Source organism: Vidua macroura, chromosome 13, assembly GCF_024509145.1.
Source record: "Vidua macroura isolate BioBank_ID:100142 chromosome 13, ASM2450914v1, whole genome shotgun sequence".
NCBI classification, from domain to species: domain Eukaryota; kingdom Metazoa; phylum Chordata; class Aves; order Passeriformes; family Viduidae; genus Vidua; species Vidua macroura.
The window spans coordinates 4,776,085-4,904,390 of NC_071583.1; the positions used below are offsets into that span (position 1 = coordinate 4,776,085).

Below are 128,306 nucleotides of genomic sequence, written 5' to 3' on the forward strand. Positions count from 1 at the left end.
TGGACTGGCTGTGGGAGGCATCAGGAGCAAGCAGTGGGAACATCCAAGGTATCCAAAAGCCTGAGGTGGCCTGCAGCAGGGTTGGGCAGAAAGGGCTGGTGAGGACTTAAATCAAAGTCCTTAAAGAGCGTGTGATGGAGCCAAGGTGGGCTGGCCATCTCCTTTGCATTCAGATGAAACACAAACTGAAGGTAATGAGGAAATATGGACTCCCCCATAACCACCTGTTACCTCTGGGATGTATCACCCTGGCTTCATTCACTCAAGGACTGACTCAATGTACCTGCAAAGAGTGCAGAGAGAGCCAAGAGCTGGGCAGAGGAGGCAAACAGGCTGGGGGAGCTCACACAGGTCTCTTGGCAGCCCCTCTACAGGATGGAAGGTACAGAGACATGGCAGTCATTGGTGCTGGCAAGCAGCTGGACTGTGGAAAGTTAATTTGTCAACTTCTCAAGTGTAACAGAAGATATTTCAGTGTCCCCAGAATAGAATAGGGAAATATAAATAGAAAATAAGTAAATGCACACGATGAAAGAGTAAAAGGAAAGCAAATAAAAGAAGTCTCAGTGCTGACTCTATTGTTATTAATTAAAACAAATAAACAAGATTAAAAAAACCAGACATCCTGGCATGCCTAAAATTGTTCTATTTTATGATTTAGTAAACAACAAACTGCATTAGAATTGCAGTTTCTGCAGAAAGCAATAAAAATTGTATTTAGATTGGGAGTTAAAATTTCAGATGAGTATTTGGTAAACAGGCTACGAGCTTTAGTGTGCCATCTAAGCCACACGCACTAGGTTTAAGGTGACTTTGGGAAAGTTGTTTCACTTCTGAGACTCTATTTTCTTCTACAAAATGGGGTTAACAGCCTGTCCTCTTTAAAAAGCACTTTGTCATCTGGAGATGAAGCCAGCAGTGAGGACTGGAGTCAGGACTTAGGCACTTCTTGGAGCGGGGCTACATGGCTTTGGAGATTTTTCTTGCAGCTCTTTCTCAGTATTAATTTTGAGCTAGAATAATGTTTCAAAGTGAGTTTGGTTGCAATTAAGCCTTCAAAGCAAGGACACAGTGTTGTCAATGGGTTCTTTAAGACTAATTTTTTTCCTGCCTCTGCTTTTACATCTGATTTTGGTTTTCTTGATCTTTGTTTCTGAACAAGGACAGCTTTCAGAAACACGGCTGAGAAGGTGGCAAAGACAGGTTTGTGCCTTCAGGCACTGCTGGTGAAATCAAAGGAAGATCTTCCCATGCTCAGCACACAGAGCTGTATGCCAAGGGAATACTTTGTGTGGCAACCTGAGCCTGGGGCCCTCCAAAAGTCCTAGCTGGAAGATCACATGGAAAAGTGAATTGTGCATCTCCCAGTCACGTGGGGATCAAAACCCAGCTCATGCCCCAAACAGTCCTTTGGGAGATAAATGCTCTCTGATAATTTTTTTAAACCCACCATAAAAGTTAAAATATATATTATATACATAGTTTTGTTCCTCAATCCCAGAGAATCCCAAGGATGTGAACTCAAAAGAAATTTAACCAGCTGGTATTGATCCCCATGCTTCTGCTCCTGTCTCATCCCATAAGAGCAGCTTAGAGCTGCAGCCAGATCAGAGGCTCTGCTCAGCAAAGGAGGTTCCTGAATGATGTGAAAGAATCACACAAACTGCCTTTCATAACTTTAAATTTGCTGTAGGGCATCATGTTGGAAGTTAATGTATGCACTCCTATTGTACATCTTAAGCATTATAAAACCAGCTGATTACACAACCCCATCCTGGTAGTCGCACGTGTCTTCAAACATTCCTGCCACCCCTAACGTGCATCCCAGATTAGGTAATCTCAGTTTTGTAATTAGTCTCTCACATGGAGAGACGACCTCCCCTCCTGATGCCTGGTCACCCTGCAGCCTTTAAAAAGCACCTCAGAGGCACCCAGTGATGGGAGATCTCTGGGTAGGGAGATTTCACCTTCTGGAAGCATGCTGGTGACAGAAGAGGGGTGTGCTGCAGCAGTCCCAGGAGCCACCATGCCCCAGGAGCCCCGGCAGACGGATTTCCAGCTGGTGCGAGTCAAGAGCACGTGGTGCCGCATCAAGAAAGGAGAAGCCCTTTCCAACGACGAGGATGAGATCACTCTCTCTGAGGCAAAAATGTGAGTATAGGAAGGAGCCTGTGTTGCTCTGGCCGGCCAAACTGGGCAGTCTTCTTGGTGGGATGGAAAAACCATCTTGGGTGCCATGGCGGCTTCAACCCGCGATGACAGATTTACAGAATTACAGAATAGTTCAGGCTGGAAGGGATCTTTGAAGGTTATCTAATCCAAACCCTGCAATGGGTAGGGACACCTTCCACTAGACCAGGGTGCTCCAAGCCCCATCCAACCTGACCTATGTGTACAACCCTGTGAACAGGTCTTGGGAACATGGCCAGTATGGCAGCACAGGCGGGTGCAGTGCTCCTTGACACAGCTCAGAGTTACAGAGGGAATTTTATCAACAGCCTCCATTTTTGTAGGCAGGAATTTTCTTTAAACTTCTGAAAAGCTTACGCAGGGACATCTGCGTGCTGCACTTGGGCTCTTTTTCTCCAGTTCTGTGAAACTTCAATCTGTGTGTGCAAAATCTCACACTGAGGCATGGGAGACAGATGGGTTTATAGAGGTGGTTGTAGACAAATGAAATGAGTAGGTGGGAAAAATAAACTGTCACTGGCAGGAGCAAAACCCTTAACACATCCCTCAAACTGCAGAAGTCACCTAATGCTGCTTCAGATAGAGCAAAGACAAAACCTTCCCCCAGGGATACACACAGCTCTTTGGTGATAGTGCATCTCTCCAGCTAATTATCTTTTAATTACAGCATACTCCTTTCCACAAGCACATGGAGCTCCATTCATAATGCAGATCTTTTTTAATACAGCTCTCTTCTGCATGCCAGAAGTTTTCCAGCCTTTGTCATACTCAGATTTAATGCCACAAGTCTAACCCTTTTCTCAGCCAGGTCAGAGGGACCTTCGCCAGCGCTGGCAGGGACCGCACAGGAGCTGCAGAGCTGCAGCAGGTAGAGCAGGACTTTGGCAGACCCAAAAACAGCCTGCTGGACCTCAGTCAATAGAAGGAAGGATGAACCTAGGGCCCAAGAGCATGCAGAAAAATCCTCAGCTGACATATGCTCCCACAAGGGCATGTTCAGCCCCAAAATCCCCACGATTTTCGTACAGCAGAGGGGTTGCAATGGGTACTGGTTGTACCCTCCAGCACCCAAAGCTGATTCTACCAAATAATATTCCAAACCATCCTGTCTCTTAGAAGGGTCACACACCAGAGATGAATGCACACAGAGTTAAGTACAGCTATAAGATGGTGCATTAAAATGTACGCAACAACGCTTTTTCTGATACCATATTTGAAAAGCCCAGAAGAAATTTTCTGGAAGGTGTAAATCATCACTGGTTTTCTTTAACAGCTATGGAGTTCAAGGGCTTAGAGACTTTAAGAGTTTAAGACTTAGAGACAATTTGGTAAAGAAAGCAGAGAAGCATCTATTTTGACCTCTAAGTTAATGTTCAGGAATGTGAAAAGAAATTGGGCGTGTAAGGAAATCTGATTATCCAATGAATATCACAGAAACTCATTTTTTACCAAAATGCAGTTCAAGAAACAGTCTTATATAAAATACATTCTGCTATTTACTTCTGCCTGGTTTTTTTTTGTTTGTTTGTTTGTTTGTTTTTTTCTTATTTGATTCCCAACTTGTTTAGTCCCTGGTTTGTTCATCCCACAGAAGGAAGGGGTTGTAGGGCTGTGTTTTTCATTAGTTTAGATAGATAACTTATTTTGGCTTTTACCCTTGAAAACTCCAGCATGGAAATGTTTCCCAGCCCCCAAATAATTTTCTTTCCCTCTTCATGAGCACTTCCTGTTTCTATCACACCTATTTCGAGGTAAAGATCTGTTAGTTCAACTAAAGCATTGTAGAAACACTGGTCTGAATGGAGTTGTGTGGCTGTGTATAGACAGACAGGAATAAATTAACTCCTACCACACAGATACACCATCAGGGGATGCTTCTTCCATAAACGTGGAAAATTTTGGCAACCTGTTCTCTTCCCCACTCCCTTTCTGAAAGCTGAAATGATTGGGCTGGCTCATTTTTTTTAGGTTTTCAACTTCTAGCATGAAAAACATGTCCCAGCCCTTCTGGACTGTATCTTTTTAATGCTACGTAGGAATTCAGGCATTTAACTCTTCACTAAGACCTCAGAGAGCTCCTCCATTAATAAAATTGCTGAGCCCTGATGCCCAGGGAGGTAACCCATCCTCACAGCCCCATGTTTCTGCAGTGCATGGGCAGGAGACTCCACATTCTTTATCTCCCAGCAATATCCTTAAACTAGCTCAGACGTGCAAAGGTCAAACTAGGAATACAGTGATTTCAAACCATGTTTTCTGATCCTTGCCAGAGGGGAGTGCATCTCCGAAGGTGGGATTTCCTGGATAATTGAAGCTCCCATCTACTTTTGCTACAAAGTGGTGGAAACGTACAACATTCTGGAACCCTCTAACACCACTCTGCTCTGGGGTCACATCACTGACCCCCAGCAAATAGAGCTCGCCATGGCCAGCAAGAGGAAACTGCGGCGCTTTATCGTCATAGACGAAGTCGTCGACAAACTTTACGGCTCCAAAGTCAGAGAATACTTCGAAGAGAACAACGTCCAGCACAAAATCCTCGCCCTGCCGACCACTGAGGAAACAAAATCCATGGACTTGGTGTTGAACATCTTGCACGAGGTCCAGAACTTCAGCCTGGACCGGCGGACGGAGCCCATCATCGCCATCGGCGGGGGCGTGTGCCTGGACATCGTCGGCCTCGCCGCGTCGCTCTACAGGAGACGCACCCCCTACATTCGGGTCCCCACCACCCTCCTCTCCTACGTGGATGCCAGCGTGGGGGCCAAGACCGGGGTGAACTTTCTGCAGTGTAAGAACAAGCTCGGGGGCTACACGCCCCCCGTGGCGAGTTTCCTGGATAGGTCCTTCATCCAGAGCATCCCTCGGCGACACATCTCCAATGGCCTCGGGGAAATTTTAAAGGTATGAACTTTTGCAAATGCAGTTTTCCAAACTGAAGTCATACAATGGTTTGGGTTGGAAGGTACCTTTGGAGGTCACCAAATCCAATCCCCCTGAGATGAGCAGGGATACTTTTCACTAGGTCAGGTTGCTCAAAGCCCCATCCAACATGTTCTTGAGTATTTCCAGGAATGGGGCATCTACCAGTCCCTGGAAAACTCATTCCAGGGTTTCATTAACCCCATTGTAAAAAAATTCTTCCTCACAACTAGCCTGAATCTATCTATTTTCAGTTTAAACCACTATCCCTGTTCTAGCACAAAAGGCCCTACTAAGAAGTCAGTCCTCATCTTTCTTGCCCCTTTTAAATATTGGAAAGTAAAATGTCCAGCCGCATCCGTGGCATTGTATAAACAACTTAGAGGAATCAAGGTGGGCCATCAAGGGTGGATGGGGACTTTTAACTCTCATTGAGTCTATATATATTTTTTTTTTACAACTGCTAAATTTGTTAGAACATCCCTTACACTCAGTGTCCAGTGCTTACCCTGTGGAGGAAACTCCAAAACTCACAGCCAGAAACAGCAGAAACTCACAGGAGACACAGCAAAACCAGGGAAGAAAAGACTTATCTTTCCATTGAGGCTGATCCATAGCAATCTGTAATGAACTGCTGGCAGAGAATCTGAGGCTCATTATGATGGGGATTAATAATCTGCAAGATCATTTGCACCTACCTCAGTGGGTATGTCAAGTGTGGTCAATCAATCTCCTGCGAGGCAAATTCTACTTCTAAAATTACCTGGAAAGTGCACAGTAAATGGCTTTATGTCTGGAGAGCTTTGGAAACTTTTGATAAAGTGGAGTTCAAGCTATTAAAGTGTATTAGAGATGAGTTCATCAACAGCAATTTTCAGTGCTTGCACAGTGAGAAATCCCCAGGATATCTGGAGGTTTCTGGCAGGCCCTGTGAAACCCTCAGGTCACCATTCCCCACTGCAGGGGTGGGGCTAATGCCTGAGTCAGAGAGGGAAAAACTATGTACTTCTAACAAGGACATCACTTCTAAACCCTCATATTCTCTATACTGCAGTGTTTTCCCTCCTTCCATTGCCCCAAGAGCAACTCCAACGTGGTGGTCCCCACCACCCAGTCCCTGTCCTGGGGATGGCCACCATCCAGTCCCAAGTTTCCTTCCAGGCACACAAACAACCAAATGTCATTACAAACCACCTGCTGGGCCACGGGGGCATGGAGCAAACCCCCAGCATGGGCAGAGCTCCCCAGCAACAGGGGATCGAGTGTATAGTATGTTATTGCAGTCCAATCTACTGAAACACTCACGTTTCCAACAGCACATGCAAGGATCAGACAATTATCCTTAATTATCTCTTCTTTGTCCCAGATGGCCCTCATGAAACACAAAGGGCTGTTTGACCTGCTCAAGAGCCATGGAAAATATCTACTGGACACTAAGTTCCAGTCTTGCGACAGCTTTGCTCACCATGGGGATGCTGCACTGCAGACTACCAGGATTGCCATTGAAACCATGCTGGAAGAGCTGGCTCCCAACCTCTGGGAGGATGACCTGGACAGACTGGTTGATTTTGGCCACCTTATTAGCCCAGAGCTGGAAATGGTGAGTGACAGACCTTATATTGCAATATCCACTTCAAAGATAAAATAAAACAATTCAACAGGCTTCACGAAAACCTTGTGAAAAGGAGTTGAAACTCCAGATTTGTACATGCTAGGTCACCCAACACACCAGCCTGGTGTCAAAGGAACTCATTCTCCTGGCCCATTTCCCCCATACCTCCACCCAGTTCCAATTCAGATCTAGATCCAGTTGTTGCTTCTTACTGGGCACTTACTGAAGCTCAAAGAAAACCAGATTCCAGTGAAGCCACTGGAAGTCACCAACATGAACTGTAACAGCACGAAGGCAAGGAGGCCATAGCTCGTATTGCTGGGGAGAAATTGCCATTGAGGGATGAGAGGGGACACCTACATCTTATCCAATATCCAGAGCCCATCCCTCCATCTCATGGCGCTCTATCACTGATTTAGATGGGAGGAGAATTAGCTCCTAGACCCCTTTGGGAGATTTTAGCTGCAATTAATCATGTGCAAAATGGATCATCCTAGCAACCCATAAATCACAAGATGCCAACATCCAGCAACCACAGTGAGTCAAATGTCGAATTGCAGGGACACTTTTAGAAATAAACCCCACTTGTTTCCTATTTGCCACCCCGAACCTTTCTCTGCCACCCACCTTCGCTGTGCCGCAGAGGGTTTTGCCGTCGCTGATGCACGGGGAAGCTGTGAACGTCGACATGGCATTCATGACGTACGTGGCCCACGCGCGCGGGCTCCTGGGCGCCGAGGAGAAGGAGCAGATCCTGCAGTGCATGCGGGGCCTGGAGCTGCCCGTCTGGCACAGCGGCTGCAGCTGGGCCCTCATCCAGAGAGCCCTGCGGGAGCGCCTCAAGCACAGCGGGGGACAGCCACGGATGCCCCTGCCCACCGGCCTTGGCGTGGCAGGTAATGGCCCGAGCGACCCCCGGGAGCCCCCCGAGGGGGCACCTGGCGGGCAGTGACAGCCTGGGAAATGTGCTCTCTGGTTTGCAGTTGTGCATTTCTTGTGCTCTTTTTCACATCTTGATAAACCCATCGAGAGAGAGGATCCCTCCTGTGTACAAGCCCCAGAACTCCGTTAAGGGCTGAGCTCTAATTAATTGCATTATGATTAACCAGTTCGTTTTGCAAAGGGAAATGCAGACAAACCAGCAAGAGGAAAAGAGAAAAATAATTCCTCTGTTATACTTGAAAAGATTTGTTAAATGTCCTTGGCAAAGGGAATTTAATTTTTTACTGTGCCTAGAACTAATAATTTCAAACTAAATATCTGATCAGTAGCAGGGATGAAATACTCAAAAGATTTTAAAATAAAAGCCAGCCATCCCCTAACACAGAAGGAATGCATGGAACCAGATTGTGATCTCTGGCATCTCTTTCCTTTTCACACCATTTCCATGAAGCTCAGTCTCTACACACAAGACAAAAGGCTCTCACAAACTGGAGTGACTCTGCCACAGTCAGTTCGTGTGTGCAGGCAGGAAAAGCTCCTCTGGATGTCCCACTAACTACAGCTCTTATTTTCCAGACATATTCAATGACACCAGTGAAGAGACCCTGGAAAGAGCATACGAGCTGTGGGTCAAGGACTGCAAGATGGGGCTGGAGGAAGAGCTGCAAGCCCAAGGTGATGGTCCTGCCCCAGGCCTGAGCTGTTTGCCACTGTAAGGTAGTGGGCAGAACTGAATTTTGAACAAGATGAATCCAGAAGCACCTGTGACACTGCATACACTCCAGAACTGCGTGGAACAAGCAGAATATTGGCATCTGACGTGATTTGCCTTTTTCAATTGCTTTGTTTGAATGGGAATCTGTTATTGCTGAAGAAGTGATCGCTCACAAGTGAAACCACCGAGTGCCAGTAGTGTAGTTCATAGCAAAATGCTCTCTTTCAGGGAGAGTGAGCAGGATTATTCATTTATTTAGTTAATCCAAGCTGGTAACTGCCATGGCCCTTGCCACTGGTATCCCACCATTGCTTGTGCTTGGACCCCTGACACAAGCAGGTGTAGCTGGCTCATAGAACATGGTATGGCACCACGCAAAATTTCTATGCTACATAAAATATTTCACGTAGGTTATCACCTTTGCTGGTCATTCTTTTCTTCTCGGTGCTCTTCTTGTTTTCTCTCATTCAAAAGAGCAAAACAAAGAAGCTCATCTGCCAGCCTTTGCACCCAGTCTAAGGGAATGACACACTCTGATTAGAGGCACCATCACAAGTCACAGATCAGTAAATATTGCTGCTGTGGAGCACGTGGGGGCTGTCTCCTGGCAGTATGGCAGCCCTTTGTCTTGGGACTCTCAGATACTGAGGACATGCTGGCAGGTCTCCTCTTGCTGCCCAAATGTTTGTGGTGGTTTCAATTTGTAACCCCTGCAGCCACCAGCGTGACAAACAGGGCACAGTTTGCAGCACTGCTGCCTAAGGACAAAGTTGGGCTCCTGGCAATATTGCAGAAACCCCTGGTGTCTCCACATCTGCCACAGGGCTCCCTGTACCTGTCAGACCCTGGCTCCTTTCCCATCTCAGCCTCTTCTGGTAAGATAAGGCCAGCTGGGGAAAACCAAGAGAAATTAGAGGACTCCAAGCAAGTTCATCATCTTCAAGAAGTTGCAGTGTCATGTCTCAGGATCCTGGCAGACTCAGATTATATAATGGATGCTGGTGGTGAAAAATGTAAAAGTAATGCCATCCTTCTCCCTGGAGGTCCAATCAAAGGAATTGCAATCAACAAACAGCCTTTGAATTATTTACAACATTATTTGTTTTTTTCCCCTGGTGTTTTTGTCCCACACCAGTTTGTGCTAATGTGCTGGCTTCTGTTTTGCTGGAGTAATAAAAGCTACTAAAATTGAAAAATTTTTGAACTAATGATTGCATTACTGCCCACAGAGGATGCCTGAGTACCTTTGCATGTGCTTGAGAGACACAGACTGGAGAAACGTGGCATAGAGCTGACATAATAAATCCCTTTGCCCTTTGAGCCTGGAGAAGAGGTGCTTAAAACTACACAGAATGCCCTGCTCAGCCTTCTCCAGAGCAGTGCATCTCTCCAGTTTCAGGACAGGGTTTCACACAGATGGTACCAGCTTGGAGGAGCCTCAGAGCCACAACTTCTTAAAAATAAACCCATAATTCCCAGAGTTAAATAAGCTGGGGCTGAGGGTATCAGTGAACTTGTCTCCTGTCTCCAGAGCATCAAACACAGGCTCATTCAGCGGGTTCCTGACAGCAGCCACCGTGTGGGGAGAGCTTCTCTCAGGGATCCACCAGCACCACCAGCTTTGCTAGAACAGACAGGGACAGTGCAACAGGAGAGCAGGTGAGGCCCCATGAGTGAAGGAAGGAGCCAGAGGATGGACCAGGCTCTGCTCAACAGTGCCCAGCAACAGGAGAAGAGGACACAGGCAGAAACTGATGCACAGAATGTTCCACCTGAACTTGAGGAAGAACTTCTTTGCTGTGCAGTGACTGTGCACTGGAACAGATTGTCCAGAGAGGGTGTGGAGTCTCCCTCACTGGGGGTATTCCAGAACTGTGTGGACACAATCCTGTGCTCCGGGATGACCCTGATCAAGCAGGGAGGTTCAACCAGATGACCCACTGTGGTCTCTTCCAACCTGAAATATTCTGTGACCCCAACTTTTTGGGAGCATGAGAGAGCCTCAGGGACAGCAGACTGAGAGACAAAGGTGCTGAGAGCCATTTAATGTTGTGCTTACAGTGATCACCTGGGCACATTCACAAATGGTCCTCCTCCTCTCCAGCAGCTGTGTGGGCCCTTTTTCACACCAGATAACCTAAAAATGAATGAAGCACAGGATTATCACCTGCCCAAGTCAGTGTCCTGCAGCACAGTGTCCTACTCCCATCTACCTCTGTGCAGGAGGTACACTACAAACATCAACTTGAGTTGCTTATTTTAAATGTCCAGGGAGAGACTCTCAGGAGCCCAAAGGCATTTGGAACTCCATTTCCAGGGAAAGCCAAGGTGCAGCTTAGCAGGGTCGAGGTGAACTGAACTAAAGAGTCACAAAAACACACAGGCACGTTAAAAGCCCAGCATCCAGGACCAATGTGCTAATGGTGACAGTGACCTGGCTGTGGGTCACCTGCAGCCATTCCCCCATGTTGGCTTTGCCTTCAGAAGCCAGTGGTTGTGTCTGTGGCAACATATCCAAGGAGTTGAAGCACAATTAGGACTGAAAAGTGAACACATGATTATTATTATTTTTTACCCTCCCTTCTGCTGTGGGTGACAGAACACAATCAGCCCCTGACGTGCTTGGTTGCTTGGTAGCAGACAGGCACATTTTTAATTATATATTAAAATATGCTAAAGAACATAAAACGGCTGCGTGACTAATATGTGTGTATCAAGAAAGGCACATGACAGCAGCAAAATTGCTTCAGTGTCTGATAAAAAGTGCCTTTGCCAGGCTTGTCATCAAAAGATCAAGGGAAAGGGGTGGAAAGTATTATTAATAAAACAGTGACTTTTTAAAATACCCCTCATTGTTTGAGGTGCATTTTTTTTAATGTCTAGCATGAATTTAATTCTTTTCCATTTATTCAGCTTTGATTTAGTTCCTGCTTTTTCAAACAGAACTATTATATTGGACCTAAGATCTCTGCTTATTCTCTTATGATGCATTACTCCAAAGAGAAAAGCAGAAAGTCCCAGCTGGGTCCTTGCAGTGCAAGTTTTCATGGATTTGTTTGAACAAAATTACTTTAATGTGCAGAGAATAAGAAGTTATTTTATTATTTACAAGTGCTGAAGTAATTTCTTTTGCAACAACCTGCTCTATAAACTGCTTTTCAGCATGAAAAAAAGAAGAGGAATATTAATAAAGTCCCAACCCAAACCAGTCTATGACTCTGTAGTACTGGAATGCATAAAGGAGTATCTAAGCAGCAATCACTCATGCCCAGTGAACAGTAGCATTCAGTGTACTCAGTGTAAAATGAGGATCAGACCAAAGGTCTTGAAGGCATTAGAAGATTTTGACTAAATGTATTTGAAGTGGCTAAAGAAACTGCTGAACACAAGAGCAATGCCCCGTTCCTCATACAACACCTGCTCCCCTGCTCTGTGCCTGCCCGCCTGCAGCTGATACCTCTGGTGTGAATTACACCCTGCACTCAGAGAAAACAATCTGCAAACGACATCAGTAAATCACAGCTCGCCTTGCAGCAGGGTGGGTTCGCCACGGTGGAGCACAGGAATCCACGCCCGGTGGGTCTGTGCTGGGAAGGACACAGCCCCACAAGAGTGTGCTGTTCCCCACCCTTTTAATGCAAGTCTTAACTCCTGCTGCTGTCACAGGCACACAGGAGGAAAGCCAGAGGGAGCAGGGAGCTCTGGAGAGGCGCTGCTGAACAGCAAGAGAGCAGGCAAAGTGTTTGAGCAGGGCCAGAGTCCCTAGAGCCGTGTGTCCCATCCACCAAACCCTGCTTTGAGGCAGCATCCTCAATATGGACATCAACCCCATGGTGACATTTACATATATATGTGTATATATATTAAAGAACAATCGATATTTACGTACTTTGTACATAAATACTGCATAGAAATATTTTTATGCCCTGGCCCTTCCTGCTGACCTTAGCAGCCTTCTCCTTTCCTTGCACAGCACTCACACAAAGGAGTTTGTCACAGGAACCATCACTTGCCTCTGTGATGCCAGAGCACAGCTCCTGTTAAGAGCATCACGCCCAGAAACTGAGCTGGAAAAGGAGCAGTTTCAAGGGTGAAGCTCAGGTCACAGGCAAAGGCAATGATGTTGCTCAGTGCACACACATCTGACTTGTGAGCCAGCATCCTGTCAACTCTCATTGATTTCAATAACTCAGGAACACTTTTCCAAGCCATTCCCCCGCAATTTTAAACAAGTGTATTTCAAAGGAGCTGGAGCAACAGTGTAGGACAACTTTCAGTGCTGGGACCACCCCCAGATGTGAGGTGTGAGAGCAGAAGAAGCAGCACAGCTGAAACCACCGAGGCAGAGCCATCACCACTTCCCTCCTGGCATCAGGAGCTGCTGAGCTCCCAGGTCTCCTGGGAAGGAAAGCACAATGAGGTGACACGGTGCCAATGTCCTGCAGTGCCACCACAGCACACAGCAGAGCCCTGCAGCATCCCCCAGCCCAGACACAGGATTCCCAGAGAAACAGATCACACCAGGCACACCTGCACTTACTTTGTAAATCCACTTTCTTACCCTGCACTGAATTTTTCAGGCTTGTCCAACACAACTGAAAGGGCTTCTAAGCAGAGCTGCCACCAACCCTTTACTGACATAGATCTAGTGCCTACAGCCAATATCCTCATGATGGGTGTTCTTCCTGCTCCTCCTGGGTTCTCCAACCCAGCCAAAACCTTGAGGTGCTGCCACCCACAGCAAGAAATTCACTCCAAGCTGACCACAAAAAAAAAAAAACAAAAACCTGACCACCAAAAGCAAAGTCAAAAAACATCTAAGAACTCAAACTTAAAATAGCAATTATATCCTAGGCTGCTAATAAATAGATTTTCTAATGCAGTACCACTACATTCTAATACTATGAAATTACATTTCAAAACCTGCTGGAAACACTCACAAGCTTTTATTCAAGTATCTTCTACGAAGGAGTGGAGCTTTCAGCTACAGTTCTAGTAGATACAGGCTTTTTTTTTGTTGGGTTGGCTTTTAAATTGAGCTAGTAATTTTTAATCCAATTGAATTAGGTATTTTCTACTCTAATAGGTATCAGACTTTCAAGACACTGGTCAAATTCAATACTCCTGTTTACACTCAGGGCTCAAGCCCCCTGAGACAACACTCAATAACCCACAATGCTGCTGCAGCAAGGTCCACAGAGAGCAGGAACTGAATGCTGTGAGCACAGGAAGCAAAAGGCTGTTGAACAGGACCAGAAGGGATGAGAGCAACAGAGAAACAGAGAAATAATGAAGATGGGAAGAAGACACAACAAGACTGCAGCTGTTTCCTCACCAGCAGAAACCAGGAGCAGGTGTTTGCATGTTGGCTGAGAGGGGGTTTGGGAGGAGTGAGCAGAGAGGGGATGGGAATCCCACCATGCACAGGTCAGCTGGAGAAGGGGATGAGGTGCTCCTGTGTAGGACTGCTGGGGACAGGTGACTGTGCAGGAATGACAGCAGGGCAAAGGGGGGCAGGTACCCCGAGACCTCACAGGGCACCTGATGAGCTCCAAGGGGCAGAGAGGGAAGGAGGCAAATGACAAGAGCCCATGGGAGAAGGCTGTGTTAAATAAAACCCACCCGTTTTATTCCTTACTCTGGACCATAAGCCCTGGGTTTTTCCACTTTGGCATGCACCTGCAAAGCCCTGGTGGGGTCTGGTCTGTAGCTTCATTCTCCTGTGTGATTGCCACAAACACAACTGGACAGCTCTGGTGGAACCAAGGATGCCAACCAACACCAGGTCAGGGACATGGACACATCCAGGGCCAAGTCACAGACACAGAAGCATTGCAGGGACTTCAAATGCACAGGAAAACACGACCCACTCACATGGAAAACGAGTGACTTACACAGATGTATGTGAAAAACCAAATGCTTTAATCCATCTATCAAGAACAACAGTTCAAATTATTTCATTGGATACATTAATATTGATCCATAATTTACAGTGCTATGGACCATACACAAATTATTGCTGCAGTCAACAGCAGATGAATATCAACATTACAGTACCAAGCATCATAGCAAGAGGCAGTAATTAATGTCACTTTTTCAAGAAATATAGGTATTTATACTATTATCAACATCAGCTTCCCCCCCAGTGCATTTTATGTCAAACAACATAAATGTAAGTGCATTATTTTGTGCTTTGTGCTTTCCTTATGTACCTTCTTTTTGCTTTTACAGGTTGTAAGAGTTAAATATTGCTTTATAGGCCAAAAAGCAGTAAGGAAGAACTTCGTGGTACTCTGCACATGCCTGCCTGTTGCATGGCTTTGGCAAAGTGAGAATTGGTCTGTTCCCCACCCACCTGCTCAGGGAAGCCACCGCTGCCCAGCGTCACACACGTCACCGTCCCCAGACCGGGCAGCTTGTGTCCATCTCACTCCACCTAGGCCATGCCAAACCGTGCCTGTGGCTGCTGCCTCTGTCCTCTGCCACCAACCCTTGCAAAATGTCACAGCCACACCCTCCACCATGCTACAAGCGGGCAAAGGCACCTCCCATTAGCACCCACTGGGGGGGTCTGTGTCTCCTAGAGGTGTCCCCACTGCAGTGTCACCATTCCAAGGGTGGGCAGGCTCAGAGAAGGGCTGTAACCTAAGGAAACATGGGGGGAAGAGTGAGCAGGGCAGGGCCAAATTATGTGTTACCCCAGAAAACACAAGGTAAAGGAGCACACAACACAGCTCCTGCAGCCACAGAGACTTCTGCCAAGGAATCCAGCTCTTGATGGAATGGTTGGCCTTGAATCCTAACTCACCTCCACACAGTCAAAAATCAGAAGTCACGGCTGCCAGTTGAGTACCAGTGGTTTCACATAAGCTTGAAAAATATTCATATACCACAGTCTAGACTTGAGTTTCTGAATGCCCAGGGCAGGCACCAAACCAAAAGCCTCATTCAATACCTTCAGGGATTCTCAGCTACTACACTCCAGCATGCACACCCTGATTTGTTGTACCAACGCTGCAGAGCTGCCCCATTTTCTGGGGAAGGGCAACACAGCCCTGTGTTACAGCTACAACCATTTTTTACATATTTTCCTACCTGTCACCCCAGCCAAACAGCAGCACCAGAAGCCTGTACCCCCACACTTGACTCAGAGCTGTGGCACAGCTGCCTTGCAGGGACTGGGGGCATTTCCTGCCCCAAGACCATGGTGACCACAGCACATCCTGCAGCCTCCTGGGTCCTGCCTGGGCCAGAGCTTCTCTGCCCTAGGAAAGACCTATTCCCAAAAGCTGTCTGGGGTGAGGGGGGAGAGGCATCGTTACAACCCAACTCCAGCTCCTCCTTCAAAAACTATAAAAGAAAGAAAAAAAGCCACAACCCCGTGGTTGCATCAACGCTAACACATCGCTGGCGGCTCAAGCAGGGAGGGAGGGCTGGACACAGCCATGGGAGGAGTGACAGGAACACAGACCCCGAGTTCCACAGCCCCGCACAGCCTGAGCACGGGTGCCAGGCAGGGGACACCAGGAGCCCTCACCACCCACACCAGGGGCAGTGGTGCCAGGCAGGGGACACCAGGAGCCCTTGCCCCACAAGCCACAGCAGCAGTGCCAGGCAGGGAGCCCTCCTGGGGAAATGTCTGGGAGAGGGCTCAGCGAGCTGCGCTGCGGGAACTCCCATCACCATCCCCAGCCACCCCATCCTACCCAGTTCACATTTGGTTTCTGAACACCACCTGCTGAGCCCAAGGTCTGCTTGGAAAGCCGGCCAAACTGGCACTCAAGTTACTCACTGTTGCACTCATCCTATGTAATTTCCAGTGTAGCACAAAGGAGAAAGGGAAGCTCTGGTTTTCTATCCGTAGGCACCATGCTACACCTCAATGCCCTGTACACCACCACCCTAAAGCTCTGTCTACGCCACACTTCAGTCAGTGCTAGTCGAGGAAGACTACAACTAGAGTTTAAGGCACTTCATTCTGAACGAGCTACGCCTGCCAGTCAGCTGTAGGCTGCCGTGGAGAATTCCATTCCCTCCATCTAGCTCGGAACACCACCTGTCACCTCCGTGGAACACCTAGGCTGGATATAATACAAGGAAAACTACCGTTATTGCATAGGACTACACTTGAGTAGATAATGCACCAAACTACTTTTACAACATGGTTGCATGTTAAAAATTAATAACATTGTTATCAAGTAACAGTTATTTGCAGATACAGTAATTTACTCTTTTTTTTTTTTTGTTGTTTTTTTTTTTTCTCTTATATCAGCCCCAGTGCTGAAATAGAACACGAATTGCTCTAACGGGTATATTAACTACATAGTTATGTTTCCAAGCATATTACTACTTCTTTTTCTGTATCACTAAAAATAAATATGTAAATTCAGTTTCTCTACAGAGTTGTTTTATTACCTAATCTAAATTTTTACTCTACCTTAAATGCGTTTAAAAACATTTTCAAAGTGAGACTGTAATATACAAAATATTCTCAAAATCTCTCTTAAAACACAGAACCCTGCATAAAAGCTTCCTTTCAAGTGTTTACAAAGAACGCAGGAAACTTCCAATGAGTTTTAAAAATGTCAAAAAATTGCTGCAATATTAAGAGGCAAAAATCTTACAAATGAAATACAAATAAATTTAAAACAAAAAGTTGAGGATAACTAAGGAATCCATGCAAATCAAAAGAAACTGTACAATGCAATTAAAAAAAAAAAAAGCCAATTAGATATGTACAACACAATGTGCCCAGCTGATAATATGCATAATTTTTTTTTTGTCCAAAGAGTGTATCCCAACTTACAGTGCTCCTGCTTGGCTCGCCACTGGCAAAGCCACCCGTGTGTGTCACAGAACAAAATAAAAATTTAAGAGGAAAAACTTGAACCATGATCAAAAGGAAAACCCAAATCAGCTCAGAGTAAAATTAAACAACACTCTGAGACACTCACATCTCCCTGCAGTTTCAGCAACAGCATTTTATATCACAATCAACACAATCAGGATGTCTTAACACTTGGGTTTAGTTTGTTTTCTGAGTGAAGTCAGGTGGGTATTTTCCCTAAACACTTGTCATGTAAGACCAACATTTGAGGGACACTGTATCTTTAAGGCAGCACTATTCAATTAATACAATTACAAATTGGACTTTTGTTGTTGTTGTTTCTTTACATTCTTAAACTTTACATTTTTTTTTCCAAGTAAATAGGTTGCATTTACAATCCTACAATTGCCCCCTCCCCCCCGCCCCAGTAGAAACAGACTCTTCATCTGTAATTCTATTGCTTTGAGTAGATTTGACCAGTTCAAAGTTCTTGGCGAATCCAGTTCACAGATTCTGTACATATGCTGTACAATATTTAGGAGGCATTGGTAGTTTTAAAATAGAATATACAAGTTTCTTCACAAAAATTCTAAAAAAAATTCTATATATATAATATATACACACACGCACACACACAGATGAAGCACAAGAGGGGGAAAAAAAAAAAAATCAAAAAAATTCTACAAAAGGTAAATTATTTCATCTACTGATCAAAGAACCAAAGCAGTTTATGAAAGGCGTGCCAACAGGTGCTAACAAGCATGGTCAGTGTCCTCCATGCTCACGCTGCTCCGCCTGCTACTCGTCTTTGATGCCCCAGGAGACACGGAGGAGAGCAGTGGGTCAGTCACCCCCACGGGGGACAGGGTATCGTCCATCAGGATGTCTTCCAGTTTGGATCCCATTTTGGCAGGAACTCCGTACGTGCCAGCTGGTTCAGTCACGTTTCCCAGGTTGTCGCTGAAGGTGATGGTGCCGTCAGTGAGGTCCAGGGTGGTGGTGCACGACAGGTCTGTGTGGTGTGGCATCATGTCTTGGGTGCAGTTGTCCAGCACAGGCTCCTGTTTGATGACCCTGTTGACCATGTCAGGGGAGCAAAGGCCTGTAGATGGGACAAGGGACAGTCCGTGTGCCCGGGCTTGCATCTCAAGTTCCTGTGAAGGAGAATAAGGGGCAAATTCAAGGAAAATCTGGAAATAAAATCTGTCATCCTATGCTCATCTTGCAGCTTCCAGTTTCCTTCTCCTGTACACGTTTCCTCCCTTTCCCCTAGTGACAAGTGCTTGTACCTACTCCAGCCCTGCAGATTTTCACCTGAACAGCAGAGTCTTGAAGAGGTGGGTGAACACCATCCCACACAGGCCCTTCACACTCCTCCTCAGCACCTACACCAGAGCCAAAACCCAGCACCCTGCAGCACAGACATGTTCCCCTCAGGCTTCTTCTCAAACCAGTGCCAGGATAGACAGGTTTGGCATCAGGTAGGGTGAGGAAAACATTTAAAAATAGAAAAAAAAAAAAGAACTAGCAGAAGCATGTGTTTTTAGTAATTTTTAAAAAGTAATATGTGAAGGCACAGCATGAGATCCTTATCAATCCCTGGTGAGACTCTGGGGGACATTTCTCACTCTACAAGTCTAGCAGAGCTGGAAGAGGTCAATCAAAACTGAGCAACACCACTATTCCTGTGTAGAAAAATCACAAGGAAGTCACAGAAAGGTTTCAGACTTCACACAGAGCCAGGATTCTTCAAATTTCCACGGAAAGTTTAAATCCCACCTTCACATTTAATCATACAGAAATGCTCTCTCACAGACGCATCAGTAAAAGAGATGTTTTGCTTTTACTTCTGCATTCTATTAGGCAATCACAATCTCAGATGTGATTGTGCTGTTTCTAGATATTCCTGTCACTGAGGCTGATTATTACCCTTTTCCATCATTTCCAGGCTAAAACAAGCTTGTAATGGCACACTGCAAGATCAGAAGAGAAGGTGGAATGAGCAAGCACTTCTTCCATCAGCAAACGTGCCAGAATCAGGAGTTCCTTATTCCATGCTTAATCAGAATCAACACAAAAGGGGAAAATACACACTTGAGGTTATTTGCTGCCCTATGTATTGCCCATTATTCAAGGGTCTGGTATTTTGATTGAAGGAGCCAGAGCAGATGGGTAATACAAAGCAAGATGAAAGATGTTTAAGAAGTGATCTCACTTAGCTTTGAAACACCACAGCTCGATGCTGCTCTGCAGAAGGCTTGTGTGTTTTTATCATTTCATTCTAGCAACAGATTGCTCAACCAAGTACAACACTGCGCTGAGGCTCAACTCGGCCTGTTCTATTTTAAAGCTGTTTACTTCCACACTTGACTCTCAGGTATTTGCAGCTTCATTATCTCCCTGGTGGATTAGCTGGGCTGTTGAGGGGTCTCCTGGCAGGTCACAGCTGCATGCAGAGCTCAGCTGTTCGTGCTGCAGGGGAGCAGCAGCACGAGGATATCTGGGATATCACCATCTCCATGTTAGGTGTTCTTACACCCAGCTCTGGTACACTTCTTTAATTACCCTTCTATGGAAAGGGGTGGCTAACCAGAAAAAAACCCTGTGTTGGCATCAAGGTTAAGGTTTCCTATCCAGCTTGAGGTGAAGACAAAGGAATTAGTTAGAGAAATGGAGTTTTCACCCTTACATTTCTGTGCAGCTCAGAACACTGGGAACCTGGGTGAATCTAACAAGGCAACAACCCACAGAGAAAACATATTCATGCCACCTACTGCTTTTCAGTGCTGAGGAGAACTGTTGTACAGTCCTACAGACTGCAAGCAGCAGGGAAGACTCCCAAAGACCTGAACTTAATTTCGTGATTATCAACAACTACATGATACATGAAGTCCTGATGTCTTAGGCCTGGCAAACAGAAGAATGTATTACCATGTAAATATTTTTGATGATATGGTCTGGAACTAGCGCTGGCCATGACAGAACAAAAACAGACCACTCATAAGTGCTTCTACTAGAGTGTTAGGATTCTATTTTTTCTTTTTTAAATAGGATATCTTTGGCTTTTTGTGGAAAAATCTCTGCAGATATCTCAGCACTGCCCGCTGTTAATTTAAACGTGGTTCCTTCTAACCCGCACCCCACAAGCCACCGCTATTTGCAATCACACGCTGCAACACCAAGAGCATTTGCAGCTCATTTCTCAGCAAACCTGTATTCTGAGCAGCAGGTGCCTGTTGGCATGTTCCAGCTTCTTCTGCCTGTTCTCCAGCTCCTTGGTGCGCTGCTGTTCCCTCTGCAGCTTGCGGATGTAATCCACCGACGCCTTCAGGATCGTTCCCTTGTTCCAGCGCATGTCACTTTGGAACGACACAAAAGGACAAGGTGAGGCTCTGTTTCACAGCTGGTCCCTTCACACCTGTACCTGTGACTGCACCTTATCCAGACATAACACCCAGCTGCTATTTATTGCAGGTTTGTGGATACAGAAGGCGTTTGCAGTGCACTAGAGGGGGCTGGAGCACAGCCCTTGGGAAGCACGTTTGCTTCAGAGAGAGAGAGAGAGAGAGAGCAAGAGGCTGCTGCATCACCATCTCCTCACATCATCTTACTTTCTCTAAACGGGCAAAAAACATCTTCCTGCAGCCTGTCAGCGCAAAGATCCACCTGTCCTGGAGGTTGGTACTGAGACATATTGTCTTGCTGGCCTTGGAGGAGGCTGCAGAGCCTCTCTGCAGAGTAGCTGTGAAGTTGCTCCACAAGCAAGTGCCTCAAAATACTGGGAAATCTCCTCAAAATCATCACAGGGCATTGATTCAGATTTAAGTGGACTTTCAAACTCCAGAGCAAGGAAGGTTCCTTGCTACTGAATCAGCAATGAGAAAGTGTAAATACAAGCTAAAAGCAGCAAAATCATTGTAGAATTATCACAAACAACATTTGGGAAATTACAGCAAACACTGACAAATTATCAGTGAACAAGCACTGAGAGTTATGCTCCTTATTTTCCTTTTTTTCCCCTTGGAGGGAAGGGGACTGTGATGGCTTCCCAGATAAACTGCCCTCCATTTTCACTGAAACAGGTACCAGTTCTAGCTTGTCAAGCTGTAACATCGAATTAATTAAAAGAATTATTTAGCAAGACATGCAGCCATCTAAGCAGCAAGACCAGCATAAGGTTTCCCATCCTCACAACTCTGGTAAGGCAGTCAGTCACTCGCAGCACCAAGCCCAGCTTTGAGACAAAAATCATCTAATTAATATAAACACAAGCAGGTTCCAAAAGGGGAAAAATGAACGTCTCACAAAAAACTTCAAAAAATATAATGGAACCTTTCAAGCATTTCTGCTGTCACAGAGTGTTAGAGCAAGTAGAAAACACAGGCATTTTGGGGTTTTTTGTAAGTTCTTGTTCCCCCCCAGGATTTTTTTACCTCCTCCCTCCCACAGTCTCCCTGGGCATGTTGTACTTACGGGTCATTTGACTTGGGTATCAAGGTGCCCAGTTCTTTTATACGATCGTTAATATTAAATCTTCTTCTTCGTTCAACTTTAGGAAAAACAGCACAAATGTTACAAGTAATAGTCACACTTAATCACAACCTATCAAGTGTTTTTTACAGAAGATTTCTTTAAGCACCACTGAAATGTTTGCCTGAAGCTTAAACCAGTGATAACTGATTTTGCTCTCCTACACATGGACACACTAAAACAGAAGTTCTGTCTATACTCTAAATTTTGAGACTGCAGAGTTTAACTGAAGACTAAAAATCAGAATGACTGAGAAGCAAACATTTTCTAGGGCTAAGGATCACAGACAAATTCAGAGACAAATATTTAGATGCTGAAGGAAATCCTAAGACAGAAAAAGGGAAAAAAGGCACAGTCTCTTATTTCAAATAGTCTTCCATGTGCAACACTTTGAGGATCCAAAAGTCAAATTTAAATATCAATTTTCCTATATTACCTTTTCTTGCTATGGAAAAGGCTTCTGAGTAGCTCAAGGCATGAAACAGTTCCTTTTTTCTACTACTATAAGGTATAAAAAGAAAAGTTATGGATCCTTTATTAAGTCATAAGATGCTCATTATTTTAAAACACTTTTTTTCCAACTTGGAAATATGAGCTCCTTTCAAAAATGAAATTTATAAAATTGCCATACTGAGGACCCATTTGTGGTTTAAAGTCACAAATTGGCCAGATATCTAATATTTTTAAAAAAATTAAAATTAAAAAAGTAAAATTGTGCAAGGTGGATTTGCTAAAAGCAATTGGCTCATATATTGAACTCAGCAATTCCATTAATAACAACCACTCATTCACTTACTTTATTGAAAATAAATAAAAATAGAGTTAAAATTCAATAGTAGACTTAAGGACACATATCACAAGAATTTGAGATATTTGATCTATGGGCATAACACAATGATCTAGTGCTTTATACTACGTGCAGTACCTCATCCAGATTTAAAACATCAGTATTTGAGCATGTAATACCCAAAATCATTCCAAGAATTGGTGCAAAATGTGAGGAACCAAAACTTACTCAAGTTGTGATTGTCTTTCTTTTGCCTCTCCTTAGCCAACGCTCTCGCTTCCGACTCTGTAGGAAAAATACATGCTGTGCATGTGAATGGGGTAATTAGAATTAAAATAATTCAATCACAGCGTTGAGATATCTGCACAGGAAGCCTGATGGATATTTGCCACGCCAATCATTACCCCCATTCCAAGGAGGAAGAAGGGCTTGTGGATGCCAAAACACAAGGCTGGGACTGAGCTTCACCTGTGCACCTGCGGAGCATCTCTTCCCACACTCCCCAGAGTGACTCCCACGATGGGAATGTTTCCCACGGAGGCCTTGACTCAGCAAGGGATTTGAGGACAACGAAGTGCTGAAATGCAGCATACCTTCTGCTACGTCTGCACACGTACCCCACGGGAGCTGAACCAGAGGAACAGCATGCTTAGGGCATTGCTGCCTGCTCAGGATGTGACACAGGCAGGACTCACAGGCTCTGCTCACCCAAATTAAGGCTACATCCTTCTGTGGCACGTGCACACACATCACCACAGCACTCAAGGGATAACTTAAGCGACCTGTTAAGAATAGTGTATTTTCCAGCTATGCTAACTGTTCCTATTATATGAAGGAAAAAAAAAAAAAAAAGGTGAAAAGATCAACACCTTTCTTAGAAATAAAGTTGGAAAACAATGGTTCTTGCTTTGGGAAAAGGAAAAAGGAAAGTAATGGCAGCCATGCTGCACAGAACCTGTCTCCTCAGCTCAGAACTGCCCTTCACCTTGCTCCACACACTTATTACCTATTTTTTATTATTCTATTATTATTGCTATTACATTCTATAATTATAATATAATTATTAACTTCAGCATGCAATAGTTCAGGCAACGGACAACTAAATTTCTTTTTTTCAGTTCTCATTTGGTCCTAAGCTTCTCAAGCAATTTCAATATTTTATCTCTGCTCTACCCCTTTTCATTTTTTTAAAAGGTGAGTCATTAATCCTTGCCCCATTGCATTCAAACCCCCAAACCAGCAAGCACTTTGCAGTTCCACAGTAAGTCAGTGAGGAGCAATGAGTGCATCATCTTTTATCACACATTCCATCGTGAAAATAATCCCTCACTGTAGCCAGTAAGTTTCTTTCCTGTATGACTTTATTTTGATCAGAAAAAGACTCACCTAAATTAATTCTGTGTACAGGAAAGTGTAGCATATAGACATTGAACTTATTTCAGTTCTGTTTTGATGTATTTGATGTATTGAGGACTTAAAAAAAGACCACTTCACTCACAATTTCCCATCTCTTTCTGCATTCTTGGCCTGAAGCCTGACACAAGCACCTGCAGAAAATCCACCAGTCTGCACATCCAAGCTGGGCTGAGTTTGCAGCCTACAGCCCCTGGAGCTTTCTATACTTGGGGCAACAAAACTGCCTGTAATGCAGGACTTTGAGTAGCTCTCCTCCCTTCACACCCTCCTCTTAGACAGTTCCAGCTCTGTACAAGCTGCTTTTTTCTAGCAGCCACAAATCTTTGTGTGCTCTGTGTGTCTTTTTTTGGTGCTGAGTTCAAATTCTGTGCTGTCCTATAAATGCAAATATCTGCTGGCTCAGAGAGGTGGCATTTCCTCCTGGCCTATTAAAACTGCTCTGCTTAAACTAATTTCTGCCCAGAACCTGCTTTGCAACTGAGTCAGCCTGTGAGTTTTCACAACAGAAACCCAGAAAGATGACAGACAAGAAAGAAACCAGGTCCCTACCCTACTGCATGGTCAGTGACTCTCTGTTGGGCTTAAGAATAGGCATTTCTGGGCATTAATATGATTTTGCCATCAGTTCTAGAGTGGATCTCCATTGTTCAGCCTACAGACAACCACGCTTTGTATATGTGCCCTATGTGTGGTTATATCCTTCCAAGTGAGCAGAAATAAAACATGCCTGTGAATATGAAACTTATTATTTGCTTCAAACTATCTTGCTCCTGTACACATGTGCTTGAGAAAAAGAGGTTTTTAGTGTTGCACTCTCCTGCCCCTGCCTCCCACAGCTTGTTCAGAGCATTGCTGCAGGAACTGGCATAAAATTTTAAGGAACATTTCATTTTCATCTTAATTTAGTGATGCATATTCATGGATCACAGAATGGCTTGGGTAGAAAGGGACCTTAAAGATCATCAAATTCCAAACCCCCAAGTGCCTAATTTTACATTTTAAAGGATCTATATGCCCAGACTTCACATTATAACAGGTTATTTGTTCATTACTGCCCTCCCCTACTGAAGTAAAGCCCCAATGTGTATCACTCCTCGACATGAATCCCACAGAGACTCCAGATGTGAAGTTGTTAAAGTTTGCTGTTGATAGAGCAAACAGTAAGCCCAGACTAGAAAACAGCTCTAGAAAAGAGGCATGGAAGCTTCCTGGAACACAAGACAGTGCAGGTGTGACTGTAACAATTAAGGACTTCATATGAACTTGTGACCGTGAACACACATGCACCCACACAGGAACACAGGCTGAAAGTAACTGTCCACCCATATATTCTTTCTCATAACAGAAATTATGTCCAGTATCACCTGAATTCAAATGATACTATTACTCCAATGTGATATTTTAGATGTATTTACCTGTGAGCTCCCTTTTTATATTAGGAAGATTAGCTGGACATGAGTTGCTGATGTTTAGTCCTGGAGGAGGCATGCTTTGGTTGCCATAAAGGTCAATCAAATTGCCAGACACAGGCAACTGGAAAAGATAAACAAGGAAAAGGATCATTTGGTTTGCCTTTATGAATGCCTTTGTACAGAAGAACAGAGCCAGGATATGCCAAGTAATCTGTGCTCTTTTCCAAGTGCAAACAGAGCCTGCAAGAAGGTCAGCAAAATCCACAAATATTCATGGGCATGAGGGATTAAACATCTACATTGGGAAAATTCTGTTCTCTCTCCTCAAAAGTATGCAGATTTAAAATATTAAGAGGTAACAGAAGAGGTAAATGCTGATGATATTGCTGCACTGTTGCTCCTTATTTTTCATTAATACTATTACATATATATCCCTTAAACTTCTCTCATATCTGAAAGAGCCTACAGAACTCTTCCAGAGAAACCCCCCCACTTTTTCCAGGGATATGTGAGTGGAAGCACTTTGCAAGTTGTCACATGCTGGAAGAAGAACACTGTATTAATTAATCACATTTTTCATGTGATTTGAAAGCTACCTACACAGAAAACATTTCAGTTTACTTTGTTTTTCGCCTTACATAACAAGAACGCGCACCAGTAGGAGGAAGATTATTTTTACAGTAAGTTTCCTCAATTACTTGTTCACTCTGCTGTGTTTATTTAGGCATTTAAACAAGTAGATTTATACAGAAATAGGACAGTGTTTCAATGAGATCTATCAAAGCTATCCCTTTATATTGAAACATATTTAAAGAAGCTTGCAAATATCCTGAGTGGATTATTTTACCCATCTCTTATTTGGTTTTGAAAAGACAGGTATAAACCACTCAGGTATCTTATCTGAGTGGCAACACTAATCATCACTGCTGCAAAGAAAACCAATCCCTCCAAGACACTGATCCTGCAGAGATTAGAGTAGGTATTAACTTTACACCCATGTAAATAATGCTGGTGAATACAATGCAGTGAGTCACAGCCAGGACTATTAAACTCCTACTGATGGGCCTTGCCAGACTGGGACCTAAGAAAATTTCTCTGCCATATGGAAGCAGATTAAACCAGAGTGGATATGTAAAATACCACCAGCTAGAAGCCATGCTGATGGTTGTTGAGAACAGATAATGGCCAACAACAAAACCAAAGTCTCAAACAACAAAGCCTCAAACTTTAAGAGGCAGAGGAATAAATGCAACTGAATGCTCACTATGAGTCAGCCTTATTTAAAAAGAAAAAAGGAAAAAAAGGAAGATCTTATAGTGCTGCTCAGGTCACAGCTGTGCTGGTTGTGACCTGCCCACATTAGTGCCAGGGTGGCTACTCAATCTCACTGCTCTACAAGGCTGACCCTTGTGTCTTTGGGTCCCCCAAACACATCCCTGACACCAACACAGCAAGAGCGTCACACACCCTTCTGACTTGGATGTGCTTCTCCTATTCATGCTCCTAAGCATGGGGAGAGCACAAAGACCTTGTTTGTAGCCCAAGGACTTGAAGTTCATAACGAGACATGTGAAATCTAATTAGGAACTTCAGGGAATTTAGAAATAAAAAAGATTTTTTGTTAGAAATCTCAAACTGGTATCTCAAAGTCTGGGTAAAATAGTCAGGTTGTAATGAAACATAGAGAACACCAAGCTGCTTTCCTTACTGCAACATGGACCCTGATTGTTACAACAGTTGGTGACTGATTTTTTTTTTTTTCCTCAAGGGTGTCAAACACTGAGCCAGATTTCCATGTCGATAAACAGGACCAAAGTGAGCAATGATCACAAAAGGGGACAGAGAAGACAGGCAGCAACTGCTGAACATGCACATGTGCATGGTTGCTAAAGCTGTCCACAGGAATGCTTATCAGAGAAATTCACATTAGGGGGAAGGAGATGCCAACAATCTCCACTTAAATCAGTGATCCATGAGCAAAGAGCCCAACCAGCTCCTTTCTTTGACCACTTTCCCCAGCATCCAAACTCCACAGGTCAAAGCTTCAGTTGTAACATTTTCCTACACATGGTCCATGCTCAGTATGAGTCCCTGAGAAGTCTTTTCTCCAGGATGGCCGCAGGTCACATCTCTGGGACTAACTTACACTAATTCATTTCCAAAAACATAAAGTGAATGCAACACTCTGGGCCATGTCACTTAAAATGCAGCTAAAGATAAGTTAAAATTGAGGCACATCCTCAGTTCAGAGTTTTATAACAGCTCCCAGAGGAATAAAATCAGCTGACTAAGGTAAACCCAATAATCATTAGTGCAGGGTTTAGGGAACTGGGAAAGGGCAGAGGACCCCTGTGCTGAGGACATTGGCTTGAGATGCACAAGACAGCAGTGTGGTGAGCACACAAAAGCAGCCACTAGACTTAAATGGGGCAAAAAAAGCCCAAAAGGAGTTTATTATGTGCCCATTGCAGTGACACCTGGGCGTCTATTTCAATTGTTTCTTATTTGAAGAAACTGGAAAAAATACACATTGTTGGGAAACATTTTGGCTCTAAGACAGTCGAGCCTTTCACCACCATCCTCAAGTACAAGATGGGAAAATGTCAAAACTTCCACAGCCATTTCATAGGGAAGCTGGAATCTCAAACTTGAGAAAGACATGGAATTTTCTGGAGCTAAGGAAGCTCCTTCCCTGTCTTCTTCAAATTCTAGCATGTTTCCAACCTAAATATGATTTTCCTTACAGCTTTCTTAGCTATTTCTGGCTAAGAAGGAATTTAAATACAGCACCAGCCAGATCATCCACCTTTACTCTTCCAAAAAGTAAATGAAGGAAGGGTGGCTTATGCCAGGTTTAGCATGTTATCATCATTGAAACAGCACGGTTGAAAATGCTTTCACTTGGGAGATTTCATATTTCAAGGTCTTGGCATCACAAATTGCACAAACAAGAAGTAAAACAAATTAAAATCTTCCTATCACTTTGCATCTGCTTCTTTTTTTTTTTTCCTAATAATGGCTTTTATATAACAGAAATTTGAAATATGGTAATTATTACTGCAGATTCATCATAGTGTACATTCAGGGGAGTCTGAGGCTTTCATTTCTCCTCCACTACTCCAACAAAACAAGCACCCACATTCTGTCTAAAATCACAGAGACATCAGCTGTGTGATCAACAAGGCTGTTTCTAAGGTACCAGCACACACTGGAATGGGTTCTGCACCCCAGCTTGTGCAGCCCACAATGTATTGTGATGTTCCCTGACCTACAAGCATATGCTCAGCAGCAGCCCCTGTGACAAAACTCCTCTACTGTGGAGTTTAAATTCCAGAAGAAAGCCACATTTAGAAGTAGAGCTATACCTATTCACAGAGCTCTCCATGCCAGGCTCTGGCTGGAGTTGATTAGCTGGATGAATTGTCATCTCCACCAGAGCACTTTACATAGTACTCATTAATTCAATTAGCAGGTGACAGGCAGAAAACCTTCTCTATAAACTAGTTACCATTTTGTGATACTTGCCACCACAGATATTATTCCACCAAACACCAAAGCTGACAAACACTCTCACAAGCAGTTGACTGCAATGGGCCACTTTCAATTCAAGGTACTTGGAAACTCCCTCAGCTTGGTGTGCACAGAAATCTCTGATTTTGCTTATCAATTAAGTACTGTTACCAACTGTAACAAACTGGTCCTTTTGTTCTTTGTTGGTTATGGAACAACAACTGCCTTTGTCACAGACTCAGCACAGCTATTTATATCTTGTGTCTCTTTAGAGACCATTTCCTCTCTTGATTTCTCCTACCTCGACTTAGCTCAGTCTGTAGGCATTAATTCCTTATTAATAACATGTTGCATGTTTTAAGAGCTAAGTCCTGTCCCAAAAGAAAAGTGTCTGGCTTGTTTTTTCTCCCAAAACCGATTGTTGAGAAACATGGTTCAATTTCCATCTCTTCAGGATTGGTACTAGGCTGATTCAGAGACTGAAATATGCTTTTTTCCTCCACTTATTTAAACTTATCAGTAAAGAAGTCTTAATTTCACTGTTCCATATCCTTATTTTTCAGATTCCACCACACAGAGTGGGAAAATTCTGAAATTCCACAGTAAATGCAGATCAGGCAGTCTTTACAAGGCTTCTTGCCATGCAGCAAGCACAGCAAAGCTCAGGAGGGATGCAGACTACCCTAAACATTGACTACAGGGGCTCCTTGCACCAAGAGAGTGCAGAGTATCCTTCTATCCCTGTTTGGAAGCAAAGAGCCCCTCTGGGGTCCCTGTGAAACGAGAAAAGAAGAGCAGCATAAAGATATCCAAGCCCCTTCTGAATTAATGTGTCCCAATCCAATGGTACTTCAGAGAAAGGACTCCAGAAGAACCACATCCCTCAATGAAAAGAAAAAAAAAAAAAGATAAATTGAAAAACAGATTTAACTTTTTGAAAGCTATCTTTTGCCAGCTTCTTGAGGTTTTCTCTCAAATTCCAGGACAGCTGCACTTTGCAAGTCATCTTAGATTAAAGGAAAATTTATTCTCTCCATCAGGACCGTGCAGCTATTTCCCTGTGTGCTCAAAGGGCACCATTTAGCAAGGGAAGCTGGTGGGCCACTTCCTGCGTCATCCACCACATCTCTGAGAGGGCTGTGGGAATCTGTGGGAGCACAGGACCAGGTTAACATGACATCAGACAACTACTGTCAGCAAATGCAAACCTATGCCACAAAATCAATGCTCTGTGGTAAGCTGTAAATTTTGGCACCAGATGAAACAGAAACAGACGCCAGCACTGGCAGACATCTACTCAGCCAGATGTAACAGCACTTAAGCCTAAGGCAAAAAATTCACTGGAGCTACCCTCCACAGAAGATCAAAACCAGATTATGCCAGAAGCATGGTTATATTATTTCTCAAAGCAATGTGAACCAAACTAAAAGAGCCACTTGGACGACACCTGTGCTTTCCCTCAGCGCCTTCTGCACCTCTGTGTTTTTGGCTTTTATCACAGGCTTCCCATGTCCCCTGCCCTGTTCAGTTTTGAACCTTCTTTCTTTCTTCCCTTTTGTTTGTTTGGAAGATTGCTTTTTTAATTTTTTTTTCCCCTCCTGCTAAATTCTGTAACATCTTTGCTGCTGTCTAGCTGGGGACTTCTCCGCACTTGAAATCAGGCAGAGATAAAGCTGTGATGTTAGAGATAACAGAAAGTGTCTCTGGATAGGGATGCTAACACACAGCAGACAATTTCTTACTTGAATATGACAACATTCAGGAACCTGGGATGCCAGAGGTTCCTTCTTTTTTGAAGCCCAGGATAAAGTCCATGACAATCTTCAATATCAGTGGGAACAAGCTACTCCCGGTAGCACAGTTTACTCCTCTGTTGCAATCTTGGAAATCAGAAAAGTAAAATTGTCCTTTGTATTCTTTCGACTTGACTCCAGCTTGTATTTCTACATTCACGTTTTTCATTACAACTGTATCACCTTAAACTCTTCAAAGGAAAACTAATTACTCTCTGTAGAACAATGCAATAACTACTTAATTGCAAGGAAGAAAAGTCCTGCTGCAGTTTTGGCTCCTCTCAAGGAAAACCAGTTAGACTTAACAGGGAAAGCAGAAGGAAAGGTCCATCGTACCGTGTTTGCCATTTGCAGGGCTGGGTCCACCAAGCCGAGGATTTCTTCATTATAACTGGACTCCAAACTAATGATGTCATCAATCACATCATCCATCTGTAGCAGAGAGGTGGACAAAGAGAAACAGAACAGTTATCAGAATCACTGGGACACGGGAGCCTGACAAAGCACCTCAGCCACACAGCAGAGGTGCCTGTGCAGCGGGGCAATCCTTCAGCTGTGACTCCTGCTGTCCTGGCAGGATACTCAGGTCATGGCAGAGCTGAGGATTCATGGTCCAACCCCCTCCTCCCACCAGCAGCTACCCTGCACCACCTGCCCACGGACACACTGTTCCTCCTGCAGCAGTGGAGGAGGAAGCTGCCCGTGGAATAAGTGACTCTAAGGACACAACTCCCTCTCCCCACTGCAGCACTGCTGCCTCCCCTCCATAAAATGGGAACAAAACCTGGGCACAGGCAGGAACACTGAGCCCTGGACACCAGCAGGGAAGGAGAGGGAGCAAAGATTTGCTGCTGGCCCCCGAGAGCAGAATCCATTGGATTTGTGTCCCTCATACACCCTCCCAGGAAGCACCACCCAGGGGCAGCTCTGAGCTGGTTTTAGGTGGTACAAAACACCTCCTTTCAGGGGCTGAGCTGGAAGGTGCCTCCATAAGCTCCTGCACAAGCAGGAGGAAACAGCCCTTCACAGCACCCACACACGTGCCCCAAACTGTCCAGCAGGATTGACTATTTCAGGACAGGACTATTTCCTTTTTGCTCATTATAAAAACGGAGCTTAAATAACAGAGATCTACCAAATCAATGCATAATGGAGATGGTAAAAGTAGCAGTACATGGGATTTTTTCATCAGCTCCAGAAAGTGTGATCACAACAAATTACACTGACTGGAAGTGAGGGCAAGAAAGGAACTAACAGTTACAGCCCATACCCGAAGTCTTGTTACTGATTCTGGTAAGAAATAAAAACCCCTTCGTTTTAAGAAAAAGAATGAAAATATAAAAGTGTGATTACTGAGGATGAATTACCACAGACAGATTAAAGCCTTCTCATATAATTTTTTAAAGCACAAGTGTGACCTGCATAGAAATGTGGACATGTGGATTATCAGGGCAAAACCACATCCATGCAGTCTTGGAAAATCCAGTTAGAAAACACTTCCTGATGCAAGACCTTAAATGGTTGATGCGTTCTTCTGCTATGGCATTACTGTACTAGAACAGCATGAGCCTTTTCCAGGTATCTTCATGTGCTTTTGACACCAATGCTAATAAACAACATTGCTGTATTGTACCTTAAATACATCTTATATTCAACTTCTTAAAGACACTGTGGGGTAAATTTATTTTTCAACATATCATGAAAGAAACATGCTCATTAGAAAGGGGACCTGTGCTCCACCTCCTGTGTCATCCAGTACCTGCATGCATGATGCTCGTGAGTGTGTATTCAGAGCCGGGCACTCACTCTCAACCCTGCTTTGCTCTTCAAATTTATAAAATCCCTGCAGATATAAAAAGAAAAAAAAAAAAAAAAAAAGAAAAAAAAAAAGAAAAAAAAAAAAAAGAAAAAAAAGAAGAAGAAAAAGCAAAGCATGGATCTGAGTTCATGGCACAGTCTCAGCCCCAAAAAGAGCACGAATGAAATAGTGTCATGCACACATGTCCCCGATGACACAGCAAAGTGAAGCTGTAAATATCCTCAAGAAAAAAAGTGTTTGGGTACAGCTGGGACAATAGGATGGAAATATCTCATTTTCATTTCTTTCAAAACTATGGAGCACAAGTTTTACCCTTGCATGTGCAAAATATGTTCTGTAATAACTGTTTCTCCAAGCTGTGTAATATTTTGCTCATGGAATGCATCTGTACTAAAAATCTGGCACAAAATCTTGAATGGCGAATGAGGGAGTGACTCCACAATTGCCTCCTACTTTTTATGTTACAAAAATTCTGACATGACTCTTATGTTTGTTAATATCTTCCCAACCATTTTTCCTTTGGAGCCTGAGAACACATGTAACATCTAACTCAGTTTTTGCCACTGAAGATTAAGACAAAGTTGCAAAAGACTTCTAGACATAGGCCATTGAAGTCTTATATTTGCAGCACTGGAACAGCAATCAGTAACATTTTAGGGCATATTAGCTGGGATAATCTGGCCTTCCAGCTATGCAGGAAGCTTGCTCAAATTTTACCATAAAAATACCTAAAATATCTCAAAATAGCTCTGTATTTTTTCAGTTATTTTTGCTATGCTCTTTGTACTTTCTAGATGAACAAGCCATAAATAACATTATTCCAGAAAGCTACAGCTTACAAAGCTGCTTTGTATTCTCCAAAGGTCAATTATTCACTGTGTGCATCAAGCAACAGGGTGGGAAACAAGAAAAGTAGTTTTAGTAAGTATAAACTAGCTAAAATGGTTCAAACAAGAGGAAGCTAGAGGGACATGGGCTTTTTGCCAAAAACATCTATTAATCAGGCAGACACAGAGGTAGCAGTTACATTTTCACAACGAACAGAAAAGATAAACAGAACATCTTAACAGTGAGCAAATATGGTTTTAAAACAACTTAATTAAAGCAGATGACAGCTCTGTTTCACTGAAAACACAAACAGGAGAGCTCTTACCTCTTTCTCACAGTTGGAGTTGAGGGTGAGCATAGCCATGGGGCTGTTGGGCGCGCTGCTCCCCGTCCCAGGTGGCATGACATGATCCCCAGGCTGGTTTGGACATGGCAAGCTCAGGGCTTGGTTGGCATGTTTATTTGCTAGAGTGGTAGAGAGGTACTGCTTTACCTGCTGCCGCTGGGCCTGCTGAATGTGGTACTTGGTTGGATTCTCAAGGTGAGTCTGCACCTGTACGACACAATTTCAAAAGGATAAAAGGGTTTTATTGTTTTACAACATCACTGCAGGTGCTATGGATCTGAGCTACAGATTTGTGACATAAGGACCAGCTATGTGACAAAACACAAACCTGTACAACTCCAAGAAAGTCCACACTGCTTCACTAACTTGCATTTGGTGGCGAGAAATCAGTTTATGATTTGGTCCTTCAACAGCTGAATTGCTATCAGTACACCAAGAAGTTCCAGCTATTTTTCTACAACATGAGATTTCTCACTTAAGACCAGTGCTCGGGTTTTCAGTTGATACAGACACTCCAGAACAGTCAGTTCTAAGTTCAGACCTTCAGCTATGTGACATTTAGTTTTCACTAAAATATGGAGAAATTACTTGTACGACAGAATTCATTTTACTTGTTAGTAGCTAACAATTAAAATCAAGAAGTATGGATTGCTATCCTTAATCTAGTATCAAATAACGGAGATATAAAAGATATAAAGGTCGTTTAGGTTTTGAGTGTTTGGGTTTTTTTTTAAATTAATACCTTGGTTAAAATAAAAGAAGAAACAAAGACACCTTTTTCTGCCTACAGATTATTTATACCTCAGATATACAGCCTAAATCATATACAAATAAGACAGCCTGTTTATAAACACATCATGCAAATAAGATGCAAGAAAAGAAGTGTTTCAGTTCAGATCAATCACTGTCGTCAGCAACAGCTATTTTTGTATTTAAGATAAGCTTCTCAGTACTTAGGAATTTTTTACATACAAAATATGAAAATCTTCATACTGAATAACTGTTGCACACTCTAAATAAGCAAGAGAAGAAAGGCCATTTTTTTTCTCATTAAAATTTTCCACCATATCCTGGAAATTCTTTGTCATCTTTCATTGATCATTAACATTATTATCGGAAGCTAGAAATCAACCCAAAATATGGCAACACGCCAAAGTTATTTTGTTTTAGAACAATTCCATTAAAGTGACTTTTGCTGTTACAAGTAATCATGCATGGCCCTCACTTATTAGAATGAAAAAAATTAAATAAAGCACCCAAGACACCAGAGGAAAAGGCTTTCCTGTACACTGTACACCTTCTTAGCAACAGTTTTTAAAATAAGTCTCCAACAACAACTCACCTGATAATGGTTATACTCAAGCATTTCCAGCATGCTACCTAGAGGTTGCAAAAGAAGCGACTGCAATATCCTCTGTCTAGGCTACTCCAGTTTGAGGGATCCACATATGGAAGCACAGTGAACCCCAGAAGAGCAGAAGAAACTTGATGGCCACTGCTCAGACTTTTAGTAACCTACGCTAATTAGCCACGCAAGTGGACAAACAGTTCACACAAGGCCTCTTCTTGGAAGTTATGCAAGTTGAAGTTAAGCTCTAAGTATTGGTATTTTTTTCCCCCCTGGCTTTGATGTCATGCTTTTCCATAAACATAAAAGGACCTTTTAAGCGATGGGCTATCAAAGTCAGATTGACAGTTCGCTCAAGGCTAACTCGCTATTCAGCTTTCGTTCCAGTCGTACTAACACACAATGGTAGTTTTCTTTAGCAGTAAGGTTAAAAGTTTTTAAGTACAGAGTAAGAAATAACTGAATAAATGCCCTATGAGTCCAACACATATTCCCCAGCAGTGGGTGCCCTGGATAAACCCACAGGGCTCTGCAGTCCTGTCTTCAGCTTCCCAGCACAACTCAGGACCTGCAACGGAACATGAAGCACTTGAAAAAGCTTTATCCCATCCTCAGCTTCCCTGGTGCTTCAAAGCCATTAATTCTGTCTCAATCTAGAGTTGCAAGAAGTTTTCCCATTCAGGAATGGCTGACAAAGGACTAATGCATGTGCACTTGGGCACAGTCCCTACACCTTCCAGAACTTTTTCTTTCTATCCAGCTCCTTGAAGGTACTCAAACATATAAAAACTGTCCAACTGGCATTATTTTCTGAAGTCTCAGCTTACAGGGAAGCACAATAGGATAGCATTTCTAGAAAGTTTAATCTGCTTTGTTGAACTGTATCAATAGCCATCACTGTCCTGTGGTAAGTACAGCACTTACTTTGTCAGTCCCAAATTGCATTATCAATTTTCCTATCATCAGTGTTAAGAGCGACACAATCCAGGTAAGCCTATTTTTCACTAAATTTTCATCTTCTAAGAAGATGAAGTTGTCAGTAAACAAGTGTTTTTCATAACACTTCTCTTTGAATATGTTATTTTAAAACCAATCCCTAACTGCCTGACAGAATCTGCACATTCCTTTTCCTCCGCAGGCATCAGGTACCTCTGCTGTTCTCCATCCCAGGATGGAGCAAAGTCTCTCCTCTCTGCCCACTGCCTGTCCACCCTTCACACTCCCAGGAGAGACACCAGCAAAGTTCCAAGATCCACATCTCAACCCTGTATCACCAAATACTACGTTATTTATAATATATACCAACATATTTAACTGAATCCACTACATGTCAACTTTTGAGACACACACTGCCTGACAGGATTTTTGTTGGCAAAATACAAACTTATTTCACAAGAACATACTCTCCCTGTGATTTTGTTGTGCCATTCTACATTAAAATATTTTATTTTGCTACTCAATTATTTTTTTTTTTTTAATGGCCTGCGCTGCCCTCAGCATGCCAGGGAAGGCAAGTTCTGATTTCACGTGTCACAAGCTCACACAAGTCTAGTCATGAACCAAAGAACACAGTGAACTGCCTTTTTGTCATTAAGTTGCTCCAAAATGACACGAAGAAGACTTTGATTCTCTGTTTTGTCACTGGCTGCTCTCTTGAGTTTCCTTAGGAGTTCCATCATGGAAATCTGGTGGGAACTACCCTAATGGACTCCACGTTGTTTGTTGAGACTTTGTCTTTGTCCTAGAGCATGATGTAGAATCTGTTCTGCAGATTCTACATCAAAGACAACCTAAATGTGCCTTCTTGGGCAAACTTCCCAAGATGCCTCAGAGTCACTCTGTAGATAAGTCATAAAACACTCTTCCGTTTTGACAAAATATCTCATGAGCAAAGAGTTGCAAAAAAACCCAAAAACCCTACAATTAAATTCCACTACCCTGAACTTGAAACCATGAATAAAAGCTTTGACTTAAGATCTAATTTTGGTTCTCAGCCCCTTCTAGCATTTTGGGCAAAGAATAGTTCCTGTTGTTTGTCCAAATTCATGAGACACAAAGTGCAAGATGACAAATTATTGGTTTGGATACACTTCCTAAGAAATGTGACTGAATAAGGACATGAAAGGAAAAATAAACCCATTTGAAACCAAACCCTCTGGATCTCCAATCATCTATCTCCAGCAATCTCAACCAAAGTTTTGCTGTACTGTTACCCAATTGAGTAGAACATTGGTTTTTGAGCATTTTGGTACTGACAAACAAGTAATGTAAGAATTATTATCATCATCTGTAGTACTTCAGAAATGAGCTAAGATGGCAAAAAACCTAAATTTATCACAGCATAGTAACAAGAATTTGGCTACAATAGTAAAACACTGCCTTAGAAATAGAGCCCCAAAACTGGTTCAGTTCCAGAAGTGTCTTGAATGCCAGCTCAGCAGCAACTCCACGGGCTGGCCCCAGCATCAGACTCCTGCACTGAGTCTCTCTGTCAGCCACTCAAGCTCCATCTGCTCTTGCCATGCAGGCACTGAGGAGGATCTTTTTTCTTCAGATGAAGCAGAGAAAGGCAGTAGAAAGAAATCAACTTGACTGCACCCATGTGTAACCCAGCTTAGGCCTACAAGGTTGAGCTGGGCTAGAAATGTGTTGAGTGGAGCCACCCTGACTACTCAGCACTCATCTCTCACACTTTGGAATACCCTGGAGAACATTATCTAAAGCAAGGGAAAGGCTTTCTCATACCTTCAGTCATCTTGAAATCTGACTGCTAATTCCAGTGCATGCATCCACTTCAAGTACCTGAGCAGCTGCCTGTTTTCTTCCACATTATGAGAAGTAATAACCCATATAAATAGAGCAGATTTCCCAGCCCTTGGGTCTGATATCAATCAAGCAAACATTTAATCAATGGCTTTCACTAGCTTTAAGCACACACACCATATCAGTGGGAATTTTAGGTGTACTTCAGATGACATTCTTCAAAATCCACATTATATTACACATCAGTGACAGAACCTCTGAGTAGACCCACATGCTTCCTTCAGTTTCCAAAAGTAAAAATATTTCCTGTAAAGTGATCAAGGACTCAGGAATTTAAACATGAAGCATAGCTGTGTGCTTAAGCACAAAGCACAGGGCTCAAGTAGTTCCTCTGCATGAAGCCAACACAAACAACTGAAACAATATTGCTGATACTTGCTCCTTCTTTCTGTCCAGTCTTGATGAGAATCACTCAGACTTAATTTACTAATGACTTGCTAATGATGGCAAGAACTTGGAATAGTGCTGCAGTAACCCAATTCCTTCTGGAGAGGCACCCAGGAGAGCTCACTCATGGGCAGGCACAGGCCAGGGCAGCCTAATGGCTTGGGAAATGTGTTTTGCACAGTGTAATCCAGAAATTAAATGGCTAACAATAAAAACTAACGGGATTTACACCAGAATAAAAATATTTAATGAACTGTGGCATTACTACCACTCGTCCTCTAGGAAAGCTTCAAGGTCATAGAATCATAGAAATATTTAGGTTGGAAAAGACCTTTAAGACTATCAAGTTCAACCATAGCTGGTTGGCAATTAATTGCTGTAGGCTCAAGCTTTGAGTCTCTGGTACATCTGGATGAAGTCAGTTGGTCTGGGTTACTGATACACTCCTGAATTTGTCCTTGCACAGGTTTGATTTCTCTGCAATGGGTAACTTCTGGAAGCAAGCAAAAACCCAGCGGGTCTTGTGCTGAGAGTATTTCTTGAAGGTGGAACACCAAGAATTGCTTTTCCCATTGCAGTTACTACTTCAAATCACATCGTCTTACCTGTCTCATCTCCAAGTACTTCTGCTTCCAAAGCAAAGCTGAAGATGCCCCAAAATCCTCTGTTGGTGCAACACAAGTGACCGATGGCCATTACAATGACAGCAGCTCCAGGCTGCCCCACTGTTCTGGCCACCACAAGTTGGGAAGGAGCATATTCCTGTTCCCAAAATCACACAGAAGATTTTTCTCACCAAAAATATCTCTGAAGCTTCCTGTGACAGTAAAGCTGATGCTCTCAATGCTTTATTTAAGCAGGGACATACCAGAGATGTTCAGAAGACAGTGAATTCAAGGGGGAGGAAGACTCTTCTCCCCACCCCACTCCCCCCCCTTTTTTTTTCTTTTTTTAATTAAAAAGACCATTTGTTTCAAGTAAATTGCCTTAGGACTTACAGTTTACAATTACAAGTAAAATACTTTTGGGTCAGTTTTCCCAGTTCAATAGAACTTTTTGTTGCCTAGACAGCTAAATGTCATGGGATTTTTAAGAAAGGTTAAAATTCTGTCTCATTTAACAATTAATGGTACCCAAAGAAAAACGATACAAAATCACATCCACTGATGTGTTCTGCAAGGGCTCCAGGCTTCAGCTGTGTCCACTGCACAATCATGCCTGTTAACCATGCTAGTCCTGGGCTTCAAAGCTGCTTCAACCTATCCCTTCCAAGTATAAAAACCCAACAACAGCAGGAACAAGTTATTTTCTAGGACTTTGAATAAAAACAGGGAGCTGTATAAATAAGAGTCTGTTCTTTGTCACTAGGGAAAAAAATTGAGGAGGATGGTATCTGAGAAAGATAATCAATTAGTGCCACTTACAGTAAGAATGATTTATTCCCGTTAAGTTTTCCAGTAGGTTCAAGATTCTGTTAATCTGTAAAATCATATTCACCATAGGTTGGTCACTAAGTCTGAAAATCCTAAAGACCACAAAACCCCTTCAATTAATTCCATTAAATATTGATCATGGGTTTCACTGCAATGCCAGGAAGTATCCTCCTACCACAAAACTTGGAGCAATCCAAATTACCAGACATTGCTTTAACTCATCCTCAAAGACATCTTCTCACATGCTGCATTGAAACATTAAAAATCAACATCACATTTCCGCCCCTATGGACATCAGTGGCCTGAAGTAGCTTCACATGAGAAGTTCAGTCCTCTTGCTGAGACCTTCCCAGTCCCTCAAGATGGAACAGCCACCTCATTTACAATGTCATCAAAATTAAGTTGGTTGGGTTGTGATTCCCCATAGGGCCAACTGTGAATTTAGTAATAGATAAACCTTTTCAGTAACTTCTCCAGCTGCCATTCTCCCCTTAATGCCAAATTTTCTAAAGTACATTTGATCCCCTTTCTTTTAGCCCATTACCCAGGAGAAATGGCCAGAACAACACTGACCAGAAAGCCCAAGAGCAAGAAAAAGATGAAAAGTAACTTGTACTGACTGGGGAATGACAACCATGGTGAACTGATTCCATCATTTCACTTTAGGACACAGCAAACACAAGGAAACTGTATCAGTTACCAAACAAAACTCTCTGGTTACCTAATTCACCCCAAATCCCTCTGAACTTGCAAACCAAAGCAGATAGGAGAAAGTTATTTAAGATCTGGCATCATGATTACAGTCTAAGTAAGTGACTCCAACACTCACCTTCAAGCACAAAGTTATGAAAAAGAAAAGGCACATTGTACAGAATTATCATCATTTACACAACCAGGGATTGTTTAGTCCATCACCAAAAATTCCTCTGCGTAATGTGATTTTTCATCCAAGGGAAAGCCACGAAGCAAACAAGAATAAAGTTTTTGTAGATCAGCATTTAAAAACTGTGCTTTAGCTATAGAAGCACATGACAATGGTATCTAAGGAAATTAAAGAGAGTTTAGCCAAATGTACTCAGGGAGATAGGAATTGATGTCATTTGCATGTAAGTGGCCTGCTGGCTGCCATTCTACAAGTGTGGCTTTCAGTCAGAATTAGGTCCTTTGACGTCTTGCTTCTGTTAGGAAACCAACATTTCAGCTGTTTACTTCCCAACACACATGCCATAAATTTTTATTTTATACAGTTTCTGAAAAGATACCAAAAAACACTGCAACATTTTAGGACAGACAAGCAACTGACTCCATAAAATGTCAGGCACAAGTATTTTGCAATGATTTTACCTACCCCAGGGGTGCTTCAGAGAGTATTTTGACTTCACAGGCAGCAACAGCAGCCACACAACTACATCTGACACACAAGTTTGAGTTATGGTACTACCACGGTGAAAAGCTTAATTCAAGCACCACATGTTTAGGTCCACTTCTGCCACCTTTCTCTCTCAGAAGGAAGCTGAGCAGCACTTGCATCAGCACTAGAGGGTTTGAGATTACTGACAGTAGGACACCGATGACTCCTCCTCACAGGAACTGTCAAAGATAGACACAAAGTTGCTTCCAAAAATCTCTTGCAAGACTTGGCATAGAGACGTGAATTCAAGAGGGAGCAGAGTCATAGGACTACAGATATTTCAGCTGCCTGAAAGCCCAAAACCAGTTCAGGCAGATGGTCTGAAGCCACCTCTTCTGCCAGCTTCCCCTTGCAAAGCTTTCCACAGTCCGAGAACAATCCTTCACCTTTGCTGCAGCCCAAGCAGCACCAACACAAGATTTACCAGAGCACTCTAACACAGATCACTACTGGTTTGAAAGAGTCACATTAGAGGGGTAAAAGAATTTGTCAAACCTTATCTTCCTTCGGGGTTGCCAAGCACGGCGTTGGCCAGGCCAGCTCGGAGTGGCAGTCACGCACTGGCAGCCTGGGCAGGTCAGTGACATTTCCCAGGGGTGACTGACCCTGGCACTGTTCCAGCCCACAGTAACCCCTGCTGGACCTGAGGGACAGAGCATGGGAACTCCCAGGTCTTCAGTGCCTGTAAGACAGCTGCAAAAATGGGTGTTTTAATGACTTCACTGCATTACCCACAGCAGGGAAGAGGTGCAGAATGCCCATCCTCAGCCCAGAAGGCCCTTGATGGGTCAGAGCGCTGCTTGAATCACATCAACATGTGCACAGGATTTGGAGATTCTGGGTATATTTCTGAAGCCCAAACATGAGAAAGCATGCACTCTGCTATAAAAAAGAAGGAACAAGAGTTTTCCCTCAGCTCCTGAGAAGCCCTGAGTATGCAGTTTCCTCAAGGGAGAAGAGGCATCCTTCTCCACACCTTGTTTTGCTCAGGTTGCTCATGCATCAGTCATTTGTCAAATGTGAAGAATACAAATGGGACTGGGTAAAAATAATGGCATCTTTCGTACAAAATGAATAATGGTGAAAATTGAAACCAGTTTTATCAAAGGTGTTGGGTAAAAAGTAACCACAGCTAAGCTTAAAACAGTAGGAGACACAGCACATGCTTTTAAATGAAACTTCTTATCATCTTCCTAGAGATGTAGAGTTACCCATGTGCAGAATGGCACAGGTTGTTTGCTTTTCCAGACTTTAAGAAATAAAATTCAAGTAGCTTCAAAATTTTAATGCAGTAAATCTGCTTTGTCCCTGCATGATCTTCTCTTAATGTACAATCCAATACTGATTTTCACAGGTGAAAATTAACTTAAAATTGGCTATTTTGCCCAAACCATAAATAACAAGTATAGGAGTGGGAAAAGCACCCGACCTGTTGCTTTCATAAATCTTAAAACCTGATACCCTCAAACCTGGACTCATTTGTCACCATAAGGTTTGTGAAGGGGTGCTCAAATATATAGCACATGGACATACATCTGTACCAAGATAACTTCCACTGTTGAGGAGTGTAATTGTTGGCATTTTGGGGCTAAGCAAGAAGACAGCTTGATTTACAAGTCTTTCATATCCACAGCATTAGCCTGTGAGAATGAATTGGTGTTCAGAATATTGCTTGTGGGCTACTGAAGTATTTATTTACAAAACTTCAACATTCAGCACTGAAACACAAGAGATGTAAAGATGGCACCAGATCAAAATCTATCAAACACCCAAATGCCACACAGAGAAACAGTTGTATCCTTCTCTTTTTTAAATAAAAGCCATTTGTAAACTCAAATGAAACTCTTGGGTTATCACAGGAAAAAAAAAAAAATCTCTTTTTGGGGACACACTGTACATCAGCAGGACGTCACAGAATAGTTGGGGTTGAACGGACCTTTAAAGGTCATCAAGCCCAACCTCCACATCTTGTTGCTTACTTGTCCAATGACATCTACACTCCTGACCTACTTGTCTGGAAAAGATCAAGTGAAAGACTGCTCCATTCATTGTTCACATAATTCCACGGGACATGTTGGGTTGCTCTCAAGGTCGCTTACACAGCACGTACCAAGAGCGTGCCACCAATCATGACCCCACATGTTTGAAAATACAAACACACCAAAACCCAAACAGTGCTTGCTGGAACAGCTTTCAACATCAACTGGAAAGTCCTCCTACCAAAACATTTGAAGAAGCACCCCAAAATATGAGTGAAAATAATTCTGAAAGGACCATTTATTTTAACAAAACACTTGGCAACACACTGGCTACAAGCACAAAGGTCACCAGTCCTGGAACATACCTGTTTGGAGGGGATATCCTTTACAGCAAACACACAGAGCCACCAGAAGCAGCAAAGAATGAAGATGGTGTTAATTCAAACCAGTTTTATACTGGTAACATGCTCTGAGCTTCTACATGTTACAGCTAATAATGAATTAGAAGGACTTAGCTGGGCTCTATACCACTTTGCCTACAGCTGATGATGACTCATGTCAGCCCCAATATGGAAGGCTCGAACAAGCAGAAGAATAAAGCACTCCAGATACATCCATTTTATTCACACCACTAATATGACCATTAGACACAGCCTAAAATAATAATAAATCGCTGACTTCACTTACATGAAGGAAATGCAAGCTGGCTTACCACTGAACTCCTTGATTTTTATCCTTCTGCTCAACGAGCTGTGATGTTATTTATTACTGTATTAAAGCCTACTGAGTTATAATAAAAGAGTTTCAGTCCCTCAGAGTGCTTGATCATCATGTTCGCTAAGGTAAAATAATCCAAGTCACCTTCACGCAAACCCAACTGGCTCTGATCTGAAGCATTCTGCTAAATACCAGAACGGGGATTTTTTTGAGGACTTTGGCAAGCCACAAAGGTGGGTCACTCCTTGTGTGGAGTAGCATGACATCGCTCTGGAGGAGAGTTAACCCAGGGGGCCAAATTGATGCCACACAGAGCATTCAAACTGAAAGCCACACTGCCAGGGTTACTTTTGAATGATGATGGCTTTTCCTTGGGATCAAAGTGCTTAAGTCCAACACTTTCATTAAGCAACATCGTATATTTTCTTTCCTGACATGTCACTCACAAAGTAGATGCCAGAGCAGACATCACAGCAACCACAAGAGATTAAAAGTAACAAGAGTAAGAAATTAAGTATGTTTATTTCACTCTTAATTTTAAACCCAGAAACCACAATGGAATTTAGTGTTTTAGTTATCTCTTAGCTAAAGGCATGTCACCATAATAATTCTGTAACAGAAAGACATATTTAGGACAAAGGGCCATTAGGCTGCATGACCTCACCTCTACACCCCATGATCTTATTCCCACAACAATCAGACACAGTAGCTATCGTCTGGCTCCCAAAAAAAACCAAGAGTAACATAGGCTCATTTATTAAACAAGGATGCCAACAATTCAGCCCTTTAAGATCTCAAGCTTTACATGCATGGAGCCATGACATCACAATCTATTTTATACCTACAAAAACAAGACACATCCCCCTTGGCCAATTTTTTAACCTTCCCCACACCTGCCCCTCCACATCTTCCCGAGATGAGCTGTTGAAAACCCTCCTCCTCATGTTATTTCACATATGGCAGGCAAATAATTATTTACCCTGTGAAATGAGAAGCTGCTGTCCATATAAATGACCCTAGATGAGGCCAAAGGATGGGGTGCTGGCAGGACCATCAGCTGAAGGAGTGAAATCTTGGACAAAACCTCAGTCAGCTGTGAGGAGCTCTGTTTATATTGCAGTTGTAATAAAGAACTGCACTCAGGTTCATTACTTCAACAGATGTTGCATAAGCATGTTCCTCATCACAAACATTTTAGGACTGAAAAACAGGTTATATAAAGAGATAGTCTGAAATTCTGCCATGGTGTTTTTCCAACATATGCACAAACCTGTCAGAGCAGCATTTGCAGCATGTGAGTAAATATAAACCCTCCAGCTTGCAAGGGACTACAAGCTCTTGATTCTGTCCTGTGTGAAGCCCTGTCAAGGTAAAGGGTTAGGGCTCTTTCTGCAGGACTGGAAACACATTTTATTACATGACACCAGAAAAATTCCATCTTTCCAAACATCTTACAGAAAACTCTTTTTAAGGATTTCATCTGAACTTCAAAAAAGCAAAAGCCATCGACTCACCAGGGGAGACACATTCACAAAACACAAAGAAGAGTGTGTGTTATCATTCCACTTCTCCAAAAGTTAGCTGCAAATATGAAGCACCAAGAAATTCAGAAGTAATAGTTTGTCAGAAGATCAAAATGTCTTTTGAGAAAGAAATTCAGGGCCTGCAGGCTTGGTCTCAGAAGAATCCTATTTTAAACCGCACTTGACCCTTGAAGTAGTGTAACCTTTGAAGTGCTTTTGCAAGAACAGCTTGATTTTCACACAGGGAAACAGGCAAAGCATCCTTCACTAAAGTTGTATTTATGCAAAAAACCATGCATCTCCTTTTAACACTGAAAAATACAAACATCATGACATGCATTTCACAACATACCTTGCATCACCGATTGACAACACACACAAGGTTGTAGCTGCTCAAGAAACTGTATGGGAACATAACACAATTCAAGGCAACCAGATGCTAGAGCTAGGGATGTAATTAGAGAGTAGATGGGGATTAACTAGATCTTAACACAGACTTCCCCATCTCCCTTGCCTTTATTTAAACCAAGTATAAACCCATTTTAGCATAACACTACAGGATGGAACAAATTGTTTTTAATTTGCTTTAAAAATACAAATAAGCTCACACTGTGGAGTTTATTTTAAATGAAGTTTGAACAGATGAGAAGTGAAAGTTTAGGATATTTTAACAGCCAAGGAGATGCCAGTACATCCACCACAGCCAACAAGGTGGTCTGAGATGTGGGACCCACAGGTGAATGGTTCAGAACATTATGATGTGTTTCAAGCCACTGGTGTCAGACCAGCTCTAGTCTGCTCTCACAGACTGAACTCCCAGGAGTGGCTGGATAACATGAGATCTCCTGATTTAATTTCCTCTGACAAGAATCTAATTAATACTCATCAACAGCACTGAGCAAAAATAAGCTAATATGTAATACATGGGGGCAACTGGGAATTCAAAACTGTGTTGCTGCTCCACTCTAAAGGCAGAGTCAGCCCCAGAAGGTGCCGGGGCACAAGCAGATCCAACTGCTTGTTCTTGCCCTGCCACAGCAGCTCCCTGTGACACAGGTACAGATGTCTGCAGGACTACACCAACCCAGGCAATCAAAACCACTAAACTGATTTTTTAAAGGTCACCTTTCTATGGCAGTGAGGTTGGACTAGATGTTGTTTAAGGTTCCTTCCAACCCAAATCATTCCAGGATTCCATGACTGAGTACCAGCCGAAGCTGCTTCTGATTTACCCCATCAAGTTGCCAATTGACTACGTACAGCTGACAGCAATAGCTATCTGGGCATATTTTCTGGAACTGCAGCTACCAGAGAAGAAAATGCAAAGTTGAACAGTGTTCCTCTAACAGTTTTCTGTCATTGTTCTCTGGCTCTGGTAGCAATCAGCACATTCCTCACTCTGCACCCAGGGAGGAGCATCCAGACTCTGTGCTCAGATCATGCTGAGCCATCAAGACCCAATTCAGTCCTTGCAGCCTTTAACCAAAGCAGATAAATGGAATTAATACATTTCCTTGGGGAAGGTTCAAGTTCAGAGAGAAGGTTTTTTCTAAGGACAATCCTGCAGAAGCCCTGCCTGGAAGCTTTCTCCTCGTGTCTTAGATCAAACACTGCAGGGAAAGGCAGAAGGCAATTTGGAACAGTGACCCACAGAGGAAGTGGCACTTTGCACAGAGTGACCACTAATTGCATAAGCAGCACTCCAGAGCAGAAGGAATCACTCCTTCCCTCAAAAAGCCAGTGTAGGAAAAGGATAAACTCTTTAGAAAAGCCAAAATAGCATGATTAAATAGTATTTTTCCTTTTACACAGCAAACCACGCAGGGCTGAAGCCTTAAGGAATATATGAACTTTCATGTGAATGGAGCCCATTAAGTGCCCTGCAATGAATGGTGCCTGTGGTCCAGAATTCATTTCCTTTTGGAAAGCAAAGAGCACGGAAGGCTTACGATTGCTACATACAAGTGCTGACTCATTCAAGGCTATTTTATTCCCTCCCTAAACAAACTGTTTCTTTGAGACACAGGTAGCTCAGCAAAGTATGGTTTTGGTGGTAGTCAGGAAGCAGAACTGTATAATATACAAATTATTACAACAAAAACAGTGCTTTCGGACAGCTCAATGGACAAGTTTTCAATCAGTAACTTATGATAATATAGATGATTGCCACGATTTTTTAAACCGAAGTTTCACTTCTCAGAATTTTCTGTTTAACAAGACAAAGTTAACTTTAAAGCACTGTTATAATTAATTTTAAAGCAGTTTCTGAAATGTTAACATTGTTCCACAGAACAGCCCTACTTCACATGAGGCTGTAGCAGAACTAACAGCAGGTCTTCCCCACCCCAGTAAAAACAAGCTGTCTCCCCAAAAGCAGGTTTATCACTTAGGTGCTATCAGGACAGAGATGCTGGTTAAGGGCAATGGCACTCTGGATCACTGATATTGGTCAACTGGAATGAATTCTTCCTGACAATACTACTCCCAGGGCTGCCCATATCCACAAAAAAAACCCAAAAGAAATCCACACACCTATAGAAAAAAGAAAAGAACAAGCAGAGAAATCACAGCCTGAGGAAGTCAGAAGTAGTCTCAAACACAAAGTTTACTGTGTTGCCTGCAGGCCCTTGGCACGAACTTTATGAAGACCTGAAACAGGGAGACAGGCTGTTTGCTACACCTCAGCCTTCAGATGTCTTTAAGGAAGGGACTATTTTCCAAGAAGAGAATTTCCATTAGTTGCTTACTGATATTTTCCTCTGACAGAACAGAAATATTTCATCCACAGCTAACCATTATCTCCCCAAACTAAATTCTGATAGTTTCAACCAGGAGCTTCTGGTTGAAAGCAGGAAGGCAGCCTGAAATACAAGCTTTGATTCGCCTTGCTTAACTTACAAGCTTCCTCTGAGATTAATGGACTGGTTTGGACTGTAGGTCAGGATAACTTCAGGTGCCTGGCTGCTGCTGGTGCCCCGAGCTCACGGCGCTGCCGGACATTCCGGAGCCTGCGGTGCTCCCTGGTGAGCAGATCTGCCCCTCTCTGCACTCAGAAGGAGAGCATGGACACACAGATAGATACAAGGAGCACATTGTTCCAAGACAAAAAAAAAACCAGCTCTTTGAAACTTTGGTTTCTTTAGACACGCAAGACACGCTCCTGCTGATGTCACTGTGTCCACTGGGGGACAGGACATGGATTCCAGCCAGGTCAGTGACAAAAACACAGTCAGAAGCCAGGGATGCACAGAGGTGGGGTGCCCAAAACCAGCTGATGCCTCCCGTGCTTTGCAAGCCACATTTATTTAGGAACACACTAATATTTGTTAGTGTTTCCACAATGGCATCAAATACTGCTCCAAATTATTTTTCTTTCACTAGCTGACATTTTCTACAAAAACCAGGATTTGTAGCACAAATCAGGAAGGGCATAGAATTTAATGCAGAACAGTTGTGTTTTACATAGTTTTAAGGATTGGGAATGTTCAATGGAAAACATGGTCCTTTAACCTTTTTTAATGTTCTAGTCTTACTGCTGGACACCAGTAGCAGTTTTACTTAAAAACAGGCAGCCTACCTTAGTTTTTGAATGCAGTAACTATCACATACCGCATTTTACCTGGCTAATGGCTTAAATACACCTCTGGAAAAATAAAATACAGAACATAACCAAACAACACAATTAGAAAAATGTGTCAAAACAGGCTTAACAGCTGAGTATTAGCCCTCATCGGTGAAGGGAATAGTCTAGAATGATGAATTCCATGGCAGCTGAGAGCTCTCCCAAGGAATACAGTCTTGGAAACCATAATGCCATCTGCTGAGAAATTAGGGAAGTGCAGCACCATGAGTTACTGCTTAATTACTGTAACGCTGATGTGGAAGTGCCTGCGGCTGGGGATCAACTCAAAAACAATCTGTTTGCACTATGTAACTTACACAAGAACTTTCAAACAACTGACTGGAACTTCAACTACTGATATTCAGTAAGTCTCTAGGACACCAAGTCACAGAGGTCCATAATAAATATTGTTCCAGTATGTTATAATAGTATGATGTGTAAAACCCATACTATTAATTTGGCATGGACATTCTAACTTTACAAAAACTGGTATTAGAGTTTTGTTTGTTGGGGGTTATTTTGGTGTTTCTTTAAAAGATAATCGATTTTCTGTTCCACATTATTATAAGCTGGAAAAAAAACAAGCCCAGTTTAAAATCAATTTAAACTATCAGAGTTTATTAACAGGTCTCAAAACAAGTAGGGAACTGGCTCCAGTGGCAGAACGTCCAGTGACAACCTGCAGGGTTGAGCTGTTACCCCATAACCCCAGAGGCCTCTCTGCAGCTGTTTGCAGGAGAAAGTTATTTTTATCATTGGTGACAAAAGAATCACTGGCAGAGTTATATTTCCACAGAGGCCGTCACATTTAATTTCTTTTTTTATTTACTAATCTGCCAAGCATATAAAAGCAGACATGTAGTTTTGCTGGGTCACAAAAGCACCTATGGAACACAAGATCCCCCAGAATTAGCACTACCTCAGGGGATGGAAAGGAGATGGATAGAAGATGAGCAGGAGGATGTTCTTCCTTATTCCTATACATCCAATTCTGCTCCAAATGATACCGAGAGGTTCCATGTTCAGAAAGTCTTACAGAGGATTCTGTCAGCAGAATGCCTGCTTTTCCTCTAGCCCACAACAGTTTCAGAAGTTTTGCAACCTAAGACTGACATGAATTATTAAAGGAAGATTTACAGTAAGTTCATTCTTTAATTCAGGCAGACTGACCCAACCAGATCCACTGGCCAGCAACTGTTGCTGTAACAAACTCGAAGTGGATGCTGAGATACTCTCCCAGACAGTGCAAAGGCAGCAGTGTTGATCCAGTGTTAGCCTGATCCTCTCATTTAATTTCCATGTAATGCTTGAAAAGAAAGAAAAAGAGAGATCTTTATATAGAGATCTATAGAGAAAAAGAGAGACTGGTGCATGGGTTCCCAAGCAAATATAAACTAGATGAGTTCTGTCCTTAGCTCGGGGAAAAATTTCCACTACAAGCACTAAAGAGATGGGTTAATAAAATTGATCATTTTGCTCAAAGAATAAGGCACATATTTGGCACTCACTTCTGAGAGATAAAGGGTTAAAACAGTTGCCCATTTCCTCAACTGGACAACTACTACTATTGTAAAGTCCTTATTCAGCTGAATTCCATCAGGCCATGCTTTCTTAACACAATCTGACACATACCTTTTCAAGATCTTGGATTTTTTCCCCTCTTCTCTGCCTCTCAGCAGCAGACACCAGGAATAAATACACCCAAAAAGCCAAATGGTAATCCAAACAAAATAATATTTAATTATCAAGTTGGGGAGACTGTTGACCAGACAGAGCAATTTCTTTTTTATAAAAAAAACAAAACAAAACACACTCACCAGGTCCTTGGAGACAGCACAATACTGGGTTTTGTTTCAAGTTCATAACTTGGCTCTTAAAGTAGTTGATAATGAACCAGCAGGCATTATTTTAAATCAACCAGTTTTATTAAATGAGCCAGAAAGGAAAGAGGCAGGGCTAATTACCAACATTCCTTGATGAATTACCTAGCGGTGTGTGGTAAATCTCCAGGCGTCTTTGTCTTTATCCCCAAATTTATCCCTTACTTATTTCTCAAGAGGTTAAAGGACGTGGGGCTAATTAAGGAACCAATCCAATGACAGACAGAATCATTCAAGGTAAGGCTGGTTTTCACTCTTTCAAGCTTTTGCATCTCTGCCTGGTACTTCTTAATCTAATTTAAAAAAAAAAATACTGCTGGGGAGAGGGAAGAAAAGTACTAATCTTGTCACGGTCAGGCAGGTTGAAATTGCCATGCAGTGCTGGGCAAAATGCTACATATTTGTAATTTAGCCAATAAGAAATTCCTTAAGCCTCTCTTGAATGGCAGGAATGCCTCCAGCTTGTCACTTTGAATTCATTCACTACACAGGTTCAGCATCTCGGAGAATAAAGCTGCCAAACCAGCTGAAGAACTGAAATATTTGTGAGTATACCTAATACCCAACGATTACTTTAAGCAGATCTGAGTTTTCACATTTAAAATTTAACGCCTATCAAAGGTGTCAGCAGAGGCCCCCCTGGATCTCCCCCCAGCCCCTACATTTTCCAGCACTGTGTGTGGCTCTGGGTATTACTTTCTGCTAAATTAAGCCATGGCTTCAGCAAACACAACTGCAGTGACCAGCACTCACCCTCTTCTTACAGCTTTGGCTCCAGGAGTAAGGTGGTTATTAAATTCATGTTGCCTGACAAAGGACTTGGTACAAGCTGCTAAAACCTGTTAGCTGGGGGCTGTGGAGCCTCATCAATGCTCCTAATACCCACAACTATGGGCACCTACAAATCTTAATCTGCACAAGATTAACTCATCTTCTGCAGGTCCAAAACAGCCATTGACACGTGGTGAACCACCATTTTCCCAAGGTCTGGTAACTCAGCCAGCAGATAATATGTCTAGACCATAAAAAAAGAGTGCTTTGAAGCTGTAACAGACTGAACTAGCAAGCTCTTCTTAATTTTGTGGATGTTACCCTACCAGCGGGAAGACAGCAAATCCTCAAGGCCACCTACTAGGATATAAACCAGCAAGAATTTCCAAGAAGCAATCAGAGCTTGGACCTCCAGCTATCTGTATGATTTTGTCTGAGTATATCCTGCTTTCCTCTCTGCCAAATACGTTATTTCAAACTTCCAGGTAACTACTGTGAACTTGCAAGGCAATAGCTCTATGATGAGGAGCAGTTTCTCACCTATTTTCCCACTCTGCTCACATCATTTTCCCAAGAAATCCTCTCACACCCCAGCAGCAGCACAGTCTGTCTCACAACTTCGGGAGCTGCATTTTTGTGTCACAGTGACCACAGCTGAAGAAACAAGACGGAAAGATCAGACACCTTCATCTGCAACAACCAGTTCTCTCAAGAGCCAAGCAACACACGCGTTTGCATGCACAGGAAAAGGGCATTTGGGACGAAGGGTGAGAGCAGCGTTTTGCACTAGCAGTCAACCATCAGATGCTTGTACACAGAAGTATGTTGCCCCCTCGAATTCCATGCATTTTTAATGTCTAATACCCTGGGTGTTAAGCAAGAGTTTACATTTTACCTCTATTACTGATGCAGACCTCAAGCACCAGTGCTTGTTTTAAAACAGCTTTCAACCCACTGAGCAAGCAAAAGATTTAAGGCCTGAGAGATACTTTTACTTACATGAAGGCTGAAGAGGCAAGGCAGACTTTAGTAGTTCTGTAGTTAAATGCAAGTTCTTCTTTATGAAGAATTTGCTGATGACTTAAGGCATGTCACCAAGAGTAAGTAACCTTAGTTTAACTGTTTTATCTGCAGCTCACCAAGACTCAGTCTGGCAAATCACTTGTCTAAGTTCTTGATTGCAAATACACACCAGGCTTACCTAACACACCAGCACACACTACTACCTACCATTGTCAGGTGAGATTAAATTAACTTTCAATCAGATAAGCACGTCCACAAACACACATTTGCTGGGGCAGGCACTACCACACATTTATCTTGCCATCCCATTGTTCTGTTCTTCAGAGCTGTGAGATAAGTCCTCCACACAATGAAGTCTTATGGTAATTATTACATCAAGAACACTACTGCCAGCTGCTGAGCCTTTCCTGCCAGGCAGAGCTTCCACAGGTCACACTCTGGAATAAGTGCACTGGAAAAAGAATAGGAGGAGGTATTTTTTTGGTACGTGTCCAATCGTCATTAAAATCAAACAGAAGAAATGCTTGGCATTTCAAAAATGAAGAAATACAGGGTTTCTGATGCAGGGATTATTGTGGTGGCACATTTAAAGTCTGAATGAGTAAGGACACGAGGGTGAAGGAGAGAGGCAAGGCTGGCTGCCTGCACTCCTGCCCACTCAGAAAAGTGGGAAAAGGGAAAGATGAGCACAAACTGCAGCAATGGGATGGCACTGAGCAGGAGACAACCACAGCCACTGGTATCAGCAGTGATCAGCCCACAGTACTACCATGAGGTGGGCAAAGATGTTGGAATAATAAAGCAAGAGAGGAAATCCAATACACAGGATCTGGTTCTAGGCTTTGAAAAGGTTTCACCTTGCTTAGGACAAGAAAGAAAGGCCATGATGAAATTCTGGCACCAAAAGAGCAATTAACATCTCCCATGAAGACACAAACCCAGGCAGTTTAGCAGGGGAAATCTGAAGTGAGGGCTTTAGTGGCAGACAAATTTTGAATATTTAGCATACTATAAGCATTGTTGTATGGAGATAGACTATTAAAATGCCTTAATAACAAACATTAATAAAGAGTTTGTGGCCTATGCTTCCATACATATGGTTTTAGATACATATATATAAAATACACATGTGTATATTTTGGGGTGAGCTGCCTTATTAGCAAGAGCTGGCAGTATATGCACAAGTAGAGATTTTTGTCCAGAAAGCAGAGACCTCAACATGTAGATCCCCAAAGCAGGACCACCTTCTCCAGATCCCCTGGAACAAGGGAACTGTTTTCTTATTCTCCAAATACAAACTAAAAGAGGATGAAATGGACCTGCTACATTGTCTGCTGGTGAGGAGACCTGCTTTTACCTTATTACCTGCAAAGCATTTATGTAGCTTGTGTACCACTACAGGTTCCCACTGCAGCTCTCGAGGCTCTTCTTGGCAGTAGTATCAAGCATCTCCCATCTGTGCCAAAGAAGAGTTACATTCTTCAAACCCCAATGGCAGACAAAGAAGGAGGAAGAGGTATGAGAAGTCCAGCAGATTTCTGTCTTGCTATGCATTTGGTGTGACAACACTCAGGAAGAAAAGGATGTGCAGCAACCCCATCCCTGGGAGCATTTGCATCCAGCAGCAGGGACAGGGACCCAGAGCACATCCCCAGTTTAGGTTCCATCAGCCTGTGACCTGGTGCATCACATCAGAAACATGACAGCAAGTGTCACATCCACGCACCGGGAAACGCCAACAAGTAACATGGAGGGCCAGAGGGAAGAAATGTTCACCCTTAATTTTCCACCTCCCATCTGCTTAGTGAGACATGCAGAGGGCTGGGTGTCAGCTGCCCACCAGTAATGTTTTCAATCCTGCAAGAACTGGTAATATTTTCAGTGGCACTGATTTGCAATTCTGTGGGCCGGTGCTGGCCCTGAGCCTCCTTTGCTGCCTCCTGAGGATGCTGCTCCCATGGAGGACACACACCAGCCTCAGTTCCTGCAATGCCACACTGGCTTTTGGGCAGGCAGGCTCAAAGTATTTAGGGGATTGTTTCATACTTCTTCTGTAGAGTAAGCTTGATCCAGATATCAGGCAAAGCAATACAAATCACATAGCACAGCTACAATTCAGTTTTAAGATGAACTCTTTGCAAAGATGCTAATCCTTTTAAATATAAATAAATAAAAACATAAGGAATGGGTCCTTATGGGATCCCATCTTCAATGGGATTTACGAGGGCTTGAAACTACTCCAATAAATATTTTATGTTATATTCCTATTTCCAAGGCAGAGAAAGAAGGTGAATTGCAGCAGAAGCAAAGAATTCCTGGTGACATCTTTCTGCAGTGTTGGAGATGGATGAGAAGATGCCCAAAGACAAACCAGCCTATGAAGCCAACCCCAGCTCTGCAGAAGTATAACCACAAGCTGTAACAAATCTTCCTTTTGCTATTGGAGTTGAAGAGATACTGTTCCAAAAGCATCAAACCTACTCCCAATCCATCTCTTAATTAGGCAGCACAAAGCAATGCAAAATTTGAATTCCAGCAGGTCATCTCCTACCTTGCCAAGCTACATTACTTGGCAGAGGAGTGATGCAATGAGAAGTCATTACTCAAGAAAATGAAATCCCATTTATTCACATGGCCTTGAGCATACTATGTTATGCAATTTGGAGATGTCTGTGCAACGTGACATAGATTAGTACATATTTCTCTGTTTTGTTTCTAAATGGACATCTTGAAAACAAATATAAAATCCAAGCTCATTAACACCTCTGGCTTCTTTTTAAACCAGTCATTCTGAATTACCATCCTCAGATATGCAAGTATTATTCTCCTTCTCACACTGTGAGATATGGGTGAAAGGGCAAGTCATACAACATAATTAAAACCACTAAATACTGACAAATTCAACAGGCTTAGAGTGGGATTTTTTGATGCAAAGTACCAAAACAAACAAACAAACACAAAACCAGCTGCTTGGTTTGGACCAGATTTGGTCTTGTTTGTGAAATAACATTGAAAAAAGATCACTTTTAAACAAAGCCGCCTCGCAGGTTAACATTTCTGGAAGTGTAAAAATCCCCTTTTTGTCTATCTCATTCTTTAAGGCCACTAAATCCAGACCATCTGGATAGTAAAGCCAGCAACTTAGCTCCCTATCTATCTATTAAAACTTCTGTACAGCTCATATGGAAAATCTGTCTACAGCTAAAAAACAACTGAAGTGTAAAAAGCAGCTGCAGGGAAATGATGTCACTGCAGCCAGAGCTGGCTGTCAGCACACTGGCACCAGGAAGATCCTGAGTTATTGTTAATCTCAGCTTCTGAGCCAAATATCCTAATTGGAAAAACAAAAAACAAGAACAAAAACAAAACAACAAAAACAAAAAAACCAACAACCAAAAAAAAAAAAAAAAACACAACAAAAAAACCCAACAAAAACAATAAAACACAAACAAACAAACAAAAAAACCCCAAAACAATCCCACCCAAAACCAGAAAGAAAATTATATGGCTCTTTTGCCAAATCTTACTCTCACTGAAGCCTCAGTGGTAATTTTCAGGAAGATCATGACTTCAAACCTGGAATTTTGTACTAATTTTTTTTTTGTACAGAACTGGTCCACTGTTATGAGTAAGGATAAAAGGGTGAATGCTTTCCTCCACCAAAACCATACACAGCAAAACTATGCAAAGCAGTTTTGCTGTTTTTCTCAGTTTTGCAGTTCTTCTCTCCTCTCACAGGCAGAGTCCAAAAGGACTTGGTTTTGCTAATTTTGACTGTTACTTAAGGAAATGTAGGTGATGAGAAAAAAGACATCATTTTGGTCCAACAGGTTGCTCATATTTCCACAACTATCACCTTCAAAATGGAATTCCATTGCCAAAAGGTACCTGTTGCCAGTACCTATTTTTATTTTACAAGTCGCTTAAGGACACATACTCTTAATTTTTTATTCTGCAGGGTCATGCACTCTTATTTGGGCTAAAGGCAAGTGGACAAGAGGTGTCCTACCTCTTTTCAGGAGATCCTTCTCCATCAGAGGGAAATGGAGGACAAATACCTTTTTTGGAATTCTAAGGGAGGAGGGGTCAGGTTTAAGTCCTGTGGGTGAAGTTTCCTAGCAATGCTCCAGCAGGTTACAGCTTTGCACACAGATCCTGTGACAAGCCAGGTCCCAGGAACCCCATTTGCATCACCTTTTGGCTGCAGAGATTTCTGAGTTTGTCCCTCAGAAATCAAGGGCTGCCTTCCCTCCTCTCCCATATAAAGAGGCATTTGCAAAATGAACATAATGACAACTGCTAATGCTACTTCAAGATATTATGCTCCTTCCTGATCAGCAAAATATCAAAAAATAAACGCTTTCCTACAAGTTTCCACAGTATTTAAAAAATACGCTAAACCCCATTTTATAGCAGATTAGGATGAAAGGATGTAAAAATGTAATATATGCTTATTTAGCTAGGTGCATCACAAAAAAAACCCTATTTCATAGCACCTACACATCTGCTGGATCTGAATTATAATTACAGGCATAACCTGGAAACAAGCTGAAGAAATTGTTATACACAAACATCGTGAGTAATACACAAACATTAGACAAAACTATTCTTCCCAGACAATTTCAGACTCCTTACTATAGGCATATGCCCACGTGCTCAAAGAATATTATATTTAATTTTTAATGGAAATGTGTGTATGGAGACAGAGAATTCAAAATTCAACTGCTGCCTTTTTGCTCCTAGATCTCATACCGGACTATGACTCTACTATCCCAAACCAAGTGCTATTTTTTGTGCTGACAACGCAACACCATAATGCAGATTCAATAAATTAAATTATCCTGTATTTCCCCCATAAACCTGTCACACAGACCCCCCCCCCCCCCCAAAATCCTGAGCCAGGAAGTCTATTTTAAAACAGAATTTCTGACTGCATATCATTGGTATACAACAGCAACAAGCACAACACGAGCGGTTTGTCACCAAGCTCAGCTAACTTATGTGGTAAGAATATGCTCACTGACTAAACAACAAATTGTAATAAAAAGATCCAGCAAATAAAGCAAAGCAAACTCTACTAAACTGGTGAAAATCATATTTTCATGAAATATGTCAGCAAACTTCTCCAAAACATTTGACATTGTTTTACTCACACATTTCACGGTGCTTCAGCCTACTTGAATTTAAGCAGTGCGTGAAATTATCTCTTTTCTTATAGCTGTTCACGTTTTTCCCTGAGTAATTAGCAAGCTACATCCCCTTTGACAGAGGGACACTAACAAGCTCCCAGTTTCCAGTGGGACAAGGAATCCAAAGCTACTAATAGCAAACAAGTCATTTAAACAAAAAAAGGATTACAAAGACTCGTTGCAAGTAGCTGGAAACTCACCCATATCTCAGATTAAGGCTTTCTGAGGAGCTCTTTTGTATAGAGTTTTGACTCCATCTTACAAAATTATTTCATTGTTTTCCTTTAAAAACCAAAACATTGATTTGTTATCTACTAATAATTTCTTTGTATTGAATGCAATTTAGTGCTAGAAAGATGGAGAAGCGTTTTCCAAAGCGAAAACGATGGAAAACTTAGTTTTGTTATAAGACCTCCCTCCGGAGATCTCAAAGTTGAAAGAAAACCAAAGTTACACAAACTTTTTAAAAAAGTTTTTCCATTCTTTGCTACCCGCCCAACAAAACAAGCTGCAGACTAAGCCAGAGCGCAGCTTATTTGCAAAACTTGGTTGCTGAAAACGCCTAGAACCGCGTCCCCGTGAAATAAAGCAGGTTTTGAGGAGCTCCTGAGCGGAAAGGTACGTACCTTGAGGACCTCCATGGGCACCTGGGTGGCGGGGGGCAGGCTGGTGGGGACGCTGACGTTGATGGCAGGTGTCTGGCTCACGGGCACTCGCTGCTGCATGAACTGGGCTGCCTGCTGCTTCTGCTGCTGCTCCCGACGCTCCTGCTCCTGCATCTGCTCACGCATGAGCTGCTGTCGGAGCAGGATTCGTGAGGTCATGCTGGAGGAGCTTAAGGGAGGCTTGGAAGCGCCAGGATGCTCGGAATTGCTGTGGGAAGACCAGAGAAAGACAGCTCAGCTTCCACCAAGTGGGATGGCAGCTCCAGGCCAGAGCTGGTGGAGTCCCAAGGGAACGTGGGGCACAATGGGTGAGGATCCGCGGCACCGCGAGAGGGGAATTTGGAGCCGACCTACTTCAGGTACTTAGCGGCCACCTGAGGCTGCCTTAACTTGACTACAGCCAAACCATTCCCCAAACGCCAACATCCAGCTGTAAAGAGCCATTTGCTCTTTCAAATTTTACAGCAACCACCCACGAGAAAAACAAATGCTTTTATAGGCAGTAGTAGGCACATTTATTCCTTTTTTTTTTTTAAGAAAAATAATAATGAAGAGCTGAAGCAAGTCTAATGATTGGTATGGATAATAATCCAGTCCAATGACCTAGCTCAAAGTAAATCTATCTCTCCCATGAAAACACAACAAAACATAGTTCACTTGTTTCCTGCATAATGCTACCTGAGGGTTGGGACTTGCTGGCAGTGACTTTTCAGAGTTAGAAAACAGAACTCTACAAAAAACCCAACTCCCACCCCAGGTCCCCCAGCATCTTCCAAGCACTGTCAGATACAAAAGCCAGGCAAAATAAACAACGATAACAGCTTTATTCCAGTCATATTTTACAAAGAGAAACAGGCTGGCCCAAGCCAGCACACAGCGCAGCTTTACCACCTAAGAGGTAAATCTAAGCCATTGGCAAGCAGAGCATGGGACAGACTATGGGACTTCACCATGGACTGCAGGGACACTTTCTAGAGCAACTCATCATCTTCTTAGCCCACAGAACGAAAATCCATGGGCCATGCCTTGGCAAGCCAGCAGTAACCCTCCTGGCTCTAGGAGGAAACTGCTCGTGAAACCCCCACCTCTGGCTCCAGTGCGGATACCTGCAGGATGCTGGCAGGACACACAAGTCTGGGAGCCAGCATCCCTTCCAGGTCTTGCTCGGAAGCTGCGGGCACAGAGCGCTGCTTGTGCTCTGACAGCCAGAGTCAGCACTGCTGGAAGTTTTCTGGCTTTGTTTAGGACTGATGTTGAACACAGTTCAGGGCAGAAACAAAAAAAAAAAAAAAGGAGAACCCACGTTTACTGCCCCAAGAGATCAAACTCTGCTCTTCCAGAGCACACATTTTGGGGGCAGGGAGGCAGGGGACCATCTTGCTATTTAAGACCTGTCATGTTGAAACATTCACAGAGACACTGATCCTTTTGATAAAACAAGAGAAAACCTTTGTGGTGAAACTAATGCAGCTGCGGAATAATCGTACTAATTAGCTGCTCAAGACAAGTCATTGACTGTGATACTTGTAAAAAACACTCCCTTTTCAATTAAGGGTGAAGCATTCTCACATCTAAATCCAGCAGCTTGTTTTCTGGCTGCACATCTAAACCACTTTCGCATTTCCAAACCGAAAAGATGCTTTATTTCCATGACCAGGATAGTTATAGATCAGTGGTCTCCCAATTGTTTTGATTATACATTCCTACCAGGAATGTCTGAACATGCAGCCCCAAAATAAATGTACTTATTTATTTATGAACTATATACATGTATTGCTGAAATGCTTGTATTTTCTTTCTGCCCACTAATAACACTGTGCATCCCATCTCAGAGACCACTATAATACATGAGAAAAAAAAGCCATCCAAATGCTGCATTCAGGGAAGGATTCATTCTCCTCATGTTGGAAAAAGGCCAATTTTGTACCACACTTGTCAGCATTCTCATTTGTGTGCTACTGGCAATTTTTACAGATACCTAATGTTGCAAAATTGGTAACCCAGCAGTTCCTCCCACCTTCTTTCATTTTGAACTGTTTCTCCGCCTACCAAAGCCAAGTGTGCTGGAAACCATCTCAGAAGAACCTTCCTATATACAAAAATGTTGGGGAAAGAGAGGGAGCAAGAAAGAGAAATTATTTCCACAGCATTTCAAACAGCTCCTGCCAGGAAGCTCATCTTGCTCACACAACTATTTTACCTACTTGCACTAAGTGTCCTTCCAGCTTCCTGTAGGTGATTCAGGGCTCTACTGTTGATCAAAAATTGTAAACAAAAGCTTCAAGTATTGTGTCTTTTAACAAGACAACAGTCCCAGAAAATGCTGTTCTGCCAAGTTCTTCCCCAAAGGGCAAAGATGCTCCCAGGCTTTATTTCTTCTGCAATTCTGCTCAGTATTTTACATGGAAAAGAGGCAGGGGAGCCCTGAACGCAGAGTGTGGACAGCCACGTGCTGCCAGACTGCAGCTACTGCCACAGCATCATGGAATTGTTTAGGTTGGAAGAGATCTCCAGGATCATCAGGGCCAACCATTAACCCAGCACTGCCAAGCCCACCACTAAACCATGTTCCCCAAGTGCCACATCTATGTGTCTTTTACATACCTCCAGTGATGGTGACTCAACCATCTCCCTGACAGGCTGCTCCAGTGCTTGGCAACTCTTTCAGTGAAGAAATTCTTTGTAATGTTCAATCTAAACTTCCTCTGGCACAACTTGGGGCCAATCTCCTCTTATCCTACCCATTACTAACTGGGAAAGGGAGATGGGCACCCAACCATCACACCATCAGTGCAGGTGAGTTCAAATAATGCTTATTCTGGGATAAAAGCTGCTGCACAACACCTGCCTGCCTAACCAGATGCTTCTGTCACAAGCACTGGGAAGGAACATGGACAGCCAAGTGTCTGCAAAGCTCCTCCTGTCTGCATGACAGCCTCCCCACACCAGCATTCCTTCCACCTGCCATGAGTGGCACTGATCAAACATGGAAAACACTTTGAAACTTTGGCATATCTTCCTCTAAGTCTGTCCCCAGGTCATTCTCTCATCCAGCTTCCCTTCTGCACCACATCTGCTCATCTCCTCAAGCACAGAATAAAAGGAACAGAAGATGGTTTGGGCTTCATGACCATGTACCTCCACAGAACAAACAGGAGGGTTATCAGAAACTCAATTTCCAACCACAGAAGTGATTAAAAACTTGTTATTTCAAAAGCTTCATCCAGACATTTTTGAAAATGGTCATTTTTAAAGCTTCTCAACCCTTACAGGCTGTGTACAGGCAGATCTCCCGTGACCACACTTGGTGCCAGGTACCACAGAACTATCCAGAGTGGACACGTGGATCCAAAACTCCCCTACACTAACTGATTCACCCCCAGATTGCGTGGAGCCAGGAGCAGAGCCCACACACAGCTAATACACTATGCAATTCAGATACTTCCTGCAAACAGTTTATGGAAACCATCTAATTGCAGTAAATGAAACCGACTCATCCTTTTAATTGACACATGATTAAACCAGTTATCCATCAGCACTCTAATAAGCACAGTGCAATACAGACTGGGAGTTATTAGTTATGTGTCATGAGCCGATCCAATTAATCATGAAGTGATAAAGCTTTATTAAATAGTTTAAATTACATATCCTTTGCACAGAAGCCTGGGAAATGTTAGCTACTGCATACATGAGTTATTATGCAGGTAGCCATTACATAACAAAAGGCAACCGATCACATTAAAATCAAGTTTGATTTTGTTGTCATTGACCCACAGAAACCATAACCTTCCCAGATGTTTACTGATTATTTTATCTGTCCCCTTAGGCAAAAAGACAAACTCATCTTTCGTTGGACAGTTTTGTTTTCAGATTCTATAAATTGATCAAACAAATGCTCTGGTTCACATGCATTAGTTATGAGTTATCTGATGTACAAACATTATTTTGCACTATCTATGCATCTCTGGAGACTTTGAAGTGGGAAAAAAAATTAACTCAACTTCGCTTTTTAACTACTTTAGAAACTTTAACTATTTTTGAATATTTTTAAGAAAAAAAAATTCTCCAATGTAATGTTTCTTAGACAAATTCGACAAAGAGCCTTCAAAGCCACTTGTTCTGGGCAGGATGGATTACCCTGCTCTTAACTGAGAAATGGCACGTAAGAGGGAGGTGCTGCTCTCTTCCCTCCATTCATGCCAACTGTTTGTTAATGGGTTAGTCCACTGAGAAATCAGCCAAGAAAAGCAGATTTAGCACCTCAAAAAATCCACTGAGCTGCACCAGATCTCAGAGGTAAGAAATAACACCAGATTTAAACGCTTTTGTTTATGTCTTATCCTTATCCCATTCATAATTATTCATAGAGAAAATAAAGGCATCCACATTTGAGTTGTAATGTTGGCAACCTCTCATCTCCTTCCTTTAAAGATTAAGATTGTTCTATGCTATAATGGTGGATACTTAAATACTTGACCTCCAGAAGACATTTTAAGAGGAGACAACCACTCAGCTCCCAACATCACTTGTAGGAAATCACTAGAGTTTCTTCAAAATTAAAGTTGATTTGTACAAATTCTGTTTTCAATCTCTCTACCAAGCAGTAAAACCTCAAGAAACTTTTTGTTCCCCGCACTGTATATGTGGCTGAAGCAACAATGTCTGTATTAGCTTCTGACCTGCTAGCCAGCAATGCTGTTTGCTTCAGAAAGGAGTGACAGAAAAGCAAGTAATAGCAAAAGTAACAAATAAATGCAAGGAGGAGCCAGATTGCACGCACCACCACAATTCAAAAAAAAGTCTAACACAAAATATAAAAAGTCCACAGACAACAAAAAAACCTCTACACAATCCCTTTTCCCCTTCAGCCAAGGTAAGAGATTGCAACTACTACAGCATTTTCCCTGGAGCACTTTGTACTTCATTCCTAACATTTAATAATTGATTGTGGGTTACAGCGACGCTCCGCTCGCCGCGCCAACTGCCAGGCGCTGCTTGAAGTATCAATGCAAAAAAAAACAAGCCCAAGATTTGGCACCCTCCTACATCCTGACTTGCCAAGGACAAAGCAGTTACAAAAACGGTGTGGAGACCTTTATCAGCCTTTATAATAAGGCCAGGACTATGTTTCAGGCTCCTACATGAAAGGTTTCCGCATTTGAAGGTTACACGTTTAAAGAAATAGGCTGCCTGCCCCTGCTCCACCATCGAGGTAAATGTTTTCTGTGCCTCCTAAATGCTTTTGTATCCTGACCTGCAATGCTTGCCTTGCACCATGGGCTGCACCCACAGAACAGAACACAGCCCAAAGGCACCCACCCATCTGCCTGGATGCACTGAGTGCACCTGGTTGGGTGGAGAAGGCAGAACCCTGCAACATCCATCCACCAGGCACACCTACTACACCAAGGAGCTAAGGGTCGAATTTCAAATCAAATTAATTCAGGGGACCAACCTGCTTAAAAAAAAAATAAAAACAAAAAAAAACCACACACACAAAACCCCTCCAACATAACCCAACCCCACAAACAAAAATACTTAATCCTCAGATTTTTTTTTTTTAAGTTGTTGTACACCATGTAGTAGTTTTCCATTTTTCTTCCTGTCTTTAAAACACACCTTCACAAGTGGCTGAACATAATGCTTTCTGAACTTAATGAAAACCTCTCTCATGACCCAGGAGCACTCAGTAAATAATTATTAAGCTCTGGAGGTGGCTTTTGCATGAGTGTTGACTTAATAAAATGCCGTAAGTTGATCTGCTTGAATGCCCATTTACTTGGGGACACAGCTTGCAGTATAGCCTGGAAAGCTTGATCTTGCCCAGATTAAGGAACAAGGTAAAATTAAGAGGTTTGATCCAGAAGCTGCAAAGGTCACATTTTACAATCCTTTACTACTGTTGCTGATAAAAGGGAGATGAAAAATTGCAAACGTAAAGTATCATCAAAGACTTCCATATTGTAACAGTGATAATACACCAAGTTTTTTTACATCGAAACTGAACCTCTGTTAGCCCAAATCTGTGGTTTTGCCATGAAGTTTCAGAACAAGAGACATATACATGTATATATATTTAAAGTCTTCCCCTCCTGAAAGCCACCATCAGTACCTGAGCTGGTCAGCCCAGCTGCTGTGGCTCTGCAGAGGATAGTGGCCAGTCCCAAGCGCAGTAATCCTCAATTGCCAGAGCACAACCTCCACCACACCAAACCAACCCCACAATCATCTGCCCCGGCAAAGCATCACTCACAGACAGAGGCTGTCAAAGGAGCAGGGCATGAACATCTGAACAGCTTCCATCTTTCCCCCCGAATTTTGTGTCCAAGGGCTTGTGCTGAGCACCCCCGGGTGAAAGCCAAGCGGCGACCGGGCCGGCTGTGTCTCCAGGGGAGGCTCCAGATAAGGACCTGGCAACTCCAATCCCCACGGAGCAGCGGCTCCCGGCACTGCAGACCTGTGCAATCCAGCACCTACCGAGGAGAAAACAACGGGCTTGAGGCGGCACGGCCAGGGGGTAGCACGAAAGGACTCCGAAACAGCCCAGGAGCTTGGAGTCAGCATCTTGCTGCAGCCCGTCTCACCTGCATGGGAGCGCCGCACAGCCTCCTGATGGGTGGATCCTGGATCCGCAGGATCTGGGGTAAATTCCCAGCACTGCCCTGGGCTGAGCGGATCCCAGGGGCTGCACCACCCTCACAGCCCCGCAAGGAATGGGAGAAGCCGAAGACGCGGGCTGGCATTGAAAGCACTTCTCCCATTCATTAATTAAAAGGGGTGTGATCAGGCCATTAACACCATCCGTGGATAAGGGCTGATTGTAACAGCACCGTTTTCTCACGATCTTTATCGCCAAAAAGGTGAAGGGAAAGGGTGGGTGCAAGACAAATTTGTTTTCTGGGATGCAACTTCTTCACATTCAAGGTTCACCTAGGCGAACCTCCACCTAGGAACCACTGGACATGCATCTCTCAAGAGCCTGAACTACATCTGTAATGGCACAGAGTCGATGTGACAGCGCACACACCATTTCCCCAGCTCCACCTCTGCTCAAACAGGCTGGAAAAGAACACGCAGCTACACAAATACGTCAAGCTCCCAAAAATATTCCATGAAGGGCTAAAGGAATTTAAAATGTAGCTGACTGCATAACCTGATATTGGTTTGATGCTTTTCCACAAACTTTTGAAGTTTCCATCACAAACTTAGAGAAAATATTACCAAAAAAAAAGAGGAGAAAAAGGCATGACACAGATTTGCCTTTCACTTAAAAGTCTGACCTTGTTAAAGGCTTTTTGAACCATTTTTCAGACACCACATCTATGGGCACTTCCCTCTCTAAAGGGCTCTATGCAAATTTGCAAAACAAAAAGCCAGATTGCTAAAACAACCAAAAGGTGATAAAAGAAAAAGCGAGGAGATAAGGCTCCACTAGCAATCTCTGTAGTTTCTGATTTTGTAATGCAGAATTTACCTTTTTTAATCTGGGTAAACAGCGATGATAACACTGTCGTTGACAGGGAAGATGACGTATGACCACCACACTTTTTGATACTTTACAACTACAAAGTGCCCAGGTCTGGCTTCACAGCACCTTTCTATCATATCTTGGCTTAGAAATTATCACTTCCACAGCTGGATAACAAGGTTATTCACAGAGGCAGTTTTCAGCAGAAGACAAGGCTCAATCATGTAGCATCCACAGCTTGTATCCATAATTCACATGCCCAGACTCCTTCCCTGCTAAAAAGTGTCCCTCAAGGCTTACCAGGACCAGCAATTCCCAGCCTAAACCCTTCCATTCATCCAAGGTTTTCTGCTTATTGACTCCACTGTTACAGCACTATTCAACACCTTCCAAAGAGGATGAGGCAGCTGGAAGCCTCATCTCCTGCAGATGACATCCTTGCTCTGGCATGCTGAGCAAACAGGATCTTGAGGAGCAAAAGGGAAAGTGTTTATGGAAGACTTGCTTTAAATGATTAAGAATCCCAAACAGTCATGATGAGAACCACACAATGAATTCTGTGCTTGGTATGTCAGCATTATCAGCATGTAGGACTTGCTCACAACACTAAAAACAACGTGCAAGGGAACAAACAAGCCATCACTACAATAATTTTAACATTAAACCAGCCTTGGACAGATATTATGCAAACTCTCACTTCAGTCTCTAGCCACAGCACTAGCTGTTCATTACTGGACCTGATCAGATCAGCAAATGTCTTTAGCAACTCTTCTTTCTAACAAAGCAACTCCCCAGGCTGCATAAACCAATTCCTCAGCGTCCCCGTGCTTGGAACAAACTTCAATTTTAGAGTCCCTTAAGCATTGCTCATGTTTCTTCTACCTTTTTATCTATTTGTGGAAAAGTTACTGGGACAAAGAGGATTGTGCAAGCTGAACTACTTGGGGTGAGGGTAAAAAAAGCCCTTATTCAGCAACAAGTTAGTTTACCAACCGCTTGGATATTTACACTGCAATTATGATTTGCAATTGCAGGACAGATGTGCCAGACTTGCTGCCTTGGGTTTTCACAGTACAGACAGGAAGGTGGGATAAGCTCCAGCTGTCCACGTAAGGAAGCATTAGTGATGTTTACAAACTTGCTAATTGAGGTGAAGCAAAATGGAGGAATTGCCCAGCTGCAAACAACTAAAGACAGGTGGCCTTCAACTCCCTTGCTTCGGCTACTCAGTGCCCCAACAACATCCCTGACATGGGAGAACTCCAAAACAAGGCTCCTGGAGGAAGCAAACCTCCTCAGTTTATCAGGCATCATTGCTATGCTGTCAGCAGCATCCTCAGTACAGACACACCCAGTAAAGAGCCCTTCTGTCACCAGTACCTCTCTCAATCCCAAGTTCGGGGATTCCCAAAGCTGGGTACAGTTTCTGTGTGCTTACAACCTCAGAGTGTGCACTGTGGGCCAGGATAGTGCAAATATTATTTGGAGGGACCTTTTCACCTGCCATCCCACAGCTGTAAATTCTGTTTTAAATTTGTCACATTTGCAGGAACTGCAGTCTTTCACAGAAATATCTGGCATTGGTTTAAAGCCTTCAGCACTGGGGAAGTGCATCTCCAAGGACTTTCATGGTAATTCCTCCTCTTCCCTCATCAAAATAATGCTGCATCTTGTTTCAAGCTGGAAACTGCTCATGAACATCAGAGAGGGAATGAGGAAAATAATTACTTAAACATGGGATCACATGTAAATAAAATAAATACCAAATGAAAAGCATGGTACAGAATGAAGTCTCATTCAAAATAAAAACATGCAAGTAACATTTATACTTCTTGATTTCACAAAGTCAAAAACATATACAAAAAGATCCACCGTAACCTATTTATAGGTCTTTTAACACCTCAAATATGGCCCTGCTAATACACAGCCTTAATTTAATTTTGCAATCACCTTTCCGCTCTGCATGTCTTATGTTGCATCTAAAATGCATAAGCACATCTCAAAGAGGAGACATCAGGAAAAATCTTCAGAAATAACTTTATGCAACCAAATACAATCTCAAAAATTAATACGGCTGCTGAGTTTCTAGAAAATGGGATTTTCTCAAGTAAAACTGTTCAGCACAGCCCATGTTTGCACAGTTCAGTGACAACTGAGCCATGCTGTCCATGCCACTTGTAGCAGGAACACCGCTTCTTATTTTTCAAAATACATTACAGCCCTTGGTTTACTTTTGAAAAAAGAGCAGCCAACTCAAAACTATTTACAAGCCTTTCTGTTAGACCCTCCTAATCTGTTCTGCACTGCCAGAAGCACAGCACTTGAATGGCTATTTCTGTTCAAAGCTATATTTGTTGTGGAACTACTGCAAACTCCTGAATCATGTAAACAGAGGCAGGAGCCAAAAAAATGTTTCACTGGACTTGAAGTTCACATCTGCCTTAGTTACTAGGATAAAAAAATAAAGGCAGGGCTTAGCTTATAACCAATAAATCCTCCAAAGACTACAGTTAATCATGCATTCCTGCAACAGGGTTTTGTTTAATCTGGTTTACTTAGCATTTGTGACCTTGGCAAAGTACCTGCTGGAGCACTCACCATTTTTGTGGAGCAGCATTTCACACCTTCTGTTATTTCAGGCTTCAGCAGGCGACTGTACAGTGCTACATTAGTGAGCCAGGTTCATAAACATGCAGCAAAGTCACCTGGAAATGATGTGCAGCTCTAGACTTGCTGGAGCCCAGCAGCCAACTGTACTGCTGTCCCTAAAAAGCACTATTGTAGCAGCTCTCTGTCAGGACCTGCAGCTGCACCTTTGGGGGAAACAAATGCTTGGAAACATGCTGCTGGAGCAAAGTGACCCTGCTGCCACTTCTTCAGCTTCTTGGCTCAGGAAAGTCAGTGCTACAAACCATGCCTTCACCTCAGCCTACCAGTGTGGAAGAAAACTTCACCTTCTCTGCACTCACCACCTTCTACTCCTCATGATCCTCCTCCAGCAGGAACAAACCCCAATATTCCAAACACGCTGGAAATAAAAGGCAGGCCAGTATTTCCAACAAGCTGGAAATCATGAAAACCCCCAAAACATCAATGAAAACCCACAGAGATGCTTGATCCCAAGTTCCCACAGATTACATTGATCTACCACTTTGGGCAGGAACCAATTCTGCCCAGTGGTCTTTGGCACTGAGGGGTACTGCAGGCAGGACAAGCAGCATGTGCTTGGATAAGAATAAGACATCACAGGTGCATTAAGGAAAACAAAAAAATGTTTCCTTCATAACCCACATAAGAAATCTGGATTAACCTGTAGTAGCTTTTTTTTTTTTCATAGAACCATTATTGAATTCAGAAATATAGTGTCTGCCTGATACTTAGTTGCCAATATATATCTAATACACTGAAAATATTTTTCCCTTCCACATTCAGGAACTGCAACTGGCTTTACAAGTATTCAGGGAAGGAAAAGAATTATTTTTTTACAAACTCTAGAACAAACAAGATGATTTGCTACTCTTTTTTGTTTTTAAAAGCAGATAATGCAAGTATAGCGGATAACAGCTTTTATCGTCTATCCTACCATAGTTTGTTTTTGTACACATCTTGAACTTCATCTTAAACTAAGACATTCTACCTTAGAAGTGTTATACTTCTGTGTCAATTCCCTTCACACAGCTACAACGTGGCTACAGAATTCCTAATCTCAATAGAAGGATATATATTTAAATTTGCCTGGAATTGACACTACAGACTACTCAAAGTTGCATTAAAGCCAGTATTATCCTGCATACACTTTCAGAGTACCAAAAATGAACATCAGCTGTCAATGCCAGAGTTATTCAATTAACACTTGCACAGCCAAAGCACTTTGCCATCCTATACACAAGCTGCCAAAACAAGCCCCAAAACAAAAAACAGCCAAAAAAACAACCCCCATGCCTGGACTAGGGGAAGGCAGCTTCTGTAGGATTTCTCATTTGGCCAGCTCCCAGACATCTCCCTTTCCACACTAGATGGAGCTTTGTCCCCTCTTCCCCAGCCTTCTGGCAGTGCCCTGAGCTAGGATAAAAAGGGTAAAGAGGCAAAGGGTGAAACAGCAGCATCACCCCAAATAAACAGCCTGCAGCAGTGGCTTCAGGAGCAGCAAGATACCAGCGAGGACCTGGGCTCTCACCGTGCCCTCCTGGCTCTCTGATTTTAACACACCCTTGTTTTGCCATTTTTGAAGAATGGAAGATTTCAACAATTCGAAGTCCCAATCCATGCTGAGCTCCCACCAGCCTTTACCATGGCTGCAAGGCACTGCCTGAGCTCACACCACAGTCAAATTACACTTCTTTTCCTCCCCTTATAAAGGGACAGCATTTAAGCTTATTATCAGATTACACACCTGAATTGCTCACTGGCTTTCCTGTATCCCTCTTCATAGTCCCAGTTATTTTCTTTCAAAACAAGCTGTTCAATCTCTTCTCTATTAACCTGAAACATCTGTTCCAAATGCCTCTGCTCAGGCTCCAACCTTGGATCCACTGACACTTCGGGGAAGCAACTCATGGATAAAATTCCCCTTGATTTGTATCTGTTGGATTTGGTCTGTATTGTTTCAGATCACAGGTCAAGAGAAACAGCTCATCCTTCTGGTGAGCTGCCACAATTCCAGTAGGATCTTTCAAAGCACAACAGGATATGGTACATCATCTCTATTTCCCTGATGAATTTAAACTCAGTGGGACTGAGAGGAGCCCAGGGGAATGAGTCACTCCCGATGTCACAAGTGGCCAAGCACTGCAAAGCACAAAAAGCAGCAGCCTCAGGCTGCATCAGACAAGGCAATGCCAGAGGGGATGGAGAAGCACGGTGTTTCCAAGTGCAAAACCTGTGTGTGCCTTGTGGGCAAGAAAATGGAGCTAAAACTGAGGGGACAAGGGAAACAAGCCCACGTTATAGTGGGAAGCTAAAGAAAAGTTTGGAGGTTGACAGGAGTGAGTGTTGCTGTCTATAAATACAGCATAGAAACAAACACCCAGCAGAGAACAACCCTGGCACGTCACCAAGCGATATAAACCAGCCATGAACAAGATTAAATTGGTATCAGCAGTCTCATTCTGAGAAGTTCAGACCTGAAACCATTTCCAGCTGGAGGACTGGCGAAGGAACAACGTGCTCCTTTGCAAATAAAGACTGGTTGCCTAATCAAAGTAGGTCACTGTGGAATAAAGCAGCCAGCAATGAATTGCAGGACACAGAATCACAGAATCAATAAGGTTGAAGAAGACCTTTAAGATCATCAAGTCCAACCTTTGACCAACCACCACCCTGTGAACCACAGCACAGCACTGAGTGCCATGTCCAGCCATTTCCTGCACACAGGAGATGCCCTGCAGCCAAAAGGACAGATGCAGAGCAAAGCAAACTCTTTGGCAAAGCAGATGGATCTGAAGAAGTGCTGGAATATTGCACACAACAGGAGCTCTTGCCTTCACATACACCGTGCTGAATTAAAGCAGCAAATAATACCTCAAAAATGCAACCCCTCCTTTCTAAATTAAAGGTTAGAGGTTCCCCCAAAACAAACTCAAGAAATAGCTACTACAAAAAGAGACATCCTAAAGTAGACAGAAGGCATGCAGAGCAGAAGGTTTCATCCAGAGCAGATTTAAGAGGGATACCTCTTGAAGGCAAGACAGCAGCTGGAGGGTCCAACAGCCACCATCACCCATAATGGCTTCCAACACAAGGCTTTAGAGCAGAGCCCCTTGGGTGCACAGAGCCTGGGCAGTACAGACAGAAGGGGGAACCACATCTCTAAATCCCAGAACACTCCATCCTCTGTAGCCAACAGCCACGTCCTGTTATCCTACACAACACTGACAAGCAACACAAGACATAACTGAAGCTGAGCCTGCCAGGCTCTTACAACACCTGCTCACAGGCTTAGCAGAGAAGAATCTTTCAGTTTGTTACAGCAGCATGAAAACCCAAACCTCTGACAGCCTGTAACTGTTCAACATCCTGAACATGCCATCCAAAATTTCCCCTGAAGTTCAAGAGTGGAGCATAATGAAAACACCTTCACTGACCATGTTATTTCCAGCCTGGGAACAAAGAACTCCAGCCTCCGGTGTGCTTTTAATACAGGCTAATTTATTCTGAAAAAAGTAATAATTAAGTACACCAAACCAAAGTATGGAACCTGAAAAACACCTTCCTGTCTGGCAGAGCAAGTGCTTTCTAAGGACACTTACACGAGCTCCTGCTGCTAAAATAATTTATTAAAAGTAACTCGGGAAAAGCAAAGATGATCTCAAAAATACACAGCAATGCTAAGCTGAAAAAGTTATCCTGAAAAAAAAACCCAAAGCAGAGCAAATACATTAATATATTCTTGTGATTAAATTAAGTATGTATCCAAGTTGTTTGAAACTGAAGTCTTTAATATTTGAGTCATTATGTATGTTTTCAAAAATCTTACAAGTGTTTAGTACTACTAAAAAGCCAGCACATTAAATCTTTACAGACTGGGATTGAGAAATTCCCTGAAACAAGAGGAAAAAAGCCCTAGGCAAAAAACCATAATAATCAATTTTCTCCACCCATCCCCACCACATGCCTCTGCAGAACCAGCATCAGGTAAATTGGGGATTGCAGAGTCAGCCAGAATAAAGCAGTTCCCAGGCCAAAGGGCTTTCAACCAGGTCCAAGACCTTGGTACTGTGGTGGCCCAGGACAAAAAATGCAGATGAAGCATTAGCAAGTGCCAGAAGGGAGGTGCTGACACCAAAACAAGCCTGACAGTTACTTCTTCAGGTAAACTGTACCACTCCTTAGTTAAGAAAAACCTCAATATACTACCATTAAAAATAAAAAGGCAATAAAAGGCTACTGTGATTCCAGTGAATGTTTGAGAGGGTAAAAAAAAAAAAGCCTTTTCCATGTCCACATGCAAATAACAGCTGGAGATAGCAGGGATGGGCTGAATAGCCTTAACCTGGTGAAAAAACAGGTTTTCAGCACAAAAATTCCCAGATTTATCATTTTCTCATTGCATTATTCAACAGCAGCATCATTTCATCAACCTCTCAAATACTACCCTCCAAGAAACAATACAAAAGGGGTTTTCTATAAGGTTTACCATAATCACTAGAGCACCAAAAAAAAGTATTATGTTGGCAGAAAACTGATAGGTTTTCTACAGCAAAGTCCCTCTTTATAATTTTTCATTTGAGATTAAATGTAATAAAGCTCCTTAGTATTAAAAAAAAATAAATATGCAAATCTAAGGTGGATCCCAACCTGCAGGCATTTTTGTATCAGTTAACATTTCACATGCAAAAAAATGTAAACAGTGAAGTTCAAGCCAGAACGAAGTTCTTTCCTCATTTCAATTAAAAACATGAATATAACAATTTATCTTAAAATAGCTTGAGCAACCTGGTCTAGTGGAAAGTGTCCCTGCCCATGGCACAGGGGTTGGAACTGGATGATCTTTAAGGTCCCTTCCAACCCAAACCAATCTATAATACTAGGATTCCCAGTGGTGCTGGGAAGCTATAGATGCATGGGAAGAAGACAAGGAAATGAAAAACAAAACAAAGTGCCTACAGAAAACAGATTTAAAACCGTATTTCCGCATGGCAACAAAGAAACATGCTGCTTGGAAATACTCTTCCATTTCTGTTTAACATAATGATGGTGGGAATTCCTGCCAAAGTAAACTTCAAAAATTTGTTTGCCATGGAGGAAAACCGAGCAAACTGGAGTCCTGTGTGCAGAATCCTGTTTCAAGAGGGTGAAGGTTTCTTTGTTCCCTTTAGTGCCAGGTCACTTCAAACTTTTGTGCCTACATACTTTATTATGCTTGCAAAACCTTCAAAACAATAAAAAAAAAACCTAGAAGATGAAAAATTTTAATAATCCACTCCTAAAAAACAAAAAAGCCTTCCAACATGCCACGTGTAAAAATATCACCAAGTTTGACATCTTTCGTATTCTATCAGTCTACTACCAAAAGTTTGGCATCTTTGAAACCAAAATATTATTCATGCAGTGCAGAGAGAAGGCTTGTTTTTTTTAAAAAATGTTTGCATGAAATCCAGGGAAAAAAAATATGTATTTACAATGTTGGTGCAAATTACATAATCTGTCCTCTTAGATGGCAGTTTCTGACCATTAACAACCGTAACTACAGATAAGACCTTTTATTCAATTATCATGCTAAATTTCACAATTCTGTAAGCAGCACGATAAAGCAGCTCAATGACTCCTCCCCTGCTTATCTGTTATCCAAGTATCATTTCTGACACTAGAAAAATAATTGCAAGTTGCTAGGTTGTGGCTCAGCTGCCCCAACAGATCCCTGTGCACTAACAAGAGTTTTCTTTCTGCATCTCTCCTTTCCAATTAGGTCTTCTGCAATTCCATGGTTTTAAGTTTGTATCTTCAGCACGCAGACATGTGGGCAAACAGCAATTCCTGAAATTTGTTACTTATTCAAGATATTTCTCGTGGTATTTATCATAGCAACCTCAGGATGTAAACTCAAATTGCAAATCAGACTTTTAACTGCTGCAGGACTGGGGAGAGAAAGAGGCTGGTTGAGATTATTAGACAGCAACTCTCACAGAGCATTTAATTCCAGCATTAAATTCAGGCATGTACTCAGCACTTAGGTGGGACATGGTCCCAAACCCAAGGAAATCAATAGCAGTATTTCATTCTGATTTCCCATAGAATCTTTGGGCACGGCACAGCATTTTGAGTCAAAAACCTGCCTGCCCTTGCAGCACCTGAGGAAGCTGCCCTTGCAGGCAGCGTGGATCCCACCAGGTACAGAGTCAGCTCTGCAGTCCACAGCATCTGCCACAAAGCAAACCCTGCCCCAGCTGGCTGCACATGAAAGCACATGCAAAAGGTCTTGTGCACGCTTGTTCAGCTGGTTTGAAAAAGAAAAAGAAATGAGCACGAAAATATTGGAGTTTTTTGTGGTTCCAAGTCAGGTAATTTCTCTATTTTCTTCCTACCTGGGCCAGGAGGAGAGAGGGAAAACTAAAACAAAATGATCATATACCACTGTTTCTTCTCCATCTCTGCCAGCCAGCTGCAGGCACTGGCATGCAGGCACAGCCCCAGGCTGGCACCGGGAGGGACAACTGCTCTGTGGAGCTCTGCTGCAGCTCAGAGAAGAAAAAGGACCAAGGACTTACCCAGGGGATTCATCCTTTCACATTTCAATCCAAGGCAAGGCAAGAGTTCCCTGGGACCTGAGCTCCAGGTGGCCACAGAACCAAGACTAAACAGAAAGGTCTCAGTAAGCACTGGCTTCCAGAAACTGCACTTCCACTCCTACCATCCACCTCCTAACCCTGCTGCTGCATTTGTGGCTGCCTTTGTTAGAACACTTCTGCAAATGAAAACAGATGAGTAACTACTGCTGCTTTAGCAAACTCCCAAGCCCATGGTCACTAATAATAGCTTTGTTCCTTTTATTACTAAACAAAACCAAAAAAAAAAAAAAAAAAAAAAAAGTTTAAATGCTTGTATAAAATGCACATTGCTGAATGTTTTCTTTCATTGATCCAGGGCCATTTTCCCATATGAGCTTAGGCCCAGGACTCTGGAACAATTTCTGTGATCAACACACTGTGGAGCGATCTCAGACTGTTTGAAAAAAATTTTAAAAATCATGTTTTATGCTCCTTCATTTGAAACATTGGGAGTTCAATTAAAAAAATTAATCTGAACAGAGATATTCTTGCACAAACTGGAAGGCAGAGGCAGGTCTGAGCTCCCTGGCAGGAGAGCTGATGGATTCAGGGAGGCAGAGGAGCTCTGGCAGCTCCCGGTTCCTGCCCAGCCCTGACTGTGCCAGGAGCAAACAGGTGGCACACAGGGAAAGGGCAGCGTGGGGGGAAGAGAAAGTGGAGAAGGGCAACAAGAGAGGAAGAAAACAGAGAGGGGATGAAGCCATTGCTGTGAAGTGACAGTGGGAGAACGACCGCAGGAAAGCCTTCCCTTGTGTGAGAAAAAGAAACAAGAAAAGCCACAAGAACTACTGTCAGTACAAAATTCTGCTTTTCCTCTCTACAATCAAATAAATTACAGGGAATTTCTGAAAGCAATAAAAATAACAGGGTCCTAAATCACCCCAAGTCTGCCACGCTTTATTTGATGAAGCCTCCCACCACACACCCCCTTTGGCCTGGGGTCTGCTGTAGCCTCCTGCTCTTCCCATACTCATGCCCATGGCCATGTCTCTTCCCTTCCTTTTTTTCGGGTGCAAGTTTTACACCAATTGTGGATTGAAATGCAGCACAACCAAGCCCAAGGTCTCTGTTATCCTACAAATGGCGCTGGAAAATGACTCGGAGCCACTCAGCTTTGGCTGCCCATGCTGGAAGGTGAGTAGACATCAAGAAAAAAAAAATTGCTGAATACTCAAAATCAAGCCACAGCATTTTTCCATCCTAAAGCTCCTAGGGGTTTTTAGCTTATTAATTTCTGTTATTGGGCTGACTGCTGCTGAATGATCCCAAGCATTGCATGGCGAATGTTTTTTTTTTTTCACAGGAAGTAACCAAGCCAAACGCAGCGAAAGCATCCTCTTGTTCTTGTGTGAGCCCTTTTTTATTTTTTTTCCCCTTAGTTTATTTGAACAATAGCACCATGAAACAGCCTACAATAATGACTGTTACAAAATAGGAAGCTGAATTATTAGGCAAGCTCTGTCTGCGTAACTCAATCAGCCTAGGGAGGATATGACAGGCACAACCAAGACAAAGGACTGGACTCTGTGACCCCAGGCATCCTTCAGAATTCTGTTTCTGAGTTATTAAAAGCTGAAGTTTGCTTTTGCTCCTTGATTAGAGGCACCATTCCTATAAGGGCAGCAGCAAAGCACTGGCATTTCCCAAGAAAGTGGATCACCAAGTGTGCACACAGAAAACAAACACTTTGGAAAGGTTGGGATAAGAACTCTACCTGAAAATAAGGTTCAAAATGGAAATTTCAAGTTTAGTATTTAAACCTTTTGAGCACAGAGGAGATACACACAGCAGGAGAGGTAAATCATGAGGTAGTTTTAAGCAAACACTCAACAACAGTTTTTGCAAACGAACAAAAAATAGCTGTTAAAAGTGGTCTTCAAGCAGTTGAAAGGTTCAACAGCACAGAAGTTCTTCAATCCTGCCAAGAGCATCATCAGGACCAGCTCTGGAGGGATATATTTTGGACCAGACAACCAGTAACCAAGGGCAGCCACCCATCACCCTGTCATTACAACAACCCCACTGAAACTGTGAAAATCAGGTCTAAGTGCTCGGCTGAGCAACACTTTGGAGCCAACAGCAACACCAGTGACTGAGCAAGAGCAATACAGGAACCTGCAAGTGAATCATTAACGAGCAATGATTTCTCCATTACTCACTGTGGATATAGAGTTACTGTGGGTAAGATTTGTTTCTAAAAAAAGGGAACAGCCACCAACATGAGCACTAACACATTCATCAAAGCCCAGCACAACGTGGGAAGGAAAGAGGAAGGCACAGCTATCGGGCAGGCTTTGTCCAGAAGAGCTGCTCATTGAGGAGGGCTCCGTGGAGCAGAGCAGAGGCGCTGGGAGCAGCATCTCACACCAGCCCCTTCCACAGAGGTCACACTCAGGGGCTTGGGTCAATTGGGTGTTGATTTTGCACCGCACCAAGAAATTATTAACTCATTCTACAAAAGGCATACAACTGTCAGGCTGCTGATAGAGATCAATAACCAACTACTAAAACGTCAACAGTTTGACCTCTAGGCAAGTGTTTCCATACCCCTTCACCCATGTTCTACAGTAAAGGCTCCCAGTACATTTTCCCCAAGCATTTGCAGTCTGTGCTACTGAGAATAAGCAACAGGAGAACTGAGCCGACATTCTCAGCCAATCTTTAGGCAAGATTAGCAAGCAATTAAAGCTGTTGTATGAGGAATTTTAAGTGCTCTACAACTTCATGCCAAACAAGAGCTAGTCAAGCACTGGAATTTATTTTTTGCAATTCTGTTCTACACAGAAACAGAGACAAATTTAAAGAAAAGATTTTTTGAAGCGAGGATTCAACCAATTACTAAAACATCTATTATAGTTTAAATACTAATACATCTGAATGAAAATCTGCATCAAAAAGGGACGTGCAAGGCTTTACGATTGCTTGCAACCAGAACATTTCGATTTCTGGGGCGTTTCAATCACTTTTTGCCCTTTTGTTGGTAAAACTTAATTAATTGCAATACTAATTTCACCCCAGCCACTTTGGGTGCAGCACATCCTGGCACAGATGGCCTTTTGAAGGCCAGAACTGAATCTCAGCCCCAAAAGCAAACGAGAGCTTTGCCATCCCTTACCTACAACCAGATCCACCAGGACAGGTAGCAGAGAATACAGGTTTAGTCCCAAGAGTTGATCATTTAGTCCCAGCTAAAAAACAAGATGGAATACCAGAGAAAGCCACACATTTCATCAGGGGAAGAGTTACAAGATGTTCAAGAGGAAAAGCTTGGTTTTAGGTACAACAGAAAATAAAGCAGATGTGGGGAACTGTCACTCCCAGCAACAACTGCACAGCTTGCTTGGGTCTGACAATAAGGGTTGAAAATAATGATTTTCATAAACACACTCACTGGAGCAGAAAAAAATGTTACAATGAACAAAGCAAGTAAGCAAAGTTAAATAAGGTAAGTGAAGCCTGAGGTACAGTTTCAGACTGATCTGCTGTTCACATAAAGAATGCTCTAGTTGAGGATTAGGGGTGAGAAATAAGAAGTCATTAGCTCTTCTTCAAGGTTCATGATTCAAATCTGACAAAACACACACTTCAGTGTTTCCAAGCTTAAAGAAAATTCCAGCAGGGTCACAGAAGTCGCTATTTTTAGCTGGCTTAATCTCTATGCACTCAAACACAGCTTTTGTACATGCACATATTTTGTTAGCACTTAAATAAAGGAAAAAAAAAACCTCTGTTACCAAAAAATTAATCATCCACAAGTTCTGAAAATGCAAATGAGCTTTCCTCTTAATATTAGCTGCTTTTGAGTGAACAGCCCTGAGAAACAGCCTATAGCTTTTCCAGCCAAAACTGCTACCGGAAAAAAAACGCCAGGTCCTGGAAAATATTCAGTGACAAAACTGAGAAAGAAGAATGTGGGAAGTTACCAGCAATTAATTTCTTCAATAGGAAACAAACTCTTCCTCTTCCCACCCACGATGTACCTATCAGTACAGCTGAGAATGTTCTGAAACCTGGAACATTCAGGCCGTGAAGTGCATTGGGAAGTGCCCAGCACTGGCACTAGGAAGGAAAGGCAGCAGCCCCACAGCCCTGGCATGGCTGAGCCCTCTGACAAAAAGGAAATATCTTAGAAATCAGTGGGCCTGTCTTGGTTCCTTGGCTGGCTGCTCACTGCCAAGATGGTTTACAGCTGGGGCTGTTAGAAGGGCAAAGCAAAGGGGTCAGACAAAGGAGCTTGGTCCAGAAGACCTTTGGGAGTCCCTTCCAACCCAAATTATTTCTGGTCCAGAAACAGTGACATTCAATCCTTGTCTCTTAATTTACTTGTCATATACTTAAAAATATTTTGTTCATCCACATTAGAAAGGTTTCAGCCATAGGATCAAGAACGATGTGGCCCAGGCACTGCATCATCCACTGGAAAGATTAATAAGAACATTTATAGTTGCAACAAGACTCTTGATCCTCTTCAGTAACTCCTCTGTGCATGTATTGCTACATAGGCTCTACACAAGTCATTTATTCTCTGGGCCCTTGTTGTTAAATTCTTTATTAATCCTTGTAAGTTTGTCTGTTGACCTGCAGTAATTTTAAGAGATTTGGAGATTGAATGCTCATCCCAGCCAAACTCTTTTAATAGAATTAACTAGAGATATCATGTAAGCTTTTAATAATGTTGACAACTACTAAAATTCAGTTAGCTGAGCCAACAAGAAACCACTGAAACCTTACACATGCTCTCTTCTCCTCATCAAGCACAGAACTTCATGTGGAGGCAGCAAATTTCCTGACTGCCTTCTCAAACACTAATGGATCAAATCTGACTGCACTGACTGGCTGAATTCCCCTTCTTCCCCTGAAACAACAGCCAACCTTGAGCAATTTTCCTGCTCAAACCCAACACATGCACACACACAGGTTGTTCAGCATACTGCTATTCCATAGCAGTGCCAGTGTGCCAGAGCACTTTTTATCACCTTTAAGAAAGTTTAGGAAAAGATTACGGCTTGGAGAAGCACCTTCTTTACTGAACATCAGTTGCAGTGACAAATCCACAATACTGAGTTAATAGTTATTCAGAACTGAAAACAAGAAGTACTCCACCAGTGTATATGCATTGGAAAAAATTAATCAGACTCAGTCAGAATCTCTCCATGTTAGTTTTCTGTAAGTGGCAGAAATCTTCTAGCAGTCATAATTCATAACCAGCCATCATTTCTCTTAAGGTACGCCCCAAGGAAACTTGATGTACATCCAAACTTCTGCAAGCTTGCTCCTTTCTGTTGGATGCATCTTTCATTCTTCCTAAGAGTGCAAATCATGTTCTGGAAAGGCTACAGCATGCCAGGGATTCTTAAAATAGAAAGGCTGTAGCTAGTGATACTGCAAATATAAATACAGCTATTGCTATAGCAGTGGGAGTAACAGCAGTGACATGGACCCAAAGCAGCCCAGTGGCCAAACTCTGCTGGCAAGCAGCCCGTGGCTTCCCAAAACACAAGCAGGAGAAAGGGAACTGCCATTGAACTATCTGAATGGGCATAATGCACACCAAATGAGTTGTGGCAAATTCACAGCACAATCTAACCCTTGGGCTTCAACGTTTCTAAATTTAGGTGTTTCAGTGCAGGAAGGGAGGTAGGAGAGCTACAAAAATGCTTTAGTAAGGTAGCACAGTGAGCTGATTGCAGGTCTGTGTAATTTTGACCTTGCTGTACCAAAAAAAAAGCATTTGCAGCTGGCAGCTGGGGCATCGTGTCCAAGTGCCACTCTGGTATGAGTAGGGAAAAGCACAACCCTGGCTTTCTGTAATTGCAGCCTTAAGAGAAGGATACAAACACCAAAACAAGAATATCAGAGAAAAAAACTGACTGAGAAAAGCTTATCCACCAAACTAGCAAAGCCTGTGAACCTTAAAGTCTGCTTAAAAATATTAGATGTCAAAGTTATCAAAGCACACCACCAGTCAGAACTGTGGCCAAGTCTAATATAATAATGTCATGTTTATTTTTGTCCCTGACTCCAGACTAGGTGCTCCAGCTATATCTGTGCTTCTTGTAGCACTTTTAAGAAAACACACACACTGACTGAGCAGAGCAGTAGAGGGTGTATTAAATGATCTATTCCAGACAGCAGCCTTGCTGCATCACCAAATTAATAAGCAATTTCAGTCAACAGAAATATCAGAGCATATCTTGAGAAAAACTTTCTCCAAACACTTTAAAATTACTTTCTCTATTGGACTAAGGACAAACAATATTCCATAGGTTTTGGAATAAATTAGTAAACCTTATTCGGGAAACTAAAATAAAAATATTTCAAAAACGTCATCTAATAGGTGACTAAGCCTTCAGACATGTGAAGATCTGGCCAGTGGTCAGAGCCACTCGAGCACAGAGTCCATTTGGCAGTGTCACTCACGCCACCAGACACTGCAGCACAGACATCTTGACACAGCAAGACTTCCCAAAACTCCTGAAGAAAACACTCATGATCTCTCCAGTTTCTGCACGGCACAGAGCACTGGTGGGCAGAGGGGAGACCCCATTGCCTCAGTACTTGCCTCTGATTTCAGCTGCATTGTCACTGACTAGAGCACAAGTATTAACGTCTGTGTAGAAAACAGACAAACCAGCAAAGCCTACAGAAGCCCCCACTCCTCACATCTCCCTAAGTCAGGCTTTGAGCTTCAAGACAGAAAGTTGCCTGCCTGTCTCTATCCTCTTTTCCTCCTTCCAGCTTGGTCTTTCTTACCCCTCACCCCACACTCAGGATGACAGGCTGCAGATACCACGAGCTGGACTTGGGCACCAACACAGAAAAATCATTGTTTAAAGATCCTGGGCCAGGACTCCAAGACTCAAAGGAGATGGCCCAGACCACCCTTGGTCCATCTTGACAGTATTCAGTACAGCTCCTTTGCCTTGCCTAAATATAAAGAAAACCAGGACAGATGCCTGCAGGATGCAGATCCACAAAGTACTTGTTAAGAGCAGCTGATGAACAAACACATTCGGCCGAGACATCAAAAGTTACATTCTTATAATAACAAAAAGCGATGTGCTGGCAGCCACAACGATCACAGGGCATGAGCAATTCCAGAGTTTGCAAGGAGACTGCTTCTTTAGATCAACAGCAACACTTGGAGGGGAAAGCACAAGCTTTTAGCAGACAAATTCTTCATTAGGCTTCCTGGTGCTCACAGCATTCACACCACCACCAGGCCCCAAAACACACCTTTTTGGTTTTGGTATTTCTCACACAAGACAGGGCACGGGACAAAGCCATTTCTCTCCTGTGAGCTCTGCAAGGTTATATTCCAGTTCCAGCATCTACAATGTCACATGATTAAGGAAAACTACCAAACTATCAGAAAACACTTTGCTTGATGGCTGACCAAATCATACCATGAAGTGCATTGCTGTTCCAATAGCATGCCAACATGTGGATCATCTTTAGCAACACAGAGATTTTTCACATGCTACTCGTTGCATAAACCAAGAAAAATGCTGCTATTGTGGAAGAACTGAGATGTTTCTATGGTAAAGTTCTTAAGGCATTAATTGATTCATTTCCACTGCATTTTTTAGGAGCCCAGTTCTTAGATGCAAAGTTGACTGCTTAAATTCTATTAATCTTGGGGAGGGAGGGGGTGGCTGCCAGGAAATAATAGTTTATGAACAGAATAGAAAAATGCAATCAAGCCCCAGCTTCCAATTCAGTTTTCCTTTGCTGTATGATAGGAACATGCAAATTCAAGGCTGAATTCCTCCTCTTCCATGACAGAAGAACAACAAGGCTTTAACATCACTGGCATCATGCAGTACAGCCCTCATGCTAGATCCTGGTTACCCCACTTCTAGCCACAGAAGCAAACAGCTCTGAGCAAACAGGCAGAAATAAATCACAGTGAGATGACAGCTACAAAGCACACATTATGGTTAGTCTGGGTCATGGATATAAGGATTAATGGATAGCAAACAGAGGATAAAAGAAAAAAAGTGACAGAGAGGTCAGAATCACTTGTCACCCTATCCTGAACACAAAACAAACTCATGTCCTGCCACAAGTGCTTGCTCTCCACCCTAGCCTGGTCTCAAAAGTGGACAGTTAGCAAAATCCTTACAATTTCCACTTTTGAACAAATAGTTCTTAATACAGAGAGCAGCCTCTCCTTGTCATGCAAGCTGAATTTCTAACTACTACCACCAGTCTTTGTTTCTGTATTATTTTCCTATCCTTTGTTCCCCCAAATTAAGTAAGTTCACAATACAAGAGTTGCGGGGATCACCCTTGGGTTTGTGGGTACAATACACTGTACAGCAGAGAGGTAGAGCTGGAATTCCTTTATACTGTGAAAACACAAGGAACCAAGATATGGCTATTAGGCACAAAGCTACAGAAATTTCATTTCTTCAATAGTAGAGGGCGGAGAATAAAGTGAAGAGAAGAAAATATAACACAAAAGGAAGAATGTAGCACAAGAGGCATCCTTCAGGAGAAAAGGGTCACAGGAAAATGCAAGAAAAAAAGAGATGCAGAGAAGAAGCTGTCAGGACAGAGTCAGTGGGTGAGGAACAATCCCAAGGGACGTGGCACAGGTGGAGTCTGAAGCATCAGCAGCATGAGAAAGGTGGGAGATAGGGTAGGTGAGGTAGAGGCAAAAAAAGGGCCAGGAAAGTGTGGAGAGCACAATTGAGTATCACTGTAGTAAAGATGGAAGAATAGCTGTCAGGGTGTATGTAGAGATAGTCAGATGAGACAGGAGATGAGTATTTGAGGGCTCAGGAAGAACATAACCATCAGATCTTAAAAAAAGGGAAGTAATGTAGGAAAAAAAAACAACATTGAAGAATTGACAAAATAAGGTCAAGAAACACCAAAGGGTTTTGGTTTTGTTTGAGGAAAGGACAAGTGCTGTGTAACAAAATCTAAAGAGTAGCTTCACGAAGTGAGCTAGTCAGAGTTCACTCTCCATGCATGGGACCACGAGAAGAGCACTTCCCAGCCCCAGCCATGAGCAGACAGTACAGAAACTTCCCTTCCCAGGAACCTGAAGGATGAGAAGCAGCCTGCTGTTGCTGCTATTGTCTGCCAGGCCTCTCCAGCTCAAAGCTCCAGCACTGACTATTGAGCTATCCCTACCTGTCAAAGAATATCACTGCCAGTAGCTTAAGGCCATGATTACCAGTAATTGCAATTAATCCAGTTCTGGCTGCATGGAGGGAAAGGTTGTTCGTGTTCTGAAATATTTTGTGATAAACTCTTATTTTACAAGCTCACAGGAGAGTTTTACTTGATGGCACTAACATCAGATGAAATAACTACAGGACTTGGTGAGAACAAGGATCCTGCTCCTCACTGCTGCTCATCTCCATCACCTGAGGTTAAGCTGCTCCCTTCTCTCTTTATTTCCCCATTTGCAAAGCAGGGATGATGATAAAGGCCTCTTCTATAAGGCATTTTTTTGAATTAGAAAACACAGCCACTGTTGTCCAAGCGCAAACAATGGTCCCTGTTCTAAAGGAAATGGAGAGGAGCCAAATGCTTGGATGTATAATCCAAGCAGAGCTGCACCAAGGGAGTGCAGTCTGGCAGAAGGTGCATGGCAGCCCAGAGATGCTCAGCAGCACTGGCATTAAGGGCAGGAAACAGCCCCCACTCCCTGACTGCTCTCCCCTTTCCTCCCTGCACCACCCAGAACAGCACTCCACACACGTAACATTGCACTGCTCAAGCAGCTCTGCACTGCCAGTGCTTAAGCTCCAGATACATATATAAAAATAATTACAAAAAATGCTGGGATGCTGGAAAATTTGCTTTCACGTTCACAGCATGTTCCTTTTGCCTCTGCAGCTTTCTTCTGATGCCTCTGCCCAGACGCAAACCGAAACTGGTTAAGTAACAGTGCAGTTCACCCTTGATGATGCAGAGTTTCTAATGAGGGACTTCCCAAGAAAATAATACCCAGACTTTGAGTAATAATTATTCATACATGTTATAAATAAACACAGCTCCTAATACTTTTAATTAGATGGTTTCCACCGACAAGTTATGTTCCCTTTAAATATTTACGTTGTGAAAAAAAAACCATTCAGCATTTATCCAGTGACAGAGGAGTTGAAGAGTGGACTTATATCAAAACAGACTTACTGGAGACCCTATTACAGCTTTCTCTTTCTGACTGGTAAAAAACTGATGAGGACCAAAAGCATTAATACACTCTATTACTGACATTTGAGCAAAATTAATCGTTTAAATGGGTAAAGGTTTGCCCATCTGCATAAAAAGTTACAACAACATTTAAAAGTATCAAACAAAGCAGCTGCTGAAAGACTCATGTCTGCAATTCCTGACAGCTTCCTGTACTCAGGCTTCTATTTTGCCACATTCCCTTGAGCACACTGGGTATTTTATCCACTATCTGAAAACAGTTCATTTATCAAAGTCACAAAACCTAAAGCTCTGTATTTCCCCCTTCATATTACCATATCAGGGGGGTTATGCACATTCACTCATACATAGACCAAATCTCTATCTGCTACTTAATTACTTGTTTGCACTGCCACAGAGCACAGGAGCAGTCAACATCAATCAGCATCTTGTACAAACAGCACCACACAAATAGCAAACATGACCACTCATGTCCTGAAAAACTTTAATTATAGAAGACAGACAACATAAGAAACATGAGGGGAGACAGAAGAGTGCCAGGAGACAGCAGCAGTCCTTACAATAGATGCTAGCCAAAGGGTTTGTTTGTCTTTTTTAATACTGACAAGAAAGCCTGAACCACTTCATACTGTGAATCTCTTCTTCCCTTTGAAGGAAGAAGAAATATCTTTTCCATGTGAAATGGTCAACTCATTTTGATGCAACAAAGCCAACACGAAGTTTTACTTGAAACAGCATTGTAGCTGGGAGTCCTCCCTCTCCTTCCTCCCCAAGTGCTGCTTTGCTGACCCTTCCCCTTCACTTTCTTTGAATGAAGTTGCCATAGAAATGTTGCAGCAGAAAGTATCTCAAGATCATCTTTACCTGCCAATTTATCTCCTGCACTGCAAGCTGAAGATCTCGAGGGAAAGAATGGAAGACAGATGGCAAAAAATAAGCTAGTAAGTCTCTTTCTATTAAGAGCACCTTGTTAAACAACCCAAAGAAACTGGAGAGATGGGGCAAAAATGACTATGAGGAAAGAAAGGCAGGTAAGCAGATTCAGCCTGACACCTGCTGCAAAAGCTTTGTGAGATGACTCACCCCGTGTTCCGCTCCCCTCTCCAGCTTAGCTCAACACTGGATCAGAGGGATGTGCTACACATCAGGAAAAAAAGGGTGGAGTTGACAGAACATTTCCTGGGCAATCACAGGAGCAATAAGCAGCCTGTTTGTCCACCCAGTGCAATTACAGGAGCAGCAACACTGCTCAAACACACTCAGCACTCCAGAGAGCCCTGAGAACTGCTCCATCAGCCTCAGCTGCCCGAGTGCAAGAGGCTGGACAGAATCTGTGCCTGGGATAGCAAGCTCCAGAGTACATGGTATCCACTGGGAACAATGCAGAAGCTCCTGTGTGCCACCAAGAGCTGTAAAAACATGACACCCACTCTCTGCCATCTCTCAAATTACAGCACAGTTCCCTAACAAAATCATTTTAAATGGCTCACAAAGATAACAATAATGGAACTTGATCTGTCGGACACAGCAAAAGTTTTGGGAAGGGGAAGCAGATGTGCTGTAACACAAGACAAATCTGGAATAGTGACTTCTAAGATGGGAAGGAAGAAGGTGAAGAATATGTAGGAAATTATGGCAGCCAGTTCCCTTTACTAACAGACAAAACCACCTCCAAGTTGAAAGAGCAAGTATGAGAAGAAGGGATGGGGAGCATCCTGGGGACAGAAGATGGACATGGAAGGATAAGGAAAGTTGTCACAGCTAAAGATATATTTGACATACTTAATTTCAAGCCAGAAAGAATGGGCAAGAAACAGATCCTAAAGGCTCTGAGTTCCTCTTTGTGCTGCATAAAAGACCTAAGGATCTTGTAGGGATGCAGTCCCACTTATTCCATCAGAAGGGCCAAAGGCACATACACAACAAAGAGAAGGACTGAAGCCAGAGCGAGGAGATGAAGCAGAAACTCACCTTGACATCAGCTCCCAGCCAGGCTGCTGACACCTGCCCTAGAAACCCTCCTGAAAAAGCTCCCTCCAGGCTGGAATGTCTCACGCTCCCCTGCTGTCTTGTTCCTCTCCCCTGCTGTCTTGTTCCACGGGGAAAAAGACTCCCAATACCCCATCGCCTCCCCTCACACATCCAGCCAATACCTGCACATCCTGTGCTATTCATCTTTCTCATCTTCTCTTCATCCTCATAGCAGAGCTATTACCTACAACACTCCTAATCACAGTTAATTGGGTGTCTGCTATATGGAAGAGATCCATAATCTTCAAAGCATCTCCTAAACAAACTGGTGCAGGAGAGCAGCTCATGGCATTTGGCAAGAGCACAGCAGCAGACATTACACCAAGTAGCCTTTTTGCTTCCACTCCCTGAGTCACAGCCCTATGCATCAAAGATTGATTTCACACCTATCTGGGATGAATGAGCTTTCCTAAACGTTTATGACATGCTTAAGGGAAAAAAAAAAAAGGCAGCAAAGGGAAGGAATGACTCACCAAGTATTTGCTAATCTATAGCTGATCTGCAGAAGTTGTTACATTTGTATCGTGTTTCAGAAACAAACCTGCAGATTTCAACACTAATCTCAGACCTACAGCACAACACTTTAGAGTTATGGGTTACCACAGCCGCTGGATGGACAAACCACACACAGTAGCCTTCTCCACGAGACATGAAAATACCAAGGTACACAAATCAGTCAGAAATAAAAGGCTTCCTTAGTATTACATACTCATAGGTTCAAGGTTTTTTCCTTGAACTCTGCTGTAATCCCTGCTCTCTTCTATTAGGTATAAATGGCAGCACAAATTCAGCAGATTCAAGTTTATTTTATTTCTTTTTAACCACCAAAATTCTTCTCAGGTTTCCAGAAGGACCATGTTGTCTCTTCCCATCCTCAAAGGTATTTGGCACAAGAAGAGGCAACGCCTGTACCAGAGCTGAACAGATAAACTGCCTCCCTTGGCTGGCTGAATCACTGTCTTAAATTAAGCACAAGGATATGGAAAATCCCAAGCTTTCCTTTACCTCCCCATATTCCTACTCCCTGTTTCAAGGGGGAAGTCCTACACAACTTCAGGAATCGGTTTTGCCCCCAGGTGCAGACAAGTAAAGTACATGACAGCAGGCTCCAGATTCCTTGGCCCTGCAATATTTTCTTCTCCCAACAGCAGCCCTTAAAGTTACTTTTAGGAGATGAATCCACGCAGAATCCAAGAACACAGGTGGTCTTTATGCAAGGAAAGGGACAGTAACACTCAGAGCCAGACTTGGAGCAGAAGCTCCTTGTTTAGGGAATCCTGAAAATACCCCAGCACAGATTTTTTGCACCACAAATATTGAAGCCTGAAAAAGGTGAGTAGAAGGAAATGGCACCTACAGAAAAAGTTTTAAGTTGCCGCAAAATCCGTTTTTCATTGAAACCAGCGGGGTGGGGAAGGGACAACTAGGGAGGTTGGACCTACCACAGTCAGTGGTGCCAACAAACTGAACTCCGAATTAGGAAAATGAGAATTGACACTACAGACCACACCACCAATCCCAGCAACCTTCACAACGGCTGTTATCAAGTTCAATAAAAGAAAGCAAAAAACCCAGTTATTAGGGAAGCTTATCCCCTGCTATTCCCAAAGCAGAGAGCTGTGTCCACTCTAGCAGATGCTCACTTGCCTCAGAGTTACCCAAGCACATCCAACTCAGCCAATCCCCCAGCAACAACCCAACAGCAGTGATGTGCACAGGACCCAGGCAAAGGATTCCCTCTTGCAAGCAAAGCCACACACATCACTCCACACACTTTCATAGAAACTCTCATTTTCCTTAATCAGCCAAAGACTCAGGACTGTGCTGTCCCACCTACAAGAAACAACGCAATCTTAACAACAAAACCTAAAACGTGCACAAAAATAGAGATGTCAAACTTCAACACCAATGTTTCTCTAAAATTATATCCATTGATAAGTTACTGGACATCAAAGCAGACAGAAGACAAGTAATTCTGCAGTGTTCACACCTGATGCTGAACCTCCATGTTCCACTGCCACCTGTCAGATGTGATGGGACAGAAAGTACATCATGGAAAATCAAGTTACATCCCTTAACCTCCACCAAAATAAGGTGGAGTTTCTATCAGATTAGGGGTTTTCTTACTTGTTTTGGTTAGTTTTAGGGGGTTTTGATAATTTTCCCCGTTTTTTTCCCTTTTACTTCAGCAAACCCAAAGCCTTTTTGCTAGTTTTGATGCTTTCTTTTCCCCAGCCCTATTTTTACTGTGTGTGGGCACTTGAATTCTCTTTTATTACAAAAGAATTAAGCACTCAACAACCTTAAAAGCCGTGTTTCTTTTCAGTATGTTGTTCCTATTGTATTTCTTTTATGTTCCCCTTCAATGGCTACTAACATACCAAGCCCAGGACTTTGTTTTTTTTTAAATGAAGCAGATCTCCTGACAGCACTGGCAACAGAGGCATTGCTTGAACAGAGGACCCAACAGTTACTCTTAACAGTGTGTGGTAATAAATGAGACAATCCCCATCAACCCTGGCTAATAACCACAGTTTCACACCCTACAAAAGTCCTGCTGCTTGGCAAAAGAGGAACAGGCAACCTTCAATTAACTCCTTCTTTCTTATTTAAATAGTTTCCTGAGCTTACTGGTGACCAAATCCAGTTTGGCAACTCATGAGAGCATTTTATTTTGGTGGGAAAACTCCAAGAATTCGGTTTTCATTCAAATAAAATCTGAAGCTGACTTCAGGTTCTCTTGTGGGTTTAATGTCACTAGGGAGGAGTCTGATCTTTTGCCAAAACATTAAGTCTTCCTCTCCACCAGGTAAATTCCCATTGGGTAACAGCTGGAAAAGAGCTGGATGACTGACACACACGAATCCGACAACTGAAAATAAGCAGATTGATCTGTTATTCCCATTCTTGCCAGCAAGTGTTGCTGTTTACCAAGGGAAAGCAAGAATGGAGGGGGAAAAAAAAACTGAAGAAAAAAAAAAGTATTGCTAAATTTTCTTATTGTGTTTGTACCCAAATCTTTCCATGCAGAATTCTGATTCATCAGTTGAAACTCAATGTGGCTTCAGAAGAACGTGCTTTCAAGAGCTTCTGAAAGCAGAAAGCTTGCAGACTGTTTTCTGAAAAAAAAGAACATGCATATGATCATCTGCAGTGTTGATAAGCACATAGCAAATGCCCAGGGAGAAATTTGTGTGGAGAGATAACTGCAGAAACTATACTTAGTAACAGAGTTCTGCATCTGTTAAACTAACTCTGTTGGCACTGCGCTGAAAATTTATATTCACGAACACGTGTTCCAAATGTTGTGAAAAAGATACTATTTTAAATCCTGGTTTATGTAACCTGAAACATCTCTGAGAGCTCATGGAGGTATTTTCACTGCGTATCAAGGGGGAGCAGAGCCTGGTGGTCCCAGCACAGTGGGGACTCAAACGAGCCAGTGGTGTGAGGGCAGCAGAAGCCCTCAAGTTAAAATGACAGCAAAAAGCAGAGCAAAGCCCCAGCACCCACAGAAACAGGTTATACAATCACAGGCCTAAACGTGGATGAAAACTAAGGCTTTAAAACTGGGGTTTTGCTGTTTAAACCGCTGCCACTCAGCACGGGGAGCTGATCTTTAGCACAACATTTAAGCAAATCCTCCATGTTCAGTATCCCATGACATTCCGTTTTCTGATCAAGCAGCAACATAGGATTCCCAGGCAAGCCATAAAGCCCTTAAGAGGCCTGTAGATGAAAATAATATAGTGCAGACCTCGTGTGTGACAGTGAATAAGACAGGAACTTCATCTGAAGGCAATGAAGCATTTGATCACCAGTTTATAGACAATTATATTGATCAAGCTTCCAATACTTGTTTTAGCCATCTTATTTCACTCTTACTTTTGGTAGGGGAAAAGTTCATTACAGACTATTTATTCCCTTCTATCATCAGCCACTTTTTAAAGTCCTCCCATTTTATTTTTGGACAGAAGTTTTTCTCAGAAGTTGGGTAGAAGGTTCCTCTCTCCCCAACACACTGACAGTGCCTCCAAATGTAGACCAAGCAGAAGCCATGGCAAACTACCCATTTTTGCTAACTCCTTTGTGGTTATGCCTCTAAGTGCCAAACAGAACTGCATCTCTGGATGCTGCTGTAAATAACTGCTGTCAAATGGAATAAGGCCATTCACCCCTAAACCCATAGCTGAAATCTCATCAAATGGCTGAGAATAGTCTCTGTGCTTGACAGCACCTGAAGACCACTGTGACACCTTCCTGCAATTATAACTGAACATATGAGGGACTCTAAGTTTGAAAGATTTTGGAGAAAGAAAGAGAGGGAGAAAAAAAAATAAAGCCTGAAAGTTGCAGGGACTCCAGAAAAACTGTTTTTTACTCAGTTAAACAGCCAAAAGCAGTATTAGATTGTACCACCCACACCAGATTTGCTCAGAACCCTTTCCTCCTGGCTCTCAGGGGCATATCCTGATACCAGTTTTGAAAAGCAGCCTCCCCCTTTAACCACCATCCATTAAAATACTTTTTCTTAAAGCTGATGGTACAGACAAGCCCTACAGTAGTCACAGAGAAGGTATTTTTTCTTGCTAAGCCATCCTCATGGCAACAGCCAGAAATACCCTTCAGTAACCCCTACGTGTCAACAAGCTCCATTCCAGCCCAGGCTGTTTGGTATAGCAGTTCTTTCACAAGTCTCTGGTGGGACTGTAAATTCTGGCAGTGTCAAATACATTTCCTTTTATTACAAAACCATTTTGAAGCCATCAGAAAGACTTCTCATTTGTAAACTAGCACTTCTATATTTAGGATGTTACTTGGATTACAGATTTATTTTTTCTTCCTGACACTGCAGAAATGGAGGAAAATAAAAGGCAGGAACACTAGCAGAGGCAAGCAGGCAACTTTTCAAACACTGGAAAAGGGTTTAAGCTCTTGGAGAAGGGGACTGTTCCTCTGGATTTGAAGGAAAGGCCCAATTCCCACCTTCCAGATGAAACACTGTCCCTGATTTCACCCCTCTGTAAAATGGAAACTCTTCCTCTGGCCAGGCTCACCTGTAATGTGACTTGTGATTTGCTTCAGAAAGCAAAGGGTCAAGGTGTTACAGGGATGTGGGTGAAAACCCAAAGATTCATTGAGTACCCAAACAGGAGAGGACCACAGACTTCCATAACTCCCGATTTCTTCTCTGCTGAAAGCACAAAAACAACCTACTGACCCCACAGCCAAGCCAAGGGAAACAGGTCCCCCTCACAAGGCATCCGCTCCCCAGAGACTTTCAGAAACACTGGACTAAGTTCTTTTAACATGCACACTGAAGTACATCATGATGTGAACTTTGTGAGTCAAATAAAATATGACATATAGTTAATGAAAGTACAGATTTCAATGGTTCAACTAAACTTAGACACTGGGAGAACAAACAAGTCTCCTGTACATGCAAAGATGAACACAGACCACAGCTTGGCATGAAAGACTGCTACATAAATTCTAATTCAAACTACCAAACACAACTGAGAGGATAATGACTAATACCCCATGTAAAGCAAAACTCTTTCTTATGGAATTGGGAGATTTTGGTGTCTTGGACTGGATTCTCTCAACTCAGATGAGTTTGTTTTCACCAATTCTGGAATATCTCACTCAATTACCTTCTCAGGGTAAACTATACCCAAGATTTTGATTCCTTGACTAGAACCTACTCTGCTGCTAAAACTAACACCAAGGCCTACCCAAATGGCTTGGTACAAATAAACTGGGGGAGGACTGCATACATTACTTCCCAGATCTCTGGATAGACTTTTTTTGGGGGTGGAGGGCACTGTTCCAATAGTTTCTTAAAATTACGGCAGCAGAACAGAGTGTGAAGCTGGGTGGCAAGGAGCTGCCAACACATCAAGCACTTGCAATGATTCATTAGTCCACACTTTGAGGAGTTGTTCCTGGGTTGGAAACAACGAGAGAAAGAAGGAACGAGACATCCAACCTGCCAGAGCTTGGCTGAGTGGCACCCAGATCCCAGGTGCTGGGCAAGGGAATGGGAGAGGCAGAGTCACACTCTGTCCTGTTCAGCACCCTGTCTCCAGTGGGAAAGGGCACAAGCCCAGCTACTCCCTCTGCTCTGCTCCCCTCCAGCATCCACAGTCATTAAATGAGGGACAGAGCAACCCCAGTCCAGCTGCCCTCAGTGTCTGGTTTGTCCATGATACTGCCCAATCTTTTCAAGCCCTCCAGTACAAACTACCTCCAAACACATGTGTTAACTACCTGCTTAAGCTTATTACTTTCCCTACAAGCCTGTATTATTTAATTTGATGTGTTTACTTTTATTTTAATCCAGGTAGGTATCTCGTGAAATTATGGAAAAGTGACTTGCATCTTGAAGTCGTATGTGTTAGCTGGGAGAAGAAAGACTAAACCATGAGAACAGGCACTGGCAAGGCACCACTTTGATGGTTCAACATTTGTATTCAATCATCTAATATCTCTGCCTGTGCATTTTCTTTCAATGAAACCATTACCATAATTTCCTATTTACTGAACCCTAATCTCTCTCTGGTTTTCCTATTGAAGTTTTTTCCAGGCTTCCATCCTCCCCTTTCCCCCGAGAAAGGGTCTTTGAAAAGTTTTTATCAAATGTAATGTGCAATTCAGCCTGCTCCAGCTATTTCCAGATGGCCTCCAGTGTGTTGAAGTTATGCACTCACAATTTTACAATGGAGAAGAAATAAATGGAAGCAAGACAGAATTTCCAAAGCAAGAACCTTGCAAGTACCTCAGGAATTACAATACTTAATATCTTCTAATAAAATCACACAAAATTGGATCCAATTTAGAGATACCAAACTCCCAATGACCTCACCCTTGTCTCCAACCCAAACAGCTTTTTCATGGAAAGAAGGCCACAGCACATGCAGGTATTCAGACTGCTGGCACACCTCACTGGAATCTCTTGCCTGAAAATCCAGCCATTAACATATGGAAGAACTGGAGCAAGTGCTTCTATTTTTATCATACTCCATCTTTTCTGAGTTATAATGTTCTCTGCATTAAAGGTATTTGGCAAAAGACAAAAAAGACAGAAAATTGTGAATTAGGATCAAGAATTACAGCACAGAGCTTAGTCTGGCCATCAGCATGATGGTACTGTTTTCTGTATAGAATCCTCATTCAAGTCTAGTGCTGCACAGTACAAATATTCCCATAAGAGGAGCTCCTGAATAGCATTATCAGGCAGCTCTTATAGGAGGACAGCCTGGAAAATGAGGAGACAAATGTGTCTCCATGTTCCTCCACATCTAAAACCAGAAGCATCAGTAAAGCAAATATTCTTTCATTACAACAGGTTTTGTCACTTCACCACAGGCATTACTTCCCTGACATGCCACATCTTACCTGAGACCCTACACGTATCCAAGGCCCTGCTGCCATCAATCTCTGGGCTGTAATAAACCACCACAAATACCCAAGGGGACAGGGCTGGCACCCGGAGTTCCAGGTTCCTGATTCTCGAGAAGGAAAGCTGGAAGCTGGTCACCAACAATGCCACATTTCTCCAACAACACCTGCTCAGTGCTTTATCCCACTTACAAGGGAAGATCCTCAGGGGTACCTCCAGGTGTACCTGCCCCGACCAAGTCCATCAAGAGCTCTCTCCAGGGCAGGACACAGAGCAGGGTTCTGCCAACAGCAAGGCAGTGGGTGTGCAAGGACTCCATCCCATCACGCTGACAGCTCTGCCTCATTGTTTCCCCCTGCAGCCATCTGCTTCTTGTGGCTTATTCTGAGATGGCAGAGCTGCTGTGAAGCAGCCCACCAGCTCCCCTCATGCTCACACAGCACCTACCAGCAGCACGGGATGCTGCGTCCCGAGCAAGGACCCGAGGTGCTACAGTAGAATAAGTCATAACACATGGAACTAAAGCTGTTTACAGAACATGGTGTTGTTGGAGCTTCCCAGATATACTGCTGACAAAATAATATTACATTTCATCACAATTTCCCTGATGTGTGTCAACAGCAGAGGAGCCCTCTTCAACCAGTGCAGCTGAAAGCACCATGTATCAAAGCTGTAGGTCTATATTCAAAGCTGCTGAGGAGAAACAAGGTTTATATTCTGATTAATTGTTCAGGATGAAAATATGGGCTCTGACATAATGTAATAGCTATTTTGGCACAACTTTTGAGGAGCATGAGTAAGCAGCCTCTCCTAATTGATGTGCAGATCCTGGAGTGGGTAGTAACTGCATAATAGCTTCATGTTGTCTTCTGAAAGTTAACACAGATGTGAACCTTGTCAAACTAGTCCACAGTTACCAGCAGCAGCTATTCACTATAAGAATTTAACCCCATTTCATCCTTTATCTACACTTTCTGTCTTCCATGGAAAATGGATTAACACAGGACAACTTGGCCATCACAGCCTCAGTCAACACAAATGGTTCCAGGCCCCCATGGTGGCAGGAGAACTCCAGCAGTCCATCAAAATCCCTTGGCTAAACAAGTTACTATCCAGCAGCAGAGCAGACAGCAGCCAAGTGTGTGGTTAGACAACAGCCAGCATGTTCTAAGACAGTTCAGCTTAGTCTGTAGTCAGAGGGGTTAGTGCTAACCTGCATTATGTGGTATTTGCTGTGAACCAGGACTTTGCACACAGATAACTCCTGCTGTAGAGCTGACAGCAGTAAATTATTACACAGAATGAACTCAACTATGCTTGAGCTGTAAGATGATTAGCTCAGTGAGCCTGTATTTTTGGGTCATGGTTCCTCTGGAGTAAGCATAAAGCTCAGAGGAGAGCCCTGGCAGGTTAACAGACCACTGGCATATGCTTCTTGTTCATTTCAGAAATTCAGTATGTCAAGAATCAGACACAAAGTCCTCAAACTGGATTCATTGGTAAAGGTGCCACTGGCTTTAAGTGTGGTACTTGTCACACTTTCTACTGGAATGCTGGTTTTAAGACAGCAAAAGTCAACTGAATACAAAGAAACAACCACAGGCCAGCAAACATGCAACTCACACATGACTTTTACCATGTTTTTATAAGGCCAGCAACACAATTTTAAGTTCCATCCAACCCAGCATAACTGCAAGCTGCCACAGCAGGAGGAGTCTGGGCCACAGTCTGGTTCTCAATCCTCTCTTGGGTTGGGTCTTGTAACTGTGTGGCCATAGCACAAGTCAGTTCTGTCAGCAGATAGAAAACCTTTCAAATTTCAACATGTGTGGTTCCTTCCCACTGAATCAGTGAGATAAACCAACTCTCCTTACAGTCATTTAGCAGCCCAGGTCCTTCTCAGGACTGAGCACAGCCATACCTTGCAGAGATCAGGTGTAGCACAAAACCACACCCGCGTAGTGCAGAGTCCTTCTGACACGCGTGAGGTGAACTTTTACCCCACATTACTGCCTTGGAAATCAAGTAGCTAAGTAAGTGATAAGAAGCTATTTTTTACCTTAAATCACTCAAATGATAGCGAAGACAAAGCCTCTGATTTCACATCCCTACGTTAGAGAGGAGATTGTTGGAAAACACTGAGCCTTCTGCATCGTCGCCAACAACATTTTCTGAAGCAGACAATGACAAAGAATTGGTAAAAGTGCACTTTCATATGAGACTGCACATTACAGGTCAAAAGCATGATAAATAGCACTGCTCTGCAAATGTCCATGTTCTGAACTGGATCTGTTACACAGTCTCTGGTTCCCAGACCAGAAAGAGATGTGTAATCAGCATTTTGTGTATGCAATGCCCAGCATAAAGGGGGAAACCTGTGCTTTATCCTTGCAGTCACCCAAAACTCTTGGGCAGCAGAAACTGATGCAGTGTTCCAGGCTGTTTGAGAGCCTGTACCTTATATCCAAAGGCAAGTCAGCCTGTATGAACCGGTGTGATGCCAGCAGTCCAGCCCTGAAAAGTGCAGGATTTAGCAGCTGGCACATACTCCACACATCACACATGCAATAAACTGACACCTTCTGACGAAAATTAAACACATCTGTACTTAGTGCTGGGAGTAGTTAAACACTCACCTTGTCAAAGGAGCTGGGGACTTTTCTTTACAACACTAATGGCCATGGTAGGATGTATAAAATACAGGCACAGCAGTATGAAAAGCTCTACCAACTAAACCACGAAGACCAGGCCAATTTCTGTGGAGCAACTCTGCTGTCAGCAGGTGTAATTTTTCCTTCATGTACCACCATTTGTGCCTCTTTTCAATAATAAACACTGCAGAATATGCTGGAGTTGGGGTTCAAACTTCCATTAGAACAGAAAAGGGGATCTTATCTTTATAAATCTCTCCTAGCCCCTGCAAATACCTCACGCCTTTTGGCAGTTGTAAGGTCACAGCCATCCCATGTCCGGATTTCAGAAATAGCTGTACAATAAAACCTCAGTGCAACAAAAACTCAGTGTGCAATGTGACAAATACCAGCTCCACTACTAACTCCCAATTTAATTCAGAACATCCCTTAACCTTGCAAGTGCACAGGCAAGACTGTGCCTTTAACACACTTCTCATTAAGAATTCAGCTCCGTGTAAACTGCATATAATCAAATTTCTGCACTACCCCGTTTCGGTTTCTCATTACTGCCTATCTTTCATGTTTTAATTCACATGACATTAGATTTGCTGCACTAAATGAGCACCTTCTGAACTCCAGAATAAAATGGAGGTTAATTACTAAACCAGATTTTTAAGCGAGAGTAAAACTCTATTAATGCCTAAAGCAATGCTAAACTTGACAACTTAATTGAAGTTAAGCATTGCAGAGTTAAACTGCCCCAACAGCTTTACTCGAGCTGCAGCTCACACATTAAGACCTCCCAGGATCCCACATTTTACACAGATGACAGGGGACAGGACTCTTGACCCCAAATCTTGCATTTGCCATTTTGTGATGGTTTTGTAAGCAGATGTCCAGACCTCTCCCCCACCTGCTTCTCACCTGCCTCATCCACACCACTGAGCCTTGGGATAAAAATGAGGAGACAATGAAAAGCAATGGGTAAAAGAGCTCTCACTTCATGAATTACAGGTAGATGCAAAAACTGCTATCAAGATCTGCCAACATTCAGCATTCACATGGTGTTAATTCTGTCACCAAAGCACTGAACAGCTAATCATGCCATAAGTATGCTGACTTACGCAGGTATTGCTGCTCACTGTTAACCATCCACAGACACTCTAATCTACACAAGAAAAGCCCAAAAGGATTGCATAAATGCTAATATTATCCTCATCTAAAATCGTGAAGTAAGAAGGACCACTGAATCCACAGGGTCCTGGGTTCCTTTGGAGCTTCTAGATGGCATTAAGAAATCTTATCTCTCCCCCAAAAAATGCTGCTTTGGGAAACCACCTGTAACTTTCTGCTTATTTCTCAACAGTTATTGGAAATGCAAAAGGAATGAAGTCTAGAACAGTAAGCATGGTTTATTTTCTATATGTGTGCCAGTCAACTGCAATTATCTGAGCATGTCAGAGCTGGAGAATACACAGAAATGAAGGCAGCCTCAGAAAACACAGACTGGAGACTGAACATGGTCACCTTGATGGCTGATACCAAGTAAATCAAGTGAGACTGCTATGGCAGGACATAGCACTGTTTTCTTGCTTGTTATTCACAATGTCATTGAAGATTTTTATTTAATTGCTACACTTCATTTTATCCTGGAAGACATCTCTGAAATAAACTTTTCCAGTAATTCCAATAAAATCTTCTTTATGCTAAAGAACATATTCTTTAAAATCTCCAGTTTATTGGCCCTTGAAGCTGCCAAAAATAATCTGCATGAAACTAAAGCATAGTCCTACAGAGCCAAGACAAGATCAGTCCCAGCTAAAGATCAGATGCTCAATTCCATGTGATATGTATTTAATGTAGCTTGGCCAAAGTGCATGGTGTGCTGTCCTGATGAACAGAAACAGCTACAGGTTACAGAAAGCCTTTTTGGGCACAGCTCACGGAGGAACCGATTCTAGAATTATCCCAGAGCAAGAAATGGCCAAAGTTCATGTTTACTATTTTGGAAGTAATTTCAACTTCAGTGTATGAATTCATAGCAGACAAGTTAGTGCTGGTGCATCAAAGAACAGGAATATTTTAGTCAACAGCCTGGTGGAATTATTATACATGTTAAACAGTCCAGATAATATCACAAGCAATGAGTATCTGTCGAATGCTCTGCACAAACAACACCAAGGCACAGTTCTGCAGCACTGGACATAACCTCTGCTCTGAGGCTGAACTGCTCATTAAATGCAAGGTTATGTTGTAGGGTGCTTTGTATCCATCCACAACAGGCAATGGCAGAGCTAAAAGCTAAACTGTGTCAAATAGGGCTAAATCAAAATGAGGAAGAAAACTTATCAGCCCTTGAGCCACAACTGAAGGATGCAGAAGTTTTGTCCACCAGGTCTCAAGCCTGACCTGCACAATCCATTGTTTTTAGGGCAAAATCCAATAGTTTAGCTAAGAAATGCAGCCCCTTGTTCTACTTCAAAGAGCAAAGCTGAGGGAGAGCAGCTTAGGGAGATGTGCAGCCTCCTGCATAGTCCATCTTGTGTGCATTCTGACAAAGAAGTCAGGAAACAGTTTATGTATAACTCAAAAAATAACCCAAAACACAAAAAAAAAGCTCCACACTTTTTTCACTGTGAGGGTCATCAGTACTGGAAGAAGTCATCCAGAGAAGTTGTGAAGTCTCTGTCCTTGGAGATACTCAAAACCCAGCATGACATGGCTCTGAGCAGTGAGGCTGGACAAGACGATCTGCAGAGGTGCCACCTCAGTGACTGAGTCTGGGAAAAGCTTCAGACAGTTGGAAACAACTGTATTCTAAACTTTCAGATGCTGCCCCTGTGACACCCAGCATCAAATGTGACAACATTGTGGCTGGCTTTGAGAACAACCCAGTTTTAGATCCAGAAAATTGTGGTCATATCGAGCTCCTTTTCCAGAGAAGTGACAGGAGCACTCCCTGTAACAGTAGGCAAACACACATATAGGGGCTGAAGGAGCTTGTCTGTGATATAAGCATGTGCAGATCTAAATACTCATCTCAAACATTATCATCAGGACATCAGAAACTAAATGGGCAGTTAAGTCTTTCAGGGAAAAAAAAGAAAAAAAAACAGTTGATACTTATCATCCTCTGCTAAACAGATTATATACCAAAATTCAGTTAATTCTGCTTCTCATGTTGAAAAGATTATGAATTTATCTTTTTCTAGTGGGATTTTTCACTTTTCTAAGTAGTATTTCAGTGAAAGTGGAACATATTAAAATCACAGTGTCAGGCTCGAAAGTACATCAGATTTAGGATCTTGCCATATGCTGAACACTTTCTCCCAATCCAACAACATGGATTTGAGCTCAAACCATGAGCTGAAACCGAAGCACAAATAGTTCTGAGCAGCACAGCTCACATGCTTCAGGCTTGGTGGATCCCTCCTGTGTTTGTTACAGGCCTGGGGCTGCAACAAGATGAAACCTACCAATACAAAACCAATTGAATTATTTAGGATTCTGAAATAAAGATTACACAGAAGTGTTGTGTTGAACAAAGGTCTGATTGAGGCAGATCTTTAAACACATGCTTAACTTCAGCTGGCATTTAAGTCTGATCTCTTTCAAAGAAGCCTCATCCTGAACACTGGATGCTTTCTTAGCTTGCAGCTCTCACTATGCCAAAGATTTAAAGTACATTTAGGGGGAGGACAGTCTATGCAGGCGTTTGCTCAGGCAGAATGCTGTTGGGAGACACTGTACATCATTTTAATATTTCAATTACTTCTACAACCTCAAACAAGCCCAAATTGTTTCTAAAATTCCAGCACATCAGACACCTCCCTGAAGTTTAACTCAAATTTTCATCTTCTTCTAACAAGATGCCAGGAAACAGAAAAGAGCCTGTTCCCAAAAACTTCAATAAAATTCAGTTAAATTACCCAGATGGTTTTCATTCCACAGAAAATACTAAACCAACAGTCTGCAAAGCATAGCGTTTTCTAAATACACAAAATAAAGAGAAAACAATGCACAAGTGGAAAGTGCAAATGCCGAGCCCATTATATTTTTGTTCCAGCAGAAATGCAGCACAATCAATACAATCTTGCACTTCTAAAGGACCCATCTTTCTGCTGCCAGGGGTGCTCTGCAGCTGTAAGCACCACCAAATAAACTGCACGCAGTTCAACCATTCAATCTCCCCTGTGCTACATGCAGAAAGGAGGAACTGCATTCCCACCCACTTAACCTCCAAAACCCAGCATTCCCTACAGCACAAGAAGCCAAAGAGCACCTGCTGAACAACCTATGTACTTTGAATGACTCTGCAAGCAGCCAAATTTAGCAAATTTGCTATTTTCTCCAAAGCACAGCCTGATTCTGCAGCTCTTAAATACAGGGAAAACTGTCTTAGATTAAATAGTGATTACAGATTTAGAATTTCAAGGGCTGTGAAAGTCCTTGCCACAGAAAATAAACCCACTGAGAAGAGATGAGAAGAGATACTGCAATTTTCTGTGCCGTGCTATTTAATAAATCTCAATGCAAGGAATTAAATTACAGATAGGGAAACAAGCATCTATATAATTACACGACAACACCTGAAATCATTCAAATCCACCACCAGCAGAATCAGAAAACTGATCAGCAAGAGATGAGCCACGAATAAAAATCTCTCCGCAGTCAGAGATGGATATTCATCCCTCTCACATGGCATCTAACTAAAATGTTTCATAGCAGCAGGGCAGGAGCTATCCCACAGCAGGGGATGGGACTGGTTATCACACAAACCAGCACCATCCTGCTGAGTGCACCCCAAAACTGAGAGGAGAAAACGGCCCAGTGAGAAAGCTCAGTACTCAAACTGAGTTTCTCAAACAGCAAGAAATCCCTGAAGTATTTCTTCTTTAGATCATTAGTATGTTTTCTCATGCAGTGGTGCTGGCTGTCCTCATCCCCACCCTGCTCTCGCAGTCCTTGGGGAGAGCAGGACCCTGCCAGCTGCCCTCTGTGCCTTCCTAAAACAGCTCTTCAGGCTGCCCAGGAAGAGCTCTGAGGATGGAAATGGTGGGATCAGCAGCTGATAAAGCCACCGTCAGGGGCCCCTGGTTGAAGCTCACTGCAAGAGCCACCTTTTCTCAGCAGCTTCCCTTCACGGAGCTGGTGCCCAGCGTGCCTCTCAGCACAGCAGAGCAGCTTCCAGGAACACAAGATCACTGGACCTGTTTCTCTGCAGGTCTGTTTATAGTCTCAAGTGGTGCTGCAAGGCAAAAAGTCACCTGGTCCCCAGTTTCAAAGAGCAAGTGCCTGAAGATCCCACCTGAGAACCAAGAACACACGCCCCAGACTGGGGCAAGAGACCACTGCAGGCACAGACAGGGAAACTTTGCCTTATGGACATCTTTGCACCTCAGCACAACTCTTACAAGCACCTTCATTAGAAAGGCTAAATGAGGGATAATTATGACTCCTCCACAAAGGAGGACAGCTTTGGAAAGACAGCAATTACTGCCTGCTTGGGGGGATCTCTCCCAGAAAGGAGGAGGCTGCTGTAAAAGTAAGGTTGGCCAATTCCTTGGGAAATACCAAAAAAGCTGCAAGGAAGACCACCTCTCCAGCTCTGAAAATGTCCAGCAGCAGCACCAAGCCCCCTTCCAGCCAACCCTGGTTTTGTTTTAGGGGCAGCTCCAGCACCTTTGAGAGCATCATAACAGGCAGACCCATTTCACACTTTTCTACATTACTTGACACACTTGAAAAACACAAAGTCCTTGCTGGCCCACAGTATCTTCGGGGCTAACAGCCCCTACAGCACAGCTTTGTACAGTATCAAATGTTGCATTAGCTGGGTACCAAATTATCACTTGCACAGTAGTTTTGCAATTAGATTGAAACTGTAAATTGTGCAACCAGCTAAATTAAAAAACAAGTTTGTGATACAGACATAATCTTAATTCAGCTCCTGCCTTACTCACCTTACTCCTTTGTAACTTGTTTCTACACAGATTCAGGCTTCTTTTGCTGTACCACAAATGACTTCACATTCCTAAAAAATTAAGCACTCCTAAGAACTAACGTATGTTTGTCGTCACTCTTAATATCCACCTTTGCCTGAAGCTGCTTCACCAACACACACCACTCTGAGAGGCCTTTTGGGCATCAGAACCCATATCATCCTTCAACTTCCTTGCCTTCCTGCAACATTTCAGGACTCCTTCCCTTCATCCAACTCTCTCTGCCCCAGGTATCATCACTCTTACTTTGAACAGGTCCCCATATGTCATGCTGTGACCTCAGCTACCAGGATTGGGACAACTACCTTTTAGATGGAGCTGAAAACCATCTAATTTCTGAGCACATCTTACTTGCTTCCAGTGGAGCTGTTCCACTTTGTACCAGTAACTATTTTCTGGAGCAATGTCAGAATATCCCATGAAAATACTCTCTCCCTTGTCTTACACCAAGTCACTCCTGCCCCTACCAGGCTCAAACAACACTATACAAGGCAAAATGGAGCAGCTTCTGCAAAAAAAAGACACCTCATAAAGCCCATGGTTTATTGGTTTGGGCACTCCCAAGGATGGTGGGCACTTTAAATCCTGTGTCTTGAGTCACAGTCAGGACTGGAATTCAAAACTTCTATGTGCTGAGTGGACAAAGCTGGGGCAGGGGGATGTCATACTACCTGCTCTTCCTCATTTCTGTCACAGCACACCTGCCCTGGGCACGTCCCTGCGAGGAGGGTTTAGCAACAGCTCCCCTGGACCCAACACCCAACTCAGCTCAGCAGCCTCTCACAGCCTGCCCTGGACAACTCAGGCATTCCCCAGCTCCAGGCCAGCATTCACTTTGAAGCCACCCCAAGTTCTTTAACACCCAGACACCCACCTCATGGGTTTTTTTTTAAATTCCACTAGGCAACAGAACACATAAAAATGGGATGACGCAAGGCTAACCCAAAGCTCCCCTAATGAACATAGCCCCAAGTGTCCAACAGGATGTGACAGGTGGAGGGGCAGGCGAGCCCAGCCGAGATGAGGTCACAAAATGAGCACTTTGCACAGCACACTAGTAATCTTAAATTCCAAACTCATTATGCACAAGCCTAACAAACAAAGGAGCAGCTTAGCAGATTTACAATGTACCTTCTCCAAGGGTGGAATAATTATTTATCTGATAGCAACCTCTGTGATACAACAGCAATAAATAAATAAATGATCCCAGCGACTCTTGTGAACCGTGCCTGTGGCTTCACTAGACAGACTAACAGCTGGAACGTGCATTTAGCTGGCTGAGCTTGGGAAGAGTTGCAAATATTTGCTACAAATAAAATAAAGCTTGCTAGACTGAGCAGAAACCCAAACACAGTAGTTAATGGCATCCAGGGGACACAGTGCAAGAGACCCACAGGCCCCTGAACTCCTTCCAGCTTCCAATGAACAGCTCCTAATTTTTTCTCCCTTTACTCTTCTCTAAGATCATTCCCTCCTGCATGTGTACACATGTCAGTACCGTTCTGATTTCACTCTCTCAGGTTGCAACTTTTATCCAGACCGAAATTCACAAACATTATAGAAAGGGTTTGTATTCCTAATTTGGCTTTACAGCTGCATATCACCATGCAGCAACGCATCCAGAAAAAGCATTTCCAAAGTCATACTTTATACAAGCTCTCGCCTTTATTTAGATAAAAACCCAAAGAATCCTGAGAGGAAATAGTACATGTGCGTAAAACATGCTCTCCCACTCAGATCTCTCAGATCCTTTTCCACTTCCATGGCATTATTCCGACCTCCCAGTTTGAAGGCCCAGAACCACATGTTCCCCTTGCCCATATTCCCAGTTTCGCACCATCTGACAGCTTCCTAAGTCTGCTCCCATCTTCTCACCCTGAAACAGCACCTCCAGCCCAAGTTTTCTAGCTGGCTGCTTCTCTTCCAGGAAGGATCACAGCAGTTCCTGTTTTATGTGTTTATATGTTACAACAGGACAGCTGGCAGTAAGATTAGTAACACTCATTGATTGCTCCAGTCTCCATCCTACAAAGCATCCTTCACTTGGGACATTCTGGTTGTTCCCACTTCTTGTTTCTTTTCTCCCACCTCCAGACCCAAATTCCCCTGCCCTACTTGTTTCCCCCATTCCCCCAGCAGTTTGTGTAGTCACATATTTGCAAAGAAAAGAGACAATATCTCAGCATTTGGGTTACAGGCAAGCTTTAAAACAATATACAATACACACATGTTATCATCATGCTGCTTTAAACTCATTAAAACTGGCAAGATTCCAGCACCTAAATATCTCACAGATTATCAACATCTTTCCAGGAACCCAAAATACCAATATTCACCCAGATCTTCTCAGAATTCACCCCAAATCAATTCTTTAATGTAAGAGTAGGCCAAACCAGGCACGTAATCCTTGCACACAAACATTGCTTTTGTAGATTTAAACAGACAAAGACATCCTTCCAGCTTTTCAGTGCTCTCTTCAGAAGCAGCCTCACAGGATGGTCTGAGAAGACCAGACCCCCAACATGCTCTCCCCAGCCACACCAGCCCAAACAGCAGGTTCAGGTGGGCTTATGCCCATTTTGTGCCAGAAGAGCAGCACAAAGGAAGGTGCAACCTACCTGTGAATCTAGAGCAGTGTTTTTTGGGGAGCAGTTAAGGAGGATGAATCCAATTCTTCCCAGAGGTGGCAGCTGCAGCATCGTCCCCAGTGCAACTGTTTCCCTGAGCTGTAATATCCCTATGAAATACCAACTGCAGGACTGGGCTCCAGCCACCTGACACTACACCTGAGGTGCTCTAGAGTAAGAGAAAAAGGGTCTGAAAAAAAGGCACTTATCTGCTCTTGATGCTCATTTCTGCATGGAACACAGAATTCATAAACCCCACATCTGCAAATGTATGTTCGCTTGCATTGTAAGGGAATAATCTTCATGGGAACTGATTTTAAAAAAAACTTGTTTACGGTTAGAGGCTGCTAATTACAACATTAAAATACTAGCCCGAACCCCACATTACACTTGCATTCTGTTTTACATAGCAGTACACGTAACAATCATCACAGCAAGCTGCTCTGTTGGCTCATGCTGGAAGAAGTAATTATACATCACAGCAACACAATTTTGCCCTTCAACCTGTCAGTCCAGTCCATGCAGCAGCTGCGAGCAGCAGGTCAGGGAAGGGGGGAGCCTACAGAGAGTGTTTCTACATAATCACTTACCACTGAAGAGAAAAAAAGCTAAAAACCACCAGCCCCTGGCTTGCATGGTTGGCAGAAAGCTGCTAATACAAACATTACAGCAGGGATGTTACCAGAAAAAATGAGCTCTATCCAAGGGCACTACTGGTGTTGAAGTATTAGCTGAGAGCTGTAGTGCAAGCCCTCCTTAGTAATTGTCACCATTTTTGTGCCTGTACCAGTGGTACCCACACTATCCCGTTTCACTTGGACACTGCTGTGACCTCTCAAACACCTGTTCTCAGGTGAAGCCCACAGGCAACAGTGACTAAGGCCTATGCAAGTCACAAGCTGAATTTCTGGGCAAAGACACTGAGACAGAGCCTTTCAAAAGGCACCCCAAACTGTTAGTGCCCACCCACAGCAAGCAGAGCCTTGGGGTGCCTAACACTGAAAACTGCACTTAACTTCTGCCCCTGATGGACTGGAGAACAAGCATGACCTCTTCCAAGACTCTGGCTCCAGTGAACCTGAATATTTCAATCTTGACACTCAAAGCAGCATCAGGTTTTTCACAGCTGTTGCAGATGAAGTAGTGGCATAGTTATATTGTGAACATGCAATAACATTCATTTTCCTGTGCTGTTTTTTTTTCTCCAGTATGAAATGAAGTGTAAAACTACACACAAGCCATTAGTTGTGCTGTTACTGTTTAACTAGAGATTATAAAAAATAAAACATCACAGTTCTCATATAATGATAGTGATGCAACAGTTAACTGTCCAGCAAAATCTGCCATGCCAGGCTGCTTAATCATGTTGTCTTTGTTCCAGCAAAAAATTATATTAAAAGACAGTTAATTTTTCCAAGCAAAAACGTTACAGCCTGTGTATTTCAAAAACTTTTTGAATCCAAAATAGAACGAGACAGACAATAATGGCCAAGAGCCTGACCAGCTTAATGGAAGTTGGACTCTCATTTTGTTCCCAACACTGAAACAGCAGATTGTTCACATAAGACAATTAACAGCCAACACACAATTTCAATCGTTTTTAGCAGAAAAGTAAACAGAAAATTACTCCTTCTGTTTAATTTTCTAAGTCTTAAAACATGTTGCTTTTAAAAGCAAACACAGAAACAGGACAGCATCATTAAGTGTCAAGAACAGGTTTCTCCTGTACCATCATTTTTAAGCAGCTGTACTGATTTTTTCCCAATCAACTTTTAATCAGAGAACATGTTTAAGAGGCTGAATTTGCTTGTAAAATAGTACATCTGTGAATCTCTTCTGCTCTTGCTTCCAGTTTTCTCCTAGATCCTGACCAGACTGTACAGCAGGAATTAGTCATGCTGCCTACCACCGTGCTGGGAAGGACCTCTGATACACTGCCCTAAGTGCCAAATAAAAACATAACACAGTGCACAAGAGGCTCTGCAATTACTTGTTAATGACAGTGGATGGATTCACAGCAGCCCCACAAATTCTATACCAGAAGCTTGTGAAATGACCTCCACTCTTTGTGGGGAAATGAGCACTACCAGGGGCAGCCCAGCTCTCCATCAGCAGGGCTGCACAGGCTTATTTTCAGCCTTTTAAGAGACAGAATATATTGATTCTAATTATCACCTGGAATCTGCAAACCAGCATCCAGCTAGGGAAGTTTCCTGCTCACCAGAAAAGTATGGATTTATTTCAAGCACATTGCATATGTACTTGTACACAACTAATGCAGCCAGCAGCTTGATAAATAAAAAGCAAACACATGTGCTTGCTAAAAGATGCACAGTCAGTGCAGCCAGCTCAGCCTCAAAATATCTGTGCCCTCTCTGATCAGCTTGGCAGCCACACAAAACCCTCCAGAGGAAAGCAGGCCAGGGAAGCAAAAAGGTGACGCTCAATAGTTCGTATCAAAGCAAATGCTGAACTGAATTTCATGGGCTATTTCTGTTTCCTTGCTAAATAGCAAAGGCCTATTGCAAATAGCAGAGTGAGAGTTTTGCAGGAGAGAAAAGGTCACCCAGGATCTCTCACCATGGCAAATGCTGTGCTACAGGGAGCAGTACCGGCTCCCCGTGTAATGAAATATACGGAAATACCACTTATTGTCTCCACATGTTTATACAACAGACACTCCAACAGCAGCCTTTCCTTTTAAGACTGTTTTCAAAAATAAAAAAGTACAAAAAGATGTGGTGAGGGTTTCCTTCCCAGTGCAGCGAATTTGAGGTGCAGAATAAACATGGAATTATTGACTCAGTCACAAAAATGTTACCAGAGAGATTTCAGAGACATACTTCTGGCTTAGCTCTACTCCCACTGACGTCGGTTCAGACTTCTACCACTGATTTCAGGCAGTGCTGGCCTACGTAGCACTTCCAGCTCAGCTATTATTACCTTTTAGTTTAAAATATGTAATGTTCCTCTGTAACAGACGGAAAAATATTTCAGGAACTTTTTAAATCTGTTCCTCCAAGATACATTTTGATTTTTTTTTTTTTAATCACACTGAGACGGTTCCTGGATGCAAGAACATGTGACCTGTTCTAAATAAAGGATATTTTCCACTTCTTGCACAACTGGAACAGATATAAGCAGTAGCTTGAACAAACTGCATTGCAGAACCCAACCAGAATATAAAACACTTGAACAAGATCCATAAATAGCAGTAATATGAAAAGACTACCTCCAATAAGGCACAAACTCAATGTTAAGCCTAATGTAATCAAGTTCAAATTCAATCACGCTGCAAAGTTCATTTACAAAATTAAATTTGATCATCTGCAGGCTAAGGCACTAGGGCACTTTAGAAGAGTCCTCTTTGGCTCTAGAGTAAGACACACATTTTTGAAATGTGTGCTATTTGGCAAAATTAATATTTCCTCAACAATCATTGTGTATTAAAAGGGAAGCTTTAACTAAATCAAGTATTGAGCAGTTAAGAGGAAAAAAACAAAAAGAAATGCTTTACAGAGGGTCCTAACTGGAGAGAGACGAGGCACCAGCTGATATAAGTAAAATACTGAAGGTTTGCACAAAGGAAAAGGTTTTTGGACAGCAAGAATGAAGATAATTTTATAAAGACATCACTGCTTTAATAATGACAAACTCTACATCCCAATGTTATTGCTCATAAAACAAAAATAAGCCTCCTAAGAAACTATCATGCAAATTAAATGCATTTCCTAATGTTTTCTTCCACTAAAAATACTTCAGTAACTGCATCATTCAAGTGCTTTTTAAACAGTCTGAAAACATAAGCAACAGAAAAGGGCACAAATAGCAGTAATTTATCTGCAGGTTTTATTAAAAGCATGGCAGTAAATTACAACAGCTGACAATAATTTGCTGGAGCTTGCAATGTCACACAGACCAACCTAATGGAAACACATTGCAGACAACAAAAAATATGGAGAAAATCAATTTAATATAGAAAACTTGACTGCATTTGTCACACCTGGGTTGGTTCAGAGTGCCCTGTGCAATGGCAGGCTCTACAGCCTTTACCTCCAGATACCAATTTGATATCCAAAACATTGCCAAATGATTTAAAGTGTCCACATTCGAGATGTAACTCAATCCTCCAGTGCCCTGCTGACTGCATGCAGACACGTCAGGACCTGTGTTTACTCTTGGTAATAAAACTCCATCGATTTCATTGTACACTGCTTGTACCAGGAAACAAACCTTATTTGCTTGTTCATTACATAAACACATTCATACTGAAGTGTATGTACTTGTAGATTAAGACTATTATACTTTGGGAATATGGCAGGAGAGGAATAAAATATGAATATGAGGGGGAAAAAAAAAATAGACCTCATTGTCTTACTGGGTAGCCTGAAAGCCCATTTTCCTCCCACAGAGAAAAGTGACTCTGGAGAAACCAAAGCAACTGAAACATCATCTCAGTTTTCAAAGACATTCGACCATGGCAAATTCCAGAGATCTCATGAATGTAGGTATTACTTTGCCCAAGGATCCAACTTCTCATGAGTCAGGAGGGTTTGGGAAGTATGGGTTTGACTGATCTATCTCAGCCCCATGCATCCTCTCCACCCCCTGTGATTAAAGCTTTTGCTGGGCTTACATTTTAACTTGGCCTCTAGCATTCAATTGTGGCTTGGCCTAAGTTAGTACAGTATTTACTGCAAAAAGCTTTTATTATTGGACCCCTTGCGGCTTTGGATTGCAGACCTGAATTATGAAACAGGGATGGAGTAACTGTGAGGACACACTGGAGAGGAGAAATCTTTAACTGGATGTCACATATTGGAAAACAAACGATGTAGGAGGAAGCAAATAGGAGAGTTTCACTGAGAGAAGGACGGCAGTATCAGCAGGGCTGAGTTAAACTGGTCAACAAAACTGCTCCTTCTTGATTCAGAGCACTGACATTCTTATCTATTTCTCAGCAGGATGAAATTTTCTCTGTACTCACAATTTCAGCTGCTATGAGTAAGCCAAGGATGCTTCTCAACTCTTATGGTTAGAAAGATCAGAGAAAGCCCTGAATGTTGCTAGGAAATCAGCACTTCTCACCAGGGAAAAGAGCAGATTGCTGTTTAGACTCAGCTCCTCACATCAGCTCTGGTCTGCCTGCTCCCCAGGCACCCTTCCAGAGCCAGGCTGTGGAGAGGGTAAGAAAGCAATTCCCATGGCCACAGTCCCACAGCTACACCACGCTGACCTGCTGCTACTCCACTCACTGCTATGCAATTACTCCTGATTTACATCCACAAGAGAAAGCAGCAGGGTGATGCTGATACCCTCGATAATCATCAGTCAGACTGGTTCCAGGCCTGAGCAAAGCTGAAGGACTACAGAAGTCCTCTGAGATATGATCATGAAACAAACAGGTTTGGGAGCAACTTCTGCCTCCTGTTATCGTCAAGTTTTATCAGCCTGGCTCCAGGGACAGGTTTATATGGACCTGGCAGGGCCCCTGACTCCTCTGCATCTTCATCTCCCACAATACCAGGAAGACAGCTGAGACTCTCTCCCTCGAGGTACGAGCTGTACGTGAGCTGGGCAGGCTCCACACTGAGGTTCACATGTCAGCTCACTATCTGCCAGAAAAACCATGGATTGTTATTCCACCCTCGGGGCTGCCTCTTCTCACACACATGATTACATGTGGAGGGACACGAGGCAGACTGGGACGAGCTGGTCACTGCTCCAAAAAGCTGTCCTGGAAACATCAGGGCAGATGTTGGTCTGAGGCACCACCAGGATGTCATGATGACAGACCCCTTTAAACCCAAAGGGTGGGCAGTGCTGTCTCTGCAGGAATATCAGGTAAGGATGAACTGGGGAAATTCACTCCAGGAAAGTTTGAAGTGACAACATTTAGAAGACAGTAAAATACTCCAGTGCTTCATTAGAGAGTTTATTCACTTCTCCCTGAGAGAGGTGAACAATGCAAGGCTGCATTTGGGTCCCAAAGCATCAAGTAACAGGAATTAAAAGCAGTTGCAGCATCTGTGCAATGTCAAATGCAGACCTGCCACCTAAGCTCCAGTGCAGACCTGCTATCCATGCTCACACCAGGAAAGCACAGACAAACTGCTGACTACAGAGAGGACAGCCACAGAGGGACAACTCCTGCACACCAGTTAGGACACACAGCTGGTACAAACAGGGCTACTGGGCCACAGCACAGCAGTCATGACTGCTGCACTCCACTGGCAACACAAGCACTAAACCCAAAGCCCTGTGTGTCTCTCAGCTGCCTCCATCACAGCTGGAACCCATCAGTGCTGGTGAACTCCATCTGCTCTGCACATTAGCCTGGCTCTCAGATAATTACCCGGGTAATGGCAATTTCCCTGCATAACCTTAGGGAGTAAAGGAGTTCTGGCAACTTCAGTTCGGCTGGATGGCCTGTTAGGCTGTGCATCACCACCACTACCTGCACCACTTCTGAGCCAGACCAGGGGTACAGCATGAGGCAAGGCTGCCACGAAGACAGGCCACAGGAGGTGGCCCCACATCTGTAAGCCCTTGTGACAGCAACAGAATTTTTAACGCCTCTTACTACAAACCTTCAGTATTTCTGAAAGATTCAGAAAATGATCAAAAAGTCATTTATTTACTTTGAAGTTTGTCTGACAGGCTGTACAATCCAAACTCATTCTAGCACCTTTTTTTTTTTTAACATTTACATTCTTATTTATTTTTCCACTACACACAGACGTAAGAGGAGCAGTGTTCAAAACTAAAAAGTGAATCTAGAGTCAGGCTAACAACAGACCCGATGAAAAACACGGTACGCTTGCAGCAATGACCTTATACTCAGCAGAGTGCTGCTAAGGAGCGTGTTGAGGTGAAATGGAGGGTTCTCTGAATGAAAAAACAGAGGGAGAAACGTGCCATAGCTGACAAGGTGGATGCTCAAGGCGCAGGACAGCACTGACTTTCTTTTTCCAGCAGTAGGACGAGCAACGGGTCGCTAACAGCCCACAAGGGAGGGAAACACACACAGACCGCCTTATTTTCCTCTACAGAGCGTATCTACGCGATGCAGCCGCTCCAGATAAGCAAACAGAGTCTATTTCAGGGAAGAACCGCTCTAAGAAGAAAGTGACCTACCTAGCAAAAGTTTTTAGTCCCCAAGCAAGTAACAAACACGCTCTCAGGCTCAAAAAAAAAAAAAAAAAACAAAAACAAAACAAAAAAAACAAAACCAAATAAGCCACACACAAACACACAAAAAAAAAATTAAAAAAAAAAAAAAAAAAAACACCAACCAAAGCCAAACAATCAAGAACAACCTTAGACGCCACAAGACCTTGCAGCTACCAGACCCTCCGCAGCTCCGCGCTCGGACGGGGTCTCGGCCGCGGCGCTCACCGGGGCAGGCGCGGCCCCGGCCTCGCCCCCGCTCCCGGCGGGGCTGCCCCGGGTGCCAGCCGGGCCCGCACGGCCAACAATGCCCTTTACATAACGCGGGCCCGGCCCGCCCTCCGCCAACAACGCCGCTATTATGGCACGGAGCGCTCGGCGGCCGGCCCGCTGCGCAGCGGCGGCCGCGGGGATGCTCCGCGCCCGCGCACGGCGCGGACCCGCGCCCCGCGCCCCCACCTGCTCTTGAGGGGCTGGCTCTTCAGCTCGTAGTACGTCTTGGGCTCCTCGTGGAACTCCTCGCCCACCTCGAAGTCCGGCACGATCCCCGACTCCGCCTGCATCGTCGCCGCGGCCGCTGCGAGAGGGAGAGACGGGAGGTTACGGCTGCGGCGCCGAGCGAGCCCCGCCGCGCCGCCCGCCCCGCTCCGCTCCGCGCCGCTGGCTCGGCTCACACACAGCGCCGCCCGCCCCGCCTGGGACTTGTAGTCCGCCCCGGGGCCGGCCCGGCCGCCTCCGCCCGCCGCGCACTACAAGTCCCGCCGCGCCGCGCCGGGAGGGCAGGGCCGCGCCGGGCCGCCGCTGTCAGCCCGAGCGCGGGGCCGCCCCGTCCATCCCGCCCCATTCCCAGCCCATTCCCAGCCCGTTCCCATTCCCAGCCCGGCCCGGCCGTGCGCGCCACCTGCCGCCCCCTCCCTGCGCCGCCCCGCCCCCCCCCCCGCTGTGACGTCACGCTGCTCTGACGGCACAGGTGCCACGCGTGACGTCACGCTGCCCGCAGCCCCCCCCGGCGGCGGCGGCGGCCGGGGCTTCGCCCTCCGCAAAGCGCTGCGGGTGTCCCTAAAACCACAGAATGGTGGGATGGTTTGGGTTGGAGGGGACCCTAAAGCCCGTCTCGTTCACGCCCTGCCACGGCAGGGACACCTTCCACTGTCCCAGGGTGCTCCAAGCCACATCCAGCCTGGCCTTGGGCACTTCCAGGGATGTGGCAGCCACAGCTTGTCTGTGCCAGTGCCTCCCGACCCTCACAGGGAGCAGCGTCTTCCTCATACACAATCTAAACCTGCTCTCTCTCAGTTTGAATCCTGTCACCACAGGCTCTTGTAAGAAGTCCCTCTCTGTCTTTTTGTAGGCTCCCTTCAGGTACTGGAAGGGAGAAGCACAAAAGGCTCTTCATCTCCCCTTGGGAACAAGCTGCAAACAACATTCCTGCTCTGCTGCAGACCCAGGAATCAGCCCTGCCAGGAGTTCAGTTAGAGGGGTGTGATGGGTTTGAATGCCCACAGCAGAGATCAAGCGGTGACAGAGCATGGGACATTTATTGCAACTTACTTTGACGGGTACAAAAGCAATGAGTGTTTGCATCCCAGGACTTTGCACTTCTCTAATTAAGTTCCCAGCACAAGAATTGACAGCTCTAAGTGGCTTCCTTTGAGCTTTATCTGCTTTTATCAAGAGTCCGAAGCTCATAAACATGGCAAAAAAAGGTTCAGTAAAATGGAACATTCGAAGCCAGCTGGGCTTCAGTTATTTTCAGCAGAAATGTTTTAATGCCATCTCATCTTCCAGTTTGGCTCCTGGCATGTTTGGGACACTAAGAGCAGATAATCTCAGAACGTGGAGGTGGGAAGAGCCTCTGCCACCCACCATTGTACCCACACAGGTGCCAGTCCCAGGGAGAGCCAAGGAGGGAGGGTGGCAAGGAGGTCTCGGCACGGGAGCATTTGGATGGTGTCAGGGATCAGAGATGTCCTGTGCCTGCTCAGCCCCTGTGAGTGATGGTGTTGATCCTCCCTGGGGTTCAAAGACCCTGGTGGTGGAGGGTTCCATTCAGAACTTGTTAAATGATCCTGTTTTGCCTTCGTTGTTTTCCTCAGTCTGGGGGTTGGTGCTGCAGGAGATGGATTTCAGGAATGGGGCTCTGTTCCTGTGCTCATGAGGGGCCTTCTATCAGCACTGACTGACTCAGGGCATCTCCAATCTCCCTTTACAACACAGAGGGCAAGAAACCTTCCCCAGCTCTGTCCTGTCCCCTTACCTACTGTGACATTAGGATGGCAGGGACCCCCCTCAGTACAGAAATTCCATAGGGAATTTCATCCACAGCATTTTCCCAGAGCTTTGGCCTCACTTAATGAAGTCATAGCACAACTCAGAGGCCTGGGACATTTGAGGATGCTGTTGATAACTGATGCCTAATAATTGTGGTGCCATCATAGCACAGCTAAATTCACACCACTCGTTTCGTGCCAGGGGAACACCAGTGACTCTAACACACCAGATAAAACAGAAAAGTGTCTTTTCCATACATCCTTTTCCTCCATCACCACTGCCAAAGCTGCTCAGTGCTGCACCAGGGACTGCTCGTACCTGGGCAGCCAGGACTCCTGCTCATTGCAGGCAATGTGAGGATTTGATAAAATAAACCCAAGAATTCTAGCCTGCTTCAGAAATTTAGGTCTCAGATTATCATGCAGCTGCCAAACTCCAAGCAATGACTTAATAGCAAGTGTAATTACTTTAATGAATCAGATACAACAAATTGGATAATGCCCTGAAGAATGTTCTTTTGAGCCCACATTGGCAGATGGCTGGGATGGCTCGACAGAGGAGTAGGCTTGCTAACAGTGCTTTGGGGATAAAAAAAAAGGCAACCAACAAACAATTAAAAACAACTTAGAATAAACCCAGTGCTAGGCTACATTTACAGCCTGAGCCTCTGTGGGTTAGGGGGTGTTGCTGAGGAGCTGTATTTTCACAAGTGAGGAATCACTCCATGATTTGATGAAGGCAGTAAACAGCAGGACTCATCTCTTTGCAATGATTTTGCTTCTATTTTTCCAGGTGTAAAAATGAGATATTCTCTTCTGCTGTTCAAAATGTACAGTTTATGAGCCTTCAGCTCTGTTTTAATTATAGCACTAGTTCTAAAGAGCAAAGATCTCTTATGCAAATACATATCCCAGGCAATGCTGCTTCACTTGAGTTACCACAGCTTCATCAGGAGCTGTGTGCAGCTCCCAGGGAGAAAGGAATCTGGTTTACTTCTCATCAGACCATGAATCTTTTGTTTCTGGCTTGCAACCTCTGTGCAATGCAAAGTTTTATCTGGTGTTCAGATCGAGGCAATTTCTCATTGCACCTGGGCTAGCTGGGACCTTGACACTGCTTTGCTGAGTCATACAAAGTGTTCCATTCATAATAGATGCCATCCGTGTTTATAATATCATTTTAGAGTTCATCTTTCAGGGTGAAAGAACAATACTTGCACTGTGCCTAAGCAGGATACTAATTCGTAAGCATGCCCCAAAACAAAAACGGTGCTTAAAAATTAATGTTATTATGCCAATATTGCAATTACATTGCTATAAAGAAAATGAAATTAACCCCAAAATACATATCAGATGTAGTATCAAATTTAAGATGAAATGACTATTGTGCTGCTGCAAGGTTCAGATTTCTGTAGTTACTCTCTATAGCTGGAATTCTGTACAGCTCTGTTGATTGAGTTCCAGTTATGAATGTCAGACTGCTTTAGGGAGGTGAGCAAGAACAATTATCCAGTTTAGCGGAGTGAAAAACAAAACACAGAAGGGTCATTTGTCAAACATCAAATCAGTGGCAGAACATGAACTTCAATCTAGTGTTCACATCATGGGCATAACCCTACTAAGACTCTTACTAGGAAATATTTCTGTAGAATTGTCACTCCAAAAAGGACAATGGCCTAGAAGCAAGTCCCAAACACTCTCTAGGAGGTAAAGTCAGGTTTCATAAGGGATAGCCTTGTATTCAGATTTAGGGCTCACAGGGAGTGCTCAACTTGGTTTTTCTATTGCTTGAAAGCAAGTCCTTGCTAAGTCCTTTCCAGAGCTGGAAATTAACCCAGCAATAAAGGCAGTCTCAGTGTTTATGTGACACTTCTGTGTCATTTTTCACCCAAATTAATCAACCCTCTCAAAAGCCATGAGCAGTTGTATCTGGGCTCCTCAGTGCCATGCAGACACTGGGTTAGCATTGTTCAGTTATTTTTCAAATGACGGGTCTGATTTTGCTAAAGCCATTAAAATGTGTTCAGCTTATTGGGCAAATCCTCCTTTTCAGAGTTGGTTCCCATCAAGAGTGAGAAAGCAGCACGAAGGTTCAGGAGACTGAACCTCAGCTCCTGAGAAAGGTTTATCAGGAGACACAGCTCTTCCTCATTCTGAACCAGTATTTCCTGTGATTTCAGCAGTGCTTTTCAGATACCATGGGGTACAAAATTTAATGTGCAGCAAGCACATTGAGCAGAGCTGCTACTTTTTCCCCCCATTACCCTTTGCATTTCCCTTATTTGTAATATACTCTTGTAATTCTAATAATTTATATTTTTCTTCTTCTTCTAGCCTACAAGTACCTTTTAAAATGATTCTCCCATCAGTAATGTTACTCCAATCACAGTCTGGGGATCTCTAGTTGACAGCAGGGAGCAACAACATAGATTGATATCTCTATAAGTAGGCAAAAAAATTGACACACAACTCAGCAGAGTTCCCAGTTTGCAAGAATTCCCCCGCACCAACTATTTGTGCATTCATGTGAAGAGGATAGGAAGCAGTCAATGCTGCTATTCAAAATAAAAAATAAACAGACATGTGATTTAATTTTGAAGAAAGTTCCCAGACTTTTGCATTCATACTCTGCATTGTACACTGTGAAATTCGTGAAGAGAATGCAATTTACCCCTGCAGACTAAAAGACAAGACCTTGTTATCGTTCTTTATCTCCCTACAAGGCAGAAGACTTGGTAAAAGCTTTCAATATTGAGTATGAAAGAAAGCGAGCATTTAAGTGAGAGCCACCAGTAGCCATGGAGAGATTCTGTAGAGTCTCACAGGAACATCCCTGTCCCATTTCTTTGCTCCACCAAGCACATATAATGCCAGTTAAAATCTCCAGTCTCCAAACTCTGATTTCTTGTTCCTTTTTCTCCAGCCACACTGGGGACCCCCAGCCTGTCACCCTTCTCTTTCCTTCCCCAGCTGCCAGCCCATCTCTTTGCCCAGGCAAGGTATATTTTCCCTCTTTTGGACTTCAGCTCCCTCCACCTCCCAGTGATACCCACACACTTTTATTTAATCACAGTTTCTGCCTACCCTGAGTGCTGTTTGAGCTTTTTCTCCAATAAGGTGCAGTTTTCACCCTTTCTCCTTTCAAACCAAGGGTTTCCTTTTCCCCACTCAGGAAAAGAAACCAAACAATCTCCTCTCAGGTCTCTATAGACCGGACCTCAGAAGTGTAACAGACAGGAAATCCCACTTCCATTTAGGGTGGAAAATGCCTGAGAGGGATGAAACTCATGGACATTTAACTGCTGCTTTGCTGTGCATATACCAGGTACAGTTTTGCAAAGAATTATCATTTAGCCTGATTGTCACAAGAGCAGCACATGACATATCTCTGACATACGTGAAAACCAGCAGCCACATACAGCGAGATCATTTTTCCAAGCTTTGTCAGTTTTCATGCAGGGCTTTGTTAGACAGCCAAAAACAACCAGATGTTTTGAGAGAAGGAATCCAAAAATTGTTTTATGAGGGACGACAACAGGCCAACTACCCCACGTCTCAGCAGAACAGCCTTGCTCTCCACAGCCTGCCCCACACAAGATGCTATTGCCAAAGTTTGCATTTGCTTCTCTTAGAAAAAAGTTTGGAGTTCTCAGATTGAAAATGGGCCCCCTTGTTACATGAATACAGCAGGAGAAATAAGGAGAGTTCATATTTTAAAATACAGTTTCTAAGAATGTGTCATCAGTTTGGAACAAAGTCTGAAACCCTGTCAGTCCCAGGGTGGTTTTATCAGCAGAACTGAAGGAGATTAATTCTGCAGCTGGGGCTCCCGAATGAATTATGTTACTCTAATGAATCATTCACTAATTCCTAGTCCTCCCTTTCTTCATCTCTGCCATATTTGGATAGGTAACAGAAGAATTCAAGGGGGAACTGGACAATCTCTCTTGTTCAATATCCTTGTTTTGATTTTCACATGTTCCTCTTTCCAGATGCTAACTCATGACACTGGTTAGCAACAGCAGTGGTGGCACAAACAGAAGCTGGAAGAGCAATGTCATTCTGACTTGGCTTTAGGGCAAAAAAAAAAAAAAAAAAAAAAACCTAGACTGGGATTAAGTCATTCCCTTTGGTTCTTCATCAAAAGAATTGCCTTCATGATTTCTATGCCAGAGACTGAGCCTGGTGCTCGAGGCAGATGTTCCTGGGTTCAAACAGAGGGTGTGGGGGGGTCACAGCTGCCTCTGCAGGGACAAATGGTCAGTCCTGCATGGTTTGGGGAGGTATTCAGGACTTGCAGGATGGAGAGGAGAGTCTGGGGACTCCTGCCTTCAGTCTCTGGCCTGGAGATCAGGATCTGACAGGCTCTGAACTGGGCTTCCAGCCAGTGACACCCAGTCAGCTCGGAAGTGGTGACTGTGCATTTGCAAGGGGAGAAGTAGGGAACTGGCCTTTTCTTTGAGTGAAAGCTGAGGTTCTCCTGAGCTAGAACAGCTCTGAGAACTACTGCCTTGAGAATGACAAATCCAAGGCCAAGAACAGGGTCAGAAGGGCTGGCAGCAGGCTGCGTGTCATCAGCTACTCCTGGGGACCAGAGCGTTTTTCCTCCACTGGGAAATCATTTGGACCTTGCTTCTCGAGGAGGGCAGGCTCAACTTGCTGAGCTCTCTGCGGGCAGGGAAGGGGGCAGAGGCAGCCAGAGCTGGAGCCCAGCAGGTATCACTGAGACTGAGACTGGCACTCAGACACGGCCATGGGCAGGCTGGCAACAAGGGCTGGAAACTCAGTAAACCTCTGTGGAATAAAGTTTGTGAGGCCAAACCTCATCTGGCCAACATGGCATTGCAAATCCAGTTAATTAAACTGGTGCAAAGGCCAGAGCAGACGTAGATAAACCAGGTTAAACTCTCACTTATGCTGATTTAATGTAATTCAGTACAGCATCAGTGGTAGTTAAACTGATTAGAGAGTTAACTGGTATAAATACATTTGCTCTAAGTACTGGCGCTGGTTTAACTGGACTGCATTAAAGTGAAAAGCGAACTGTAGACCTCTGCCAAACTTCCCCTGTTGTTTTTAAACCAGTACAACCTGTAGAGACATGTAAGAAACTGCTCTTAACCAGGAGCAAAGAGCACTGAGAACAGGGGACTTGGCCCAGCAGCCCTGCTCTCTGGTGCCTTATTCTCCTCAGCTTTCCTGAGAAACGGAGCCATCTTCACATCAACAACACTCAGGTCTAAATTTGCTTCCCAAAAATCCTATTACAAAAGGTGAGACTAAAATCACAGCCTCACACTAAAATCATAATCTCATCAATTTAGAGGGAAGGTGTTTGTTTCCTTTCCCACTGTCTAATAATAGTTTTGAATGGAAAAAGTAAAGATTTTTTCAGTGAAAACTTTCTCAGCCTTTCTGTTTCTATACAATCCCATGAATGATTCCTGTGCTTTATGTGTCTTTTGAGATATTTCATTACAAGCACTATCTGAAGAGAATATGACTTTTTTAACATTAGAAATATGAATATTAGTAGTCACAATGAGTTCAAATACCAAGACTTTCATATTTCTGCTTTCCAACAGGCCTTTACACACACATCATGAAACTAAGCCCTCCTCAAATGACTTCAATTACTCACTCACCTGAAATCAGAATACCAAATATTATTCTAATAAATACTAAAATACTCTCCACCTGAAATCAGAATCCCTTTTTTTCCCTCATCTGCTATATTTCGACATTTCTATGTCACCACCTAAAGAGTTTGTCTTCAAACAAAAATTAAGCAGTGAGAGAATCACAAATCCAAAGCAAAATAAAAAAGTCTTTAGTACATAAAGCCTGCTGAGACTTGTGGGGTTTTTGAAGCAGAGGATTTAAAGGATAAAGGCCAATTTGCTGGATTTTTTTGTGCTACTTTTCACACTCTTGGATGTACAAAAAGGATGCCTTCAGCTAGCAAGACAGTGTGGCAAGTATTTTAAATCCATATTATACAGAGGTAATTGGCAGCATCAAGGGCCAAAACTATGTATAGCTGAGATCAAAACTGCCCATATATATATATAAAAAAAGCTTCCCAAAACTCTTCTTGAGTGATCATAAAATGCTTTGCTCAGAATGTGTGCCTACTTCAGATCCCCACAGGGCTGTAATACATTTTTTTCCCTTATTGTCTCAGCAGGCTGCCATTTGATCTGAACAGGCTTTGTAAGGCCATGTCATTGCCTCCATCCACCTGGAAAGGATAATTTTCCAGAGGATTCTTTCTTCTTTAACAAGGCTTCATTAAGAAAAGGGCAGTTAAAGGCCGGTTAGCCCAGCCCAATGTGCTGAATGTGAATCCATCGGGCCCATGTCCTGCTTGTGAAGAAAGGCCACTCAGCCATGAAGAAGGGATGTCCCTTCCCTTAGTGCAAATCCAGGGAGGAGTTTAAATGTTTACTTCAAATATGTGTGCACAAGGAGCAAAAAATGAGGTGGCTTACCCAGTAAAATGCTTTTGTGGTTTTGCCCCTCTGTTTGCATCCCTCCATCAGCTGTTCCCCCACACTTCCCTTAGTTCTGTGTTTGTCCAGCACTTGTTCCCATAAGTGCCAGCCCAGTCCAGTGGTGCTGCTCCTTTCTGTGTGGGGACAGCTGACACAGAATAGCACAGCCTGGACCAAGCAGTGCACAGCTCAGTGACTCTAATCCATGAGCAGACACATGGCTTAGCCTTCCACACCCTGCCCAGTGATGTAGTGCATGAGAACTGGGTACTCAAACTGCTTCAGATGGCCTCAATTATCTGTCAGAGCAGCTTTCATGGATATGGCTGAAGTGAGCTGACTCCTCTCCAAGGAGCTCGTCAGTCAGAAAGCCAGACCTGGAGCTCATGTTGTCTGCTTTCCCAGCAGTTAATGCCATTACTGGGGTAAAATGAAGCAAAAAGTACACTCTGTACAGCTGTGGGGGAATGGAAGAAACTGTCTAGTGATATCCATGGAAAATCATTGCACAGCAGGCCTTGAGGTGAAGTTTTTTGCAGCACAAAGGCCTTGCTCAGCAGCCAGTCAAGCCTTCTTGGAAGGGTTTGAGTCTAGAGTAGCCAAAGTTACCTGAAATCCACCTTCCTGTGCTCACCCGGGCTGCCCTTGCTACAAACCTGGTTGCCTGTGGCATCCAAGCAGTGCAGAGCAGCCTGGAGTAGCAAGGAACCCAGTAGTTGCCTCACACCCCTGTCTGCACCCAGCTAATTAGTCTGATTGTTGTCAGAACCTCCGGAAATCTTTTACATTTCAATAAAGGCAAAGAGGAGGCTCCATGTTGTGGCTCACAGATGCTCTGATACACGCCAGTGGGAGTTCCTGTATCAGTTAGACCTGATCCCTATCAGGGGAGAGGTGTTTGTATTTCTGAGGTAGATTGCTGTGTCTGGAGCTGATAAAGCCTATCTCAGCTAATTTTCCCCAGCGGTGGCTGGATTTACTGGATCCAGGGGTGTACTGGGGGCTACAAGCACAGCAGGATCAGAGCTCAAGCTGTGTGGAAAGCCTGGAGAAGGTGCTGTCCAAGCCCACGAACTCAAGTCCTGTTTCTTATAAAGAGCTAAATTTTACCCTGTTCACACCAGGTGATTACAAGGCACCTCAATACCTGTCTAGCCTTTCATGGAAAATCATCTTCCTCCCCATGAAGAAGGGTTTTTAACCAGCTGTGTTTCACATCCACTGCAAGAGCATAAAGCACTACTCAAGCCACTGTGATGTCCTTGCTGAGGACAGCCTTGATGTACCTTGCTGAGATAGAATCAAATACGTGGTTGAGACCGACTCTCATAACTCAACCCCCTCCAGAACAATGCACCCAAGACCAATCATCACCTCTGGAATAAGGGTTTCTTTGGGAAAAGAAATTCATGCCTCTTTCTGTTTGAGGCATGAAAACCTTCAGGTTTCTGCTACCAGCAATTGACTCTTGCTAAACCATGGAGCAAGAAGCACTCAATCCCCTGTCTCTGTCTTGGTGTGAGCATCACAGAGGTCAGGGCTGCTGAATGCTGTTGTGAAAGGCCAAGGAAAGGCCACCCATTGGTGACACTAACTTGTCTCAGGCAGAAAATAAAAATACATTATTTATAATTTCTACACATTATTAGCAGAAGCAGCACAAGGTGCAGTCACTGGCACTTTCCTGTATCCTAAGTGTTCATCAACCTTTCCTTGATGTTAGCAAGTCTATTAATAAAGTGTTGCAAGCAATCAGAACTGCTCCACCAGCCTGGGAGGGGGAGTGTTGGTGACACCGTGTTCCAGCTGAAAGTCATGTAAAATCCTCTATACCTTTTTCTGAAAGACACCGTCATCAGCAGCAAATGTAAATGTGCAATCACAGCACCTTGTAATTAATGGGAAGTCACAGGCCCCGTTAGCACTGCAGTTCCTCTTCCACTGCTGCTGAGTGAACAGGATTCTTGCCCAGCTTGGGCATCACCAGTAAAATTCAGCACATCCAAATGTAAGGAGAAAAGATGTGCTGGCCTTCCCAGGTCTGCTGTGTCCCCAGGTTTGCTGTGTGGCTGAGCTGAAGTCACCGTGTCCCTCAGCTCCCTGGGTGATGGAGAGGGCTCTGCCCTGGACCTCAGCAGCAGGGTGATGCCTTTGCTGACTGCAGACACATCTGAAACCCCGCGTCAGCACTCTGGGGAGATGCTGTCTGAGCTCATTGCAGTGTTAATACTGGAAAGATCATGTAGGCCTCATTAAGAAATAGTTTTGTTCTTGAGTCTGTCTTATTTTTTTAAAGCACCCAGGAGACAACAGAACCACCACATTTCCTCTTACACTCAATTTTCTGGTCGGGGGCCTGAAGTACTTACTGCCAGATGTTGCCCTGTTCTCATACACTGCATGTGACACAGGCATCAATGCCAGCAGCTACGTTTGCCTGTGATGTCAGTGCACACAGCAGCCAGGAGAACGTTCTGGGGCAGCTAACAGGGACATATGTGCAAGATCATATATTTTAGATACAGTGTTTTGGTCCTAAACATGCCTTGCCTAAACCACCAAACATCAAGCTGCCTCTGCTCAGCATCACACCACCCCCATGTTTATTCTTTGTCATCATTCTTGCCCATGCATCATGCTATTGGTGACACCTAGGTGTAATATTTTAAGTGGAAAATTAAATGTGGGAAAAACAAATATCTACTTCACTTATCCAAATTCTGGCCTGGATTTCTATGAGATTTTCTAGAAAATTGCATTATTATTGTGAATAGAGAAGTATGTTAATGCTGTGCCATTGCATATATTTACAGTCTCTCCTACTCTCAGCATGAAGAAATAATTCACCACAAGTAATGACATTCTGTTCCCATTCCAGCTTTGCCCACATCCTCAGATCTCCATGCAGCTGCAGCACAAGAGATCAGAAACCAGAGACATCCAGACCAGAGAGGGGGCAAGAGGAGTGCTTGCTGACAGGTCTGGGTGTGCACCTACAGCTTCCCATGCTCCTGACTCGTTTGGTTGTCCCTTCCTTTACTATGTCAATAAAACCAAGGAAAAACCCACCTGAAAAACACTTCAGCAGCATAACCACCTGCTGACAGGTTTTAGACCCATCAAAAGTTTGCAGGGAGCCTTCCAGTACCAAACCAGAACAGACCAGTTAACAAAATACGAGGAGTCTTCAAAGACTCTCATCTGGAAGACAAAAGGATCTCTTGGTGTGATGTCAATGGATTGAAGATGCTAAGCAAGGAGCTGGTCCTAGGACCTCACTGTGTTCCCTTGGTCAGAGAAAACCCTGTATCTCTTCTCTGCTAGAAAGAGGACATGAAAAATGAGAAGGAAGCAGAGGGGAATTCCAGAGAACTGAGTCGGGGAGCAGAAAAAAAAACTGTTGCATGTCTGGCATGCACCTGACATTTCACTCTTAAAAATGCTCCCAGTAGATAAATTCAGATAAAGGGGCAGAAGTCTTATGATTCAAACACGTGTTGAATAAGAAACCACATAAATGAAAATATCAAGGATTCAATGACTGATGAAGCAATGGGCTCTATTCTGTAAACATATTTTCAAAGGAAAATCATGTGCCTTGTGAAAAATAAATTTACTTTCTTTTGGCAAAGCTCTATGAAAGTTCAGTGAGCCACATCCAGTTACTCTCAGTGGGATCTGAAGCTTGCTTTAGGCTGCTTTAATATCTTAAGGATCTATTTATTCCAGGAACATTCTGTCCATGGAGTGTCACCTTGTGACACAGCAGGACACCAGAGGCGAGGGGGCTCCCAGGCAGAATCCTGGGGTGGCTGGACCGTGTGCCACCAGGGAAGCTCTGAACCTGGGTCCTGCTCCTGCTGGCTCTGAGCTGCAGTCGGAAAGTCAGGCAGGAAAGTCCTTCCAAACGGTTGCTCATTCACCAAAATTAGGTCACTAAGGGGGAAGAAATGTCCCTGAAGACTGTAACAGTGAGAAACTTCCTACGTGAATTACGTGGGACTGGCAGCCTCTACGAATGCCACTCAAAGCACCCTCCCACCTCCAGGAGTCTATGGAGAGGGCATAGGCAATGGGATTTTTCCATTCTCTTAACAAAGTTTTTCCTTTCACCCATTCCCTGCTCCTCTGAAACGCTTCAGAGTGGGATTTATTGAAATACCTGTGGACTGAGTGCCAGAGGAGCCCAAAATCGGTGGTGTTGGGGTGTGCCCGCGGGTGAGAGTTGCCATACTTGGCAGCCCAACATCTCTGCCCTGGAGGCCATACAGGTGCAAGGACCAATCTGCACAATGGGTCCAAGATGTCAAGCAGCTCTTTTGTGATGGCTTTTCTACACAGTCAACACAGGAAGTTACAAGTACACTCCTTAGAACCACCCATAAAGTGGCAAAACTAAGCAAGGCAATCTGCTTGACAACTCTTGCAGTCCTCAAGCTGGTTGCCATGCTCTGAGCTGCCAGTATGGGCACTTCCAAGCAGGAATTCAGATTCCATGAGGTCTATTTTTGACACACGTTGCTTCTCCTAGCTTCTAAGCTCAGTCAACAGAACCCAGAAAACAACAGAAAGAAAACTGGTTCAGAATAGAGGAGTAGAAACCTTCCCAACTAAAATCACTGAAACGCCCTTGTTTTTTTGCTCTGCAGAAATGCCAACACAACCTTGAGGGCATTTATCTGGAATTTGGCATTAGTGTGCATGCATTCCTGGACTTGCAAACCAGAGGCCTCTGAAGAGCCGTGTACACCCCATCACACACGTACAGCTGTTTACTCATGTTGAGTATTGGTGCCTGCCATGAGTAGTCCTGTTGTAACCAGTGACTGCTTCCTCAGAGAGGTACTGCTCAGCATGAATAAGAACATCATGGCTTGAGAGAGGGTGAAGGTGTGCAATGAAAACTGGTTGACATCACTGGCAACCAACTTGCTCTCAGTGTAGGGCTAATTAGGATGTCCCAGTCACTCTCAGGACACCATTTTATTCCTTTTCTCCTTGAAGGGTCTTAAAACCCATGGAAGGCTTCCTGCAGCAAGGACCATCACTCCAAAATCTGCATCCACAGACATTTTAAGCCTCTGTTCTCTACAGGTGTAATCCCAAGCAGTCTAAAACACAGAGGCACTGGAGCACATCAGCTGACTAAAATCAAAAGCGCTGTATCTCAACCATCTGTTAAAAAATGTGGGACCATTGACTCATTAGTTTCATCTAACTCTACCAGCACAATAAAAACCACACGCCTTCTGGAGAACAATATCAACATGTGTGGGAGGATATCATCTCTGCAACACAGGGTGGGATGTTGTAGTTAAGAACAACTCTCTGAACTCTGTCAGGTCAGAGCTGCAGTAGATTGGCAGCATTGCCATGGTTTTATTGGGGTCTGGATCGGTCTCTTCCCTGGAAATGGGATTTGGGTCCTCTCTTTGACTGGGGATCTGGTGTTACAAAGCTGGGTGGGAGTTTGTCTGCTTTTATCACTCTGTTTTAGAGCAGCTTTTAAGCAATTCATTTTTGAGCTGAAATTACTCAAAACTAGCAAAAAGAAGATGTAAGCAGCAACCTCTCCCACCCCCCCGTCTCATCTGGCAAGTCCTGATTATCTGGGATTGCAGTAATTCTGGAAGATTACTCACAGGCCGACCACAGCCACTTGCAACAACTTTTCCAGACAAGGAGGAGTGAAAGCTGGTGGATATGAGTTTAGCAGAGTGTGCCTCAGTTCAGGAGAGCAGCTGAAGAAAACATAAATAATGAGGGAAATCAGCTCTTGGCCGAGTTCAACCTTTGAAAGTTGAAGTCTCCTGCTCATGAGCTCACCATGCTCTGTTGAGCAAGTGGAAGGGAAATATTTTCTCTCTCCAGCGTGACTTGAAGAAAGGAAGTTGTGTGGGCAGAAGCACCGAGGTGACTCTAAATACAGTGATGTCTCCTTCCCAGGCACTCAGGCCCAAGCCTGAGCACTTGCTTTCTTCCAGTTGGGGAAATCTCAGTGGCAAGATGTATGGAGGGAAATATTCAATACCTCCTGCTCTGGAGACATTTATTTCTACAGCCAGTTATGACTCCAGAAATGAAGTTTTTATTGCTACCTCTCATGCAGATTATTTATTGTAACTTCCTTTTTTGAGTAGGCTGTTTATTTTTAAGCAAGTGCTGTTACATTTTTCACTAGATTACTAATAGCCACGTGCTCTGGCTGCTGAAGCTGAATAAGCTGATGTAACTGTAGGTCAGGATCTTAGATCCTTCCTTAGCCTGTCCCCAAAATAAATATAGAGGATGAACTTGGGGCTTTCTCTAAGAGGCCTGTGTACCTTCCACTTGGAGGATAAGGTAGAGCC

The 128,306-nt window shown here is 43.3% G+C and overlaps 2 protein-coding genes across 11 annotated transcripts; one reads left to right on the forward strand and one right to left on the reverse strand.

Annotated features, from left to right (window-relative positions):
• The first annotated feature begins 1,976 nt into the window (after positions 1-1,976).
• Positions 1,977-9,577, forward strand: LOC128813950 (2-epi-5-epi-valiolone synthase-like). Its single transcript, XM_053989437.1, has 5 exons — positions 1,977-2,151; positions 4,461-5,094; positions 6,479-6,712; positions 7,368-7,620; positions 8,243-9,577. The coding sequence occupies exons 1-5, from the start codon at positions 1,979-1,981 to the stop codon at positions 8,380-8,382; spliced, it is 1,434 nt and encodes a 477-aa protein (XP_053845412.1). The 5' UTR covers positions 1,977-1,978; the 3' UTR covers positions 8,383-9,577.
• A 4,705-nt stretch (positions 9,578-14,282) lies between these two features.
• MITF (melanocyte inducing transcription factor) lies at positions 14,283-113,875 on the reverse strand. Of its 10 annotated transcripts, XM_053989166.1 has the most exons (11): positions 103,357-103,423; positions 96,820-96,931; positions 58,382-58,628; positions 33,629-33,856; positions 32,416-32,499; positions 30,993-31,088; positions 25,357-25,474; positions 22,754-22,828; positions 21,682-21,757; positions 20,420-20,567; positions 14,283-18,362 (listed from the first exon to the last, which is right to left on the reverse strand). In XM_053989166.1, exons 3-11 carry the CDS (start codon positions 58,577-58,579, stop codon positions 17,961-17,963), a joined length of 1,425 nt encoding a protein of 474 aa, XP_053845141.1. In that variant the 5' UTR covers positions 58,580-58,628; positions 96,820-96,931; positions 103,357-103,423; the 3' UTR covers positions 14,283-17,960. The 10 variants fall into 10 exon arrangements, with proteins under 10 accessions (XP_053845141.1, XP_053845137.1, XP_053845138.1 ...); XM_053989162.1 differs by lacking the exons at positions 96,820-96,931; positions 103,357-103,423 and adding an exon at positions 113,652-113,875; XM_053989163.1 differs by lacking the exons at positions 96,820-96,931; positions 103,357-103,423 and adding an exon at positions 113,652-113,873 and having other exon boundaries at positions 22,754-22,810.
• Positions 113,876-128,306: the final 14,431 nt, after the last annotated feature.

Coding starts and splice junctions, on each gene's coding strand:
- LOC128813950 (XM_053989437.1), top strand. CDS start 1,979: ATGCTGGTGACAGAAGAGGGGTGTGCTGCAGCAGTCCCAGGAGCCACC. Junction 5,095..6,478: donor GCCTCGGGGAAATTTTAAAG/GTATGAACTTTT, acceptor TCTTTGTCCCAG/ATGGCCCTCATGAAACACAA. Junction 7,621..8,242: donor CACCGGCCTTGGCGTGGCAG/GTAATGGCCCGA, acceptor CTTATTTTCCAG/ACATATTCAATGACACCAGT.
- MITF (XM_053989162.1), bottom strand. CDS start 113,755: ATGCAGGCGGAGTCGGGGATCGTGCCGGACTTCGAGGTGGGCGAGGAG. Junction 25,475..30,992: donor CCCTGCAAATGGCAAACACG/GTACGATGGACC, acceptor TATCTTTTCCAG/TTGCCTGTGTCTGGCAATTT. Junction 18,363..20,419: donor ACCTGCTGCTCAGAATACAG/GTTTGCTGAGAA, acceptor TCTCCTTCACAG/GAACTTGAGATGCAAGCCCG.